At 42.0% G+C, this 144,179-nt stretch overlaps 4 protein-coding genes and 1 pseudogene across 6 annotated transcripts in view; 2 read left to right on the top strand and 3 right to left on the bottom strand.

The window, feature by feature from the left end:
- Positions 1–25,072: 25,072 nt before the first annotated feature.
- LOC100462143 (olfactory receptor 10V1) lies at positions 25,073–26,002 on the bottom strand. The gene has a single exon (XM_002821735.2). It carries the CDS (start codon positions 26,000–26,002, stop codon positions 25,073–25,075), a length of 930 nt encoding a protein of 309 aa, XP_002821781.2.
- A 34,585-nt stretch (positions 26,003–60,587) lies between these two features.
- On the top strand, positions 60,588–61,613 carry LOC100461777 (olfactory receptor 10V1-like; annotated as a pseudogene).
- A 4,449-nt stretch (positions 61,614–66,062) lies between these two features.
- STX3 (syntaxin 3) lies at positions 66,063–114,184 on the top strand. Of its 3 annotated transcripts, none has more exons than XM_002821734.4 (10): positions 67,107–67,410; positions 85,095–85,178; positions 98,229–98,328; positions 100,058–100,132; positions 101,712–101,779; positions 103,625–103,733; positions 104,584–104,657; positions 104,865–104,999; positions 106,861–106,971; positions 112,326–114,184. In XM_002821734.4, exons 1-10 carry the CDS (start codon positions 67,381–67,383, stop codon positions 112,371–112,373), a joined length of 834 nt encoding a protein of 277 aa, XP_002821780.2. In that variant the 5' UTR covers positions 67,107–67,380; the 3' UTR covers positions 112,374–114,184. The 3 variants fall into 3 exon arrangements, with proteins under 3 accessions (XP_054380305.1, XP_002821780.2, XP_024110854.1); XM_024255086.3 differs by lacking the exon at positions 112,326–114,184 and adding an exon at positions 108,755–108,868; XM_054524330.2 differs by lacking the exons at positions 106,861–106,971; positions 112,326–114,184 and adding an exon at positions 107,091–108,745 and having other exon boundaries at positions 66,063–67,410.
- A 3,421-nt stretch (positions 114,185–117,605) lies between these two features.
- On the bottom strand, positions 117,606–122,291 carry MRPL16 (mitochondrial ribosomal protein L16). The gene is given in 4 exon segments (NM_001132842.2): positions 117,606–118,303; positions 119,177–119,325; positions 121,324–121,389; positions 122,122–122,291. Coding segments are annotated over 4 exon segments (756 nt in total). The 5' UTR covers positions 122,177–122,291; the 3' UTR covers positions 117,606–117,817.
- A 19,171-nt stretch (positions 122,292–141,462) lies between these two features.
- The window catches only part of CBLIF (cobalamin binding intrinsic factor), a 16,455-nt gene continuing 13,738 nt past the window's right edge, over positions 141,463–144,179 (bottom strand). Inside the window, exons 8-9 of the mRNA XM_002821732.3 lie at positions 143,974–144,092; positions 141,463–141,848 (exon numbers count right to left, since the gene is read on the bottom strand). Of these exons, the coding sequence (XP_002821778.2) occupies positions 141,787–141,848; positions 143,974–144,092 (181 nt within the window). The 3' untranslated portion in view covers positions 141,463–141,786. The remainder of the gene's footprint in view (positions 141,849–143,973; positions 144,093–144,179) is intronic.

The following is a 144,179-nucleotide window of genomic DNA, read 5'->3' as shown; positions in this document are numbered from 1 at the left end:
GGGGGAAGATGAGAAGAGATTGGTCAATTGGTACAAGGTTTCAGTTAGATAGGTGGAATAAGTTCTGGTGTTCTTTTGCACGGTAGGGTGACTATAGTTAACAATAATGTATTGTATATTTCAGAATAGCTAGTAGAGAGGATTTTGAATGTTTCCACCACAAATAATAATTGTTTAAGGTAACAGATATGCTAATTACTTTGATTTGCTCATTACACTCTGTATACATGTATCAAAACATAACATTGTACTCCATAAATGCATACAATTGTAATGTGTCAATCGAAAATAAAATAAAACTAAAAAATAGATTATGACATTATGATACAAATGTTATAAAATACCAGTGATGCAAACAATGTGGAATTGTAGGAACAATTGTAGGAATATACAGACTAATTTATAGAACATGAAAGGAAGCCAACAATAATCAAACCTTAGGGTAAATATGTGTTTAGTATGTGATAAAGATGATACCTCAATTCAATGGAAAAAGGAAACATAATTTTAAAAATTGTGCTAAAGCAACTGGTAGAAAAGTTCAAGATTTGTAGCATAGCATACAACAAAATAAATTCCAGAATAATAAATAGTTTTCATGTAAAATTTTAAATCATAAAGCAGCAGGAACAAAATATGAATGGATATTTGTATGACTTCAGGATAAAATTTTAAAATTTATGATAAGAGTGGAAAAGTCACAGAGCAAAATTTTGATTACTGAATTCCATAATAATAAAACTTACATAAAAATAACAAAGTTTCAAAATGATTTTTACACACATTTTAGAGTGTTAACATAAAATACAGACTTCAAAATCAGTCGCAAAATTCTTTAAGCACTTTAGAAAAATATACAAAAATTGCGAATGGCTATAATGTATGTGATTAGATCAATTTAATTAATAAAGAAATGTAAACAAGATAAATAGTTGACATTGTAAACCATCAAGTTGACAAATGAATGAAAGAAAAGAAAGGAAAGAGGGGAAGGAGATGAGGGAAGGAAGGGAGGAAAGGAAGAAGGAAGGAAGGGAGAAAAAGAGTAGGAAGGAGGGAGGGAAGAGAGGAAGAAAGGAAAAGGGAAAGAAAAAGAGAGAAAGCAAGCTAGTCAGCTCAGTGTTGACCATGATAAGGTGAACACTTTGTAAATAGCTTGCAGGAATAGAAATTAGTAAGTTTTTTAAATGCAATTTGCCAATGTGTATCTAGAGGTTGAAAATATTTTAATCCTAAAGAAAAATATGAGTTACATACAGTGAATTATATATAACCATGCTTATCACAGTGATACTTATAATAGCAAAAAATTGGTAGCCATCCAAATGCCAATAAAGAGAAATAGATACAATCCATGGAGCTTGGTCTGAAGCATGGGTACGCATAAAACAGCTGCAGAGTCAGCATCTGGAACATGAGTATATGTAGAGTGGCCACGGAGCTGGGGTCTGAAGTATGGGGCACACAGAGTAGCTGTAGCTCTGAGGTCTAGGACATACGTGGGGTTGGAGGGAAGGTGGGAGCCTTGTTCCTGGAATGATACAACAGCACCTCCTTTTGTGTGGGGTGCAGGGAATCTGTGGTGGCAATAACTACACACACACGCACGCACACACACACACACACACACATACACACACACACACGGCTATAGCTACAGGGTCCTCAACTATGAAAGTTGTGTATAGTCTATGGCTGTCACAGAGACTGTTGAGTTCCTAGATGGCAAAGTCTACTTGGGTCCCCCAGAGAGCAGGCCATAGGGGACCACGATGGCACCCACTGCATGGCTGATACAGATATCTCCTACCCTTCCTTTTTGATTCTAGCCATCTCCAGATGTCTCTGCTAAGCCAATACCATCAGCAATCATTTCTGGGCCTTTGTTAACAGTGGTGAATCTGTATGGGTCTGCAGCAACCTCAATTCTTTCCTCAGAAGAACGAATTCAACTGAGGGGTACAAGGCAGAAGGAGAGACTGAGGCAAGTTTTAGAGCAGGAGTGAAAGTTTATTAAAAAGCTTTAGGGTTGGGCGTGGTGGCTCATGCCTGCAATCCCAGCACTTTGGGAGGCCGAGGCAGCCATATCACCTGAGGTCAGGAGTTCAAGACCAGCCTGGCCAACATAGTGAAACTCCGTTTCTATTAAAAATATAAAAAATTAGCTGGGCGTGGTTGTGGGCACCTGTAATCCCAGCTACTTGGGAGGCTGAGGCAGGAGAATTGCTTGAACCCGGGAGGTGGAAGTTGTAGTGAGCTGAGATTGCGCCATTGCACTCCAGCCTGGGCAACAGGAGCGAAACTCCATCTCAAAAAAAAATAAAAGCTTTAAAGCAGGAATAAAAGAAAGGAAATTACTCTTGGAAGAGGGCCAAGTGGGCAACTTGAAAGACAAGTGTGTGGTTTGACCTTTTGACTTGGGGTTTTATATGTTGGCTTACTTCTGGGGTCTTGCCTCCCTTCTTCCCTGATTCTTCCCTTGGGGTGGGCTGTCCACATGTGCAGTGGCCTGCTAGCACTTGGGAGGGGAGCACCCAGTGTGTTTACTGGAGTTGTATGCATGCTCACTTGAAGCATTCTTCTCTTACCAGCTGAATGTCCCTAGAAGGTGATAGAGCAGTTAAACTCCATCATTTTGCCTCTTATGAGCATGTGTTAGCCCACTTACCCAACTCCTGAAATCTCACTGGGAAGCTACTGATCATCATTTTCATGTTTTTCCTATCTACTGGAAGACTGCCTTTTTCTGGTGCCAGCTGCATCAATCATTATTTTAGAGAGACAGTTAACAACCGCCTGACCATCACCTAATGGTCGCCTGACATTCCCGGTAGGGAGCGGGGCGGCCCTTTCCTGCCCTGTTCATGTCTGACTAGTTACCAACTGAAACATGTTTTTTCTCTTTTCTAGCATCACTGTGTTGTGTCTGGTTCTTAATGGGGCTCTTAAGCCCTCCCAGGACTATTTTAATTTATTGGTAGCTTCAAATTGTTTTTTGTTGGGGGACGAAGTCTGGTATTTTTTATTCTGTCCTCTTGCTGACATCACTCAGCTCATCAGGAGTTTCATGAAGAACATTGCATATAGCCTCTACTGTGTTTTTAGAGACATGGCAGCCACTCAAGTTTTCAATTAAGTATTTGATGATATCTTGATATTTACATTTGGTAAATGTGTCTTCAATATTGTAAGAGTTTGTTGAAATTTTAAAATAGTTGTATATCTCTTGAATGATATAAAAATTCAGTATCGTCAAAAGATAATTTTGCTACATCATTTACTATTGAATGGTCTAGAGGCTGGGCGGGGTGGCTCATGCCTATAATCCTGGCACTTTGGGAGGCCTAGGCGGGTGGGTTACTTGAGGCCAGGAGTTCGAGACCAGCCTGGCCAATGTGGTGAAACTGGTCTCTACTAAAAATAAAAAATTAGTCAGGTGTGGTGGCACATGCCTGTAATCCCAGCTACTTGGGACTCTGAGGCACAAGAATCTCTTGAATCCAGGTAGCAGAGTTTGCAATGAGCCGAGATTGAGCCACGGCACTCCAGCCAGGGGGACAGAGTGAGACTCTGTCTCAAAAAAAAAAAAAAAGAAGATCTAGAATATTATAGAGGATATTCTGTTTTAATCTATTATGTATTCCACACAAATCTGTACCATTCTCATATGTCAGATGTACTCAAATTGTTTCTACATGAGTTAAGCTCTTTTGGGTGGACAAAAATGCTAATGTTCACTTAATGCATCTAGCACGATGTTTATTTATATTGTAGATCCTCAAAAATAATTATACAATCATAAAGTCTCTCCATATTTTAATTCATCCTATATTAAAATATTAATTACTCATCATGTTATTTCTTTGCTCTGTGTCATTCTTATGTTATTCAAAATCAAAATCCATAGGCGTGATGTCAATGAGAAGGTGGAATAAGGGGCTTCCGACTTTCCCTTTTTTCCACAGACACATTGAGTAAACAGCTATACCTAGATCAATTTCTTCTGAGAGAAATCAAAAACGTAGTTGAGAGACTCCTACACACCGAGAAACTGAAATATCAAAATGGGTGTGAAAAGTTGAAACTCACTTGTGACACAAACCTCACCCTGCGCACAATAGCTTGCAATTATGAGTGAATCCTAAACTCCCAGATTCTTTCTGAGGAGTAAAGGGTCTGGAGGACATATAATATCTCAACTCTTTTCCTTCCTTCCTTTCTCTCCCTTCCTTCCTTTCCTTCCTTCCTTTCCTTCCTTCCTTCCTTCCCTTCCTCCCTCCCTCTCTCTCTTTCTTTCTCTCTCTCTCCTTCCTTCCTTCCTTCCCTTCCTGCCTTCCTCCTTTTCTCCCCTCCCTTCCTTCCTTCCCTTCCTTCCTTCCTTCCTTCCTTCCTTCCTTCCTTCCTTCCTTCCTTCTGAGATAGGGTCTCATTCTATCACCCAGGCTAGAGTGCAGTAGCACAATCATGGCTCACTGCAGCCTTGACCTCCTGGGCCCAAGTAATCCTATCATCTCAGCCTCTTCAGTAGTTAGGACCACAGATTTGTGCTACCATACCCAGCTAATTAAAAAAAACAACTGTTTATTTTGTAGAGAAAGGGTCTCACTATGTTGCCCAGGCTCAAACTCCTAGAGTCTCCTAGGGTCTCACTATGTTGCCTAGTCTCAAACTCCTGGGATCAAGTGATCCTTCCACCTCGGCCTCCCAAAGTGCTGGGATTATGGGTGTGAGTCACTTCATCTGGCCTCATCTCAGCTTTTATGGTTGCCATCCAAGAGATTGGCTGTTAAATCATCTGGCTCTGGAAGCAGATGGAACTCATCATTTGCAAGTCCTTGAGGACTAGAGAGAACAGAAAAAGTAGTTATAAATCAGCATGTGAGCACTTCCTGTAATAGCAGCACAGAACAAGTAGGCAAAAATGTGTAGCTCCAGTTTCTCCCTGGAAGAGGCTTTTTAAAAATTTTTTTATTTTTGAGACAGGGTCTTGCTCTGTTGCCCAGGGTCACTGCAGCCTCAATCTTCCTGGCTCAAGTGATCCTCCTGCCTCAGCCTCCAAAGTAGCTGGGACTATAGGCATGGGTCACCATGCCCAGGCAATTTTTATTTACTTTTTTGTAGGGACGAAGTCTCACTATGTTACTCAGGTTCCTGGAAGAATTTTGACTGCACACTTCCCTAGCTTCTGCCTGAGAGTTGGGTTTCTAACTAGCATGCACCTGAAAGCCAATAGTGTAGGTAATTAATTATCCTCTGGGAGGCCAAAAGGTCACAAGGGCACTTTCTTTTTTCTTTTATTTCTTTCTTTCTTTTTGAGACAGGGTCTCTCTCTGTTGCCCAGGGTGGAGTACAGTGGCACAATCTTGGCTCACTGCAGCCTCGACCTCCTGGGCTGAAGCAATCCTCCCACCTCAGCCTCCCCATCCTGAGTAGCTGGGACTACAGGTGCATGCCACCACACCTGGCTAATTTTTGTATTTTTTGTGAAGATGGGGTTTCACCATGTTGCCCAGGCTAAGGGCACTTTCTGAGTCTTCTTTCCTCAGCTCACTATAGGATTAAAATTAAATGTCCAACCTATCCCTGGAAGGAGTTCTTCCACACATTGAGCACAGCTTTTACAGCTCCCACCCAAAGAACTGGCTCTTATATCCCCTAACTCTGGGAGCTAATGGGGCTTAGCATCCTTCATAGCCAGAGAAAAAGACATGGTTTTAAAAGAGTGTATGAGTACTTCCAGCAGCTAATCTTCCTGGCTTAGTGCAGAGTGAGCAGGCAAAAACACCCAGCTTACAATTTCTCCCTGGAAAAGTCTTGACTGCACCCATAATGTTGTGACTTTCCCAGGCTGTTAAGACTGGGAGAGGTGGCTGTTTTATCTAATGCACAGAAACCAACACAGAGAATCAAGGAAAATGAAGAAACAGGGAAATATGTTCCAAACAAAGAGACCAAAATAAGTCTCCAGAAATAAAGGATATGTGATGTACCTCACAGATAATTCAAAATAATGGTCATAAAGATGGTGTCAAGGTCAGGAGAGCTATGTATGAACAAAGTAAGAACTTCAACAAAGTGATAGGAAATACAAAAAAAAACTAACAGAAGTCATAGAGCTGAAGACTATAAGAACTGAACTGAAAATTTTAATAGAGGGTTTCAATGGAAGACTAGGTTATGTGCAAGAAAAGATTACCAAACTCAAAGACAGATAGTTGGAAATCATCCAATCAGACATGCAAAAAGAAAAAAGAATTAAAAAGAGTGATGATAGCTTAAGGGACTGATGGGACATCATCAAGCAATCCAATACATGCATTATGGAAGTTCTTAAAGGACAAGTGAGAGAGAAAGAAATAGTAAGCTTATTCAAAGTAATAATGGCTAAAAATTTCCTAAGCCTGGGGGATAAAATAGACATTCAGATCCAGGAAGCCCAGTGGACAACAAATATAATGAATTAAAAAAGGCTTACATTGAGATATATTATAATCAAATTGCCAAAAGTTAAAAACAGAGAGAATCTTGAAAGCATTGAGAGAATAGTGGCTTGTTATGTACAAAGGAATTCCATAAGACTATTAGCAGATTTTATTTTAGCAAAAACCTTGCAGGACAGAAGAGTATGGGATGACATATACAGTGTGAAAGAAAAAAACCAAAACACCAATCAACTATACTATATCTGGCAAATATGCCTCTCAAAAATGAAAGAGAGATAAAGACTTCCTCAGACAATCAAAAGCTGAGGGAGTTTATCACCATACCTGCCTTACAAGAAATGCTATTGGGAATTTTTCAAGTTGAAATAAAAGGATGAAACTCACTGGTAAAGGTAAATATTGGAAAAAACGGTATATTTTACCACTATAATGATGATGGTAAATCTCTTTTAATTCTACTATAAAAGTTAAAGGACAAAAAACTAAAAAAAATGTATTTTTCTATGAGTGTATATTCATTAAGATATAACACACATTCTTCTCAAGCACACATTGAACCCTTTGCAGGATAGATTATATGTTAGGTCCCAAAACAAGCCTTAACATATTTAAGAAGATAACAAATTACACTAAGTATCTTTTGTGACAACAATGGAATCAGACTAGAAATCAGTAACAGCAATAAAATGTGAAAATTCACAAATATGTGGAAACTGAGTAACATACTCTTGAACAAATACTGGGTCAAACAGGAAATCAAAAGGGAATTAAATAACATATTGAGACCCATGAAAATTAAAACACAACTTAGCAAAAAGTATCCTGAGACAACATGAAAACAGAATGTACCAAAACTTATGGGATGCAGCAAAAGCAGTAGTAAGAGAGAAGTTTATATTGATAAACATCTATATGAAGAAAAAAGAAAAATATCAAATGAATGGCCTAACATTACCCTGAGGAATGAGAAAGAGAAGAACAAGTTAAGCCCAAAGTTAGTAGAAGGAAGGAAAAAATCAAGATCAGGGCAGGGCAGGAGTAAGTCATATAGAGAACAGAAAATCTGTAGAAAAATATCAACAAAACTAAGTGTTGATTAAAAAATTTTTCCTAAACTAACAAACCCTTAACTAGACTGAGATAAAAAGGAGAATACAAAATAATAAGGAAAACTGAAATGGATGCCTTTGATAGAAAAATCTCAACAAAATCAGTATAGAAGGTAATACCCTTTGGGGAGGGTAGAAGGCTGAAGCTTGAGTTGATGACCATCAATGGCTAGTGATTTTGATCAGCCAGCCATACATAATGAAGCCTTTGTAAAAACCCAAAAGAGGGCTGGGCACGGTGGCTCACGCCTGTAATCCCAGCACTTTGGGAGGCCAAGGGGAGCGGATCACGAGGTCAGGAGTTCGAGACCAGCCTGGCAAACATGGTGAAACCCCGTCTCTACTAAAAACACAAAACTTAGCCAGGCATGGTGTCACGCACCTGTAATCCCAGGTACTTGAGAGGTTGAGGCAGGAGAGTCGCTTGAAACTGGTAGGCGGAGATTGCAGTGAGCCGAGATCGTGCCACTGCACTCCAGCCTGGGCAATAGAGTAAGAACATCTCAAAAAAAAAAAAAAAGAAATGAAATGAAATGAAGAATAAGAGTTTGTTTCAACGATTTTCACTATTTTATTCTTAGAAAGATATCCACACACCACAACTTTCCTAGCTTTCCTATATAAAAAGCATCCTAACATTGTGTATGAATTTAATAACCAGAAATAGTGGAGAAACGTTACATGAAGTCTTTCCTACTTTTCTGATCTTTAAGGGCACACTATCTATGATAAACAATTAAGGGCAAAATGACTGATCCAAACCTTTGAAACTAATAGTGAATTTTTCATAGAAGGCATAATCCCAGCATTTGCTTACAGTCATTAGGTTGATTGGTTTACTGTTTTTCTGTGTGTTCAAATCTACTGAGAGGAAATCAACCAATGAAATGTGGGATTTGGTTGCCATAAGGCATATGGCAAAGTAGATTGTGGAGTTTCATATTTAGAACCATGTAATACACAAAAATACACACAAGAACCATCTAATACACACAAGATCACTTTGGGAACTTGTATGCTGTTTTGAGTGTCAGCTGAACTTAATCAGAATATTTAAGTTGAAGTGCTACTTCCTCCTTTTATTAGCTGGATGACCTTGGGCAAATCCCTTTACTATCTTGATGCCCCATTTTCCAGTCTGTATCAAATGTGTATTATAATATCAGTTTCACAGGGGTGCTGTTAAAAGGATTAAAAATCATAGTATTCTTGGAAGAGCTTTGTATATGCAAAGTAATGTACACATGTGAATTGTCATTACTTTCACGTTCAAAGGAGTGTGTCGCCTGGAATTACAGCATTGCCTGGTCCACGAATCTTAATGAATGGAGCTGGGAGAGGGAATAATCAAAGGCCAAGTCCATGGATATTATGAAAAGAGGAAACAAAAGAAATAATTACTTTCAAAACTTGGACAAGAACCAGAAAAGGAAGCTGGTGTTTTGAATGTTGATATTGGAATGAGGTGTGTCAGGAGACCAAGGCTTCAGCTCAATATTTATCCAGTCACCAGATTCATTACCCTGGGCCTTATTAAATGAAGTTTAGATCTTTAGGGATAGATATGAAGTCATAATATAATAATTCTCAAATGACACTCTGTGACCTTAAGGTATAATCATTAGACTCAAGAATAAAGTTGAATTTGTACTAAATTAACTCTAACAAGGATAACTCAGATAATAGCTAAAAGCAAGACTCTGAACATATCTAAATAAAAGATGCCAGTTTCTAGATATTGCAGCGAATTGTTCACAGGCACAACTCTGTATTTCTTTTAAAATTTTGGGTCAAATTATATCTTTTTTTAAAATTTAATTTTTTTTTTTTTTTTGAGATGGAGTCTTGCTCTGTCGCCCAGGCTAGAGTTCAGTGGCGCGATCTCGGCTCACTGCAAGCTCCGCCTCCCAGGTTCATGCCATTCTCCTGCCTCAGCCTCCCGAGCAGCTGGGACTACAGGCGCCTGCCAGCATGCCCAGCTAATTTTTTGTATTTTTAGTGGAGACGGGGTTTCACCGTGTTAGCCAGGATGGTCTTGATCTCCTGATCTTGTGATCCGCCCGCCTCCGCCTCCCAAAGTGCTGGGATTACAGGCTTGAGCCACCGCGCCCGGCCAAAATTTAATTTTATTGTAGTAAATACACCTAATATGAGATTTACCCTCCTAACAGATATGTATGTGTAAATACAGTAGTGTTCCTTAAGGCAAAATATTGCACAGAAGAACTCTAGTTTGTATTCATCTTTTATTATTGAAACCTTATACCTGTTGACTAGCAACTCCCCATTTCCTTCTCTCCCCTCTCCTGGCATCCATGGGTCTGTTCTTTGCTTCTATGGGTTTGACTATTTTGGTATCTCATATAAGTGGAATCATGCAGTTTCATTTAGCAAAATGTCCTCAAGTTTCATCCATGTTGTTGCTTATTGCAGGATTTTCTTCTTTTTAAAGGCTGAATAATATTCCATTGTATACATATACCACATTTTCTTCATACAACCATCTGTCTTTGGACATTTGGATTGTTTCTACCCCTTGGCTATCATGAATCGTGTTACGAGGAACATGGGAGGGCAGATATCTCTTCCAAATCCTGATTTCAATTCTTTTGGGTAAATGCCCAGAAATAGGATTGCGGGATCATAGGGTAGTTTTATTCTTAATTTTCTGAGAATCCTCCATATTCTTTTCTATAATAGCTGTACCATTTTTCATTCCTACCTACAGTGTACAAGGGTCCCCTCTTCTCCATATCCTCGAAACACTTGTCTTTTTTTTTTTTTTTTTGATAATAGTCATCCTAACAGGTGTGAGGAGACATATCATTGTGGTTTTAATTTGCATTTCCCTGATAATTAGTGACATTGAGCATGTTTTCATATACCGGTTGGCCATTTGTATGTCTTTTATGGAGAGATGTCTATTCAAATCCTTAGCCTATTAAAAAAATCAATTTTTGTTTGTTTGTTTGTTTTTACAGCTATAGAGTTGTATGAATTCCATGTATATTTTGGAAATTAACCCCTTATCTAATATATGGTTTGCAAACATTTTCTCCCATTCCATAGGTCGTGTCTTCACTGTTGGCAGTTTCCTTTGCTGTGCAGAAGCTTTTTATTTTGACACAGCCCAACTTGTTTATTTTTGCTTTGTTGCCTGTGCTTTTGGTGTTATACTTTTGAAATAATTGCCAAGACCAATGCCATGAAGTTTTCCTTTATGCTTTCTTTTAGGTATTTTACAGTTTGGGGTCTTATGTTTAAAACTTTAAGCCATTTTGAGTTGACTTTTGTATGTGGTATAAAACAAAGATCTAATTCCATTCTTTTGCATGTGGATATCCAGTTTTCCCAGCACCATTTGTTGAAGAGACTATCCTTTCCCCATTGTATAATCTTGTTGACAATTAGTTGACTGAGGCTGGGCATGGTGGCTCTTGCCTCTAATTCCAGTAATTTGGGAGGCCTAGGCAGAAGGATCACTTGAGCCCAGGAATTCAAGACCAGCCTGGGCAACATGCTGAAACCCTGTATCGAAGAAAAAATACAAAAAATATGCTGGGTGTGGTGGTGTGCACCTGTAGTCCCACCTACTCGGGAGGCTGAGGTGGGAGGATAGCTTGAGCCCTGGGAGGCAGAGGTTGCTGTGAGCTGAGATCGTGCCACTCTACTCCAGCCTAGGCGACAGAGCCAGACTCTGTCTCAAAAGAAGAAGAAGAAAGAAAAGAAAAATAAAATTAGTTGACTGCATACGCTCGGGTTTATTTCTGGGCTCTCTATTCTGTTACATTGAACTTTAATATATTGAGACAATTTCCCTCTATTCTAGCTTGTTGAGAGTTTTTAAAAATCATGAAACATGTTGAATTTTGTCAAATGCTTTTACTGTATCTATTGAGAAGATAATATGGTTTTTGTTCTTCATTCTGTTAATTCTGTATATCATATTAATTAAGTTTTGTATATTTAACTATCATAGCATCCCAAGAATAAATCTCACTTGGTCATAAGATATGCCCCTTTTAATATGCTGTTGAATTTGGTTTGCTTGTATTTTGTTAAGGATTTTTACATCTGTATTCACCCAAGATACTGGCCTGTAGTTTTCTTTTTTGGTGGTGTCTTTCTCTGGCTTTGGTATGAAGGTAATGCTGGCCTTATAAAATGAGTTTGGAGTGTTCCATTATCTTAAATTATTTGGAAAAGATTGCGAAGAAATGGCATAATTATTTTTTTAATGTTTGATAGAATTGGCCAGTGAAGCTATCTATTCCTGGGCTTCTTTGTTGGGAAGTTTTTGGTTATTGATTCACTCTCCCCACTGGTTTTTAGTTCTGTTCAGTGTATTACTTCATGATTTAGTCATGGCAAGTTGTATGTTTTTGGGAATTTGTCTATTCTTTGAGGTTGTCCAAATTATTGGCGTATAATTGTGGATAGTAGTCTCTTTTGTTCCTTTTTATTCTCTGTGGCATCAGTTGTAATGTCTCCTCTTTCATTTCTGATTTTGAGTTTTCTTTCTTTTTTTCTTAGTCTAGCTAAAGAGTTGTCAATTTTGTTTATCTTTTCAGAAAACCAAGTCTTAGTTTTGTTGATTTTTTCCTATCGTTTTTCTATTCTCTGTCTCATTTATTTCTGCTCCAATCTTTATTATTTCTTTCCTTAGGCGAACTTTGGCCTTTGTGTTTTTTCTCTTCTTCCAGTTCTTTGAGGTTTAGAGGTAGCTTGTTTATTTGTTATCCTTTTTCTTTCTTCATGGAGGTGTTTATTGCTATACATTTCCCTCTTGTACTGCTTTTGATTGTTGGCAACATTCTATAAGTTTTGGTACATTGTGTTTTAATTTTATTTGTCTGAGTACTTCATAATCTCCTTTTTGATTTCTTCTTTAAACCACCGATTGCTCAAGTGTGTTGCTTAATTTCCACATATTTGTGAATTTTCCTGTTTTCCTTCTGCTACTGATTTCTAGTTTGATTTCATTGTGGTCAGAAAAGATACTTGGTATGATTTTGGTATTCCTGAATTTGTTAAAACTTGTTTTAGCACCTAACAAGTAATTTATCCTGGAGAATCTTTCATTTGCACTTGAGAAGAATTGAGTATTCTGTTGCTGTTGGATGGGATATTTTGTACAGTCCTGTTAGGCCCATTCATATATAATGTTGTTCAGGTTTCCTGTTTCCTTATTCATTTTATGTCTGGATGTTTTATTCTTTATTGAAAGAGGGGTCTTGAAGTCTCTGACTGCTATTGTATTGCTATTTCTCCCTTCAGTTCTGTTACTATTTGCTTTATCTATTTAGATATTTAGGTGTTCTGATGTTGGGTGCATATAAATTTATAATTATTATATCTTTCTGCTGAATGGATGCTTATCATTATGTAATGTCTTTGTCTCTGGTGATAATTTTTGACTTATAGTCTATTTTATCTGATATAAGTGTATCTACTCCTACTTACTTTTGGTTACCATCATCGTGGAATATCTTTTTTCATCCTTCACTTTCAGTCTATGTATGTTCTTTTCTTTTTGTTTTTATAAATAAAAGACGTTTAATTGACTCACAGTTCTGCAGGCTGTGGAGGAAGCATGGCTGGGGAGGCCTCAGGAAACTTTCGATCATGGCGGAAGGGTAAGTAGGCATGTCTTACATGGCCGTGTGTTCTTAAATGTAAATTACGTGTCTTATAGACGATATATAGTTGGATCTTTTTGTTTTGTTTTGTTTTGAGATGAAGTCTTGCTCTGTCGCCCAGGCTGGAGTGCGGTGGCATGATCTTGGCTCACTGCAGCCTCCATCTCCCAGGTTCAAGTGATTCTCCTGCCTCAGCCTCCTGAGTAGCTGGGACTACAGCCACGCACCACCACCCCTGGCTAATTTTTGTATTTTTAGTAGAGACGGGGTTTTGCCGTGTTGAACAAGCTAGTCTCGAACTCCTGACCTCCCAAAGTGCTGGGATTACGGGCACCTGCCACCAGGCCTGGCAAAGTTTTGTATTTTAGTAGAGACAGGGTTTCACCATGTTGCTTGGCCAGGCTGGTCTTGAACTGCTGACTTCAAGTGATCCGCCCACCTCAGCCTCCTGAAGTGTTGAGATTACAGATGTGAGCCACTGCGCCTGGCTCCACAACTGATTTTTTTTTTTTTTTTTTGAGATGGAGTCTTGCTCTGTCGCCCAGGCTGGAGTGCAGTGGGGCCATCTCGGCTCACTGCAACCTCTGCCTCCCAGGTTCAAGCAATTCTCCTGCCTCAACCTCCCAAGTAGCTGGGATTACAGCCACAAGCCACCACACCTGGCTAATTTTTGTATTTTTAGTAGAGATGGGGGTCTCACCATGTTGGTCAGACTGGTCTCAAACTCCTGACCTCAGATGATCCACCTGCCTCAGCCTCCCAAAGTGCTGGGTTACAGGCGTGAGCTACCGCACCCGGCCACAACTCATTTTAAGACTGCATTATTTCATATATCATTTCCTCTTTCTCGTGTCATAAAAAGCTGTAGTATCTTGGTTATTTTATTCTTCTGATTCTTGATGCCTTGAAAGAATAAATATACCTTTTTTCTTTATTTTCTTTATTTTACTTTAAGTTCCAGGATACATGTGCAGAACGCGTAGGTTTGTTACATAGGTAAAAGTTTGCCATGGTGGTTTGCTACATCTATCAACCTGTCACCTAGGTATTAAGCCCAGCATGCTTTAGCTATTTGTACAGATGCTGTCCCTCCCCTTCCCCCTCTGACAGGCCCTGGTGTGTGTTGTTCCCCTCCCTGTGTCCATGTGTTCTCATTGTTCAGCTCTCCCTTATGAGTGAGAACATGCGGTGTTTGGTTTTCTGTTCCTGTGTTAGTTTGCTGAGGATGATGGCTTCCAGCTTCATCCATGTCCCTGCAAAGGATATGATGTCATTCCTTTTTATGGCTGCATAGCATTCCATGGTGTATATGTACCACATTTTCTTTATCTAGTCTATCATCGATGGGCATTTGGGTTGGCTCCATGTCTTTGCTATTGTAAATAGTGCTGCAATAAACATACATGTGCATGTATCTTTATAATAGAATGATTTATATTCCTTTGGGTATATACCTAGTAATGGGATTGCTGGGTCAGATGTTATTTCTGGTTCTAGATCCTTGAGGAATCACCACAATGTCTTCCACAATGGTTGAACTAATTTACACTCCCAACAACAGTGTGAAAGCTTCCCTACTTCTCCAGAGCCTTGCCAGCATCTGTTGTTTCTTGACTTTTTGATAATCACCATTCTGATTGGTGTGTAGCTTTTTCCTAATAATAAGCAACTCTAATAACTCCAAATAATACTCCAATTGTTGGCTGGGCGTGGTGGCTCACACCTGTAATCCTAGCACTTTGGGAGGCTGAGGCAGGTGGATCACTTGAGGTCGGGTGTTCAAGACCAGCCTGGCCAACATGGTGAAACCCTGTCTCTACTAAAAATACAAAAAAAAAAAAAAAAAAAAAAATTAGCCAGATGTAGTGGCTTGTGCTTGTAGTCCCACCTTCTTGAGAGGCTGAGGCAGCAGGATTGCTTGAACCTGGGAGGTGGAGGTTGCTGCAGTGAGCTGAGATTGTGCCACTGCACTCCAGCCTGGGTGATGGAGCGAGACTCGGTCTCAAAAATAAATAAAATAAAAATAAAAATTAAAAAAGGATGAAATTAGAAGAGAGTTGGGAGAAATTCAGTGCTTGTATATTTTATTGTTTTTGACCTGCTCCTCTTCTCTGAAAGAAATGTTTTTCTGAAAAAAAGAGTCAAGAACAATAATTCTGTTGAATATTAGCTAGGGCTAATAGACAGAGGCTTAGCCCTGAGGAGTGAGTCAGAAGGGTCCTTTTGTTCAGTGGAACCTTTTATCCTAGGCCTAACTTTGATTTCTTATATTTATTTCTTTTTTGTTTGCTTGTTTCCCACTTTCCTCCACTGCTCCATTTCTTCATTTCTTTTATCTTCCCTCTCTTCTTATCTGTAATAAATAAAAATATTCACCAGGCACAGTGGCTCATGCCTGTAATCCTAGCACTTTGGGAGGCCGAGGCAGGTGTATCACCTGAGGCCAGGAGTTCGAGACCAGCCTGGCTAACATGGCAAAACCCCGTCTCTACTAAAAATACAAAAAAAAAAAAAAAAAAAAAAAATTAGCCAGGCATGGTGGCAGGCGCCTGTAATCCCAGCTACTCAGGAGGCTGAGGCAGGAGAATCGTTTGAACCTGGGAGGTGGAGGTTGCAGTGAACTGATATTGCATTGCTTCACTCCAGCCTGGACGAAAGAGTGAGACTCCATCTCAAAATAAATAAATAAATAATAAATAAATAAAAATATTCACAGTGTAAAGAAAGCAATACACTTTATAACCTAAAGTATAAAATAAATATTCACATGCTGGTATAAAAACATGACTGATTCTTTAACTGATACAAAAAAAAAGAAAAAATGATTGGATAAAAATTTAAATGAGGAAGAATAGACAAATCTATGCAGTAGAATTCCAAATAATTTATGTAACTCCTCCCTTCTCAATTTGGGGCAGCAAAACTACCTACCCCTTCCTTACAGGTGGACTGAATATAGTGACTTCCTTCCAAAGAGTATAACGCACAAGTGGGAAAGAGTTTGTTGACAGTGGAGAAATCTGACAAACACTACCTCTGTCAGGTGATCAAGGTCAACATCAGTAGTGAAAAGCTATGTTTACACTAGGTACCCTTGATATGATGTGATGAGAATGGCACTTTACCTCTGTGTTCTTTCTTCCAAAAACTCACAACCCCTTGTCTAAGCATCAGAGAAGGTCAGTTCTGAAGAACATTCTACAAAGTATCTGACCAGAATTCCTCAAAACTGTCAAGGTCACCAAAAACAAGGAAAGTCTAATAAACTCTTCCAGCCAAGAAGAACTTAAAGAGACATGATGACTAAATGTAATGTGGTGTCCTAGATGAATTATTGAAACAGAAAAAGGACACTAGGTAAAAAATAAGGAACTCCAAATAAAGTGTGAAGTTTAGTTAATAATAATATGTCAATATTGTTCAATTAGTTGTGACAGAGGTACAATGGTAATGTTAACAGTAAAAGAAATTGAAAGCATTGTGTATACAATCTTATCTAAAGTGGGTGTTCCTCACTCAGTTATTTTCTGTTGAGTTGCTATGTTTGTTTTCTTCACTGCAATTACCAAAGTCCGTAATTATATTTTTTAATTTATTATGTGTCTCTCCCATTAGATTGTAAACTTCATGAGGACAAGGATCTTCTCTGTTTCTTTTTTATTCTTTCTTCTTCTTCTTCTTCTTCTTTTTAACACTGAGATAACAGGAAACAATTGTTTCATTCATTGCTGCATTCCCACTATATTCCAGGTTTCCACACATAGTAGATACTCAATAATAACCACTGAATTGTTAAATGAATGAATGAAGGAATGACTGGTGATTGTAACCAAGACTTGTAGGATCATTGCAACTGGAGCAGAACAAATTTATATTTTATTATAAATAGGATGTACTTCATGCTTTCTCTAGAGAGAAAATACCTTTAATCTGGTTTCCATTTATTTCTCTTTCTTCCCTCTTTTTCTCTGTCTCTCTCTCCTTCCTTCCTTCCTTCTTTCCTTCTTTCCTTCCTTTTCCTTTCATTTTTTTCCACAGTGAAAGGAGTAAAATCTCCAAGCATCCTGTAAAGTAGGAATATCATGGTGTTGCCTGAACTTACTTCTTTTATTTATTGATTTTTTTATTGTTAAGAGTTACTTCTTGAAGGATGTGTAAATAAGGGTGCCAATGTACATTTGTACATTTCCTTACACATGTTAGGAAGTTTCTCACTTCTCTCAGTTCCTTAGTTAAGTCAACAGAAAGAAATACATATTATCACAGATATACACTATAGAAGACTCAGGCTTTTCCTGTTGAGAGGTTGTCATTTATCCAGAAGCACCTAGCTACTAAGGATAAAGAAAGAATTAGTGTAGAGGTAAAAGCTACCCTCATCGGGGATCACTGAAAACAAGAATGTGACAAAGAGGCTGGAAACCTGAAGACAGTCACGCACACAAAATATAGTTGAATATTAGGCTCTGTGCATAGTACATATTCCTACATGTTTAATGAAGAGCAGTGACACACAACTAAGAAAGTTTTTTTGTTTTTTTTTTGAGACAGAGTCTCTCTCTGTTGCCCAGGCTGGAGTGCAGCGGCACAATCTCGGCTCACTGCAACCTCAGCCTCCCAGGTTCAAGCGGTTCTTCTGCCTCAGGCCTCCCAAGTAGCTGGGACTACAGGCACGTGCCACAATGCCCAGATAATTTTTGTATTTTTAGTAGAGATGGGGTTTCACCATATTGGCCAGGCTGGTCTTGAACTCCTGACGTTGTGATCCGCCTGCCTCAGCCTCCCAAAGTGCTGGGATTACAGGTGTGAGCCACTGCACCTGGTGAAAGCATTTTATATGCTCTACGTCAGTCTTTTTTTTTTTTTTTTTTTGAGACAGGGTCTCACCCTGTCACCCAGGTTGCAATCTTGGCTCACTGCAACCTCCACCTGCCAGGTTCAAGCAAACCTCCCACCTCAGCCTCCCATGTAGCTAGGACTACAGGCGTGTGCCACCACGCCCAGCTAATTTTTTGTATTTTTGGTAGGGACAGGTTTCCGCCATGTTGCCCAGGCTGGTCTCAAACTCTACATGGCAGTATGAAAATAAACAAATACAAAGGGTAATGACTGCCACACTCGAGAGCTTGTTTAGAGGTTCTAGCAGGGGAGTGCAGCTACTTGTATACCCTTGACCAAAGAATGGTCCTCCTCTATCTGGGAAGGTCATCCATTTTGACTAAGCTTGCAGCTTTGAGAGGGTTGCACATGGGGCAGTGAGGGAGGAAGAGGACACCCACCTAGCCAGGCAGATCAGCTGAATCAACTCTGGTGATCAATGGGATGACAGATGTCACAGCCAGATTGCCCTCACATCCTACCCCATTTGTTCATGCCCAAGTTGTTCTATTTTTCTTTCTGATTAAGAAGCAGACAAGAAACCATTACCAGCAGAGTATGGTAGAAAGTACCATAAAAGCCTCTCCAATGTGAGGAGAAATGGCCAGCACATTGACAGATGTAAATAGAAAGTGGGAGTTAAATTAATGAATCAAAGTCATTTGATTCATTACCTCTTTAAAGGCTTTATCTCCAAATACATTCTGAAGTATTGAGGGCCAGGGCCTCAACATATAAATTTGGGTTGGAGGGAAGACATAATGTAGCCCAAAACAAAGCCTCAATCTCAGTATCTAGAAAACAAGAGGATTGTTCTTGTTAATATTTAAGATATGTTCAGGCACTGACTTGCCGCGGCCCCAATCCCTGTTGCACTGAACAAAGGAGGACAAATGTGGGAATAAAGATAAAGAAAAGAGTATTTTCACTCTTTTATAGATAGATAAAGAGACTCTTTTATAGATAATAAAGATAAAGAGAAAAAGAATAAAGATAAAGGAAAAAGAGAGCTGAAGTCCTGTGGGTCGTGACTAACTTAGCATTCCACCGGAGGCTCTATGATCAAACAGCAAACTATTTATCATGAATGCAGGATGTGGGCAAACTCACAACTGCGCCTGCTGCCAGAAGATATGCTGAGTGCAATCACTCCCTGGCACTGTGCTCCTTGAGGTTATCTACTGGAACATCTGGAGACTACTGTTCAGAGAATGCAGTCTTGCAAGCCTGCACTGAGTCAAGCTGCTGACTGACAACCACCCCCCTTCTCCCAATCTCCTTTACCCAATAAATACAAAGGGCTCTAAAACTCAGGGTCCTTGTTCACTAGAAGCAAGGAGCCCTCTGACCCCTTCTTCCAAATATACTCTTTTTTCTTTATCTTTATTCCCGTATTTGTCCTCCTTTGTTCAGTCCAACAGGGATCGGGGCCACGGCAAGTCAGTGCCTGAACATATCTTAAATATTAACAAGTATAATCCTCTTGTTTTCTAGATACTGAGATTGAGGCTTTGTTTTAGGCTACATTATGTCTTCCCTCCAACCCAAATTTATATGTTGAGGCTCTAGCCCTCAATACTTCAGAATGTATTTGGAGATAAAGCCTTTACAGAGGTAATAAAGAGTAAGTGAAATCATTAGTGTGAGCCCTAATACAATATGACTGGTCTTATAAAAAGAGGGCAGTAGTACACAGACACAAACAGGAAAAAGGCCACATAAAGATGGGGAGAAGATGGCTCTCTGCAAGTCAAGGTCAGAGGCCTCAGAATAAATCAACCCTGCCAATACCTTGATCTCAGGCTTCTAGCCTCCAGAATTGTGAGAAGAGAAATTTGTGTTGTTGCCCCATTTGCTATACTTTGTTATAGAAGCATTAGCAGTCTTCAAGAATGAAAGCAGCTTTTCCAACATTACACAGCTCCTAGAAGCCATTTCTCCTGGATCTCAGTCCCATTGTCCCTTCCAGAGAAGCAATGGAAGATGCTTCAATACTCAGCCAACTCCTTGATGCCTGTTGCAATAACTCATAACGCTCTAAATTTTGTTACATCTTCATCCATTTGCACTGCTATAATAAATACCTGAGACTAGTTGACTTATAAAGCATTACAATTTATTTCCTCATAGTTCTGGAGGCTGGGAAGTCCAAGATCAAGACACCTGCAGATTTGGTGTCTGGTGACGGCTTGGTCTCTGCTTCCAAGATGGTGCCTTGAAAGCTATTTCCTCACGTGAAAGAAGGAACCGAAGGGCAAAAAGGGCCTAAGCCAGTTCCCCCAGCCCTTTTATAAGGCACTAACCCATTCATGAGGAGCCCTCCTGAGTTACTCACTCCCTGCAAAGGCCCTACCTCTTTTTGTTTGTTTGTTTGTTTTTTGTTTTTGTTTTTGTTTTTTTTTGAGACAGGGTCTGGCTCTGTTGCTTAGGCTGGAATGCAGTGGTATAATTTCAGCTCACTGTAACCTCCAACTCCTGGGCTCAAATGATTCTTATGCCTCAGCCTCCTGAGTAGCTGGGATTACAGGCTTGTACCACCATGCTCCAGATAATTTTTTTATTTTTATTTTTAATAGAGATGGGGTTTTGCCATATTGGCCAGGCAGGTCTTGAGCTCCTGGCCTCAAGTGATCTGACTGTCTCAGCCTCCCAAAGTGCTGGGATTACAGGTGTGAGCCACTGTGCCCGACCTGGCCATACCTCTTAATGCCACTCTAATGGGTATTAAGTTTCGACATGAATTTTGGAGGAGACACACATTCAAGCCATAGCAGTCACATCCCAGAGATTCCTCAAATATATGCTTTCCCTTGTTGACCCTATCTCCATCTCTCTTTCTAATTTGTTCTTTCCAGTATCTTCTGACTCACCTCTTTCTCATTATTCCTTTTCTACTCTGGTTAGAAGAATTTCTCTTTCATTTTCTTCTGAATACCACAGTGCTACAAAATAGATGATGAGAGAAATGGGAGTTTGGGAATTTTTTACTGGGCATGAATGCAGAATATGCTTTTGCACCCAGCTCTCTAGAATCACTGGAAAAAAGTGGAAAAACATCAATAAGGCAAGTAAAATTTTCAAATTCTCAAAATTTTCTGTAACTGAAATTTTAAAAATCCTTGCTAAAATTGAGTTAAAGATAGTAAAGTATGGCTGGATGCAGCAGCTCACGCCTGTAATCTCAGCACTTTGGGAGGCCAAGGTGGGAAGATCATTTGAACTCAAGAGTTTGAGACCAGCCTAGCCAACAAGGTGAGACCCCCATCTCTACAAAAAATAATAATAATAAATTTTTCTGGCCAGGCGCAGTAGCTCACGCCTGTAATCCCAGCATTTTGGGTCATGAGGTCAGGAGTTTGAGACCAGCCTGACCAACATGGTGAAACTCCATCTCTACTAAAAATACAAAAACCAGCTGGGCGTGGTGGTACGTGCCTGTAATCCCAGCTACTCAGGAGGCAGAGGCAAGATAATTGCCTGAACCTGGGAGGCAGAGGTTGCAGTGAGCTGAGATCGCACCACTGCACTCCATCCTGGGTGACAGAGTGAGACTCCATCTAAAAAAAAAATTTTTTTTTTTTTTCTGGGAATGGTGGTATGCAACTTTAGTCCCAGTTACTTGGGTGCTTGAGCCTGGGAGATTGAGGCTACAGTGAGCTCTGATTGTGCCATTGCAACAGCCTGGGCAACAGAACAAGACCTTGTCTCAAAAAAAAAGATAGTAAAGTATATGATCTTCCTTTAATATGCAGTAATGATACCTACCTGCTCCCTTCCAATGGATATTTTATAGTTTCCCATTTGTATTTTTCACTATTTGTAATCTTAGGGAACATTGAAGTCACAGATACTAGAATCAAATAAAACAATAAAAAATTAGTATTAGCAATAAAGGTTTCAAAAATATTTTAAATGAATATGTACCCTTATTAGTGACATTTTAAAAATCTGAGAACCAGAAAGAAGTTATCTCCAAAGAAAGTCTTGTTTAATTCCAGTAATTATGAAGTACCTTCACTGTGAAAGGCAATGAAGGATGTAAATGATAGAAAAAAGTTTTCAAGGAGTAGAGAAAGTTAAAAAATAGAAAAAAAGATAAAGAAGTATAAATAAGACACAATTGCTTTATATAAGGACCATATAATTTTTAAGAGAGACAAGGTTAGTACACCATCCTAAAATTTTATCTGTTTTTGATAGTGAATCAACTTAGTTTAATAAGTATTACCCACTGTTATGGGTATCCAAAGATTAATGCTACATTCTCCATTCCCAAGGCACTCACAACTATTGAATTTTTTTCCCATTTAGCTGAAGCTACCGATACAAAATATGTGTAAGATAGATATCTCAATGCCAATCCCTAGTAGAATTCTGGAAATGACGGAACAGATAAGTTGTAAGAATTTTGAAAAGACTGGTGATTACTATGAGCCCACATAAAGTGATTCATGATAAATCATGCCAAATGCACCTCATTTTAAAAACAAGAGCTTTAAATGATTAGATTTATACAAGTGCTGCAGTGTATTTTGATTGTATGAAAGGATTTGAAGTTTCTCATCATATCCCTCTGTGAGAGATGGCTAATTATAGATTTGATGGCAAAGCAGTTACGTTTTGCTGCAAAATGAACTGTTCCAAACATAATGACTTAAAATATCAATCATTTATTTGCCCTGATTCTATGGGTCAACAATCTGGGCTGGACTCTGTTAGTCTTACTGGAGTTACTAATGTGGCTAAAGTCAGCTGGTAGATTAGGGCTGATTGGCTTAGGTAGTTTCAACTTGGACAGCTTATCTTTCCTCTACACGATGTCATCCTAGCCCAGGCTATGTGGAGGCCTTAGGACAGCAAGAGAAGGCAGGCCCCAAAATGTAAGTGTAAGCCTATGCTTGCAATGCATTTGCTAATGTCTCATTGGCCAAAGCAAGTCACATAGCCCTCTGGGAGTGATGGCAGTGGGGGTGGGGGTGGGGTGGGGTGGGAGACTGCCTAAAGGCATGGATATAGGCAGGTGGAGTTCAAGGGGGGCCATAATTGCAACAATGTACCCCAGATGTTATTCATTGAGCAGATTTCTTTCTTTTTTAAAAAAAATTTTCAACTTTCAGATTCAGGGGGTACATGTATAGGTTTGTTACCTGGGTATATTGTGTGATGCTGAGGTTTAGGGTACGAATGATCCCATTGCCCAAGTAGTTAGCACAGTACCCAACAGGTAGGTAGTTTAATTGAGCAGATGTCTACCTAATTGAACAATTCCTGAAGATGACTACCAGACTCTGCCCTCGTCATGCTCTGCTTGATATTTTTATCAATAATTTAGACAAAAGCAATAAAATATGATTGCAGTTTTGCCCATGACACAAAAGCATGATGAATAAAATAAAGCCTGAAGATGATTTTGGCAGTTTTTGCGGTTTTGCCCATGACACAAAAGTATGATGAATAAAATAAAGCCTGAAGATGATTTTGGCAGTTGTCATCACTTGGTGAAAACCGATAAAACACAAATTATCCATGTCAAATGAAAAGTCCTAAATTTATGCTACTAAAATAAATTATGGTCAGGCAGAATTGAAAACTATTTTAAAGCTATATGAAGGTTTTATGTGATATCAAACTTTGTGGCTAAAGTGATCAAAATTATTTAATGAAAATATAGAGGCCAGGTGTGGTGGTTCACACCTGTAATCCCAGCACTTTGGGAGGCCAAGGCAGGCAGATCCCTTGAGGTAAGGAGTTCAAGACCCACCTGGCCAACATGGTGAAACCCCATCTCTACTAAAAATACAAAAATTCACTGGGCGTGGTGGTGTGCACCTTTAATCCCAATTACTCAGGAGGCTGAGGCAGGAGAATTGCTTGAGCCTTGGAGGCAGAGATTGCAGTGAGCCAAGATTGAGCCACTGCACTCCAGCCCAGGCGACAGAGCAAGACTCCCTCTCAAAAAAAAAAAGAAGAAAATATAGCTTACAGGTCATGAAAATTAACAGTCCCTCAGAACAAAATATTTCCAGTGTAATGTGGTTATTTGGGGGAGAAATTCGTACAATGATATGGAGCTGGAGAAAATCTAGAAGGTGACTGGTATAATGAGAAGGTTCAAATATAACCTCCTGGAGGAAGAGTGGGGGTACTTGTTTTAGAGAAAAGAGCACTGAAGATTTACAGAAGATACAAAACCTGTCCTGATACATGTGAGGAGCTGTTATGTATTAATATAAGAGAGCTCTAGAGTAAAAACAAGACCAGTGGGAGAAAGTTGTTTGTAGATAGAGACCTTAGCTCAAGATAAGTTATAGTACTTAATGACTACAGTTGTCCAGTAAGGAATGGAGCATCTTATGAGTTAGTGCTCTCTCTCCTTGGAAGCTCAAGCAGGGTCAATGACTCTCCAAGATGCTGAAGAAGAGATTCTTGAAGAACATAAGATGCAGTGATGCTCATTTTCTTCTTCTCCTGTGTTTTTACTTGTTAAATAATATTTTCCTCCATTATTAGTATCCTTTTTATTACTGGGGTACTCTTTCAAAGTTATGAACACTGACATGAGTTTTCATTTTGGTAAATAAAACAAAAAATGTAAAAAAAAATGTTTTTCTTCTTGCAAATTTTTTTTTTTTTTTGTGAGATGGAGTTTTGCTCTTGTTACCCAGGCTGATGCAATGGCACAATCTCGGCTCACTGAAACCTCTGCATCCCTGGTTCAAGTGATTCTCCTGCCTCAGCTTCCCGAATAGCTGGGGTTACAGGCATGCGCCACCACACCCAGCTAACTTTGTATTTTTAGTAGCGATGGGTTTCTCCATGTTGGTGAGGCTGGTCTCGAACTCCCAACCTCAAGTGATCTGCCTGCCTTGGCCTCCCAAAGTGCTGGGATTGTAGGCGTGAGCCACACACCCGCCTATGCATGTCCTTTCAGCAAAATTATTAGTAGCATCCCATTTCACTCTCAAAAGTGTCCCAATTTAAGTAAATCATAGGATCATCCTACCTAGAATTTTCTCAATGCTTTCCTTAGGGCATCTTTCAGTTCCTTGTTCCTCAAACTATAGATCAAGGGGTTTAAAATGGGAGTGATAAATGTGTAGGCCACAGATACCACCCGGCCCATCTCAGGAGAGTAACTGGAACTGGGGGACAAGTATATAAAGCTGGTGCAGCCATACTGCAGGAGGACCACTAAGATGTGAGAAGAGCAGGTAGAGTAGGCTCGCTGGCGCCCTTCTGCTGACCGGATCCGTAAAATGGCTACCACGATGAAGACATACGAGATGGAGATCAATGAGAGGGGGATGCTAAGGACGATGAAGCTGATGATATACAGAGTAGTCTTGTGAACACGTGTGTCTGCACAAGCCAGGTGCATGACTGCAGGCATGTCGCAGTAGAAGTGGTAGATCTCATCGTTGTGGCAGAATGGGAGATGGAAGATTAAAATGGTAAGTGGCAGTGACAACAGGAACCCCAGCACCACGGAGCCTACCAGCAGCTCCATACACAAGGACCAGCTCATGATGAGCCTGTATCGCAGCGGGTGACAGATTGCTATAAACCGGTCATAAGCCATGACTGCCAGCAGGACGCAATCAGCCCCGCCCAAGAAGACAAAGAAAAACATTTGGGTGCCACGTCCCATGATGGAAACAGGAGTTTTGCCCATTGAAAGGAGGTTTGCCAAGGCCAATGGGGCGATAGAAGATGTATAGAAGATTTCTAGAACTGCCAAGTTAGCCAGGAAAAAGTACATGGGGGTGTGGAGGGAATGATTGATCTGAACAATGACTGCAATTGTAGCATTTCCACTGAGGCTGGTCAGATACATCATCAGGAAGGCCACAAAAATCAGCATCTGGACCTCAGGGTCAGGTGAGAATGGACGAAAGAAAAACTGCATCTTTTCAGTTTTGTTTATTCCTTTCATGAGTAGAGTATTGGACCTAAGAGGAAAGATGACATGGGCCTCAAGGCATCTCTGTACATGTTTTCATTTTATAGCAGATTATATAGCATTATAATTTATACATTTGCCACCTCCTCATCTTTCCTCTCCCACCTCCCAAGTACCAAAGACTGAAAAATCCTCAGTGGCAGGGACTTTGATTATCTTTTTTATTTTATTTTATTTTTTGAGATGGAGTCTTGCTCTGTCACACAAGCTGGAGTGCAGTGGTGCAATCTTGGCTCACTGCAACCTCTGCCTCCTGGATTCAAGTGATTCTCATGCCTCAGCCTCCTGAGTAGCTGGGATTACAGGTGCCTGCCACCATGCCTGGCTAATTTTTGTATTTTTAGTAAAGATGGGGTTTCACTGTGTTGGCCAGGCTGGTCTCGAACTCCTGACCTCAGGTGATCCGCCAGCCTCTGCCTCCCAAAGTGCTAGGATTACAGGTGTAAGCCACCACGCCTGACCTGATGATCTTTATTTTAATTCCAGTACCTAGCACAGTGCCTACTGTATAGGGTTTCCAAGAAGCATTTGCTGAACAAATTAATGAATAAAGCAAATTTAAAGTTCAAAGTTACAAAATGGATAAAATAGGGTATTGATTAATTATATAAGACAATAAATAAAAAATTTTAGGATTGTATAGGCAGATGTATGCCATAATTTAAAGAGAATTGTGTTGCTGGCGTATTATGAAATTGAATCATAAACTCTGTAATATATCTCAAAACCTAGAGACTTTGATTTACATTTTTCTTTTATCCTATATGTCCCTACACACTGATAGTTCATCTTTCAAAGAGTCTCCCCTATCTGTTGCTTTGGTCCTTTCCCATTTCCTTAATCAGCTTTCTCCATTGTTATCTTCCATGAGGATTCTTGTGATAACTATCTATTCTCCCATCTCCCTTCTCCTCCCTCTGTAATCCATCCTGCTCTCTATTATCATGTTGCTTATATGCTTAGAAAATTTCAGTGCCTTCCTATTGCTTAAATGTTGACCTTCACAGTCTTCTGCCAATTATTCCAGTCTCTCTTGGAGCTGACTTTTTTTAGACTAATCCTGCTATGGCGCTTAAATATCCCTGTTAGAGACCACATGGTCTACTCATTGGCCTCTTGTTCAGATTCTCCTTCCTGCTTCATATACTTCCATTCTCCTTCCAACTATAAATACTGTCTCCTCTCTTTTGCTTAATCCAAATCGTACCCAATTTTCAAATTCTAGGATATGTTGTTCTTTTATGAAATCTCCCTAGGTCACTCTCTTTCCTTTCTCTGACGTTTTATGTTGCTCAGTATTATGAGTTTAGTGCTACCAAGCTGTCTTTTACTGTATCTATATGTCCTGACCCAATTACATTTTATGTTCCCCAAGGATGGGGGCTGGACCTCTGTCTTATGACAAATAATCATTTCTTTCATAATAAGCGCAAGGCATGGTGAAAAGTGCTCTATTATGCATTTGCCCACTTAATCTATAAAACCATGTTAATCGGGGGGTACTATCATCATCCCTTTTTAACAGATGAAGACACATAGGCTTAAAGAAATTTTAACATTTTCTGAATTCACATAGCTAGAAAGTGGAAAAGTCACGGTTTGAACAGTTTGTTTGATTATAGAGCTTGTTTGCTTAACCTTAGTTTATACCCTACTTTCTCCCTCCATACTTTATATCTCCTAAGTAAGTTTGCTATTAATTGATTACAATTCAGAACTCTAGATGGTCTATTGGAAAAAGAGTACCTAAGATCTAGGACTGAAAATGTTGGATTATAGTATTTCCAGACTTGAGAGACATAATTACAATAATAATTACAATACATGATTACTATGGCTGTCTAGTAAGTGCTGCCCCAGGCAATGCAGCAAAAAGAACTTCCCTTCTTTCTCTTCTAAGGAGCAGAGGGAAAATGTTTGGCTAAAAACTGTGATGTTTTGGGTGGAGATAGAGGGAGGGTGGTTTGATTCATTTCTTCACAAGAGAGGGAATGGGGACAAAGAGAGAGTAGAATCCTCTGTGACCCACGACCTGAAGTCCTGTGTGATGTCCCAAGAGTTTTCATAGGTGCCTGCCTGCAGTTTTAAGTGACTGTCTTCTGGGGGCTAAGAGTCTAGTCCCCAGACCAGGACAGTACCTACGTAGGGCTGAACCAAGCCTACACAGTCAAAACAAAATGAATTACTCAATTCATTAGGACACCAGAAATAAAAAGTTCCAGAGGTGCCTTCTGTTTTTGTTCTTCTTAATCTCCTTAGACTCAGGAAGTCCATCCTATCTCCTGGGCATAAATCAACCTAATCTCCTCAAAGCACTTGTGTCTCAATGCAGCGCAGGGTCTGCATTGGCATTATTGTATCACAAGGTTTAGAAAAGAGTAGGGAAAATCGAATCTGGAGAAATACTGTGAAATCCAGAATGCTGTATAAGAAATTCAAGCACTAAAATATCCATTATAATATTGGTCTAGCCAATCTCTTAATTTCATTTCATTTCTTTTCTTTTTTCTTTTTTCCTTTTTCATTCCCTTTCCTTTCTTTCTTTCCTTCTTTTTTTTTTTTTTTTTTTGGAGTCTCACTCTGTCACCCAGGCTGGATTGCAGAGGCACAATCTCTGCTCACTGCAACCTCCGCCTCCTAGGCTCAAGTGGTTCTCCTGCCTCAGCCTCCCGAGTAGCTGGGATTACAGGTGTTCGCCACCACACCCAGCTAATTTGTGTATTTTTAGTAGAGATGGGGTTTCACCATGTTGGCCAGGCTGGTCTCGAACTCCTGACCTCAAGTGGTCCACCCACCTCGCCTCCCAAAGTGCTGGGATTACAGGCGTGAGCCACTGTGCTTAGCCCTTAATTTCTTTATTAAAAAGTTTTCTACTCATCATATTATGGCCTTCCCTTCCACCCTACCCCAGGTAGTTTTTAAGAACCTCCTCTCCATTTAAAAAAAAAAAAAAAAAGTATCTTGTTTTCTTGGTCTATGGTAAAATTTATTGGAAAAACAAGAGATGCTTGTTATTGTTGCTGTTGCCATTGTGACAAGGTATAGATGTAAGTTAGGCTCTATTTAGAAGCGATATCAACCTTAGAATAATATGAAGTGCATTTTTTTATTGCAAAGAAGACAACTAGACACAACTTTCAAAAGATGGCCCAGCATGCTCACATTCATCCATGTGATGCTAAAATATTGAATCAAATGTTGGGCATCATGGAAACAAATAGCTGCATGCTTTGCTGACTTCATTCTTTACATAAATCTGGACAGGTGGTAGCAGCTATTTGGATCCATGCTTGCTTTTTAAACTAGACTGTGTACATTCTAGAATCTAGAGGGTACAAAGCTGTGTTTTGAGAGAAAGTGAAGTTCCAGGATCAATATGGCAGTTTTTTTAAAAGGTCTATTTTAACTTGAAAAATTTTGGAGAGTGATTTCCTATCAAAACAAACGTGGAGATAACATAGGGTAGTGGGAAGATTTGCATGAATTTAGGGGAGTAAAAACATAACATTTTGAAGAAATTTCTTTCTTGTGGCTGATCACAAAGTTCTTAAAAATGTACATTGTCTCTCATGCTAATTAGAGTACTTAGGTTAAAAAGCCTTAGATGTTAATTTAGACCATAGATTGGCTATTACTCAATTGAAAATACAATTTCCCAAAGTCCCCAAGTCTCAAATCTTGACTTGGAATAGCTCCTCTCTTATTATGGCAAAGAAAACAACTAAAGTACTAGCCAACTTCTTCTAAATAGGTAAGGCCCAGAGAAGAACTCCCAGGAGACAGCTAGTCTTCAGAAAAATAGCTTATCATCTTACCGTCATGCAGCTGAGAACATGGCTCCACAAGTTCTTTGTCCTTCATGTAATCCCTATACAAGTTGACTAGTGGCCCCAGAAGGTCACAGATGCTCACAGAGTCAGAGCTCTGCTAGGTCACCTGGGTCCATCTTTTCCAAAGAGACTGCTTGACTTGTCCAAGATTGCACAAGGGGGTCAATTTTTAATTCATCATTTAAATGTACAAAGTACCCTAGGGGACCCAAAGATAAATGAAATGCCATCTACTTTATGGAGTCAAGGGTCAAGACTGTCAGCCAGATTTTTGCTTATTCTGGCTTGGTTTGCAACACCTTTGTACCCCTGCCACTCCTTGTCAGTTTCACTCAATTTAGATGTGCAGATGATATTTAATCACAGGGAGAAAAGGTAGGTTGCTAGGAACTTCAGTTTGAGTGGCTGTTTAACTAAGTCTATATAATTGCCTGTTTGGTCATACAACCAAATTTTAGGGGAATGAATATATTTTAAAAAGCATATAATTTGGGGGAAATGATGTCTCCGGGAAAGTAGGCTATGTTGAAATTAAATGATGTGTATTCAAATTTCAGTTTGTCACTTATTAGTTTTGTGATCTTGCTAGGTCACTTGCTCTCTCTAAGATCCCATTTGCTCAGAATAGCACCTCACTACTTTACAATGTTGTTGTGAGGTGCATGCCCATGAAACAATATCCGTGAAAGAACCTAGTAGAATGCCTGCATGTATTACCTGCTCAATAAAGTATACAGATTATTTGATTCCTTTATTCATTATCTATCCTAAGACTGAAAAAAATGTTGAGTGGGTAGAACACCTGGCAGGTCTATCTAATATTTTCTGGAAGAGATTTCATATTACATCTGGCTCAACTCCTAGTCTCCTATGTTACCTTATTCTTCAGAATCTCTCTTTTAGTAGGGTGAAGAATGACAACTCTTTAATCTACTTATAAACTAGTTATTGTTAAAAGGTAGTTTATATAAATAAGGAAACACAAAAGAAAGAAAGAAAGAAAAAGAAAGAAAGAAAAAAGAAAGAAAAGATAGTTTATAAAAATGTATTGAGTTTAGGTATATCTTTATGGCTGAATTGAACTACATGATATAGCTATTAGCACAAATTTGGACTCACCTGAGAGGAAAATAAAATCTTAACTTGGAGATTTTAATTGTGGGATGAGCAGAGAAGGAAGAACAAAGTTATAACCATAATTCACAGGGCAAAAGCCCAGCTCGTAACATAGGTATTTGTGGCTTCTAAAGATACTTACATGGCTATAGCAGAGTCAGGGAAGATATATTGGTACCTATTCAAGTAAAATGTTCCAACATCAGATGTACTCAAACAAAAGACATATTCTGTCCTTAGAAGACACTTTTTTTTTGAGACAAGTTCTCTCTCTGTCACTCAAACTGGAATGCAGTGGTGCAAATATGGCTCACTGCAGCCTCTACCTCCTGGGCTTAAGCAATTCTCCTGCCTCAGCCTCTCGAGTAGGTGGGACCACAGGTGCATGCCACCATGCTTGGCTAATTTTTAAAATTTTTCTAGAGATAGGGGCTTTGCCATGTGGTCCAGGCTGGTCTCAAACTCCTGGACTCAGGCAATCCTCCTGTCTCGGCCTCCCAAAGTGCTGGGATTACAGGCATGAGCCACTGTGCCCAGACAGAAGATATCCTTGAATAACATTTTCTATACGTCTGATGATATTCTCATGAGTACTTTCTGGAAGAAATTCATATGAGTATTTTTTTGGCAGCAGCATCTCGAAAGAGAGCCAAAATAGTTTAATGTGTTGGATCATATGAAATTTGTTTTTGAAAATCAACAATGGTAGCATATGATTTGGGGGAAAATAAAGAGAGAAAACACCAATGGCAGCATATAGGCAATTTTACATGGTCAAATGTGATACTTTTGTAAGTGAACTGGGAGTATATTATATGAAACATCCAGACATTCAACAAAGTCTATTGTACTCCTACTGCAATAATAATGGCTAACATTTATTGGGTGCTGTGCACTGCAAAAGCAGGCTCAGTACTCCAGGATCTGTGCACTGTGCTAATTATTTTACAGGCATCAGTTCATTTAAAGTGGACCTTCAGATATATTGGTACCTATTCAAATAAAATGTTCCAACATCAGATGTACTCAAACAAAAGACATTTTGTCCTTAGAAGACACTCTTTTTTTTTTTGAGACAAGTTCTCAAAAAAAGATACCTATTCCTGTGCAATAGGTATCTTTATTGTTTACATTTTTTTTGAGATGCAGAAATTGAGGCTTAAGGGTTTAATTAACTTGCCCAGCTAGTAAATGGCAGAGTAGGACTTGATTCCTAGGTCGATCTGAAAGCAGGTCTGTTTCTATCATTAAAACAAACTGTACATCACTGAGCAATGCAGTATGTGCAAGGCTGAATGATAGGTGCCTTAGAGGGACAAAATTATTTAATTCTAGTTATCCATTTTCAACAAACTCTATTGCTGTAAAGTGATGTGCCACAGGAATTCCTCAGATCATTGCAGAGGCAGTGCTCAGCACTTTAATTTATAGTCTCTTTCTTTCCTTTTTGCTCCTGATTTTCTTCCTGTCTCACTACTTACTCATTTAATCAACAATATTGTTTTAAAGAAATCCCTTTTACAAACAGTATTAAGTCCCTGCTCTATATAAGGCATAGTTCTGGTTTCTGGGAAAAGAGAAAGAAGTGTATAAAATGAGTGAAGATGTTAATGCTTAAAATTGAATGAAAGAGATAGTAATAAAAATAATGCAAGTCAGGCCAGGTATGATGGCTCATACCTGTAATCCCAGCACTTTGGGAGTCCGAGGCTGGAGGATTGCTTGAAGCCAGGAGTTTGAGACCTGCCTGGGCAACATAGTGAGACCTCATCTCTACATGAAATTAAAAAAATCAGCCGGGTGTGATGGCATGTGCTTGTGGTCCCAACTACTCTGGAGGTTGAGGCAGGAGGATCTCTTGAACCCAGGAGGTCGAGGCTGCAGTGAGCCGTTTTTGTGTCACTGAACTGCAGCCTGGATGACAGAGCAAGACCTTGTCTCCAAAAAACAAAATATAGGGCTGGGCTCAGTGACTCATGCCTGTAATCCCAGTACTTTGGGAGGCTGAGGCAGGCAGATCACCTGAGGTCAGGAGTTGGAGACCAGTCTGTCCAACATGGGAAAACCCCGTCTCTACTAAAAATACAAAAAAATTAGCTGGGAATGGTGGTGCACACCTGTAATCCTAGCTACGTGGGAGGCTGAGGCAGAATTCTTGAACCTAGGAGTTGGAGGTTGCAGTGAGCTGAGACTGTGCCACTGCACTTCAGCCTGAGTGACAGAGTGAGACTCCTTCTCAAAAAAAGAAAAGAAAAGATATACGTATACATGTGTGTACGTGTGTGTGTATATATATATACATACACATATAATACAAGTCAAATTCAGGGAACTGCTGTCATAAAATGACAACATGCTAGGGGAACACAGACATCTCTCTTTTTACAATAATGCCATTTGAAGAATGGCATGTAATTACAATTACTTTTTAATGCATAAGAGGCCTCCTATGTGAAGGAAACTTCTAGTAATTCCTTTTATAACAGAAGTATTTTCTACATTTTCAATATCTTTAAATTTGAGATTGAAATGATGGATATTTTTTAAAAAGTAGAAAACTCCTTGACAGTACATACATCTCTGCATTTCAGGACTGGTTAGTGTTGAGCTCATTTAATCTGGTCTAGAATAGGATCCCTTGATCATTGTAAACAGACCTTTCTCTTTGCCTTTCATCAGTTCGAGGAGCATGGATTTCACAGTATGTATTCTTGAATTTCCCATAAGTCATCTGTATAAAATACCGGTTCTCAGTAGGAACTAGACTTTGACTCTTTCTGTGTAAAGCTCCACACTTAGCTTTTGTTCCTAGCTTAGTAATTGACAAGCGATTTTTCTTTTTTTTTTTTTTTTTTGAGGTGGAGTCTCGCTCTGTCACCCAGGCTGGAGTGCAATGGCACGATCTTGGCTCACTGCAACCTCTGCTTCCCAGGTTCAAGTGATTCTCCTGCCCCAGCCTCCTGAGTAGCTGGGACTATAGGCGCGCGCCACCACATCCGGCTAATTTTTGTATTTTTAGTAGAGACAGGGTTTCACCATGTTGGCCAGGCTAGTCTTGAACTCCTGACCTCATGATCCACCCGCCTTGACCTTCCAAAGTGCTGGGATTACAGGCGTGAGCCACCACGCCTGGCCGACAAGCGATTTTTCTAACATTCTAAAATCTGGAGTCTGGGAGGAGATTCTGAGCATTTGCTGAGCTCAAGTGGACTACAACCCATTGCAGATTTACTGGGATCCTTTGCTAAACACTGAGGACCCCAAGGGCCTGCCTCAAGGTCTTACCTGTCCTCAGAGGATCCCTGGGCTGGCATGCTGACCACTGCTAGATCACATATCTCACTGATTCAGGGCACTATGTTAAGATGCCTCTTAAACCAGACCAGAATCCTTTCAGATTAACTCTTGGTTTATACTCCATCTTTCTTCTTTCCTGTTTGTACAAGATAACATCTGGGCTTTACTTATCACACCTCTGTAGCCTGGAACTTACCTTTAAAGTTGTAGTGGTATTCAGACTTGAAATTATCATCAAATAATGACATCATAACTAACCTGCCTAACAAGTCATTGCTGGTCCCCTGAGATGACTGAGGTCGCTTGGAAAGCAAAAATCAACATGAATAAATGTAGTCTAAGAGTTAACATTGCATCAGGATTATTCTATGGGTGCATCTTCCCTAGGGATGGTCTTTTAATAACTTCTTCATGAGTTCAATGATGAGGTCAGTTGGGGGAAAGAAAAATTATTGTTTTCACTTTACTTATCTAGAAATCATTAAAAAAATTTCCACATGCACATTATTCTTTTTTGCCCTATTCCACAACATTTTCTACTATCTTTGTTTCTGGGAAACAATTTCCTTCAAATTTTTCTTTTCTTTTTTAATTGACAAATAAAAATTGTACCCATTCATAGGGTACATAGTATGCTTCAATACATATAATATATAGTGATCAGATCAGGATTATTAGCATATTGTCGTCCTAATTTTAATCCTGTCTGATAGTCCTTAATTTGCTTTGCCACTTCTATTTCCCTAACTTCCACACAAGCTGAGTTTTGGTCCTAGGTCCTGTTTTCTACTGATATATTTTTGTAGTGTTAGTACTTAGTTGTTTGGCTTTAAGTATGCTGATAACTCTCAAATGGTGTATCTCAAGCCAGGGTAACCTTGCCCCTGAACTCCAAACTTATCCAGGCACTTATCTGCCTGATATCTCTATTGGGTCACGAATAAGTATCTCACATTTAACACATTTAAAATAGGACTTTTAATCCATTATCCACCTGGGTATTATGTATTGAATCATTCAGATCCTGACAGTAGTCTCTCAATAAATATTTGTCAAAAATTAGTGGATACTAATGCTTCATGTAAAACATCTGGGGAGGTCTGGGCATGGTGGCTCACACCTGTAATCCCAGCACTTTGTGAGGCTGATGTGGGCAGATCACTTGAGGACAGGAGTTTGAGACCAGCCTGGCCAACAGCAAAACCCCATCTCTACTAAAAAATACAAAAAAAATTAGCTGGGCATGTTGGTACATGCCTGTAATCCCAGCTACTTGGGAGGCTCAGACACAAGAATAGCTTGAACCTGGAAGGTGGAGGTTGTAGTGAGCCGAGATCGCACCATTGCACACCAGCCTGGGTGACAGAATGAGACTCTGTCTCAAGAGAAAAAAAGAAAGATTTGGGGAGATGGTTTTTCTTCCAAAATTCTTTGGAGAAATGAGAGATCATCTAGAGCTACTTCTTCATCTTCTTCTTCTTCAAAGTCTCTCATGAAATCATAGAATTAGGAGGAATTTTAGAGGTCATTTAGTGGTTGCCCCTTTGGAATCCCAAATCTCAAATGGCCCTCAAGATTATTAAGGGTTTTTCAAGGTAATTTTAATATTTCAAAAGCCCTAACATTAGTCACACATTTTCCTGAGACAAGGTTATACTACACATCCATTACTTATTATTATTACTTGCTTATTTTTTTTTAAAGAAATGATTAGACTGGCTAATTTTCAAGACATGGAGTTTGAGGCAATAGAGAAAAACAATTAAAAGAGCAGGTCTGTAATTAAACTAAAAACTTCTTCACAGCAAAAGAAATAATCAGCAGAGTAAACAGACAAGCTATAGAGTGGGTAAAAATATTTGCAAACTATGCATCTGACAAAGGACTAGTACCCAGAATCTATAAGGAACTCGAACAAATCAGCAAGAAAAAAACAAATAAGCCCATCAAAAAGTGGGCAAAGGACATGAATAGACATTTCTCAGAAGAAGATATACGATCAGCCAAAAAACATATGAAAAAATGCTCAACATCACAAGTCATCAGGAAAATGCAAAATAAAACCGTGATGAGACACCACCTTACTCCTGCAAGAATGACCATAATTAAAAGTCAAAAAGCAATAGATGTAGGCGGGGTGCAGTGGCTCACATTTGTAATCCCAAGACTTTGGGAGGCCAAGGCAGGCAAATCACTTGAGCCCAGGAGTTTGAGACCAGCATGGGCAACATGGTAAAACTCTGTCTCTGTCTCTACCAAAAATCTAAAAAATTAGCTAGGTGTGGTGGCATGCAGCTGTGGTCCTAGCTACTTGGGAGGCTGAGGTGGGAGATTGTTTGAGCCCAAGAGTCAGAGGTGTCAGTGAGCCAAGATTGTGCCACAGAGGGAGACTGTCTCAAAAACAAACAAACAAAAAACCCAAAACCAAAAAGCAAAAACCCAATAGATGTTGGCATGGATGTGGTGAAAGGGGAACACTTTTACACTGCTGGTGGGAATGTAAAATAGTACAAACACTGTGGAAAACAGTATGGCAATTCCTTATAAAACTAAAAGTAGATCTATCATTCATTCATGCAGTCTCACTACTGGGTATCTACCCAGAGGAAAAGAAGTCGTTATATGAAAAAGGCACATGCACACGCATGTTTTCAGCAGCCCAATTTGCAATTGCAAAGATATGGAACCAAGCAAAGTGCCCATCGACCAGCCAGTGGATAAATAAAATATGGTACATATGCACCATGGAATACTACTCAGCTGTAAAAAGGAATGAAATAATGTCTTTTGTAGCAACTCAGATGGAACTAGAGGCCATTATCGTCAGTGAAGTAACTCAGGAATGGAAAACCGAAGACCGTATGTTTTCACTTATAAGTGGGAGCTGAACTATGAGGACTCAAAGACATACAGAGTGACATAATGGACTTTGGAGACCTGAGGTGGGGTGGAGGTTGGGAGGGGAAGTGAAGGATAAAAGACCACATATTTGGCACAGTGCACACTGCTTGAGTGATGTGGGTTCACTAAAATCTCAGAATTCACTGCTAAAGAACTCATCCATGAAACCAAAAACCACCTGTACCCCCAAACTATTTGAAATTTTTAAAAAAGTAGAAAAAGATAGCTTTTTTTTTTTTTTTTTTAAAAAAAGAGCGGGTCTGAATTCAGACAGACATAGATTCCAACCTTGGCTCAGCCACTCATAGGATATGTGTGTGTCTGAGTAACATAATAAACCCTTTAAAGCCTCGGTTTCCTGACCTGTAAAATGGGGGTAATAATACTGTTCTTCCCACATAGAGTAGTTGTGGGCATTGAATGAAATATGAATGTGCAGTGTGTATCATATTAGCTAACCCTTTATTAGTTCTACCACTACTGCAGTGCAGATCATAGGAAAAACGCTGCACAAGTCCTATGTTGCAGAGGATGTTGAGAGGTACTGACGCAATTCAACCTCACTTTCAACATAGCTATCCCTGCCCTGTATTTTTTGACAGATAGATATAAATGACATTGGATCATTTACTATGAGGAATTAAATGGGGGGAAGGAAAGATTCTAAGTGGTAGTTGTAAATATGATTATGTGCCCCATATCAAAAACTTTCGCTGGGCATGGTGGCTCACGCCTATAATCCCAGCACTTTGGGAGGCTGAGGTGGGTGGATCACTCGAGGTCAGGAGTTTACAACCAGCCTGGCCATAGCCTGGCCAACATGGTAAAACCCAGTCTCTACTAAAAATACAAAAAAAAAAAAAAAATTAGCCAGGTGTGGTGGTGGGCGCCTGTAATCCCAGCTACTCAGGAGGCTGAAGCAGGAGAATCGCTTGAACCCAGGAGGTGGGGGTTGCAGTGAGCCAAGATTGCGCCATTGCATTCCAGCCTGGGCAACAAGAGTGAAACTTCATCTCCAAAAAAAAAAAAAAAAAAAACTTCAGGAAATTTTTGTTAGACAACTTTTGAAGAAAATCATAACCTTTCATCTCCTCACCAGGGACCTTGCAACTACTCCTTTCCCCACAACTTCACCCGCACTGAGGATCATTATTAAAAAACAAACCAAAACAAAACACAATATTAAAACTTGGCTCACTTAAACAAACAAACAAAATGGTGATTGAATGTTTTAATTTGCATTTTTTTGACCCCATCCTTCAATTTTAGCAGAATGCTGTTTTTTGGCATGGCGTGGCCTCTCTGAGTATCCCCTGAAAATATCAATGCAAACATCACCCTATAGGCTGCTACCTTTGGCCATTTGAACCAACTTGGAAAGGTCAACCATAACAGAGAAATGCTTGTATGCACATGAAAGGTCTACCCTGCAGCAAATTAAAACTCAGTAACATTTTAAAAAAATTGACAGTGGCTCATGCCTGTAATCCCAGCGCTTTAGGAGGCCGAGGCAGGTATATCACTTGAGGTCAGGAGTTTGAGATCAGCCTGGCCAACATGGTGACACTCCTTCTCCACCAAAAAATACAATTAGCTGGGCATGGTGGCACATGCCTGTAGTCCCAGCTACTTGGGAGGCTGAGGTGGGACAATCACTTGAACCTGGGAGGTGAATGTTGCAGTGACAGAGTGAGACCCTTGTCTCAAAAAAAAAAAAAAAAAAATCAACAAATGTGTGGTGGGTGAGATGGGGCAGTGAAGCATGTTTAATGAGCTATTTCCTGAAGTTATACTCCCAGGAAGTTGTGCTACTTTAATTTATAAAAATGTTTTGTGAATCAGCCTGTAATATTCGAATGTGATACCGTAAGAATAAGAGGTTCCTTTAGTTTTTAAACTTATGGTTAGAGTGGAGTAATACAAATTAAAAAGTGTTTAAGAGAGATTAATCTAAGAGTATGGGCCGGGCACGGTGGCTCATGCCTGTAATCCCAGCACTTTGGGAGGCTAAGGCAGGTGGATCACAAGGTCAGAAGATCAAGACCATCCTGGCTAACATGGTGAAACCCCGTCTCTACTAAAAATACAAAAAAAATTAGCCGGAAGTGGTGGCAGGCGCCTGTAGTCCCAGCTACTTGGGAGGCTGAGGCAGGAGAATGGTGCGAACCCGGGAGGCGGAGCTTGCAGTGAGCGGAGATCGCGCCACTGGACTCCAGCCTGGGCGACAGAGCGAGACTCTATCTCCAAAAAAAAAAAAAGAGTATGATAAGTTGGGTTGTTGAGAGGGTGAGCCGCACGTGAGGGGATGAAAAGCCTATCTAGGCCAGACACCATCATAGAAATGAAGGTCCACATATAAAGTGAAATAAGAGTAGGGTTAATATCTGGTACACAGCACAAAACAAAACAGGACTGTTGAAGTTTCAAGAAGAAAAAATATGGTCCCAAAATTCTGGGTTTGAAGAATAGGAAGGATAACAGTATGGGCTATTTAATTTCACTGGCTTCCGGTTCCCACATTTGTAAAATGGATAAAGGAAACATCTGTGCTTTCTGTCCTCTGGGCTTGATATGAGAATCATCTGCTGTTTGTAGAAATCTATAATTTTTTTTTTTGAGACAGAGTCTCACTCCATCACCCAGGCTGGAGTGCAGTGGCGTGGTCTTGGCTCACTGCAACCTCCGCCTCTTGGGTTTAAGAGATTTTCTTGTCTCAGCTTCCAGAGTAGCTGGGATTACAGGCATGCGCCACCACACCCAGCTAATTTTTGTATTTTTAGTAGATTTAGTAGTAATTTTAGTAGTAATTTTAGTATTTTTGTATTTTAGGGTTTCACTATGTTGGCCAGGCTGATCTTGAACTCCTTACCTCAGGTGATTCGCCTGCCTTGGCCTCCCAAAGTGCTGGGATTACAGGCATGAGCCACCACTCCCGGCCAGAAATCTATACTTTTAACCTGTATATATTTTAAGCTGGGAGGTGGAATAATCATAGTAATGAAGAGGCATGAGAATGATCAGGAGGGTTTGTTATGAAAAAAAGGAATGAAGACCAAGGAAAGAATAAAAACAGGAAGAAGACGCTTACTGAGAACCTATTGCACATCTGGCATTGGGCTTAGCACTTTGACACATAAGATCTCATTTAATTTTCCCCAGGACTCTGAGATGGGTGTTATACTCTTCCCATGTTTACACAGAGAATGCTGACGTTCATAACTTCTCCAAAGTCACACTGCCAGTAGATTAAGCAGTAGGAGTGGCAGCTAACATTGACTAAACTCCAAAGGAAGCAATGAGGATACATACGTGGTGATTGCATACTGTGTTTTTAACATAGCTGAACCTCCTCAGGCTCAATGACACAGGAGAGTAACTTTGCCTATGATTTCTTTCCTTGTACCAGGTCTAATGGAAGAGGAAAACCAGAGGGGAGTGGTACACTTCCACTTCCACTTCTTTTCAACAGACCTGGCAGTGGCTTCCTTTATAATTGTGGCCTTAATGTTGCACCAAGAAGCCTTGTTGGACACTTCACCTTTGGGCCCACAGTCTGGCGAGATCCCTTCCTCCATATTCCAATGTATTTATTTTTATTTTTTTGGCATTGACTATGTTGGAAATTGGCTACTCCACCAACATTTCTCCTCCAACACTGGCTACCGTCCTTTCCATGGAGAAGATGCTTATCTCCCTCCCTGGCTATGGAACTCAGATGTTCTTTGTCGTCCTTTTGAGAGGATCTGAGTGTGTCTTGCTTGCTGTCATGGCTTATGATAGGTATATAACCATCTGTTATCCATTCAATTACAATCTCATCATAAGTGGGTAACTCTGTGGGCCGATGACTTTGGGTTCTTTGAGGCTGGGATTCCTGTTGTCACTGTTTTTGACTATGTTGATCTGATACCTTCCATTCTGGGCCCAAGGAAACCTACTACTTCTTCTGTGACATGCCTACAGCAAGTGCCTGGTCTGTGCAGACACCACATGCATGAGTCACCTCTCTGCCTTCAGTGTGGCCGCCGTCACCATCCTCTTCCTTCCTCCTTGCCTGCCTCCCCTATGGCTGCCTTGCAGCCACCATCTTGAGGATGCATTCAGCTAAGAGAAAGCACCAGGCCTTCTCCACCAGTTCCTCCCACCTCATTGTAGTTCTCCTACAGTATTGGTGTTGCATCCTCATCTGCCTTTGCCCCAGCTCTAGTTACTCCCCGGAGGAGGGCTGGGAGGTATCTCTTGTTCACACCTTTTTCTCCCACTGTGAAATCCCTTGATCTATAGCATATGGAACCAAGAGGTAACTGATGCAGTAGAGAGACTTGTGGCAAGAATGTCCTTGTTCAAAAAGCCAGAAATATTCCTTCTTAAAAAATATCTCCCTAACTAGGAGGATATGATCGAAGAGACAGGAAGCTCAAAGACAAAAAGGAAGAAGTGGAGCATGGGGAGCCAGTCATAGTCCCCAAAAGACACAATCCAAGTCTTAAAATCTTGAAAGATCAAAATCCCAAAAATATAATTCTGAAAAAAGAATTTAAAAATTATTGAAAAGATATTTATTTACATTTGTAAAAGGGGATTTATTTGAGAAACATAAAAGCACTACAGAGTATGTTATAGGGCACTTTACACAATAAAATAGGCAATAATAAGATACATATTTTTGCAAGCATAAGCACTCAGGTACACTAATGGCAGTCACATGAGTATGACAGTTATGAGCAGATGCTGAACCGTATTTACAAAGAAATAGCTCATATAACTGCAGTCATCTGAAATACTGTAGGGACAACCTAAGTCTTTTGACGAGATTGATGAAAAACTGCAGTGGGTCACCACTGCTCATGTCGTCACTCAAAGAGCTGATATCTTGAGAAATGTTATCTTTCACAAAAGTAGATGCACAAAAAGGACATTTCTTCATTTATTGAGGAAGTTTTAACACTTTCATGTTATGCACAATGCTTACACACAAAGTCGATGTTGCAATAATGCACTTTTGTGGGGTCAAATTTGCAAAAAATGCATACAATGAATTAGAACTCTCTAAATGTCTTTACAAAATTTATAACTCCAGTATTGGAAATGATGCAAATATAAACTACATAGCATAAAGAATTGTAAAAAATAATGCTGGCAATTTAAAATTGTGAGAAAAAACTAAAAATACTAAAAACAAAATACAAAACTACCTGTAATCCCAGCACTTTGGGAGGCCAAGGCAGGCAGTTCATGAGGTCAGGAGTTCAAGACCAGCCTGGCCAACATAGTGAAACCACGTCTCTACTAAAAATTCAAAAATTAGCTGGGCGTGGTGTTGGGCGCCCATAATCCCAGCTACTTGGGAAGCTGAGGCAGGATAATCATTTGAACCTAGGAGGTGGAGGTTGCAGTGAGCTGAGATCGCACTGTTGCACTCCAGCTGGGGTGACAGGGCAAGACTCCGTCTCAAAAGAAACAAAATAAAACAAAACAAAAAACAAAACCAAAACCAAAAGTTTGACATATGAAAATGCATATTTCAGGGGTAGATTATGGGCAATTACACAAAGGAAGTCCATAAGAGCTTTCTGAGTTTCATAATCATTAACTACGTTTTGAAGACTTGCATTGCAATAAGTAGCTGCTTTTTTTCTTTTAGGACATAGCTCTTCTTGGAGAATATGCTTGCATTCATTTTCTATGTGATGCTGCTGTTTCAGAAATTCTTCTGTGATTCTATATACATGGACATGAGCATTCCCTATTAAATTTTTTCATCTTCTATGCCATCCATCTATATTGTTTTGGGCATGTGGAAATCCATACATTTATATGCAGACCATAAATTTGGCAGAAACAATACTGGTGATCAAACAGCAACACCATTGTGTGCCTTCTTATCTTACCTTGCACATAATTATTTTCGAACCAATCAGTAACTTCACTGGCTTCTTCAGGCAAATGCAACTTTAATTTGTTAAAAGTTTCTGGAATGTCATCAGCTGAAAGGAATGCCAATGCAGGCAAATTATCCATTCTCACACTGAAGTTGTTGTCATTGTTATATCATGTGGCCAATTCACTCATCTGAATTTTTCACCAAATGCATTGGGATGAATTTTTTAAAAAAGCTTTTTATTGGTAATACCTTGAAATTCATTTTTAGGAGTCTTGATTGCACCTAATTCCAAATCTGTCATAACTAGGGAGACTGATAGTGTAACTCTGAGTCCGAGGCTGACAGGAACCTGGGAGCTGCTAGTGAGTCCCGGAGTCCAAAGGCCACTGGCCTGGAGCTCTGATGTCTAAGGCATCTGAAGAAAAGTGTGTCCCAGATCTCAGAGAGAGGCAGTTTGCTTCTGTTTTTTTTTGTGTGTGTGTGTTTTTTGAGAAAGGGTCTTGCTCTGTCACCCAGGCTGGAGTGCAGTGGTGTGATCTTGGCTCACTGCAACCTCCACCTCCTGGACTCAAGCAATCCTCCCATCTCAGCCTCCTGCACAGCTGGGACTACAGGCATGCACCACCATGCCTAACTAATTTTTTCTTTTTTTTTGGTAGAGATAGGATTTTTCGCCATGTTGCCCAGGCTGGTCTCCAACTCCTGGGCTCAAGCAATTTGCCCGCCTCAGCCTCCCAAAGTGCTAGGATTACAGGCACGAGCCACCAAACCCAGCCTGCCTTCTGTATTTGTGGGCTCTCTAGGTCCCCAGCCCATTGGATGGTACCAGCTGACACTGAGGGCAGATCTCCCCCACCTAATCCACTCAGACTCACACATTAACTTCCTCTGGAAACACCCTCACAGACACACCTAAAATAATGCTTTAACAGGTTTCTAGGTATCCCTTAACCCAGACAAGTTGACACCTAAAATTGAGTCCACAAGTCCACCCTTGTCAATTTGGCACCAATATTCATCTCTTTAAACCATAGTTAATTTCCAGATGGGGACAATAATAAGGTAATAGTTCTGCCTAATATGAGGCAACTGTCACATGATTGTGATTTTAAGGAATTTAAATATAAGGGATTTTTAGTTTAGAAATATTGATCTTTCAGGATTTCAACTTTTGGGATTATGTACAGTGTTCGAGATTGTGATCCAAACCCCTTAATGGCTGTCTTGGCCTATGAAATGCTGATCAGCACTAATTTCTCCACTTTTTATTAGACTCCAATGATGAATCCCTGGATTGGCTCCTACTGTTACTGGAAAGGGGTCCCGACCCAGAACCCAAGAGAGGGTTCTCTGATCTTGTGCAAGAGAGAATTCAGGGCAAGTCCATAGAGTAAACTGAAAGCAAGTTTGTTAAGAAAGTAAAGGAATAAAAGAATGGCAACTCCATAGGCAGAGCAGCAGAATGGGCTGCTGGTTGGCTATTTTTATGGTTATTTCTTGATTATATGCTAAACAAGGAGTGAGTTATTCATGTTTTCTGGGAAAGGGTTGGGCAATTCCCAGAACTGAGGATTCCTCCCCTTTTTAGACCATATAGCATAACTTCCTGACATTGCCACGGCATTTGTAAACTGTCATGGCGCTGGTATTATGGCAGGCCAGGTCTCACTAATGCAGGCCTCCATTACAGCTGTCCCAGCTCTGACTGAGTAGCTAGGTTAGACATTAAAAGCTGATTGGGCCAGTGGCCTTATACAAAGGCTGGAATGTAACAAACAGCCCACCAAGAGTTTTGCCTAGGCTTTTCCTGGGCCTTCAAGCATGACAGGGTAATAAAGGAATTCTTAACAAGACCCTTTTAGGATTAACCAAGTTTTATTGGGGGTCTGAAGAAACTCCCCAGGCCTCCACAAACAAGTTTACTGGGGTCTAAAGGAACTCCCCAAACCTTTATGATTTAGCTGGAGACATGATAAGGGTAATCACCCCAGCACCTAGACCCATTTAGATTAAGTAAACTTACTGAGGCTCCAGAAAAAGTTCTTCAGGACTCAGACCTTAGTTACAGATTAAAGGAAGTTGGCTGGGTGCGGTGGCTCATGCCTGTAATCCCAGCACTTTGGGAGGCCGAGGTGGGCAGGTCACCTGAGGTCAGGAGTTTAAGACCAGCCTGACCAACATGGAGAAACCCTGTCTCTACTAAAAGTACAAAATTAGCTGGGCATGGTGGTGGGTGCCTGTAATCCTAGCTACTTGGGAGGCTGAGGCAGGAGAATTGCTTGAACCTGGGAGGTGGAGGTTGCAGTGAGCCGAGATTGTGCCATTGCACTCCAGCCTGGGCAACAAGAGTGAAACTCCGTCTCAAAAAAAAAAAAAAAGTTAACCACTTGTGTCTTTAGATGAGTGCATACTTACATGTAGACATACAGCTTAGAAGGTATATAAACTCTGGAAAACTGTAATTTTGAGTTGGTCTGGTGATAATTTCTGGGCCTTCTCCCTTCTCTGGTTACAGTAATGAAAACTCTCTTCCTGCCCTGTTCATCTGCATCTCGTTATTGGGCCACAAGAAATAGCAGCTCGACCCTCAGTTTGGTCCAGGAACAGTAGGAGTGTCCTCTAGCATGCTAATGCATTATAAGTAGTGTATAATGAGCAGTGAGAATGACCACAGGTCACTTTCATCGCATTGCCATTTTCGTTTTGGTGGGATTTGTCTGGCTTCTTTACCATATGCTGTTTTATCAACAAAGTCTTTGTGACCTGTAACTTGTGCTGACCTCCTATCACAGCCTGTGCCTTATAATGCTTAACCTCCTAGGAATGCAGCCCAGTAGGTCTCAGTCTTATTTTACCCAGCCGCTATTCAAGATGGAGTTGCTCTGATTCAAACGCCTCTGATACTACCACCTCCACCAAACTCCTCTTCCACCATAGGGCTTAGAATAAGGACTGGCACAGGAAGGTCAGTGAATAAAAGAATGAATGAATGGATGGATGGGTTGGTGGGAACAGGTGGTAGAGTGGATGCCATCCCGTCTCCTGTTTTGAGAGCCTACATCCCTGAAGGCATGCAGACCCAGTGGATTTACATATCCATATGTCTTTCTGACCCTTTGTCTTTTAAGGCCTGCTCAAGTTCCACTGCCTCAAGAAAATCTGTCTGGCAACTCTATCTGGTGGTGATCTTTCTCTTTTCATTAAATCATACTTCTTTCTATAAACTGAGTTTCATGTTTTGGTATTGCCTCTATAATACGCCTATAAGGCCCCTTGGGTCAGAAGAAATGGCTTACTTTTTCTCTGTATTTTCTGGCACAGTGCTGGGCACATGGTAAGTGCTTAGCCTTAGGGTCCAGGGCACAAACTTGAGCTGTAATCTTTCCTTTATGTAAAAAGGGGATAATAATAATGACAGCTTTCCTACCTCAAAAGATTGGAATGATAGTCAAATGAGATAATGGATATGCAAAAATATAATAGGAAAGTACACAATAAGCCGTGTGTGTGTATATATGTGTGTGTGTGTGTGTGTGTGTGTGTGTATCTTTAAGGTCTTTAGTCATTTGCAACTGAATAGCTCTCGCTAAGTTGTTTAAGTCCTACCTTCCTGAAGGTCATATCAGCCCTTCGCAAAATAAGTAGTAGAGTCAGCTGCTTCTTATGGCAGTATATTGGTTCCTGCAATCCTTCCAGGGGAATGCCAAAACCACAATGGGCAATGGGCAGGGTTGTTATGGAGATTGGTGGACAGGCTCAAATGGAAGATTAGGAGTAGGGAAAGATATTTTCAAGATACCTTCCTTAGTATGATTAAAAAAAAATCTCATTCTCTTCTTCTGCTTTTTTTTTTTTTTTCTTTTGATACGGAGTCTCCCTCTGTCACCCAGGCTGGAGTGCAGGGGTGCAATCATGACTCACTGCAACCTCCGCCTCCTAAGTTCAAGTGATTCTCCTGCCTCAGCCTCCCGAGTAGCTGGGACTACAGGCATGCGCCACCATACCGGGCTAATTTTTTTTTGTATTTTTAGTAGAGACGGGGTTTCACCATGTTGGTCAGGCTAGTCTCAAACTCCTGACCTCAAATGATCCACCCACCACGGCATCCCAAAGTGCTGGGATTACAGGTGTGAGCCACCATCCCCGGCCCCTCATTCTCTTCTTGATGTTGCAAATGCAGTGCAATAGAGGATAGAAGCCACTCTATCCCATATCTAATAGTGCAATATACAAAAAAGGGAAAAAATGAAGAAAACCAATATGGAAACCCAGTGGCAAGAATTCTTGGGGTCCTTGGCTGGACAACAACATTAAGAAGTGCAGGGTCATACAAGCATTTTATTTATTTTATTTTATTTTTTTAGAGTCGGGATCTCACTCTCCCATCCAGGCTGGAGGGCAGTGGCATAATCATGGCTCACTGAAGCCTTGAGCTCCTGGCCTCAAGCGATTCTCCCACCTCAGCTTCCTGAGTTTTTGGGATTACAAGGATCAACCATAGTGGTGAGCACAAGTATTTTTAATAGTGCTAATGTGAAGAAGATTTGATAAATATTTTATCTATAACAATGGCATTTGTTGAACTTAATAAATTACTTCTCTATTTTTAATCTATTCTATTCCCAATATCCTTCCACAAAAGATGTGAAGCAGCTTAAAGATACATCTAATCCAAAAGTTAAAAACACATGGTCAAGAAGATTGGCATAAAGAAAAAAATTGGTCAGGAATGTAAAAAATACAGTAGTAAGATTGCTATGCAGAAAGGCAAAGCATGTGCTCCTCTGCGGTTTAGAGAGTGGCCAGCTATAGGCATCTGAGCTTCCTAGTAGCCAAGAGAAAGAATAAAACACAATTAAATTTGAGAATTTTAAAGTTCATATAACAACATACAAATATATGAAGAAATCTAACTTTTTTGGCATAACCTTAGATGTAAAAGGGTCTTTTCCTACAGTTTTCAAAGGAGAATATACCATATATTAAAACACATCAGCAATGATCATAACACTAGCTGTCTTTTATTGGGCATTTAAGTATGTATCAGACATTGTTTTAGGTGCTTAGTACATGTTAACTCATTTGAGTCCACAAAATCTTATGGGGTAGGTATAATTATCATTCCCATTTTACACATAAAGAACTGAGGCTCAGAGAGAGTAAGCAAATTTCCCAAGATTACACAGGTACTAAGTGCTGGCTCAGCCTCACTCCAGAGCCTGTGACCTTAACCACTAATTCTCAATGTAGGCTAATGGTGTGTCATTGACATACAAGGCACTTCAAGCAGTTCTGGAACGGGCCATCACAACCAGTAAAAGGATACAGCTATTTGATTGTCTAACTTGATTTAGGGAATAAACCTAAACTATTAGAGCCTGATTAACCAGCAAGTGTTTCAAGAAATGCCCCACGAACACTGTTTTACTCAACCAGGATCTTGATAGGAATTGGAAACGAGAAAATTTCTGATTATAGTTTCTACCCAAAAGCTGGAACACCTATATTCTGCAATAATGATGAGTAAGAAGTTTTACATTTAGTGTACAAGATTTGGACATGATTGGTTTTCATTTCTTAAAAAAATATTTTTATTTCAATAAGTTTTTGGGGAACAGGTGGTGTTTGGTTACGTGAATAAGTTTGTTAGTGGTGATTTCTGAGATTTTGGCGCACCCATCACCTAAGCAGTGTACACTGTACCTAATGTGTAGTCTTTTATCCCTCACCACCCCGCACCCTTTCCCCTGAGTCCCAAACGTCCAATGCATCATTCTCATGCCTTTGCGCCCTTATAGCTTAACTCATATGAGTGAGAATATATGTTTGGTTTTCCATTCCTGAGGTACTTCACTTAGAATAATAGTCTCCAATTCCATCCATGTTGCTGTGAATGCCATTAATTCATTCCTTTTTATGGCTGCGTAGTATTCCATGGTATGTATATATAACATTTTCTTTATCCACTTGTTCATTGATGGGCATTTGGGCTGGTTCCATATTTTTGCAATTGCAAACTGTGCTGCTATAAACGTACATGTACAAGTGTCTTTTCATATAATAACTTATTTTCCTCTAGGTATCTACCAGATACCTAGTAGTGGGATTGCTGGATGAAACAGTAGTTCTACTTCTAGTCCTTTAAGGATCTCCACACTGTTTACCATAGGGGTTTTACTAGTTTACTTTCCCACCAACAGTGTAAAAGTGTTCCCTTTTTACTGCATCCATGCCAACATCTATTTTTTTTTATTTTTTGATTATGGCCATTCTTGCAGGAGTGAGGTTGTATCGCATTGTGGTTTTGATTTGCATTTCCCTGATCATTAGTGATGTTGAGCATTTTTCCATATGCTTGCTGGCCATTTGTATATCTTCTTTTGAGAATTGTTTATTCATGTCCTTAGCCCACTTTTTGATGTGATTGTTTGTTTTTTTCTCACTGATTTGTTTGAGTTCTTTGTAGATTCTTGATATTAGTCCTTTGTTGAATGTATGGATTATGAAGATTTTCTCCCACTCTGTGGGTTGTCTGTTAACTCTGCTGATTTTATCTTCTTTTTTTTTTTTTTTTTTTCAGATGAAATCTCGCTCTGTCACCAAGGCTGGAGTGCAGTGGGTCAATCTTGGCCATGTTGGCCAGGCTGGTCTTGAACTCCTGACCTCAAGTGATTTGACCACTTTGGCTTCCCAAAGCGCTAGGATTACAGGCATGAGACACTGCACCCGGCCTCTGCTGATTATTTCTTTTGTGTGCAGAAGCTTTTTATTTTAATTAAGCCCCATCTCTTTATCTTTGTTTTTGTTGCATTTGCTTTTGGGTTCTTGGTCATAAAGTCTTTGCTCAAGCCAATGTCTAGAAGTGTGTTTTTCTCATGTTATCTTCCAGAAGCTTTATGGTTTCAGGTCTTAAAGTCCTTAAACCATCTTGAGTTGATTTTTGTATAAGGTGACAAAGGAGGATCCAGTTTCATTCTTCTACATGTGGCTTGCCAATTATCCCAGAACTATTTGTTGAATAGGGTGTCCTTTCCCCACTTTGTGTTTTTGTTTGCTTTGTCAAACAGCAGTTGGCTGTAAGTATTTGGGTTTATTTCTGGCTTCTCTATTCTATTCTATTGGTCTATGTGCCTATTTTTATACCAGTACCATGCTGTTTTGCTGGCTATGGTCTTATAGTATAGTTTGAATTTGGGTAATGTGATGCCTCCAGATTTGTTCTCTTTGCTTAGTCTTGCTTTGGCTATGTGGGCTCTTTTTTGGTTCTGTATGAATTTTAGGATTGTTTTTTCAGTTCTGTGAAGAATGATGGTGGTATTCTGATGGGAATTGCAATTAATTTATAGATTGCTTTTGGCAGTATGATCACTTTTACAATATTGATTCTACCCATCCATGAGCATGGGATATGTTTCCATTTGTTTGTGTCATCTATGATTTCTTTCAGCAGTGTTTTGTAGTTTTCCTTGTAGAGGTCTTTCATGTCCTTAGTCAGGTTTATTATTAAGTATTATTTTTGCAGCTATTGTGAAAGGGGTTGAGTTCTTGATTTGATTCTCAGCTACGTCACTGTTGGTATATAGCAGAGCTACTGACTTGTGTATGTTAATTTTGTATCCTGAAACATTACTGAATTCATTTACCAGTTCTAGGAGCTTTTTGGATGAGTCTTTAGGGTTTTCTAGGTGTACAATCATATCATCAGCAAACAGCAACAGTTCGACTTCCTCTTTACCAATTTGGATGCCCTTTATTTCATTCTCTTGTCTGATTGCTCTGGCTAGGACTTCCAGTACTATGTTGAAGAGAAGTGGTGAGAGTGGGCATCCTTGTCTTTTTCCAGTTCTCAGGGAGAATGCTTTCACCTTTTCCCCGTTCAGTATAATGTTAGCTGTGGGTTTGTCTTAGATGGTTTTTATTACTTTAAGGTATGTCCCTTCTATGCCAATTTCTTTTAATCATAAAGGGATGCTGGATTTTGTCAAATGCTTTTTCTGCATCTATTGAGATGATCCTGTGATTTTTTATTTTAATTCTGCTTATGTGGTGTATCACATTTATTGATTTACATATGTTAAACCATCTCTGCCTCCCTGGTATGAAACCCACTTGATCATGGTGAATTATCTTTTTGATACACTGTTGGATTCGGTTCACTAGTATTTTGTTGAGGATATGTTCATGAGACCTATGTTCATCAGATATATTGGTCTGTAGCTTTCTTTTTTTGCTATGTCGTTTCTTGGTTTTGGTATTAGGGTGACACTGGATTCATAGAATGATTTAGGGAGGATTTCCTCTTTCTGTATCTTTTGAAACAGTGTCAATAGGATTGGTACCAATTCTTCTTTGAAAGTCTGATAGAATTCAGCTGTGAATCTGTCTGGTCCTAGACTTTTTTTTGTCAGCAATTTTTTGGTTACGATTTCAATCTCACTGCTTGTTATTGGTCTGTTCAGAGATTCTGTATCTTCCTGGTTTAATCTGGGAGGGTTGTATATTTCCAGGAGTTTATTCATTTCCTCTAGGTTTTCTAGTTTATACATTTCAAGGTATTCATAGAAGCCTTGAATAATCTTTTGTATTTTTGTGGTATCAGTTGTACTATCTCCTGTTTTGTTCCTAACTGGGCTTATTTGGATCTTCTCTCTTCTTTTCTTTGTTAATCTCACTAATGGCCTATCAATTTTATTTTAATTTGTTGAGACAGAGTCTTGCTCTGTCATTCAGGCTGAGTGCAGTGACGCAATCTTGGCTCACTGCAACCTCTGCTTCCTGTGTTCAAGTGATTCTCCTACCTCAGCCTCCCAAATGGCTGGAACTGCAGGCCCATGCCACCACGCCTGCCTAATTTTTTGTCTTTTTAGTAGAGATGAGGTTTTGCCATGTTGGCCAAGCTGATCTCGATTTCTTGACCTCAGGTGACCCGCCCACTTCAGTCTCCCAAAATGCTGGGATTACAGGCATGAGCCACCACCCCTAGCCTATCAATTTTACTTATTTTTTTCAAAGAACCAGCTTTTTGTTTCATTTATCTTTTGTATTTCTTGTTTGTTTGTTTCAATTTCATTTAGTTCTGTTCTGATCTTCGTTATTTCTTTTCTTCTGCTGGGTTTGGGTTTGGATTGTTCTTGTTTCTCCCGTTCTGTGAGGTGTGACCTTAGATTGTCTATTTGTGCTTCTTCAGACTTTTTAATGTAGGCATTTAATGCTATGAACTTTCCTCTTAGCACCACTTTTGCTGTATCCCAGAGGTTTTGATAGGTTGTGTCACTATTATCATTCAGTTCAAAGAATTTTTAAATTCCCATCTCGATTTCATTGTTTCCCCAACGATCATTCAGGAGCAGGTTATTTAATTTCCTTATATTTGCATGTTTAAGGGTTCCTTTTGGAGTTGATTTCCAATTTTGTTCCACTGAGAGAGTACATGATATAATTTCAATTTACTGAGAATTGTTTTGTGGCCTATCATATGGCCTATCCTGGAGAATATTCCATGCGCTGATGAATAGAATGTATATTTTGCAGTTGTTGGGTAGAATGTTCTATAAATATCTGTTACATCTATTTGCTGTGAGGTATAGTTTAGGTCCCTTGTTTCTCTGTTGACTTTCTGTCTTGTTGACCTGGCTAGTGCTGTCAGTGGAGTATTAATGTCTCCCACTATTATTGTGTTGACGTCTATCTCATTTCTTAGGTCCAGTAGTAACTGTTTTATAAATTTGGGAGCTCCAATGTGTTAGGTGCATATATATTTAGAATTGTGTATTTTCCTGTTGGACTAGTCCTTTTGTCATTATATAATGTCCCTCTTTGTCTCTTTTAACTGCTGTTGCTTTAAAGTTTGTTTAGTCTGATATAAGAATAGCTACTCCTGGCCGGGTGTGGTGGCTCACACCTGTAATCCCAGCAGTTTGGGAGGCCGAGGTGGGCAGATCACCTGAGGTCAGGTGTTTGAGGCCATCCTGGCCAACATGGTGAAACCCTGTCTCTACTAAAAATACAAAAATTAGTCGGGTATGGCAGTCCTCTCACCTTGGCCTCCCAAAGTGCTGGGATTACAGGCATGAGCCACCATGCCCAGCCAACTTTCTTTTTTTAAACTAAAGATGTCAGGCAGGCCATAGCTCAGCTTTAGGTGGCCCCCCTCTGACACTCACAGTCTCTTTTTGCTGATTACCCATAATAGTGGAGGAAGATCCACATATAAAGTCAAAAGTCTACGTTAAAATCCCACATCAGCCACTGATGAACTGTGCAAAGTTGGAAAAATCGTTTCACCTCTGTGAATTGTGGTTTTGCCATCTGCAGAGCTGAATGTTAACCATTGCCCAAGATACTAAGTATTATAGGATTGAAATAAAATATAAATGAAACTTTGTAAATGTTAAATTATAACACAAATCATATGGTCAGTGTCGATGTCCTAATTGTTCCTAACTCCTCATCACACTCTCCTACTTCTTCATTGTGGCTGCCATCCTGATATCTGCTCTGCAGAGGGGAGGCACAAGGCTTTTCCCACCTGCTCCTTTCACCTGGTTTAATTCTCCTCCAGCACAATGAACAAGCCTCACCTATTTGTGCCCCAGCTCCATCTTCTCTTATGAGAGGGGCAAGGTAGTGTCTACGGTTTACACATGCATCACTCCTGTGCCAAACCCCTTGATATGCAGCATGAGAAAGAAGGAACTCAAGCATGCTCTTAAAAAAAAAGAAGAAATTGCAAGGTTCTTGCTGCTCAGAACACATTGACTCTTTCTGGATATTGTTGATCAAGAAGCTATTGCTACATGGAAAAGAAAACTGAATGAACCATACAGAAGTTAAGGGAAAAAAGACACCTAAGTGTCAGGAATTGTTGTAAATTCTATTGACTCTCCTTTTGTTGCTGTGTATCCCTTTTCCGGCTGTGAAGACACAGTCTTTTTTCATCTCTAAAATCATCCTGCTTGTGAGGCCTGTTGAAAGTACCATCAAGTGAGACCGTGGACCTAATAGTCCTATATAAATTGCTAAGTCTGATCTCAGATGACTTGGGGTCTTGATTCTGTTGCTTCCTACAAACAAAATCCATTTCTCTTTTCTTTCTGAAATGCATTTACATTATTTAGGTGACTATTAGCTAAGAAGGCAAGTGTGTCAAGTTCCAGTAGCCACAAGATATCAGAATTCTCAAATGCTGCTGAAAAGGAGTTACCGTAAGAGGTTGTATCATCTTCTCTTCTAGAACAGAATAAATCAGCATTTCTTAAAATGCTGGCTTACTTTCAGGTGCCTACTTTCCTCAAATGACTGGTAAAAAAAATTCCATGGCTAAGAGGAAGAAAAGTGCATACTAACACTGCTTTCCTCTTGAAGACTCACATGCACTTCATCTGGGCGTCCTAGAATGAAACAATCTTTGTAGGGTTGGCGCTTCCCAAAACGTTTGATCATGAGAACTCTTTATTTAACCACCTATCAATTTAGCCGAATGAAGACAATCTTCTGGGAATACTTTTAGAGAAATGGTTATGTAAATAACCAACAGCAAAGACTTAAGGAAATGGTACTAGGTGGAATGGTCCTTTAGCTCTGAATGAAGTAAGTCTACTGTAACAGAATCCAGGTTGTAGATGTCAACTCATAAGCAAATTTTTTTTTTTTTTTTTTTTTTTTGAGACAGGATCTTGCCCTGTCACTCAGGCTGGAGTGCAGTGGCATGATCATGGCTTACTGCAGTCTTTAACTCGTGGGCTCAAGTGATCCTTCCATTTCAGCCCCCTGAGTAGCTGGGACTACAGGTGCATGTCACCAGACTTGACTAATTTTTTTTTTTTTGTAGAGATGGGGTCTCACTATGTGACCCAGGCTGGTCTCTAACTCCTGGATGCAAGCAGTCCTCCTACCTCTCCTCCCAAAGTGTTGGGCAGCTAGCCCATGAGCAAACTGAAAATGCAAATTGTTAGGCTCATGTCCATCTTTGCATACTGAACACAATTCCTTTAGATATATTTTAAAGTTTGATTGTTACCCAGGTAAGTTTGACCTAGAAACCAAAAAATTTCAAGAAAAAAACACTAAAAATACAATGATTTAATAGTTTTTTGAAGTGAAATTCACTTCTCACTCTTAGCTTTCAGCAGTGGCTCATACTGTAATTTGAAGCAATCCAGGAGTCTGAGGCAGGAAGATTGCTTGAGCCCAGGAGTTCGAGATCAGCCTGGGCAATATAGTGAGACCTCATCTCTAAAATAAGTAGATAAATAGATAAATAAATAGAAATAAAAATAAATAAGAAGATCTTTGTGGGTATAGAACATTTACTTGAGTGTAAATGCTTACTATTCTTAGAGAGGGGAGATGTAGGTGTTTGTTGAAGCCTCATTTATCAATAGCAAGCTTGGCTGGGCCCCCCTTCAAGCCATAGAGACACAGCCCATACTTGCCAACTGTGTTCACTGGGGTTAGTGGTTGCATTTGGGAGACTCAGGTTGAAATGATGGGGTCAGCTAGAGGCTCTCAGTAAATCAGTGGGGAATGTGGGAGAAAATGATCCATTGATCATAGTAATAGCCTCATAGTCACCTGGGATCCCATCACTTTCTCTTCCAAACTCCCTGGAGTCTGATTCTAGAAGACGGGCCAGAAAATGGCTAAGGGCTGGTGCCACTTGCAAAGGAGTCAATAGATTTTTCTCCCTGAAACTTTTTTAAAAAATGAGTTTTCATTTGTATATTGAATTCAGCAAATAGAGAACCATTGAAGGCACGTTAAATTCAGCAAATAGGCTGGGTGTGGTGGCTCAGGCCTGTAACCCCAGCACTTTGGGAGGCCGAGGCAGGCAGATCACCTGACATCAGGAGTTCGAGATCAGCCTGCCAACGTAGTGAAACTCCGTGTCTACTAAAAATACAAACATTAGCCGGGTGATATGGCAGTTGCCTGTAATTCCAGCTACTCGGGAGGCTGAGGCAGGAGAATCCCTTGAACCTGGGAGGCAGAGGTTGCGGTGAGCCAAGATCGCGCCACTGCACTCCAGCCTGGGTAACAGAGTGAGACTCCATCTCAAAAAAAAAAAAAAAAAAAAAAAAATTCAGCAGATAGAGAACCATACTTAGAGGCATAGATAATGGAGAAAAAGAAAGGCAAAAGAAAAGGAAAGAGAGGGGCAGACTGGGATAATGAAATGTAGAACTTAAAGAAGAAAGAGAAGGTTAAAAATATTTTGTGTGGTTGGAATTAATAAAGTACTGTCAAGTAGTGCCTTCACACAGAAAGACAAATATCACATTTTCTCCCTCATATGTAGTAGCTAAAAAAAAGTGGATCTCATGGAAGTAGACAATAGAATGGTGGTTACCAGAGACTGAGAATGGAAGCAGGGAGGGAGGATGAAGAGAAGTTCGTGAAGATGTGCAAAAATACAGCTAGATAGGTGGAATAAGTTCTAGTGTTCAATAGTAGAGTGGGGAAATTACAGTAACAATAATTTATTGTATATTTCAAAGTAGCTAGAAGAGAAGAATTGTAATGTTCCCAACACAAAGATAAATATTTGAGGTGATGGATATTTCAGTTACCCCTGTTTGATCATTACACATGTATACAGCTATCAAAATATCACATGTACCCCCCAAATATGTATAACCATTATATAAAATTTTTTTTTAAATATTGCTTTCTGTGTTATGCAGAGACTGTTTTTCTGGCTTTAGCAGAAAGAGTGTAGACTCCAAATAAATTGAACTGTGGCTGGGCTTGGTGGCTCACGCCTGTAATCCTAGCACTTTGAGAGGCAGAGGTGGTGGATCACCTGAGGTCAGGGATTCAAGACCAGCTGGCCAACATGGTGAAACTCCGTCTCTACTAAAAATACAAAAATTAGCCTGGCGTGGCGGCAGCAGGCACCTGTAATCCCAGCTACTTGCGAGGCTGAGGCAGGGGAATTGCTTGAACCTGGGGGGAGGCAGAGGTTGCAGTGAGCCGAGATCATACCACTGCACTCCAGCCCGGGAACAGAGTGAGACTCCGTCTCAAATAAAATAAAATAAAAAATAAAAAATAAATAAAAATAAATAAATAAATTGAATTGCAACTCAAACATGGCAGCTGCTCCACCACGTGCATCCTGAAGCACTGGGCAGTAGAACAAAACCTTGAAACACAACCCGTCTGAAAGCTTATTCATGGTCTGTAGCCTGTAGGCTAGCAGCTTGCAATTACTGCTCTAGTAAAATAAAATGGTTTTGTTTGAGTGGACACTTGACCACTTGTATGTCCTTAAAATATATCCCAGCCCAGGATTCATATACACTCTTAAATGGGTGGTGACTGTTTCTTAAGGAAAGGTTTTGTATTTTTTTTCAAGACTGCTTTGAAAAACTCCTGCCAAATTTTCTCTCTCTCTGTCTCTCTCTCTGTCTCACACACACACACACACACACACCCCCACACACACACACACCCACACCCTGTAAGTCCTTCTTTTCAACAATGGTTCCAGAGTTTTCAGACCTATTGGTATTGGAAGTGAAAGTTTTAGGTTCTACATGAATAAGGATTTAAACATCTTTTGTATTTATTTATAAGTGAGGGATAAATATATATAAATAGTATAATACACATTGTTACGTAACAAAAAGTGAGTGAGTTGAATTTAAGAAAAATGTTAAGTAAATAATATAAATAACTGAGATAAAATATAAGTCATGAAGGTTGTTCATGAATAACGCAAGTTTGGAAATTTTATTTTTTCCTTTTTTTTTTTTAAGAGATAGGGTCTCACTCTGTCACCCATGCTGGAGTGCAGTGGTGTCATCACAGCTCACTGCAGCCTCAAACTCCTGGGCTCAGAGGATCCTCTTGTCTCAGTCTTCCATGTAGCTGGGACTACAGGTGTGCACCACCACATCGGGCTAATTAAAAATAAATTTTTCTTTTTTTTGTAGAGATAAGGTCTTGCTGTGTTGTCCAGGCTGGTCTCAAACTCCTGGGCTCAAGTGATCTTTCTGCCGCAGCCTCCCAGATTGCTGACATTGCATTTGTGAGCCACCACCCCTGACCTATTTTCTATATTTTATACACTCTTGACCAGGTGTCAATATCAGCAGTTTGCATAAAACGCTTCATTTATAAAAAGTATGTATGGTCTTGAACAACGTTAGATGAATGAATGAAGGAATGTCCAATGATATAATGTTCTACAATCAATGAATGCTAAACATGTGCTATGTGCTTAGCACCACACGAGAAAATGCAATGCAATATCTAGCTGAATTAGTTACTCTCTTTGAGGACCTATCCTGGTAGAGGTGGAGCAACAAGTCCTATAATATCACAGGGTGATAACTGCTGTAATTGGGGTGGGCACAAAGCCAGTACAGAGCATGAAACATGGAATAATTTTTCCTTCTTGGAGGAGGGTGGGGGAAAGTGTACCTATCAGAATTAAGCTTCATTTAACAGGAGACACTTGGCTGAAATTTGAAGATTCTGAGAATTTGTCTAGGTGCACAAAATTAGCCTCTGCTTTGATGAATTAAATCTGGCTATCTTGCCAAACTTATCTTAAATGTGGAGAACAAAAACTTAAGCAATGATTAAAATAGAGCCAGCTAAGTCTAGCCTGGGCCCAGTGGCTCACGCCTTTAATCCCAGCACTTTGGGAGGCTGAGGTGGGTGGATCATCTGAGGTCAGGAGTTCGAGACCAGCCTGACCAATATGGTGAAATCCCATCTCTATTAAAAATACAAAAGTTAGCTGGGCGTGGTGGTGTGCACCTGTAGTCCCAGCTACTTGGGAGGCTGAGACAGGAGAATTGCTTGAACCCGGGAGGTGGAGGTTGCAGTGAGCTGAGATCGCACTACTGCACTCCAGCCTGGGCAACATCGAGACTCTGTCTCAAATATATGTATAGGTCTAGTAGCAATTAAACCAGTTTAGACTATCTTGTCTTTAAACAATTCCTGTTTGTGTTCAAACATTAACCCTACTGGGGATGGTCAAGTTGAAAGCTAAGTTATCCTCTTGAGGCTTTACTGAACCAAAGTAGGCAGGGAATTCTCCAGAAATGATATGAGAAGGAGAGAGAGTTGAGAGAGAACCTACAATGAAAGCCCCACCGCCTTCTCTTTTGAAGCAGCAGCAGGAAAGGACTAACAGAATCTAAATGTGTGCTTCCCTCGGTGAAAGGTGGTTTATCCGAGATTTGACTCCATGGTTCCCAAGATAGTAAGAAGAAGATTCTACCTCGGGCTCTACTCAGCTTCAGGTAAGGATGTGATCATCAGCCTCTCTGGGCAGAAGGCAAGGAAGGGTAAAGGGAAGACTGGGCTGATTGGGCTGTTATGTGGTCTAAACCCTGGGGAATGGACCAGTGAACCCTACGGGCTTTGGGATTTCCTAACCCTGTGAGGGACTTCCTGGTGTGGAGTTACAAATGAATTGAAACATTCACAGTAGTTTAACCACCTGGAGCTAATGAAGTGACATTATATGCTAATGATACTAACAACAAGTAAGTCTTCAAAACAGACATTATGAGTGACATCAATAAATGGTGAACTAGGGGGTCCCAGGCCTCACTCCCCCCACAGAAAGGTCAACTAGCAACTATCCACAGACAAAAACACTTTGGTAAAAACCCCAAAATATGGGACCCAAGTGGTATAGCTGTGAAGTTTCTCCTTACATCCCCTGTTTCCCAGGAGGTGGGAAAAGGGAACCAGGGAGGCAACATTCAGCCTCCCTAGCACATCCTGAGACATTTCCCAGGAAGCTCACTTCATAGTATTAATGATTATTGCTAACATTTATGAAGAGCTGACTGGGAGCCAGATACACGTATTCTCACAACAATTTTTTTTGAGCTGCGTCCTACTGCTATATTTATAGATAAAGAAGTTGCAGCAGAAAGCTTCAACAAGTTATCCAAGGTCATACTCTTGGTCAATCAGATCAGGAATTAGAACCTAGACTAGAGGCTGTACTCTTGACAACCAGGCAAGAGATAGAAGTAGAGGGCTTTGTGGTCTGGGAATGGTATAGTGTGTTTTAAATTTCAGTGCTGACTCCAAGAGGTATTTGTGCACCAATGTTATTAGCAGCATTATTCAAAATAGCCAAAAAGTGGAAATAGTTCAGTGTCCGTGAGCAGAAGAATGGGTAAACAAAAGGTAGCATATACATACAATGGAATATTATTCAGCCTTTAAAAGAATGCAGTGTTTTTTTTTTGTTGTTGTTTGTTTGTTTTTTAAAGGCAGGGTCTTACTTTGTCACCCAGGCTGGAGTGCAATGGCTCGATCTCGGCTCACTGCAACCCCACCTCCTGGGTTCAAGCAATTCTCCCACCTCAGCCTCCCTAGAAGCTGGGATTACAGGGGCATGCCACCACACCCATCTAATTTTTGTATTTTTAGTAGAGATGGGGTTTCACCATGTTGACCAGGCTGGTCTTGAACTCCTGACCTCAGGTGATCCACCCGCCTCTGCCTCCCCAAATGCTGGGATTACAGGCATGAGCTACCGTGCCCAGCCTCCATGTACTTCTTCCTGACAAATTTTGCAGCTCTGGAGATCTTCTACTTTTTCACCATTGCCCCTCTGACTCTGGCCAATGTCCTGTCCATGGGGAGAAACCTCATTTCCCTGCCCAGCTGTGGAGCCCAGATGTTCTTCATCTTCCTGGGAAGGGCTGACTGCATCCTGCTGGCCGTCATGGCCTTTGACTGGTTTGTGGCCATCTGTCATCCTCTCTGTTACGGCCTCATCATGAGCTGGAGGTTGTGTGTCCAGCTGACCCTGGGGTCTCTGCTGCTGGGGTTCTTCTTAGCCATGCAGCTGACTGTGCTTATCTTCCAACTCCCTTTATGCAGCAGCAAACAAATCAGCACGTTCTACTGTGATGTCCTCCCTGTCATGAGACTAGCCTGTGTAGATACCTGGGTCCATGAGGCCACTCTGTCTGTGGTCAGCATCACCGTTCTCACCATCCCCTTCCTGCTCATCACTCTCTCCTATGTCTTCATCATGGCCGCCATCCTGAAGCCCTGCTCTGCAGAGGGGAGGCACAAGGCCTTCTCCACCTTTCCTCCCACGTGACTGTAGTTCTCCAGGACTGATGTACATGCCTCGTCTTCTTGTGTCCCAGCTCTAGCTACTATCCTGAGAGGGGCCAGGCAGTGTCTGTGGTTTACACCTTCATTACCCCTGTGCTCAACCCTTTGATCTACAGCATGAGGAACACAGAACTTAAGGATGCTTTGAAGAGAGCAATGACAAGGGTCCTGCTGCTCTAAACACATGCCACTCTTCAATACTGCTGGGCAAAGACACATGGCATACTGCCAGAAAGATAAGGAGAAGGGGGACAACAGTTGATTGTGTTTTATACTGTTACTTCTTAGTTACATTATTTTTGAAAAGTCATTTTCCATTTCCCAGCCTCAGGTTCTTCACCTCCAAAATAGAGATTAAAATATCTGCAGGATCGAAATTCTGGGGGTACTTCTGAGAATCAATAGATATATTAAGTGAAAATACTTTGTGACTTTTAAAGGGAGATATGGGCGGGGCGCGGTGGCTCACACCTGTAATCCCAGCACTTTAGGAGGCTGAGGTGGGTGGATCACCTGAGGTCAGGAGTTCGAAACCAGCCTGGCCAACCTGGTGAAACCCTGTCTCTACTAAAAATACAAAAATTAGCCCGGCGTGGTGGCAGGCGCCTGTAATCCCAGCTACTTGGGAGGATGAGGCAGGAGAATCACCAGGAGGCAGAGGTTGCAGTGAGCCAAGATTGTACCACTGCACTCCAGCCTGGACAACAAGAGAGAGACTCCATCTAAAAAAAAAAAAAAAAAAAGGGAGATACGGCAGTAAATGTGATTATTGCCATCTTCACCATCATGTAAAATCTGCCCTACCTTGGATTTATCTCCAGCTGTTGTTCTCAGGTTCTCAGCAGGCCCAAACAGTGCACATGTGGGGCTAAGCCAGGAATAGGATTCAAATGAAACTGGGACCACTGAGTTTGTGCTTTTTTTTGAATTAATAATCTTTCATCCTAATTTCTATTCCAGGGAAAGGTGATGGGGAAAATATCGGAGTCTTGGGGTTTTGGTAGCTTCTCTTTTCTTGTTTTTTGTTTTTTGTTTTTTTTTTAGATAATAGTCTTGCTGTGTTGCCCAGGCTGGAGTGCAGTGGTGTAATCTTGGCTCACTGCAGCCTCCACCTCCCGGGTTCAAGCATTCTCCCACCTCAGCCTCCCAAGTAGCTGGGACTACAGGTGCCACACCACCACACCTGGCTAATTTTTGTATTTTTAGTAAAGATGGGGTTTCACCATGTTGGCCAGGCTGGTCTCGAACTCCTGACCTCAGTTGATCTGCCTACCTTGACCTCCCAAAGTGCTGGGATTACAGGTGTGAGCCACCACACCCGATCTCTTTTCTTACCTTTATACCAGAGCCTATTGGTCTCCATATGAATCACTGGCTCTGTATCAGTCTGCCTCTGAAATGTTCTCCCCACGACTATTCATTCCCCTCCCCTTTCTCCCGCAAATGTGCGGTCATGATTCCCTAAGCTGAGGGATGTATTTTGCCATGTTTTCCAAACTCTTTTTTATTTGGAGGATGTCTTGAAATGGGTTGTGTTGTTGAACTTATGTTGATAAATGCAGCATTACGTTGGAGAATGCTGAACTTATGTTGGAAAATGCTGACTCTGAATACCAAGATGGTTATTATTTTATCTGTGAATGAAATATTCCAGGCATTTCTCAGTTTCCCGTGCTCTCTGAGAAAGCAGTGCAGTTATAAAGGGTTAGCAGATTTTTTTTCAAGTTATTGAATTACGGAGTTAACAATTCTCATATATATTAACTCACTTATCTTCACAAAAACCCAAGAAATGGGTACTATTATTATTATTTATCATTATTAGTTTTTTGAGACAGAGTATTGCTCTGTCACCCAGGCTATAGTGCAGTGGTGCAATCTTGGCTCACTGCAACCTCCTCCTTCCAGATTCAAGCAATTCTCATGCCTCAGCTGCCTGAGTTGCTGGGATTACAGGCATGAGCCACCACGCTTGGCTAATTTTTGTATTTTTAGTAGAGACAGGGTTTCACCATGTTGGCCAGGCTGGTCTTGAGCTCCTGGCCTCAAGTGATCCACCTTCCTCGGCCTCCCAAAGTGCTGGGATTAGAGGTGTGAGCCACCACGCCCGGCCGAGATGGGTATTATTATTATCTTTGCTTACGGATAAGGACATTGAGGCACAAGGGCATTAAATCAATTGCCGAAGGTCACACAACCATTAGTGGTAGAACTGAGATTTGACCTGGGTAGTTTGGCTCCACAGCCTGGGCAGGCAACCACTGCCTTTTGCAGCATGCCTATCTGCATGCTATGTGAGCTTGGGAAAATCATCTTATTTCTCTATACTTAATTTAATTTATAATAAAATGGGGATAATAATATCTACCCTAACTCCCTCCCTGAGTGATTGTGAGATATCAGAACAAAACAAACTTATAAAAGTGCAGTAAAATTCAGTATGGCTATTCAAACATTCAAACGAGGAAATACATTAGATGGCTTATTTCTTTAATTACAAGGAGTTTAAAGCCACAATTATCCAATTGCCCTTTACCTGTGCTTCATTATGAATATCCTGTTACTCTTTTTAAAGGAATATATACACTTCTAATTTTTTTTTTTTGAGACATGTCTCCCTCTATCACCCAGCCTGGAGTGCAGTGGCGTGATCATAGCTCACTGCAGCCTCAAAATTCTGGGCTCAAGCAATCCTGCACCTCAGCCTACTGAGTAGCTGGGGACTACATGTGCTCACCACTATACCTGGCTAATTTTTTTTTTTTTTTTTTGAGACGGAGTCTCGCTCTGTCACCAGGCTGGAGTGCAGTGGCGCGATCTCGCCTCATTGCAACCTCTGCCTCCCGAGTTCAAGCAATTCTCACTGCAGCCTCCGCCCCCCGGGTTCAAGCAATTCTCCTGCCTCAGCCTCCCAAGTAGCTGGGATTACAAGCACACACCACCACGCCCAGCTAATTTTTGTATTTTTAGTAGAGACAGGATTTCACCATGTTGGCCAGGATGGTCTCGATCTCCTGACCTCATGATCCACTTGCCTCAGCCTCCCAAAGTGCTAGGACTACAGGCGTGAGTCACTGCACCCGGCTCAATTTATGTATGTTTTGTAGAAATGGGGTGTCACTCTGTTGCCCAAGCTGACAAAGAACTTTTATTATTATTATACTTTAAGTTTTAGGGTACATGTGTGCACAACGTGCAGGTTTGTTACATATGTATACATGTGCCATGTTGGTGTGCTGCACCCATTAACTCGTCATTTAGCATTAGGTATATCTCCTAATGCTATCCCTCCCCGCTCCCGCCACTCCACAACAGTCCCTGACAAAGAACTTTTAACACAGTTGAAACTGTACAACTATGGAAGGTGCCACCTAGGGAATGTCTGGAAAAACTAAAAACGTTAAAATGGCAAAAACTCCAAAAATTATTGGGTGTCCTATGGCATGCTAGGCCTTATCTAAAGCACCTTTCTGGATTACCTGATTTTTTAGTGATTTGTGCCTTATAAAATCTTGCAGCTATTTTCCAACTTGGTATGTTGTAGAAAATTCTTAGGAATGCCAATGATTCTTGTCCATAGAGATGCAAATGAATTTTGCCTGGTAGAAGTGCAATTGCTCTCCCAGCACCCCAAGGCCAGTTCTGCATTTATTATTTATTTATTTTTATTAAAAATATAATTTTTAAGACAGAGTTTTGCTCTGTGGTCCAGGTTGGAGTGCAGTGGTGTGATCTCAGTTCACTGCAACCTCTGCGTCCCAGGTTCCAGACATTCTCCTGCCTCAGCCTCCCAAGTAGCTTGGATTTATAGGCGTGCACTATCACTCCCGGCTAATTTTTTGTATTTTTAGTAGAGATGAGTTTCAAGATGTTGGCCAGGCTGGTCTTGAACTCCTAACTTCAAGTGATCTGCCCACCTCAGCCTCCCACAGTGCTGGGATTACAGGCGTGAGCCACCGCACCCGGCCAGTTGTGCATTTATTAACATATTCGTTTCAGCATTCCTGATTGCCTATATATGTGTGTACACTCTGTGTTTTCCTCTGGACAGAGCTAGCCCTTTACTGGTCTCCTCATTCATTAATGAATTAAAGTCTTTGATGTGTGTGCATTTTATATTTGTAGAGGAGTCATGATTTTACTCTTTTCAAAACAATTATCCTGTAACAGGAACCTTCTGAGCAGAGGCTGACAGGCCACCCTTGATTCCTGCTGTAGAAAGAGAATTTCTTACTCCAGACCTCAATAGTCCTTTTCAGATTCCTAACGTGAAGGGTTATTCATATCTCGGCCTCTCTCAGAAGACTCTATTTTCCTGAAGTGCGGGAACCTACCTATCCCTACTAACAAAAATGTGTTAAGGGGCAGGGCACAGTGGCGCACACCTGTAATCCCACCCCTTCGAGAAGCCGAGGCGGGCGGATCGCTTGAGCACAGGAGTTCTAGACCAGCCTGGGAAACATGGCGACACCTCATCTCTACAAAAAACACACAAAAATTAGCCGGGCGTAGTGGCGCACGCCTGTAATCCCAGCTACTTGGGAGGCTGAGATGGGAGGATGGGTTGGGCCCAGGGGATCGAGGCTGCAGAGAGCGGTGATCGCGCCACTGCACTCAACCTGGGCAACAGAATGAGACTCTGTCTAAAAAACAAACAAACAAACAAACAACCCCCCCAAACTCCCCAAAAATGTGTTAGGGGAAGGAGGTGGGACAGTATTTCTGATCTACTCGCCTTTCCTAGTATGACCACCAGGGGGCGCGGAAGCCCTCCCAGTACTAAGGCGGGACACCCTGCCCAGAGAGCACAGCCGGCAGAAGGAAGTGTGCCGGACGCGAGAGAGAACTAGGGCCGAGACCCGCGGGGCAGGCTCAAAGCCCGACCTCTGCCATACGCACCGTATCTTTATGGGAACCGATGAGGTCAGCAGGGAGCACGCATTCAGATGGCAGAAGAGGGCAAAGTACTGCTAGAATTACAAAGATATTTACAGCCTTTTAACATGAAAGCACAGAGCAGATCCTATTCTTCAGAATTAAATCTTCGGCTCGCCAGTCCCGTTTATGGAGCTCCACTCTGATGAATGTGTCATTTGTTCCCAGGAAGACAAATTGGGTAGGGAGAAGAGGGAGAGGCGGGGAGAAGACGAGATAAAGGGACGATCTGCTTTTCGGAAGCAGAAGCCGCCTGGGAACCACCTGCACACCGCGCAGGCTGCGAGGAGGGGGAGCGCTCCAGTGCAAAGCTCTGTATTTTAAAGCCCCTCCTCGCTCACAGGCTTCACAGCAAACTACGAAGTGGGTATCATCTCTGATTTACAGATACGGGAACGGGGTCCTCTTGAGAAACGATGCTTTCCCAAACGTATGCAAATTGTGAGTGCCAAGTGTCTCCACTGGCACTAACAACATCGAGCTGCTTACGTTTCTCGGAGCGGTCCCGATTTCCAACAAGCAAAATATCCAAATTCTCTGACCACTCTGACCGTCCTGGATCTCCAGATCTCCAGGTCTTTCCTCTGGACACCTCCCCCATCCCCCCACTTTCACTGCCAGCATCCCTGAGGCTGCGCGGGAACCCGCTACTCGGAATGCCTTCCCCTTGGCGGGATATTTTTAGAACACTCGACTGCCACCCAATGTAGCCCACATCACATTGTCTTATTTGTTTTCGGGAGCTCGTCCCCGCCTAGCAACGAGTCGGCTAAGAACTGGATCCTAGCGAGGAGCCCGGCACAGACAGCGAATGACCGCAGCCAGACAGTCGCTCTTGCTCTTCCTCGGCCCTGCGGCAGGATCCGCCGGTGCAGGGGCCTCTCCTCGGACTCCACGCGTGTCTGGAGGGCTCTCGGGTTAGGGAAGGGGGCTTTGGAGACGCCCCGGGCAGCTGGGCGGTGGCGGGACGCGGGCCCTTTAAGAAGGAGCGCGGGGCGCGGCCAGGTAGGGGCGGGTCCCGGGCGGATCAGCGCTGCGCCGGCGCCGGCCCGGGAGCCGGATTTGGAACGCGCGGCGCTGGTAGGGGCGGAGGGGGCGGCGCGGCGGAGGCTTCCGTGGCCTCGGACGCTCCTTCTAGCTAGCGGCCGCCGCCCGCCGCCCGCTGCCGCCTGCGCCTCCAGCTCCTTCGCCCCGGCGGGCCCGGCCGCCGCTTCCGGCAGCTCACCTGGGACGCGCTCACCTGGGACGCGCTACCTGCCTCTGGGCGCCTGTGCTTCAGGATGAAGGACCGGCTGGAGCAGCTGAAGGCCGTGAGTTTCGCCGCAGGCGGGGTGCTTACAGGAAGGGTGCTACATGGGAGAGGGGCTTCCCTTTGCTCCCCAAGTCGGGGCTGGAGGGGGCCCGAGCCTAAGGCTTGCCCTCCCCAAGCCCCCACCGCTTCCCGCACCGGTTCCGCACCCTCCCCTCCCCTGCGGGGTCATGTGTCCGGTGATTCATCGCTAGGCAATGATTTTCCTGAACGCCTGTAACCCTTCCATCCCGCAAGCTGGACAGTGTCTGTCCAGAGCTGGTTCCCGAAGTGGGTGCTTGGGCCCGGGAGGTCAGGGGTCCCTTCACCACCTGCCCACTGCTGCCTGGCACTATGCCCAGGACCAGCCTCCTCCTCCCTTTCCTGTTTCACTCCTGAGGTGCTACAGGCCTGGCTGCCCCTTCCCCCAGGGAGCAGCTCAGAGCTCCCTGGTAACCTCTGGAGCTGTGAGCGGGTCACATGCCGGGATGGGTCAGCTCCTCTCCAACCGGTAGTCTGTAATTGTTATCCCCGGGTGTCATTGTCCCCCCTCCCCCGCCGTATCTTTTGGAACAGCTGTGGTTAGGTCAAAGGATCTGAAGGTAGACTGCCTCCAGCCTTGGCTCCGCAAAAGCTGTAAAGCCTTAGGCTACTTACTCTGAGTCTCTGTTTCCTTATCTATCAAATGGGAATGATCGTACCCTAGGAATTTGTTGGGAGGATCAGATGATACAATGGAACTTGATACAGAAAAGGGTTAACGCATGGGGTTTTAAGCCAGATATTCATTGACTCATTCAGTACATAATTATTGAGTGTATTCTATGGGGAGGTCCAGTGCTAAGCCTTGGAGATTCAGTGGCGCAGGTTCTACCTTAATAGAATTAAAATCTAGCCCTTGACACTCGGGAGTTTTAGTCCATCTACTTTGGAGCTTGTTACAAGTGTAGCAGCTTAGGCCTGAGTCTAGCCCCGCAGAATCAATCTAATTATTCATCCATTTCCCCAGGTGATTCACGGGCGCATTACAGTTTGGGAAGCACTGGACTGGATTAGAACTGGGGTTGCCTCCTGGCTCCACTGCTTACTGGTGATCCCTTAAACTCCCAGCCTAAGTTTTATCATTTGCAAAATGGGTAGTTGTAAGGTCGAAATGCAACAGAACATGCGTAAGAACACTTTTAGGGTGCATGGCACGGGGGACTTAATAAATGGTGAAATATGCTAATAACTGTGAGTGCTCTTTGGAAAATGCGGATGTCAGGGACTGCTGGGATGATGTTACAAGAGTTTATCCTTTTTCTCCCTTGCTTGGATGAGACCTTCATGCCTGTTTCACCTGTTCTGTGTAGCAGGGCTGCGGAGGAGGCAGGTAGCTGGGGAAGTGAGAGAAGCAAAGGGACAGTTGCTTATTGTGGGAGTGGCCTCCCTGCCTCAGGCTTGTGCTTAGTCATCTCAGCCTCACAGCGTCCAGGTTACTGATGGGGCAGAATTTATTGCCCCTGTTTTTATAGATGGGGAAACTGCTGCTCACGGGGTAGGAGGGATGCTCCAGGACACATAGCCGGCCAGGGCACCACCAGGAGAGGAACCCAGGCTCTTGACACTCTCCACAGTGCTCCTTCCCTTGAAGCACGCTGGTTGGGGAGGCAGAAGGAAAAGAAGAGCACGATTTTGAAGATCTCTCTGTGTCGGCACATCCAGCAACCATAAAAAAGTACAAAACTGAACAGCAGACTCTTCGATTTGTTAGGAAATCCATTTCCAGAGGAAGATACTCCATGGCCTCTTTCAGTAGCTCATTGTCAACAATGAGCAAAGAGTCTTAACTGAGCTTTGAGTTCCAAGAATAAATTTAATTTGCCTGGGAACCCTGAGCAAGTCTTTTTGCCTCTCCTCGGTGCCTCATGGTCACCCTCTGTACAATGGAATTAATGATAGGTTTCCTCCCCTTCCCTCTTGGGGATGTGGTGAAAGTGAGACTGGAGATGTTGGTGGTATTATGGGAGGATTGTTCTGAAATCACAGGGTGGCTTCTGTAGCGTCTTGGAGCAGATGCATGGCAGCGCGGGACAAAGGGACACAGGTGGCAGGTTCCAAGACTCTGATCACTGTGCTTCTTTGCATCACTTAACTTCTCTGCTTCTCAGTTCCTCCTTTATACAACAAAGAATTGAGTTGATCTCAGAAGCCCCCTCTGGCGTTATTATAGGTTTTTGTTTGAAGACTGTTAAGGTTTACGTGAATTTTGGTGTCAGTTCACCTCCTCTTATCCCCTCTCCCCAGCCAGACTCCCAGGGATCACCCTCACTGAAACAAGATATGCGTCTTCTCCCTCTGATTTCCGTTATCAATTAGAAGCATTTGTTAACCTGCATGAAACAAATTGCACATTGAGCAGCCTGTGCAATCTCTTTCTGTGGTGTTCTTTCTAAATCCTGGGGAGGGGAGGTGGTAACTGCCTCCCGATAGCTGGAGGGCTTTCCGTGCCTGTGATTGGCTTTGTTCTGGATAGATACAAGGAGAACGTGTGGGGTTGATGGGTAGAAATGAGGAATCTGTAAGAAAGCGTTTTTAGTAGACAGAGCTGCCCAAGGATGGAGTAGATGGTGCACCCTCCAGCATGGGAAGGAAGCAAGAAGCTTGTTGAGATGTTGAATGTTGTAGGAATTTGAGCATCTCTTGGAGGGGAGGTGAACTAGGAGATATAAGGCCTTCACCAACCTTAAGAATGTGTGGTTTTATAAAATGCTTAATTGTCTGTGAGCCTGTCCTGAGGCTTTGAAGTCTACAGGGACTGAGGCCTCAAGAGTTGCCCCTGTAAAGTGGCTCATCACCCTTTTCCCATAGGATCATTGTGAGGGTAAAATGAGATAATCCGTGACAATCACCCACCACTGTGGGTGGTGTCCTGCTGGTAGCAGCATCCACACAGAAGGGCATCCCTTCCTGAGGCCATGGTCACAAGATCTGACTCACCTGGTCTCATCTTGTCTCATCTCTTGCACTGCTCTTCCTGGTGGGCTCCCTCGACAGCCTGCTTCTTCAGTGACGGAGGACAGGCTTGCCAAGAATGTGCAGTGCCTCTACCCAGCCTGTCCCAGGACATGGTTTTCTCTCACTTCGCAGCAGCTGAACTTTGAATCTGCTGAGTCCAGACAGTTCCTGCTCTAGTGATCTTTTGCATGGCCCTGTTTTCATTCAGCAAACATTTGCTGAGTACTGAGTACCTACTGTGTGCCAGTCCTTGTACTAGATGCTGGAGTGTAGTGGTGATAAACGCATGTTCCTGGCCCTTAGAAAGTTCACGGTCAGGTAGGAAGAAACAGAAGAAATAGACATGAGGATATCATCCTTTTGATAGAAGCAACCACAGGAAGACCCTGTTGGCCAGTCTTTGGAAGAAGGGAGATGGGCATGAGGCTTTGGGTGGGTTCCCAAGAAGAAGTAATGCTTGAGCTCAGCTGCTTCTTCCAGCCCAATCTGACCTTTTCAGATATGTAAAGGTGGTTGGAGATACATAAGGTACTTTACGTACCAGATACGTAAAGATACCTTGTATCTAATACTCTCAACCCTGCAAAGCAGAGTGGGTTTTTCTATTATTCTCATACTACAAGTGAGTGAATTGAGGCTTAACAAGAAAGGCAAGGATCCTAGATTGTCTTAATCACTCTCCCATTGGTGTATAAACCATCAAGCACATGACAACTCAAGGGAGCATCAGCAGAGTCGCATGTGTATGGTACCTGCTGACCACCATGATCAGAGCTTTGTGACCTCTGTGTGCCTAGCATCCTGCTGGGCATCAAGTTTAGGCAGGATTGACAAAGTCCTAGTATCAAAGGGTAAATGATCACATAGGGGAAGACAAAGACATGTAGTACATGACAAGAGGGCCAACAGTAATCAAAGGGATATGGTGGTAATGGAGAAGCCAGTGATGTGTGGAATAGAGGTGGAAGGCTTTGGACTCCCTTGGAGACTGATCTGTAGAGGACTAGAAATGACGTGGATGTAATGGCCCTTCAAAGACCAGCACTAATAGGGACACACTAATGAAATCAACCACCTGGAGCTCTAAAGGCCAGACTGACTTTTTACTCTCTCTGTGTCTTGCTGCTTCCTAAATGGCTGTTGTTGGCCTCCTTCCCCACTGGAAGCTCCAGGATCTTTGTGGAATCATAGTTCCTTAGGATAACATTATAACCCCATCAGCAACATGGAGCTGTGTACTTCCCCTTTAAAACTTAATTTGTTAATATTTATTGAGCCGCTTTTATGTGCCAGGTGCTTTGGATCATAACTGAACCTTAACATACCAATCTGCACTTCACTGAGATTCTGTCCTTCTCTAGTCATAAAATTTCATACAAGTCAGGATTCCTGCCTCCCCTCTTCTCTGTAGCTGGGAGGATTCATTCTCTGGAAGAGCTGTTTTTCTGTGAGCAGACGGGAAGCAGAGCTGAGAGTGATGGGGATTGAGTAGGGATTACAGCCCCATCAGCCGGAGGCCAGAAAATACTTGGATGAGAGAAGGGGATTAATTTTATTTTTATTCCTGTGAGTGTGGGGGAAGTTGGGGGAATTGGCAGGAGCTAAGGGAGGGACACTTGTTCATGTTGTCCTCTCTTTCTTCCAAAGCTTCCTCCCTGCCTTTTGTCAAAATTTCTACCCATCTTCCAAAACTCATTTTTTATAGGTAGTAGTGGTCTGTAACTGCAACCTAGAATACTCTTCTCCATTCTTGCAACTCTCACGGGGTGCATGTTGCTTTGCAGTGGGTTGTGTTTTTTTGTTTGTTTGTTTGTTTTTGTTACCATGGAGTGGGTTTGAAACCACTGTCCATTGCTTTTTATAAGTTGGACCCTTTATCTTCTAGGTCCTTTTGTCTTTAAGGTCAGTGTTTCTAGTACTTCTTGTCACCATATCAATTACAATAACAACGATCATTTATTGAGCAGCTACTGTTGGACAGACTTGTGCTACATACCTTACATACCTTGTCTCTAATTCTCTCAACCCTGCAAAGCAAAGTGGGTTTTTATATTATTCTCATTTACAAGCAAGGGTATTGAGATATTATTCTTATTTTACAAGTGAAGGAATTGAGGCTTAGGTTTGACTGAGATCCCCATCTGGGAAGTGGTGGGCTCAAGAGTTGAACATGCGTGTCTTGCTTCTTTGTATCACCTTACACTGTATTCGATCATCTCCCTAACTGCACTATATGCCCCTGATGCAACAGCAGTTATGATAGTCCTCTGGAGCCCCAGTGCCTAGCACTCTGCATGGTAGGCCTGTATTAAACATTTGTGTCTTAGTTGATTAATAACAGCTTGACCCTTACACATCCTTTACTCATTATTATGATTTATTTTTCTTGCTCCATTCCCTGTGGGCTGGTGAATCTTTACCTACCTGAAGTGGAACATTTACTGAGGGAACCCATATGTTTGCTAATGAAGCCAGACCTTACAGGTCCATCCCCAAGGACGGAGTTCCAAGGCTCCTAACTACACCTAAACACCTAGCCCAAGATGACATGGAAGGTTGCCCCTATTTAGAAAGACAATGAAGGCAAAGATGTGGCTACCATGGTGAAAACTTAGCTACTCCATTTTTCTCCTGGCAAAATCCTACATATCTCCAAAGTCTCAGTTCCAGTGTCATCCAGCTTCCCAGGCTGACAGCACTGACCATGCCTTTCCTCGGACCCCATAAACTTTACTTTTGGTGGTATATACAAATAGCCTCATGGTATTGCAATTTCAGATGCCGCTGGCTCTGTTAGTTCTTGTGCTCTGGGAGAGCACAGATGACGTGTGTCTCATTCTCTCTTGTACCTTCCCAGCCCAAAGCCTGTAAAGCTGTAAACCAAACCATCCCGTCGATGAATGGGGATATTCTGTAAATTTATTTGCCCGCAGATTCTGTAGTCCCTGAGGGGCCTTACCTCCAGCCAGCTTTATGTTAGGCCCCTCTGCAACTGCCCCCACCCCCATCTCCTCTCTCAGGGTAGCCTGCTTTTTGGCATTGGACCATTTCCATGGCAACTTTCCCCAGTCTCCATCTGGAAACTGAATGAAGTTCATCCCCCAACCTAAAGAGATTAGTGGAGCAAATACTGTCTGGGTATGTTCAGCTGTCTGGGTTAGGACAGCTCAGTATGGCATCAGGATTTTTTTTTTTTTAAATAAATTTTTAAGTTTTAGCCTACTTTTAGATATATGGAAAAGTTGCAAAGATAGTACAGAGAGTTCCTGTCTAGTCCTCTCCTGGTTCCCTCACTTGCTCACATTTTATACTACAGTGTACACTTAGCAAAACTAAGAGACTTATATTGGTACATTACTATTCACCCAACTCCAGACTTTATTTGGATTTCACTAGTTGTTCCACTAATGTCCTCTTTCTGTTCTAGGATGCGATCCAGGGCACCACATTGCATTCGGCTGTCACGTCTCCTTAGCTTCCTCTGGGCTGTCTGACAATTGCTTAGTCTCTTGTTTTTTGTGACCTTGTCGGCAGGGCTCCGGCATCTGTTTTCTAGTGCTCTGGAAGCACATTTCCTGTGGCCGGTGCTACAGGCTACAGCTAGGGTGGTGGTGGACCAGCCATTAAGAGGCAACACGCCAGATGGCTGAGGACAAAGTCCTGGCAGCCAGCTGCCCAGGCACACCTCCTAGCTCAGGTGCCCACTGTCCACAGGATCTTGGGCAGGTCGCTTGGTGTCTTTATGCATTAGTTTTCTCAGCTGTAAGATGGGGAATATCCCCAGAAGACTGGCCTAGGGATTAACTGTCATGGTCAATGGAAAGCACACATCTTAGAAGGATCCTCACTCAGCACAAGTTGAGTGTTTAATGAAGGTTGCGTATTGTCACTGTTATTTAAGTATTCTAGAATGACCATGAGGGAGAGGAAGCTTGTGGGACAGAGGCTGAAAGGAGGGGTTGGGGAGAAGGCTGAGGATGGAGTAAGACAGTATTAGTTCCTTTCTTCCTCCTCTCTGTGTCCTTGAGAACTGAATGCCGTGGTGGTGTCCAGAGGCCAGGACAGGAGACAGGGGAAGGGAGTGGAAGTCAGAGAGGGAAGAAGTGTGGGGTGGAGGAGGAAGGATCTAAAGGACACCTGAGATCTCCAGGAGGAAGAAGAAGGCCTTCTTTGAATCTCCTTGAATGGCTCCTGGGATGAGAGAGAAAGCAGGAAGAAGGTCTGATCTCCTCACCCTGAGTGGCCTTCTTGTAGGTTTCATTTGAGTAAATCCACTCATTCCTCAAAATTTCTCCAAGGAGTCACTTCTGCCAACATTCTCTAATAAGCTTCCACTTTCCCCAGGCTCAACTTTGAATTCAGGCGAGGTTGGGCACTGTGTCTTCTCTTGGGTGTATAATTCCTTGGGTTAAGCACTGTCCTCACGTGTCATGTGGTGTTGTGTCGCATGGACTGTTGCTTGGCAGATGTTAGATGTGCAATAAATACTGCCGGATGAATGAATGAACAAATGAATCTGTTACTTTGCATGGAACATTGTGGCTGTGCTGATGGGTGATGAGACCTTGAGATGCCTCTCTGAGTTAATGAAGGAGTGAACATTAGATTAGACCACCCAGGTTTCTAATCTTGGCTGTGTTCCTTATTAACTGTGTGATTCTGGATGAATTAACCTTCCTAGCCACAGATTCCTTGTTAGTGTACATAACATCTACCTAGGGGGCCTTTCCCCCCTCTTCTTCCTTTCTTGGGACTTTTAATCCTTCTTCTCTAGACCCACCTCAGGTCTGGAGAAGCAAAAGCGGGTAGGATGGCATGTGAGGATTGGACTTCAATGATTTTTGTATCCGACAAACAGAATGCAAGTTCTTTTGAAACACACATAGAAGATTAAGAAATACCATGTGTTAAGACACAAAGAAAATGCCAAATCTCACAGAATAAAAGTCATATAGGCCGTTTCCTAACAGTGATATAATTAGAAATTAATACAATAATTGTCCTCCCCAGGCTAATCCGTATTGGAAATGTAAGAACGCCTTTCTAAATAACTCTTGGGCTAAAGATAAATCAAAGTAGAAATGACAAACTATTTAGAAATAAATGATCGGTCGGGTGCGGTGGCTCACGCCTGTAATCCCAGCACTTTGGGAGGCCGAGGCAGGTGGATCACCTGAGGTTGGGAGTTCGAGACTATCCTGGCCAACATGGAAGAAACCCTGTCTCTACTAAAAATACAAAATTAGCCGGGCATGGTGGCGCATGCCTGTAATCCCAGCTACTCAGGAGGCTGAGGCAGGAGAATCACTTGAACCTGGGAGGTGGAGGTTGCAGTGAGTCGAGATTGAGCCATTGCACTCCAGCCTGGGCAGCAAGAGCGAAACTCCATCTAAAAAAAAAAAAAGGAATGATCACAAGAGTGGTAAATATCAAAATTTGGGAGAAGTAGTGGAAGAAGAATTGAGAGGGAGCTCTGTTTCTTTAAAAGCATATAGTAGAAAAATGACAGATTTAAAGCACATAAGGTAAATGCCAGTGAATACATGAAAATTCTCTCCTCCTGAGACATCCAGTGTCACCATCTAAGAATTGGCATTAGAATTGCATCTTTGACAGAAACTCTTAGCAAAAACAAGGCCCAATTTTCTGCTTTAGATAGCATGATCTTGGGCATTTAATATGTGCCTAGCATTGCTCTAAACATGTCACCTGTATGTGCCTAGCATTGCTCTAAACATGTCACCTGTAGTACTGATTTAATCCTTGCAACAATTCTATGAGCAGATTATTCTTGTCATATCACAAATGAAGAAACTGAGGCACAGAGAGGTTAAGTAATCTATTTAGACCATATAGCTATTAATGGTAGAGCCAGGTTTTCAACTCAGTATCTCTGTAGAGGTACAGAGATACATCTGACTGTCTGAGTTGGATTATATACACTGGTGTCTTTTTCACTCGTGCATATAGGTTAATCCAACTTAGTTTTATGGATGTTGCGGTATCCCCTGAAATAAACGAGAGCGTATTCACTGAGCCTGAGAGGGGAGGGCACCTTCAATTGCACGTAGTGGGGAACAGCAGGAGCCCTGGGCTCCCACAGACTTGCCTGTGAGTCCTAATGAGGTCATTTATTAGCTGAATCATTTTGGTTGAATTATTTAATTAAGCAGTTGTCTTATCTGAAACTGGGGAAAGTAATATTTGTCCCTCAGAGGGTTGATGTGAGAATTAATACATTTGAAATCACATAAGTGCCTGCAACAACACACACACACATTATCTATTATTATTATTATTATTATTGTTAGGGCACACTGAGTGGAGTGGGGTCCTCAGGGACCTTGGCTCTTGCCTAGTTGTCCACTGGCTCACTGGCCTTGAGCTCACTGATAGGATTTATTCTGCAATGTCTTCATCTTTCAAATAGGGCTAATTCTTTCCTCAAGTTGTTCACCTAGGGCTTTCTTCAAAGTAAAAGCATGAGGCTCACTTAGGATATCATTATCTGTCAATTTCCTCTTGATTTCATCTGATGAGTGTGTTGGGGAAGATGGAATTAAGTGAAAAGGGGAAGTGTGCCCACTGGGAGGGTTTCACTGGAAGAGAAAGCACAGCTTAGTGAGAGAACTGGGCACTGGAGAAGAGTCATTTGACTCTTCACATAGGAAACAGAGAGCATGGAGTGCCTGTTGAGAACCTACACTCAGAATTTCTGGCTCTTTAAAGAAGAGGGACTGGAAAAACCAGATGTTGGGCAGTGTGTGCATGGGGGTGTGTGTGTGTGTGTGTATATGTGTCTGTGTAGCCTTTGTAAGTGGTGGTGTTTGTCTTTAGTAATCCCCAGACCCTCATTTGGAGGGAGGCAGTTGGGAGAAGTGGGTAGCAAGGACAAGAAAAACCAGGCGTCAGGCTGGGTGCGGTGGCTCATGCCTGTAATCCCAGCACTTTGGGAGACCGAGGCGGGTGGATCACCCGAGGTCAGGAGTCCAAGACCAGCCTGAGCTACATGGTGAAACCCTGTCTCTACTAAAAATAGAAAAATTAGCTGGGTGTGGTGGTGTGCGCCTGTAATCCCAGCTATTTGGAAGGCTGAGGCAGGAGAATCACTTGAACACAGGAGGCAAAGGCTGCAGTGAGCCGAGATTGCACCACTGTACTCCAGCCTGGGAGATAGAGCGAGACTCTGTCTCAGACAAACAAACAAACCTCAGGTGTGTCATTGTCTCTTTGAGTTAAATTTATTGGGAGATAATCTGGGTTTATAAAGAAGCATCTGTGTCTCCAGAGAAATAATTGTTTAAATTTGGAGAAGAGAAGGTGCAAGAATTTGTACTCACTTGGTCGTGCCAGGAGGGGTGCTGCCCCACCGGCCCACAAATCTTTAATGCCCCACTGTGGGAAGTTAAGGACCAGATATACCCTTTCCCGTCTATTATTTCTTTGACCCAGAAACTTTCCTGGGGGCTCCTGGGCTTTCTGCCTTGTCCTGGGACCCTTTTGTCTGCCTGGGGTCTGGCACCTGTGGCAGGAAGAGAATCAGAGTTGGTGAACAGTGTGCTCTTCATCTGGAATGACTTCCTTTTTCTTTGTCTCATTCTGCCTTGCTGCTGTGATTTGTAAAAATTCTTAAGGAGATGCTGATGATTTAAACTGACGTTGCAGATGTGTTTTAACTTGGAAAGGAGGGACAAACTCTTTCTTTTTAGAAAGCACTTGTTCATCTATTTCTGTGATTTTCCAACTTTTTTTCTTTCTTTTGTGGCATTAGGACTCTTTCTTAAAATGAAATCTTATATTGAACCCCAGTGTATAAAGCAGATAAAAGTAAAGCTCTGCAGATTGAAAGGGGGTGAGGCTCAGGATGGCTACGTCCCCCCATTGGTTCCCCACTCCCTGAGTACCCTGAGTGGGGTTTCTGAGGCACATGTGAAGTTTCCTGGGTTTCCACAAATCTGCACTGGAAAGCCAAGCCCCTCCTTAATTGATGAGAAAGGCTTAATGGAAACAAATGTTGTCCCCAAAGGGCCACAGCTCCACTCTCTCAGCCCAGGATGCTTTCTGCAGGGTTGGGCTGCTTAGCTTCTGGGCCCCAGCTGCTCTCAGTGACAGGCTGCCCTGAGCAGCGTGCAGTGCGATAAGAAGGGCTTAGGACAGATGACTTAAGCTTGAGCCCTGTTTCGGCAAATCGGTGGCTGGGAGACCTTGAATAACTTACACCTTCTCTGACCTGCACGTTCTCAACTACGTACTGCAGATGGGATTCGTTGACGTGATGTACACAAAGCAGCTAGTGTCTTGTGGCCACCTAGCACCTACTAGGGGCTCTATGGGTTGCAAATATTTTTATAAATTATATGAGCTAATGAAGAGAGGAACCTGTGGTCAGATAGACTAACAATGATAGAGAAGGCAGTGGAGACAAAGACACTGCGCCTTGAGAGAGAGGAATTGCAGTTCAGTTGCTTGAGGTTGCATTCTGGGCCCCTGAACTCTTTCTACTTTCTGTCCAGAGAGGAGGTCATAGCCCTGGCTGTCCTTTCTGGATTTGGGCGCACACTTTAGGGGTAGGGTCGGGGGAGATAGATCCCAGGTTGGAGTTCAGTGTTGCCTAATCATTGGTGATATCTCTCATCTCCTGGGGCGAGAGGCATCTGGAGGTTGGGGAGGGGAGGAAGTTGATGGCTGGGCTTGTGGTTCACTTGTATGTTTTTTATTGTGGCTGATATTGCAGCTACTGTGATGTTCCTATTACCACATACATTGATTCTTTGATAAAGATGCTGAAGTTCTCTTCTTGGCTAAGCTCAGTCATGTGGGCTGAAGATAAGGGCATTGTGTGCTTTCCTTGCCCTTGGGTTCTGATGCCTCTAGATCTGCAAGAGAGCACATGTGTGTCAGAAGGGCAGGAGCCCTTGCCCTGGGATTGGTTGAGCTTGCTCTGTAGGGAAGCCTGCTGGTAGCTTCAGTTTCATGTGACTCCAGATAACATGCGATGATGGCCTCTTCCTTGAGTTTTCTGATCTGGACCAAACTTTGTTGTTGTTATTTTGTATTTTTGGAAGTGGCATGCTACAGTGGGAAAAACTCTGCATGGGAAAATGGAAATCCAGAAACCTGGGTTCTATTCCTTTCTGTGTCAGTAACTCATTATTTCATCTTGGGCCTTGGTTTCCCCCTGGTTTCTGTCTAGACCTCCTCTCTGGACAGAAAGTAAAAAGAGTTCAGGGACCCAGAATTCAACCTCAACGTTTCCCCTTTTCTAAGTGAGGGGATTTGATGGTAAAATCTTTAACATTGCATTCAGCTCTGAAAGTCCTGTATCTAAAGATACTCATATCCAGGTCAAAGCTATAGAGAAGTTGACTTGGCCAGATCTTATATATGGTTGCTTTATTGAGTTCTTACTGTGTGCTCTACATTGCATAGGGAACTTTAAAATATTATCGTATTGAATTCTCACAGCATCCCTGGCAGATAGCATATATTTCTTATAGAAGAAGGAGGCAGGGAAGAGGGGTGGATTTTGCAGGGATTCTCTCTGTTGCAGTAAAACCAAAGAGTACGTTTTGGCAGTGCTGGTAGGCATGCAATCACATTGCATGTGACAGGCAGATTCAGTCAGTTGATATCAACTTCAACTTTCTATGTGCCCAGCCTTGTGTCAGGTGCCCAGGAGATACTAGTAACACTTACGAGATACTATTCCTGACTTCAAGTTGGTTAAAATTGAGCTTGAAGTTGAGACTGCAACTCATTAAACTATTTGATAAACATGAAGTGGGGCAAGTTTTGTGGGAGAAATGGGCCCTGTGCCAGGCCTTAAGAATTGTGTTTGAATAGCAGAGTAGTATATGAATATTGGTTGTGATTGGGAATAAGGGGACATAGTGCTAATATGACTATTGATGGTGGTTGGGAATGAGGGGGCATGGTATTAAGAAAGCCCAGGAGCAGGAAGCAATGGGATGTGTGCAGAAGACATGAGGAGATCAAGTTGATGAGCAGAAGGTGTCTGGGGGAGAATAGTGGGAATATAGCTAAACACACAAATATGGTCAGCTTCCAAAGGGTTATGACAGACAGGCTGAGGACTTCTACACAGTAAGTAATAGGGAACCATCATGTATTGGGAAACAGGGACATAATGGGATTGGACCAGAGAGATAATGGAAGTGGGTATGGTCAGGAGGCTGTTGTAATGGTACGGGGTCTGCTACTCAAGGAAGGTCCAAAAATACTCTATTATTACTATTTTATAGATGAGGAAATTGAGGCTCAGAGATGTGTTACATGTGTGTAACTTTACAGGGAGGTAGCAGTGTGGTTTTGTTACATGGCTCTATTGCATAGTAGTGAGGTCTGGGCTTTTAGTGTATCCATCATCCAAATAGTACACATTGTATCCATTAAGTAATTTCTTGTCATCTACTCCCCTGCACACATGTATTGGGAAACAGGGACACACACATTTCTTTATCCAATCATCCATTGATGGATACTTAGGTTGATTCCATATTTTTGAGGCTCAGAGGGCTTAAACCATCTGTTTTATGTTCAGTGAGTAGCATGTGACGGACCCTGGTATAGAGCCCTGGCCATTATGTTGCCATGGAGCCGATCTTACTGACTTAGCCTTTAGTTTGAGAACTTCCTGTGGAGGAGGAGGAGGAAGAGGAGGATGGGTGCGGACAGTGATGACTCACAGGGGATTCTGCTCATGTAGACCCACATCTCTTCAGCGGGTCAATGGGGTTAGGCGCTGATATATGCCTGGTATTGTGCTTTCCATATGTGATCTCTTTCAGTCCTCATAAAGGTCATAAGGTCTGTGGGGGTATTACTACTTACAGGTTAGAAACTCAGAGAGGTTCGGGACTTGACTGAGGCATCCCAGCCAGTAATTGGTAACAGCAGGTTTTGGACCTAGGTTTCCCTTTGCCCATTTCACAGATTCTCACTGAAGGCGACCAGGCTGCCTGGCTAGATCTGCTCAAAGCCAAGAAGTAGCCATTGTGGATGTGGGGAATCCCTGTATGGATACTAGGGGTCTCGAGAACTTACGTCATGATGGAGTGATAGGTGTCTGCCTCCCGTGCTCCAGGTCACAGTTGTTCCCAGCTTCTGGAAACTTCCTTTAATCCATCCCATGATGGTAGCCTCTTCCCATTTCCTTAACACATGTGTTTGAAGACTGAATTGATGTCTTGTAGTGTATACGTGTGTGTGTGTGTGTGTGGATATATGTATGTGTTTGTGTGTGGGGGGGAGGGTGTGTGGGTGTGTGTGGGTGTGTATTTGGAGGGGGTGTGTTGGAATGTGGGTGTATGTGTGTAGTGCGGTGTGGGTTGTGGGTGTCGGTGTGTGGGAGCTTGTAGATGTGTGTGGGAGGGTTATGAGTGTGTGTGGGTGTATGTGTGGAGTGTGTGTGTGTAGGATGTGTGTGTATGTGAAATGGGTGTGGGTGTATGTGTAGAGTGGATGTTAGGTGTTTGTGTATGTGGAATGGGTGTGGGTGTATGTGTGGAGTCTGTGTAGGGTGTATGTATGTCGAATGGGTGTGGGTGTGTGTGTGGAGTGTGTGTACGTGTGTAGCATGTGTGTATAGGGTGTGTGTGTAAGGGGTGTGTGTGTGTGTGTGTGCTGTATGTGTATGAAAGGTATATGAAGGGGTAGGGGTGTATGTATGGAATGTACATGTGTAGGGTGTGTGTATGTGGAGTGTATGTGGGTGGGAATATGTGTGGAGTGTATGTGTGTAGGGTGTGTGTTTATGTGTAGGGTGTGTGTATGTGGGGTGTGGGTGGGCGGGTGTATGTGTGGAGTGTGTGTATGTATAGGGTGTGTGTGTATGTGGGGAGTGTGTGTGTGTAGGTATATGTATGTATACAGATATACTTGAGGTCTGTCCCCTCAGTAATTCTCTAGATGACTCTGAAGAAAGGATACTCCCCAGAAAGCTTATTGACTTACTCTTCTAGAGGAAGACCGGGTTACATTGAACCTCTTGGGAGCTGGAACTCTCTAGAGGTTGCTGAGGGGCCTGAGAGTTGATGATACTTGATGAAGGGAACATTTTGTCTCAAACTTTAGAAACTGACGGTGAATCCTGGCTGCTAGTCTCTGTGGAAGCTAGTTATTTATTCAGCTAAAATTGGTTAAATTTCTATTATATGCCTGGTACAGGGTGAGCACTCAGGAAATGTGGAATAAATTAATTAATGACAAGTACAGTGCTCAGTTTTAATTGCAAGTGACAAAACCCAAGTCTGGCTAAATGAACTTAAAAAAGACATATTAGGAGGATACTGTTCAACTCATTGAAAGAAGACTAGGGAAGATCTGTAGAACCTGCCCAAAGCCAAGGGGTGTTGTGGGAAGCATGGGAACGAGGGCAGCTCTGGGAATTTCATGGACATCTCTGGGGGCAGCCATCGACTGACTCGGGCCCATTCACTTCAGACTCCTTTCACAATTCAGATTCCTCAGGGAGCCTGGGTCACGGTTGATCGACTCCCCCAAATCATGTGGAGGGCATGAGGGGTTGCTCCACAGAGGAAGGTGTTTCGAGCAGACACAGACACACATGCAAGTATCCACTTCAGCTGGGTGCAGTGGCTCACAGCTATAATCCCAGCACGTTGGGAAGCTGAGGCGGGTGGATTACTTGAGGCCAGGATTTTGAGACCAGTTTGGGGAACTTAGTGAGACCCCCATCCTTACAAAAAAATAAAAAAATGTAGCGGGGCCTGGTGGTGCATGCCTGCAGTCCTAGCTATTTGGGAGGCTGAGGCAGGAGGATCACTTGGGCCCAGGAGGCTGAAGGTGGGGTGAGCTGTAATTGCGCCATTGCATTCCAGCCTGGGCAACAGAGTGAGTCCTCCTGCATAAACTTGCCCCCCCTGCCCCCCAACTCCCACCCGCAGAATCTCCAGGAGTTTGTAGTCAGTGGGGAAAGACAGGTGAGTAAAGGGGTGAGTAAAGGGCTGTGATGGTTGGTGTCGAAAGTTTGTGCAAAGTGCAGTGGAAGCTTAGGGAGGTTTTAACTTTTGCATGTGGGAGCCATGCCCAGGTCAGGCATACAGAGGTTGTCCGAGCTGAGTTTTAAGGGCTAAGGAAATTTTTGTCAGTTGGACCAACGCCTTTCAGCAGGACTCCCTGTGTGATAGAGTGATCTAAAAGAATGGTGTGTCCAGAAAATGGTGTGTCCAGGTGCTTGCTTGTCTAGAGTGTGCATCATAGAAGAAGTATGGGTGGAGCTGGATCTTAAAGGGCCCCACGTGCTCTGTTAGGCACTGGGCCTTTAAATTCTAGGAGTTGAGCTATCCTTGGATGACGTTACGTGGCAGAGGGACATGGTCAGTTGTGAGTTTGGGGAAGTTGATCAGGGAGGTGGTAGCAGTGCCCTCAAATTCAACTCCCTTGAATGTGGCTATTAAGCTGGGGATGCTGATTGTTGCAGACCAGCCAGAGAATGAGATGCTGGGGGAGCCAATCAAGAGACTCTCCGCATGGCTGGAGAATCCCAAATAGCCATAGGTTTTCCCACTAACAACTTCTGCTGTGGATTCAGGGGGATGGTAGTGGGTGAAGGAAAGAGGCTTCTGGTGGCATTCATTGCCCATGGAGTTTGAGTGTTCGAGAGTGCTATATCTTAGACTTAGGGGGTCAGAGGCTGCTGAAGCTTGTGAAGAAGCAGGCATGGGGGGTTTATCCCCTGCCTCACCTCCACCTTTCACAACAGTCCCTGTGCTTAGAAATCAGCAATGTGCTGTGCAGCAGCTGTCTGGGAAGAACATTGAAGAGGAATGTAGAAACAGCTCAGGACCTTATGCTGGGTGGGAATGGAATCACTTCGTTTAGATGACCATTTTGTGAATTTTTACAGAGGAAGTTGAATGAGATTGAGAAAGCTTGGGTCCCCAGAGGTGGCTGGGGGCCGGGGGAGAGCTTCCTCTTTCTTATAAACAGGAGTTTCTGACAGGGAGTGACATAGCATTGTTTCCTTTGTGATAGGTGGTTTCTGAAAACAGGAAAATCTTTACTCCTAATGTGAAAATTGAAAGCTTGTGCTTTGTAGGAATTGTGTCTGGAACCTGTTTGAACAGTGTGGAGAAGGGTTTAGCAACCCTGGGGTTCAGATCCAAAAGATAAGTTCAATTCTACCTGTTGCCGTGTTTTAGCTGTGTGGTTTTTGCCAAGTTACCTAACCTCCCTAAGTTTTAGGTTCCTCAACTGTAGTGAGTTACAGTAACTACCACCACCACCAACAGCAACAAAACCTAGCATGTGTTGAACTTACAGTGTACCAGGCACCATGCAAAAGCATCCTATATTCATTATATCTTTTATACCTTACACAATCCTATGAAGCAGGTAGTGTTGTTATCAGCATTTAACAGATAAGGAAACCAACGCACAGCAAGATAGGTAACTTGCCGGTTCCTCCCTTTCTCACCCCTCACCCCCTGAAAGAAAACACATACACACACACACACACACACACACAAAACCCAGCAATTGGTAGAGCTAGGATTTAATTTCAGATGTTGAGACACCAGAGTTTGATATATCAGAGAGCTGTTATGAGTTTTAAAGGAAATTGTGTGTAAAATGCTGAATATAGTTCCTAGTACTTCATGAGCATTCAATAATGTTAGCCATTTATTTTGTTTTTAGTCTCACTCTGCTCTTTTTTGCCTTTTGCAGAAGCAGCTGACACAGGATGATGATACTGATGAGGTTGAGATTGCTATCGACAACACGGCTTTTATGGACGAGTTCTTTTCTGAGGTAGGCAACCTTCCTGTATTTTTTTCTAAATGTACATAAGGAAACACGATTTCCTTAATAAGAATAAAAAACCTTAGATTTTTCAGGGCAGCAGAGGATGGTCACAGTCTTTTCTAGAGTGGGATGGCCAGACAAAGAAATTAAAATGACATTATTTTCAATATTTACTTGAATCTGGATTTTTAAAAATCTTAAGAAAGTCAGCAGAGGGTCAATTATATGTAATTGAAGAGATGCTTTTAAAGTCTTACGCCGTATGACAACAGTTTAATGATATCCTTTCTTGCTTAAAGTACATAACAAATATAGAATCAACCATAGGATCACAATCATGAGTATAAAACATTGCATCTTTAGGCTTGTGATTCAGATACATCAGATGTGTAGTTTTGAAAATTTTGGGGCCAGACATGGTGGCTCACGCCTGTAAGCCCAGCACTTTGGGAGGCTGAGGCAGGTGGATCACTTGAGGTCAGGAGTTCGAGACCAACCTGGCCAACATGGCAAAACCCTGCCTCTACTAAAAATACAAAGATTAGCCAGGTGCATCTGTAATCCCAGCTACTTGGGAGGCTGAGGCAAAAGAATCACTTGAACCTGGGAGGTGGAGGTTGCAGTGAGCTGAGATCGCACCACTGCACTCCAGCCTGGGTGACAGAGTGAGACTTCGTCTCATTAAAAAAAAAAAAAAAAAAATTATAGTCCCTCTGACTTAATTCTAGTGGTAACTGAGAAACGAAACTGCCAGTTTACTTTTGTAAAAGTTCAACAGGGGCAAAAATGGGTTCATGTCTACAGATCCATGTACTGTGATCTTAAAGGTCTTCGATGGGATGGTGCTATAATAGGTAGGTGGTGGAGGAAAGCTTGTAGAGGCAGTAGTATATCGTGGATGAAAACACTGGCTTTGGAGCTGGGTAAACTTGGGCCCAAATGTCAACCCTGCTTCTGAGAAGTTGTTGATTTCATGAACATTCCTTAACAATCTGTGTTTGGGCTTCCTTACCTGTAAATCAGGATTGATAATGTAATTTCCTATAGGTAGGATCACCTGCGCATAGGAGTTTGAGGCTGCAGGGAGCAATGATCATGCCACTGCATTCTAGCCTGGGCAACAGAGTGAGACCTTGTCTCCTAAAAAAAAAAAAAAAAAAAAATTCACTGGTGATCCAGTGTTTAGGTAAGAAAAGAAAAAAACAATAAACAACAAAAATCCCCATTGAGTGGCATAAGGATTAAGAGGAACAGGCCAGGCGCAGTGGCTCACGCTTGTAATCCCAGCACTTTGGGAGGCCGAGGCGGGCGGATCACAAGGTCAAGAGTTCGAGACCAGCCTGGCCAACACAGTGAAACCCTGTCTCTACTAAAAATACAAATATTAGCTGGGTGTGGTGGCAGGCACCTGTAATCCCAGCTACCCTAGAGGCTGAGGCAGGAGAATCGCTTGAACCCAGGAGGCGGAGGTTGCAGTGAGCCGAGATTGCGCCACTGCACTCCAGCCTGGGTGACAGAGCTAGACTCCGTCTCAAAAACAAACAACTACAAAAAAACCAAGAGGAATAATGTTTGTAACACAGCATAGCATCTGGCATATATGTGCTTAATGAATGATACTTCAAAAAGCAAAAACAAAAAGGTCACTATTGTTGAAGTTTCTGCCACCATACTATGGTTTCTTAGGTTTTTAATTTCCCCTGGAAAGAAAACAAGAAGTATCATGCTCTTTTTGCAGAGAGAATGTGATGCTTCCCATCCTCTAGACTGTGGATGTGGAAAAGTAACCCTCCAGTTTTTTTTCTGAAAGGAATGGAGTGGGGCTTGACGGTTCGTGCCCATTTATCTGTTAGAGTAATAAACAGGAATTAAAAATAAACTTGAGTGTGTGCTGGCCTGATTGGGAAGTTGGCTGTAAACTCTCCACAGATCCCCACCCTCCTCACAGGCGGGTCCATCAGAGTCATAGTGAGATCAAACGACACTTAGGCTTTGTGAGTCCAGTGTTACTCCAATTGTGGATCATGGAAGGACAATATCCTTTCACTCCGTGATGGGGGTGGACTTAAGGAGATGTTTGAAGTCTTTCTAGCTCATTTCAGTCTGCCTTGGAGAACCAGATACATTGAAGAACTTCTTCCCTAAGATAAGGAATCTTTTCCAATAACTGTGTTCTCCTTTTTCTTCTGAGCCAGTCAAAGGGTTCCCAAGAGGACCCTCTTTGTTAGGTGGGAAGATGGTGGGCTTTGGCCTCTAAAACATGGTTTGAGTCCACTTTTCAAGCATTTTGTAGCAGTGTAACCTTGGTCAGGTTGCTTAACCTCTCTGAGCTTTAATGTCCTGCTCTGGAAATTGGGAGTGTTGGTACTTACCTTTCAAGGATGCCATGAGGATCATATGAGATCACACATCTGGGAAGGATCGTCAGACAGAAAAGCACTGGATGGGTGATAGCTACTTCTGAAGAGGCCTTTGAAGATTTTAACAAGACCTTCAGGGCTGCTGCATTGCTTATTTCTTTCTCTTTGTTATATGTGTATCTGTCATTTAGGGAAAAACCCCGTGAAACTTATATTTAGAGTGGAGAAGAGGGATAGCATGGGGAGGTGGAAAGAACATGATCTTTGAATTAAATTCCATATCTGCCGCTAGCTGTGTGATCTTGGTCACATTCCTTAACTGTTCCAAGTATCAGTGGGTTTATCTGTAAACTGGGGAGAAAAATATTCATGTCATAGATTTGGTAGAGATTAAAGGAGCTAATGCTCAGAAAGTACTTAGCATGGGGTTCAGCAGCGTTACTTTCCTCTTTTCTTGGATCTGATAGAGCACAGAGAGGATAAGGCCTTGGGGGAGTGGGGAGAAGTAAGAGGGAGTGGATCAAGTACGCTCTGGCCCCACCTAACATGGTCTGAATCTCAGCTCTGCCCATTACCAGTGGTACAATTTTGGAAAAGTTAACTACTCTAAACCCCAGTTTTCTCTAAAAAGAGAATATTACCTGTTGGTTTTTATGGATATAAAATGAGAAAGGGTATGGGTGCACCTAGCACAGTGCTTGACATCTAGTAGATATGTTCTCATCACCCTTCTGTCCCCCAGTGTACTTGCGAATAAGTAGACCACAAAGTTTATTTTATAGAATGTGGTGTAGAAATACTCTTGAAATTGGGATAAATTATGTTTCAGAGAATAGAGATTTGGGGAAATGAGAGATTGTCCCCCTCTGTGTGACTGGTGATCATGCCCTCTACACCCTGCAGGTTATATAATTAAGTCGCTTTCTTGGGAAACCACTCTTGATAAAACTTACTGTTTGGACTGGTTCCAGGAGGTCATCCTTGGTTATTTGCTGAGAGTATGAATCACAGCTTAGTCATAGAGGCATTTGCAAGGTGCACATGAAGTCACAGGACCAGGGTGTTTTCAGAATGTGATTTGCACTGTCAGATTCCATTGTATCTTCTCTAGCTTCTTGATCGTTGGAGAAAAAGATTGGCCCTTGGGTTTTCAGGCCACTTTGGCTGATCAAGCCAGAGCCTGGTAAATGATAAATGCCACATTTTTGTCTAATTTGCAGTTGTCTATATTTTTCTTGGTTTGTTTGCTCAGTTGGCAGAAAGTAATGTTCAGATGAAACAGACCTGCCTTTGGAGGCAGAAACATTAGGGGTTTATTTTTCTGTATTCGTTATCTATTCATCAAAGTATTTGAGCGCTTACTGTCTTCAAGATAGCATGTTAGGTGCTGGGGATCCAATGTTCTGTGTGATGGGATTCTCGACCTCTCTTGTCTCCTTATCTGGTAAGGGTGATAGAAATTTTTAAAATGTTGTTATATGATAAGAAAAGTGTCAGTAAGTTACCATGGGAGCACAGAAGAGGAAGCGTTAAATTCTGCCTGGAGAGAGGAAGGTGAGGGAAGATTTCCCTGGTTCTTAACTAGACTTGTCATCAGAATCACCTGAGGAGTTTTTTGCACATACACATACCTGATTCTTAGGGACTGGAATGGCTCAGACTTTCGGATTTTTAGGAAGTTCTTCCAGATAATTCTGTTGCCTACTGCAGCTATGCACCACTGCAAAGTGATGGGGAACCTTTGAGGATTTAAACAAGGAAGTGATGGGCTCAGAGTGTGTTTTAGAAAATTCACTCCGATGGCAGTTTGTGGAGGGTGCGAAAGACCTGAAATGGAAAGACCAGCAAGCCGGCGATGGAGCCTTGACCTGAATCTGTGATCCTGAGCAGCAGTGTAGCCTATCATTTAGGGATGCTTTTGACTAACTGTGGCTTAAGCAACAAAGATATGTAATTATTTTGCATATGAAGTAGTTTGGGGTTAGGGATGGTGCCGTTTAAAGGTCAGCTTGGGGTTCTAGGTCAGCATTGCTGTGATCCTCTTGGCTTTTCTCTTAGGATTGTGAGAGAGTCTGTTCTGATTATCTATTGTTATATCACAGCATAGCCCCAATATTTAGTGGTATAAAACAACTGTTTTGTTTTGCTGACAGATTCTGTGGATTAGGAATTCAAACAGGGCAAAGTGGGTCTGGATTATCTCTGCTCTACAATTTCTGGGGCTTTTATTGGGAAGACTTGAACAACTGCAGGCTAGAATCTTGTAGAGGCTTTTAAAATTTTACTGTCTGGTGCCTTTACTAGGGTGGCTCAAAGGAAAAGCTCAGCAGAGACTGTCAATCAGAGCACCTACACTTGGCTTCTTTCTGTGGCTTGGGCTTCTCGTAGCTGGCCCACTTAGGGCTATTGAACTTGTTACATAGAAGCTCAGGGATGCAAGGCAAGTGTTCCAGCTACAGAAGTTACATAGCACATCACTTCTGCTTGGCTCTATTACTGAAGCAGTCACAAGCCTGCCAGATTAAGAGAGCGGTACATAGGTCCCACCTGCCTGTGTTTTGAAACCACCAGAGTCAGAGCTCTATTTGGCATCACCCTGTGACAACATTGCAAGCATTAAGAAAAGGTGCAGCTAGAAAAGTCCAAAGGTCCTTTCATCAGGGAGGAAAACTGCCCAGATCCTCCAATCTGACTTCCTTTGTGGCCTCCTGGATAGCACTGGGTCGCATGGTGTGGGCCTCCTTAGCTGTAAGGGACACCAGGAAAGTGAGTACTCAGCAAAGGGACAGGATTGCCAGGATTGCCATCAAACACATCATGATTCATGCTCTGGGGCTGGCAATGCCACTACCCAAACAAAGTCAGACTTCTGTTAAAAAGAAAGAAAGGGAAGGGGCCAGGGAATGGCTGTTGGTTGGGTCAGTCAAAATGCATTGTCACGGATGGCAATGTGAGGTGCAAAAAGCCTTCTGTGATCAAATATGTTTGAGAAATGCTTCCTACTCCTTTCTTCTCTTGGAAACTTAAAATGCACATTAACTTATTGAAAGCTCTAAGAAGTCCTGTAATAAACCAGCTTAACTTGGCTATCCTAGCATTTAATTTTTCACAGCAACACTTTCTAACATGGAACTTCTATTAATAATGATGAAAGTTTTCTTTTCTTTTCCTTTTTTTTTTTTTTTCCGAGATGGAGTTTCGCTTTTGTCGCCCAGGCTGGAATGCAACGGTGTGATCTCAGCTCACTGCAACCTCCTCCTCCTCCTGGGTTCAAGCGATTTTCCTGCCTCAGCCTCCCAAGTAGCTGGGATTACAGGCATCCACAACAATGCCCAGCTAATTTTTGTATTTTTAGTAGAGACGGGGTTTCACCATGTTGGTCAGGCTGGTCTGGAACTCCTGATCTCAGGTGATCCACCCGCCTTGACCTCCCAAAGTGTTGGGATTATAGGTGTGAGCCACTGCGCTGGCCAAAAGTTTACTTTTTTGAATGCTGTCTTAGTTTGGGCTGCTATGAGAAAGTACCATAGACTGAATGGCTTATAAACAATAAGAATGTGTTTCCTACAGTTCTGGAGGCTGAAAGTCTTGAGACCAGGATTCCAGCATGATCGGGTTCTGGTGAGGCCCCTCTTCTGGGTTGTGGACTGCCACCTTGCTGTATCTGTATCCTTACACGGTGGAAAGAGCAAGCTAGCTCTTTGGTCTCTGCTTATAAGTGCACAAAACACAGTCATGAGGGCTCCACCCTTACAACCTAAATGCCTTCCAAAAGTCCCACCTCCAAGTACCATCACATTGGGGATTAGGCATCAACATATTAATTTTGGGAGAGCACATTCAGTCCATAACAAGTATGCTTAAAAAACACAGACCATTTGTAGTGATATAAGAAGCATACTTGTCTCCTGCAGTTACTTATATTCATTTATTTATTCAACAAATGTCTACTGAGTGACCCACATGCTTGACAGTGATGAATATCAAGTAGTGTAAGTTGAGCAACACGTGGTCCTAGTGCTTGAGGGGGACTGGATCAGTTCTGGGAGAAGTTAGTGTGGAGAAATTGTGGGCATAGTGCAGCAGAGCCTGGCTGGGGTGAGGGGTGGGTAGAGCAATACCTGGCTGGAGGAGCTGTGAGGTGACCAGTCTTGAAGCATACGGATTTGCTAGGTAGGCTTGATTTTTGTTAGAACTAAGAATCTCAAAGTGAATCCAACTTGGAAATCCACACATTAAATCTAGCAGGTTAAATACTTTTTAATTCTTTAAGTAGAATATTGGATGACAATGACCTACCAAGCAAACTGGTAGATTCTGCATTTCTGGGCTCTTCCAATGGGGCAGGCAGGAAGCCTTGCCAGTCATTTGCCTATTTGCATTCAGGCCCATTCCCTACTGTCCTTCCTCTGCTCTTCTCTGTATCACAGGGAACTACATTTCCCAGCTTCCCCTGCCAATTGCTTTTGGTATATTTGACTAAGGAGAATGTTATGGACTGAATATTTGTGTCCCCTCAGAATTCATATGCTGGAGTCTAATCTCCAATGTGATGGTATTTGGAGGTAGGGCTTTTGGGAGGTAATTAGATCATGAGGGTGAATTAGTACCCTTATAAAAAGAGACGTGAGAAAGATGATCTCTCTCTCTCAGCCATGTGAAGATACAGGAAGAAGGCAGCTGTCTACAAGCCAGGAAGAGGGTCCTCCTCAGACATCAGATCTGCCAGTGGACTTCCTAGCTTCCGGTACTATGAGAAATATATCCTGTGTTTAAGCCACCTAGGCTGTGGTATTTTTCTTACAGGAACCTGAACAGATTAAGACAGTGAGGTACTAGCAGAAGACTCAAGGAGGAGGGAAGAGGCCATAGTTTTCCTCCTTTCTCTCTCCACCTCAGACATGCCTTCTTCATGGCTTCAACTCTTTTTCAATAGACCCTGCCTCCGTGGTCCCAGTTCTGCTGGTCAACTCCCCCATGGTCTGGCCCCCATCAGACAGCTCTGGCTTTAGGCTCTGGTGACCCTGCCTTCCTTCTCTTTCCCTCTGACCTGCTGTTGCTAATTTTCAGAGTGCCCCAGCAAACTTCTGTTTGGCTTCTTGATGCTTCCATCCCTGCATAAACAATCTCTTTATTATATTACTTTGATTAAAATAGCTAGACAGGTTTTCACTTTCCTGACTAAATTTTGAGTGATGCAAAGCCCCAACACACTTAATTTACTTGAGATTATTGTCTCAGAATACTTGTTTTCATTGGTCAGTATAATTCTGAGATAATTCTTTTCTTTTCATTCATAAAAGGAGAATTGAAACACTAGTCCTGGTCTTGATAAAATGCTTTTGGGACTTGACTTCCATTGCTTAGTTGACTGAGGTGGCCTTTTCCCTCCCTTTTCATCAACATTTGTTTTCTAAAGCAAAGAAGCAAACAAATTAAAGAGGACTTGACTGAGCAGCTCTAATATGAAGACTGTTTGGGATTCTGTCATTTTTGGGGGAAAGTAAAGGTGTATAAATTGTGAAAAGGAGGGATCATTTGACAGTTAAAATCACATTGCTCTTGTCACCTCGGAATAAGTTTTCAATACGTAAATATGCAGCAATTAATGCTCAACTAGAGGTACAAGGTACCTGGGAGTTTAGGAGAGGCAGAGACTAATTCTTAGGGAGATAAACAGAGCTTTTTTGCTTAGCCTTCCATCTTACCCCATGCAACCTGCCAGTTCCACAAACTAGTACTTTCTTTGCTTTTCCTTGTTTAATTAGATTCCACTGGCTAATTAGGTCCAGAAGGAAGAAGCCATCCAGATCTCGAAAATAACTCCTTCCTTTTAGTTAGATTATAGTTATTAGTATAATATAGTAATTATATTTGGCCATGCCCAACATGAAGAGTGATTGATTTGGGTGTTGACCTTAGATTTCCTTGGGTGGCTACTGATGAGGTCAGACTGTTTTATTAAGACTTTTTTTACAGGATTGCTATGAGGATTAAATGAGACATGCCTGTAAATGCACTGCATAGTACCTGGTATATTATAAATGTGCAGTAATTGCTGGCATTTTTGTGTTTATCATTGTCATCACCTAACATTTATTGAACATGTACTTTATGTTAAACATTTGGCATGTATTGTCTAATTTAATCTTCACAAAAACTCTAAAGTGGGAATTGTGATAATTCTCATTTCACAGATGAGAAAACTGGTGCTTAGGGACACTTACGGGGTGCGTTCAAGGTCATGAAACCGCTAAGAGAGATGGAGCAGAAACTGGAACCTGGTCTGTTTGATCTTAATTCCTTAAATCCTATATTATCTGGATTCCCATATTACTAACAAAGCATTGAAAAGTACATTTTAGGCTGGGCCTGGTGGCCCATACCTGTAATCCTAGAACTTTGGGAGGCCGAGGTGGGCGGATCACTTGAGCTCAGGAGTTCGAGACCAGCCTGGCCAACATGGTGAAACCTTGTCTCTACTAAAAATACAAAAAAAAAAAAAAAAAAAAAAAAAAAAAGGTTGATGTGGTGGCGGGGGGTGCCTGTAATCCCAGCTACTTGGGAGGCTGAGGCAGGAGAATCGCTTGAAGCTGGGAGGTGGAGGTTGCAGTGAGCCAAGATCATGCCACTGCACACCAGCCTGGGCAACAGAACAAGGCTTTGTCTCAAAAAAAAAAAAAAAAATTAATAAACAATGTGCAATGAGAAGGCACTGGGAATATATTAGCTGTAAATTTTACATGGTGATTTAAAAAAAAAAAACGCTTTTAGATTGGTTTCCTTGGTCAACAATACTTCTTGAGGGCTCATTTTGTAAAAAGCTTTCTATAGGGAGCAGTGGTGAGAAGACAGAAATAAGGATGATCTTTGTGAAAGGCAACTGATCCATTCTCCCAAAACAGTGGATTGAACATGCGCATTAACCTGATGTGGGCTGAATATGCATGAACTTGGGAGAGAAGATATAGGAGGCTTCCTTAGGCATTTACCTGGTTCAGGAGATAGGATTTAGTATTCCTGAGTTCAAACCTTGGTTTTGCCTCTTTCTGCAGTATAACCTGGAGTAAATTTCTCTACTTCTTTGAGACTCGATATTCTCATATATATAAAAAGGAGATGAAGATGATAGCCTCATAGAAGTATTGTGAAGTGCATAGCATCATTTCTGATACAAGAATATGTTCAGTCAATTTTAGTTCTTAAATATATGAATATGCAGAGTAATTTTAGATGTCAGTATACTTAACCCCAGACAAACACATGCAATAGCCCTTAAACTTTTAGACTGGGCACTTGTTTCCTATACCCCTTCCCTGCAATTGCCTCATGATTTTTTGATTATGTGGCAAATGCACAAAAGGAAACCACATGTAGCTTCCATTTCACATCATTAAATACTCAGAAAGTCACCTTTGAGGAAAACCAGTACTTCTAAGAAAAAGCAAAGCCATGAAGTTCAAAAAAAGAAAGCTCTATGGTTGGCCATTTGCCCATCCTGAGGTCCCAAAAAGGTCCTGTGATTATTTGGTGAACTGACTAAATTGCTGTGAAATCAGATTCCCTGAAATGCCTCCAGATAGAAAGGTTGATGCGGTCAGAGGAAAGAGACCAGCTACAGTGGGTGGGGGATGGGTAGGGTAGAATGGAGTGCTCCCTGGGCCTGGGAAGTCCCGTAGGCAGGTTGCAGATAGAGCACCCAGGACCAGTTCTCCTGTGCATAGGGCAGGGTGAGTGTCAGCCATCCAGTCTCCAAATGCCTGTAGTGGCACTGAGCCTGAGGCCTGACAGTCTCATCCTAGAAACTTCCTATCTCTTCCTGTGCTTCTACCATTGACTAAACTTTGGGTCAGGATACTCTTCAGTTTATAAAATAATTTTCCAGATGAGAGAACTTCTGTGACAACCAATCTGTTGAACATGCAAAATCTAAGTCCTTCATGGCTTGTTAAAATTTGATAAACTCATTTAAAAATGTTAAGTGTGTTTTCTTCTAGAAAGCCTTTCCCCCCACCGCAATCCTGTAAAACAGTGTAATTGCTTTGGCAAGACAGTCATGTGGTGGAACTGGAAACATGGTGTGATGCAATGACATGAGTTCTAAGAGGGGCCAGTAGATTCTGAGGTGGTCACACCCCTAGAGTCTGTGAGTGTATTAGTTTGTTTTCATGGTGCTGATAAACACATACCTGAGACGGGGCAATTTACAAAAGAAAGAGGTTTAATGGACTTTCAGTTCCATGTGGCTGGGAAAGCCTCACAGTCATGACAGAGGTCAAGGAGGAGCAAGTCACGTCTTACATGGATGGCAGCAGGCAAAAAGAGAGCTTGTGCAGGGAAACTCCTGTTTTTGAAACCATCAGATCTTAAGAGACTTGCTATCAGGAGAACAGCACAGGAAAGACCCACTCCCATGATTTGATTGTCTCCCACTGGGTCCCTCCCACAACACATGGGGATTATGGGAGCTACAAGATGAGATTTGGGTCGGGAGACAGAGCCAAACCGTATCAGTGAGTATTCTTAGGTTGTAACAGAGGCCCTTTTTATAGCTGGGTAGGGCTGGAATGTTGCTAAACAGTACAGATAATTAAAAAAATTAACTCTTCAATCTAATGGAAAAAAACATCCCAGTTGGAGTGTGGAGGGCACTGTTTGCATGCTGTCCCTACCACTAGCTATGTGACCTATAATTTCTTTAAACTTGTTTCCTCATTTGAATAATGGTACCGGTCCAGTCTTATAGGTTGTTTTGTAAATTCTTAAAATGCTTACAAATATTTGGGCAGTTACCTGTATGTATGTTTACACTCCCATGATATTATTACATTGTAATTTTATGCTACATCTTTCAGCAAGCAGCTCTACTCTCAAACTGGCACATCTAAGCCAATATATTTATAGAGGGGAAAATCCTGTGCTCCAGTGGCAAAAGTACTGATTTGAGGGCTAGAGAGCTCAAGTATTATTTCTCCTATTTTCTTTCTTTTCCCTTTTTTTTTTTTTGTTTTTGAGACAGAGTCTCACTCTGTTGCTCAGGCGGGAAATGCAGTGGCATGATCATGGCTCACTGTGGCCTCAACCTCCCAGGCTCAAGGGATCCTCCATTTTAGCCCCCTGAGTAGCTGGGACTACAGGGGCATGCCACAATGCCTGGCTGATTTTTGTATTTTTTGTAGCAATGGGGTTTTGCCGTGTTACCCAGGCTGATCTTGAACTCCTGGGCTCAAGTAATCTGCCTGCCTCAGCCTCTCAAAGTGCTGGGATTACAGGTGTGAGCCATTGTGCCTGGCCTCTCCTATTTTCTATTGAATATGAAGAGCTATAATCAGGTTTTGAAAAAGGTGAAGTATCCATGGGAAAAGAGGGATGCTGGAAGCTGCATATGCATTGAGTTTTATTTTTGTTGCATCTCAGATGTTAGGATCCTACTGTATGACATTTTACAAGATTTCTGTGTATTAATTGTTGCAATGTTGATGTGCCCTTCACTTTTGAGAGTGAAGCAGATAGACCCTGCAGGTGTTGAGGTCTCTCCTTCCTGCCCTGTTCCCTGTACATAGGCTTCCACTGCAGCAGGGCTGTGGTACCAGTGGCACGGGCACCTATGAAGGGGGAGCTGAGGCTGCAGTCAAAGCTCATGCAGGAATGTCTGACAGTGGCGTTCTACCTGGGAATGAAGTGCTGCTGGAAATATTTTATGATACCCACAGCCTTGTACAATCAGGAACCTTAGAAATATGCAGAAATGGGCTGTGGCTCGAGCTACTGGGTCCTGATCGTCTGAGAAAATCAGTTAGTACAAGAACATATATGTCCTAGAGAAGCTTGGGCTGTCTCCTGAGACCTTCATTGCCTAATATCTCTCTTTTTTTCTCTCCTTGTCTTCTTTATCTGTTTCTGTTTTTTTTTTTTTTTTTTGAGACAGAGTCTCGCTGTGTCATCCAGGCTGGAGGGCAGTGGCGCGAACTCGGCTCACTGCAAGCTCCGTCTCCCGGGTTCACGCCATTCTCCTGCCTCAGCCTCCCGAGTAGCTGGGACTACAGGCGCCCGCAATCATGCCCGGCTAATTTTTTTTTTTTGCATTTTTTAGTAGAGACGGGGTTTCACCGTGTTAGCCAGGATGGTCTTGATCTCCTGACCTCATGATCCATCCGCCTTGGCCTCCCAAAGTGCTGAGATTACAGGTGTGAGCCACCACGCCCGACCTGTCTGTTTCTGTCTTTCTCTTCCTCTCATTCTGTGTTTTTTACTCTCTAGGTTTGTTCTTTTCCTTTCACTTCTTTCTTTCCTTCCTTCCTTTTTCCCCTCTCCTTCATCCTCACTGTTTTCTGTTCTCACTTTTCAGGCTTTAAGGCTCTGCCTGCTAAGGTCTGCTGATTCTCCCCCTCTGATCATTCTTCATGGTTTTTCTTAGCTCTTCTTGACTTTGGCCTGAATCCTTCCATCCAAAGTGGGCAAATGTATTACTCTAAGGGAGCAACAAGTATGGATTTTTAACAACTGTTCTGTTGAGATGACTTTATCTGACCATGGAAAGGGTACTCACTGGGCACCTGAGGACTTTAAGTCATTATCTTCTTCCACAAACCCAGAAGATGGGCAGCTTTCACCAGCAGCTCTGCCAAACGTTTATCTCAGCCATGGACCTGTACTTCCTCCTTGATGATGAAGGTTATTGTCTTTCTGATTATAGATTGAGGAAACTCGGCTTAACATTGACAAGATCTCAGAACATGTAGAGGAGGCTAAGAAACTCTACAGTATCATTCTCTCTGCACCGATTCCAGAGCCAAGTGAGTGTTTACTTAGAACTGAGTCACCCAGCAATCACCCTTTCCTTGGGGCTGAGCCAGCCTTGTTTTCTTGCCCTTCGTGAGCAGTAGGGAAGTGTACAAGTTACAGGGCACTAGTGTACATATTATCTCATTTCCCTCCCCTTTACCTTACCTGAGCTCCTACTGCCTGGCCACAGTCAAGGTTTTCTCTTCATGGTCCCACTCCAACCATTTAGCCAGACTTTCTTGTTTTCCCAGCTAGTCCCTCTTCCTGACCGGCGACGATTCCCACTGCTGCTTACATACCCTGTGCCCTGTCCCTCCTCTGAGCCTCTGTGTGTACTATTTCCCAAGCCTGAAATGCTTTTCCTAGCCCTCTTTCCAAATCCTACCAGATCAAGTCCATTTTTTCTTTCCATGAGGTGTTCCAAAATGGTTCGACTTCACAGAAATTCCTTCTATTCCTAAACTCCTGTTTGTTACCACCACCTAGGCAAACGTTTTTTCTCCCCTAATTGTTTGCACGGGTGTCCAACCTTTTGGCTTCCCTGGGCCACATTGAAAGAAGAATTGTCTTGGGCCATACATAAAATACACTAACGATAGCTGATGAGCTAAAAGAAAGGTTTGCACATAATTTTCCTGATATCAGCCACCACAGATAAGCAAAAAAATCCATGCGTTCCACGGTTTGGACACGGGTGGTTTAGGGCTATATTTTTGGTTCCTTAAGAACAGGGAACAAGCCTGACACTGTCATTCCACTCTTTCATTTTTCCCATGGGCCCTATTACCTAAAGACTGAAGTGGGAACACTTTAGCAGAGCATATGGGCATTGTCTTGATCACATTCCTGTCTTCCCAGCCAGCCCGTCTCCTGCTGTCTTCCTCCTGCTTCCCATGCTTCAGCCAGAGCAACTCTCTGGTTCCCCAGACATTTCCTGTTCACTCATACCCTTTACTTACTGTTTCTTCTTGTGGGATTCCTGCTCTTAGTCTCTTTCTCTACCTGGCCAACTCTCAGTCTTTGAGACTCAGTCCTGCTCATCTCCATCTTTAGAAGCTTTTCCAGATCCCTCCAGGCTGTGCACACCTTGACCAGAACTCATACCTTACTCCACACTGCATATTAGAGCTGCTGATTTATTTCTCCCTTGTCTCCCACTAGACTTTAAACACCTTGCAGGAAAAATCTAGATCTTCTTTCTGATTCCATAGTTTCTAGCTCTGTTCCAAAGTTGTAGTAGGGCCTGAAGAATGGCTTTTGAATGAATGGTTATAGCTAATACTTAGTTTGCTCCATACAACCTATGATGTGTGTAGTAGGTGTGTCATCAATATTTGCCTCATTTTAAGTTGATTAGCCTTTGTTGAAATCTCTTTTCCCCATAAGCTCCCTAGAACCTTCTCAACCAAAGCCCCCATGGTAGGCTCTTTCCTCTAAAAGCAGAGTTCTCACAGTTTTATGTGCTGCAGGATTACTTAGGAGGGTTGAAAGGGCTGATTTTGCGGTTCCAACCCTGGGTGTTTTTATTCTATAGACTGAGATGGGGTGCCTGGAAAATGCCTTTAAAAAAAAAAGCACTCTGTGATTCTAATGACAGATTCTGGGGAGTGCATTGGGATAAATACCATTCTGGCAGTGGATGCCTGAGAAAGCTCGCCTCCTCTGATGATGATTGCTGTAGTTCACAAAGGAATCAGTCTTCTCCTTTCTAACGGATTCTGCCTGCCTTTGTTTACCCAGAAACCAAGGATGACCTAGAGCAGCTCACGACTGAGATTAAGAAAAGGGCCAATAACGTCCGGAACAAACTGAAGAGTAAGAAGGGAACAAAGAAAACAAGCCAGTCCCCACCACCATCTATCTCAGCTCCCCAAGGGTCCAGCTTTCCGAACTGAAACTCCTCTTGATGGAAGTGACACCTCTTGGTCCATCTTTGCTTGTGATTTGGGCTCTGTCCCCGCAATGATCCATTGTAGCCCCAGAAATTTACCTTTTCTTAAATCCTGACTGTACTGGAAAGCGTCCAGAATTGAAGCTAGGAGATGAGAATTAAAATGCAGTTTCAGCTGCTGAGTAGTTGTGTGACTTGGTCCTTTAACTTAGTCTTTCAACTTTTCTCTCTTTTTTTTTTTTTTTTTTTTTTTGAGACGGAGTCTCACTCCAGGCTGGAGTGCAGTGGTGCGATCTCGGCTTATTGCAACCTCTGCCTCCTGGGTTCAAATGATTCTCCTGCCTCAGCCTCCTGAGTAACTGGGACGCACCTGGCCCATCAACTTTTCTTTATTGGTCTTATTTCCCTGGCATCTACATACTTTTTTTTTTTTTTTTTTTTTAAGACAGAGTCTTGCTCTGTTGCCCAGGCCAGAAGGCAGTGGCTCAATTTCGGCTCACTGCAATCTCTGCTTCTTGGGTTCAAGTGATTCTCATCCCTCAGCCTCCCAAGTGGTTGGGATTACAGGCATGCACCACCACACCCGGCTAATTTTTGTATTTTTAGTAGAGACGAGGTTTTGCCATGTTGGCCAGGCTGGTCTTGAACTTCTGGCCTCAAGTGATCCACCTTCCTGGGCCTCCCAAATTGCTGGGATTCCAAGTTTGAGCCACAATGCCCAGCCACCTACATAATTTGAATAGTCATTTTAGAGATATATAAATACAAGAGATATCATTCAGTCTACAGATATTTCTTGGTGGGCTAGGCATACCACCTTCCCATACCCTCACTCCCGCCATTTGGGAGAGTATAGTTCAATGAAGCTACTGTCATAGATTCATTTCTTCCAGAGCCTGGAAGGTGTACTTAGTTCTGTTGCTAGAGCCTGCATTCTTGCCCAGTGTATTTGGTGCATGCATGCTATTGATCAGAAGAGAAAGCATTATTGCTCAGCTCAATTTACCATTTCTTCCCCCCAAGTATATTGCAATAACTATTTTAACTGGAGGAGTCATTAGTAGCAGATTCCAGTAATAACAGTGATAGTGCACCGGCCATTGTGCTAGGCACTTTATGTGTCTTCTCATTTAATCTTCACATTAGTATTGTGAGGGAGGGACTGTCAGTTATTCTGTTTTACAGATGAGAGAACAGGTACATTAAGAGAGGTTAAGTGGCTTTTTCAAAGTCACACCCAGTAAGTGCCAGGGCAAGGATTCAAGCCTAAGTCTCATGGTGACCAGAACCCATGCTGTTAACTGTTATGCCAAAACCTGTTCATCGTAAAGGCTGTGGAATGCACGTCCTGTGACTCATCTGGGAGCTGACCTTTTGAGGTGACACCCACCTGTTACATCTCCGTGGGCTGGATGTGTGGGAATGAGTGAGGAAGTTTCACTGAATAGCATGTTTCTTAGAGGCGGAGATAGGTTGCAAGTATAACCTTCCTCTCCTCTTTAGGCATGGAGAAGCATATTGAAGAAGATGAGGTCAGGTCATCGGCAGACCTTCGGATTCGGAAATCCCAGGTAAGACTTTTCCTGGTCTCACGAATATCTAGTCCAATCTCTTATTATTTTCCCTTAACTGAAGGGATTTTTTTTTTTTAATACAATCCTTATTTGAAACTCAATTTGAAGAACTGGTAAAGGAGAACTCTCCAGGTTGAAACAGGGGTCAGGGCCAGAGTCCAGCCCTTTTGGCCCCTCTCCTGTACTCTCCTTCTCTTTATTATTATTATTATACTTTAAGTTTTAGGGTACATCATGTGCACAATGTGCAGGTTAGTTACATATGTATACATGTGCCATGCTGGTGTGCTGCACCCATTAACTCGCCATTTAGCGTTAGGTATATCTCCTAATGTTATCCCTCCCCCCTCCCCCCACCCCACAACAGTCCCCAGAGTGTGATGTTCCCCTTTCTGTGTCCATGTGTTCTCATTGTTCAATTCCCATCTATGAGTGAGAACATGCGGTGTTTGGTTTTTTGTCCTTGCGATAGTTTACTGAGAATGATGATTTCCAATTTCATCCATGTCCCTACAAAGGATATGAACTCATCATTTTTTATGGTTGCATACCCCTGAAGAGCTTCTTCAGGCTTCCTAGAGCACAGCTTAGGGTTTAGTGTGTCTCCTTGTTTTACAGGAGAGGAAATTAATGTCTTCTAACAATTGTTAGTCATTGGTTGTCCAGTTTAGAGCTAGGCACTTTAGGGGTCATCAAAGATATGATCCTTGTCCTTAAAGAACTGGCATGCCATTGAAGTGGCATGGAAAGCTATTATCTAAGACCCAGCAGGAGGATGGGATAAGAAGACACATGCATGGTGCTCTCAGCATCAAAAGATCTCAGGAAGAATTGGGGGTAGCCAGAGGAGGCTGGGCCAGAGTGCCAACATGAGCAGGCTCAGGAAGTAGTTTCCACTCTCTGAGAGGCACAGGGCCAGGAGTGGGGCGTGCACATGTGTGTGTGTTGGCAGCAGTGGTTGGTAGTGGTGGGGATTGGATGTAAGGGGCAGACGTGAAGACGATAGGCTTTCTGGAGAAAAAAGTTTGCTGTGGGATAGTGGACACATAATTTTTAGTAGATAATGTAGTGCCACATTCTAGAGGTCTTTGAGGGCCAGTCTGGGGAATTTGGATCTGATGTTATAACTTACAGGCATTTGCTTCAGGTGGCAGTATATTAGGAGGATTATTATGGTAGCCATTTGAAAGCTGTTTACAAGTGGGAAAGAAGCAGGAGACTGGAAGGTCCCTAGTTAGGTTTTTGCAAGGGTTTTGGTCTAAATTTGCATGGTGGTAGTGGGTTTGGAAAAAGTATACATACTGGCGATTTTCCAAAGGAGAAACCAGTAAGTAGGGCTTGATGCTGAGAGGTGAGCAAGGAATAAAAATTATTAGGAAGGTTTTAGCTTAGGCATCCAGGGCTGTTGAGAGAATGCATCTACTTATAAGCAAGAAAAGTTGGGGAGATGAGTTTAGGGTAAGAACTCAAGGATCTTTGTTAAGTGTGACATGTGGGAAGGGAATCTGACAGTTTTAGAATGCAAGCCAAGTGTTGTGCCAGAAAAATGCTACTAGTCCATGTGGATGTAGGGCTCAGATTTAGAGATGACCTCTGGCCTCACAATTACCACGTGAGGTCAGCAGTAAACCGGTTTCAGTAAACTGGTGCTGAAACCATGCTTTGGAAAGGGCAGTGGACTCTCCCAGTGGCGCAAAGCTAGGAAACAGAAAACTTGGTTTGACACCTGGTTTTTTGATTCCAAGTCTAGTGCTATTGTAGATGGCTATGTGGGGGTGGGGAGGGGTTCTATAACAGTTACAGAACCACTGGGGCCTGACTGCATTTTACATCATCCCACAGCACTCTGTCCTTTCTCGGAAGTTTGTGGAGGTGATGACCAAATACAATGAAGCTCAGGTGGACTTCCGAGAACGCAGCAAAGGGCGAATCCAGCGGCAGCTCGAAATTAGTATGTACTTGAGGTTTGGCGTGTGCCCTCCACCTTTCCTGCCACCTGGTTGTCCATTCCAAGTTTTGAGGCCCTGGTAGAGCAAGCAGCAAGCACATTTTGTGCCTAAGTCTAGGGCAGCTCCTACAGCACTGGCACATCCTGAATGCTGGGCTGTAGGCTGAAAGGTGACACTGTGTTTATCAGGCCCAAGTAATTTTATTGTATGGGGTCCAGCATTGTCTCCTATATAGAGGGGAAATGCTTGCCAAACAGTTGCTGTCCTGTGGACTCATTGTATCATTTTGCTGTCTGTTTGACAACAAAGCACATTTATGAAATAGTGTGGTGTAAGTTGCTGGGAGGATTAGAGAAATAAATAAAGCCGTACCCCTTAGGAATGTAGTAATGTGGAAGGCAGGGCCCCGTGGAGTGGAAGGTGCTTTGGATGAGAGGAATGGTATGAACATAATCAAGAAAGAGCAAGTGTGTTTAGGAGTGGCAGGTTGTCTACGGTCTGGAAAAAGGGTGTGTCTGGAGTAGCGTAAGGTTAGGATGGATTGAGGGAGGGCTTGCCCATGAACTAGCATGTTATGAGGGCCTTGGACGCCATAGTGTAGTGAATGGGGCAAGGAAATGTTCTGAGCTAGGAAACAATGTAATGAGATACGTGCTTTAGGAAGGTAACTGCTGATAATGTTAAGGATGGCTTGGATTAGGGGAGAAATAAGATGAATCAGGAGGCAATTGGGGGAGTGTTGTAAAGGCCATGGTCTTTATAGGGAAGTCACGTTCCTAATTTTCAGGGACCTTATCAGATGGTGTTCCACTGTGATCTTATATTTGACGCTCTACTTCTTTTGTTACAAAGCCGGCAAAAAGACAACCGACGAGGAGCTGGAGGAGATGTTGGAGAGTGGCAACCCGGCCATCTTCACTTCTGGGGTGAGTGCCCTGTGTGCTTGGATAGCACATCCCTTTCATGAGCAGGGAGGCCACTGCGGAGCTCATGCAGTCCAGCAGGTGGAGGGGGAGCTGCAGGTGCAGGGAGTTCAGGGAGGCAAGGAGCTCCCCAGGAGTGTGCGTGAGGGCTGTGGCAGGGGCAGCCTTTCTTGCAGGGGTAGCTAACAGTCTGTGTGTGGCCTGTTGTAGATCATTGACTCACAGATTTCCAAGCAAGCCCTCAGTGAGATTGAGGGACGGCACAAGGACATTGTGAGGCTGGAGAGCAGCATCAAGGAGCTTCATGACATGTTTATGGACATCGCCATGCTGGTGGAGAATCAGGTAAGTGGCAGTGAGTCCCAGCATGGGGAGGGAGGAGAGGAAAGCTCAGGGTCTCCTGAGAACACGGAGGAAGGGAATACTGGAAGCCAGTGAGGTAGGGTGGGAGAACCATTGGGAATTTGCGTAAAGGAGAAACAGAATCCCGTGGGAAAGTGTGCATTCGAATTGAATGTTGACACTTTGGGTGATCTTAGCCTTGTCATTCTTGCCCGTCCCTTTGGCCTTGCAGTCGTTGCTAGTTGATACAGGGTTTGATGTGTTCTGTCAAGTACCCAGTTCCCCTGGATTTTTGCTTTTTTTTTTTTTTTTTTTTAAGATGGAGTATTGCTCTGTTGCACAGGCTGGAGTGCAGTGGCATGATCACAGCTCACTGCAGCTTGACCTCCCAGGCTCAAGCAATCCTCCCAGGATTTGTCTTTTTTCTTTCTTAAAAATCAGAGATCGGGTCTCCTAATGGTGACGTTTTAAAACAGCCTCCTGATATGGACTAGTTCACTGATGACACTGAAAATGTGATCTTTTCTCTAGTTCACAGGGAAGACTCAGGTTTAACATAAATTTTTATTTTTTTCCATTTTTTTTCTGTTTGTATTTTTTTTTAATTTTGGCACCTTTTGCTAAGGCACAGAGCAGACAACAACATGAATGAAGGGGTAGCAAAATAGCATTGACAGAAAGACTCGAAACACTCGTGGTGCTAGTTTGACGCTTACTTTGCCCCAGGCATGCTTGCTCGGGATAGAATTCTGGATTGCCTGCATAGGGCGCTAGTTTCACATAGTTAGATGGTTCCTAGTTCTTACGGGACAGTTAAGTGTGCCACAGGGTCATGGTGCTGTGCACTGTTGCCATGAACTTCCAGCTGCTCTGACACTTGGATAGGAGAGAAAATTGCTTCTGTAGTAGGCAGACTGCACAACCTAGTTGAAGCTCGAGCACAGCTTGACTAGTTTTTGACATTGGTTCCCTGCTGAGGGCCTGGGTGCTTCCCCCCATTCCCTGCTGGCCTCTGAGACCATTTCACAAGTCCCTCCATCCCACCTCTTCTTTTCCCCCACACTGCCTTGCCGAGGAACTGGCTTGAGATTCAAGTGGTGGTAAGTGCCTTGTTCTGTTTACAGACTGCCATAAAGTGATAGAGTTGGGTTGGGTAGTTGAGGAGAATTCCTAAGATGCCTAAGATTAATTGGAATGATCAAACTTCCCTGTCAGGAAGTGATTGCTAGGAAATGGTTGGGAAGCTTGTCAAGAGACCACTGTCTGGAAGGGAAAATATAACCAAATAGCTTGGGTAAACCCAATGTCTGTCAGTTAAAGGGCCTGGAAATAACTTAGAGAAAGCAAATGTTCCCCACCTCAGATAGTTATTGAGCACCTACTGTGTGCCAGGCACTCTTCTGCAGTTAGTGAATGTACTCAATTCAGGCTGAATGATGTTGATTCGGGTCTGAATGACCAGGAAGAGGCCAGCATCCTAGTGATGTCCTAAGAACAATGAGATATCCTTATTTCGGTTCCTCTCCATGTGCTTAAGTGTTAAAAAAAAAAATAACAAAGGTTGTCCGGAGATATCTCAGAGTATATTTATAGGTAGTTACCAGGCATCTAGACAGTATGTTCTGGATGCCCGGTGGAGTGCTGGGCACAGAGAAGTAGTAAAATTCAGTGAATGTTTCTTGAACAAGTGACCGCCACCCCACCACCAAGGACTGTGAATGGGTGTCCCATGGAAGGCCATGCATCAAAGTTTCTGGATGCTCCTCTTGCCACTGAAGATTGTAAGAAAGAGAATCCCTTCCCCGCACTGGCTAGGACTATCCTGGGATGTTTACTGGGTGTGACCAGAGTCTGTTCTTTGCAGGGTGAGATGTTAGATAACATAGAGTTGAATGTCATGCACACAGTGGACCACGTGGAGAAGGCACGAGATGAAACGAAAAAAGCTGTGAAATACCAGAGTCAGGCCCGGAAGGTGAGACTCTCCTGTGGCCTTCAGAGAAGAGAGTCCATTTTGTTTGCTGTGTCTCGCTCTTTCTCTTCCCTCTCCCTGTCTCTGTTTCTGCTGCCACCACCTCTTCCATCTGGGGAAAGGGATCCATGATTGACCGTATCGAGAACAACATGGACCAGTCAGTGGGCTTTGTGGAGCGGGCCGTGGCAGATACCAAAAAGGCTGTCAAGTATCAGAGTGAAGCCCGGAGGGTGAGCACCTTCATCTCAGCTGTCCTTCGTCTCAGCTGTCTTACTAGTATCTCCTCTCCCTGGCCACCCTTACCTGTGTCCTTGAGCCCACACCTCCCTCTCTGTCGTGGCCTCATCAACCCCTCCCTCAGCCTTTCCTAGAGACAAGCTGCCTGCCCTTCCTTCCCAGGTGTGCCTTGCATGGATCTGGCTCACAAGCTATCTCCCCAAGAACCCACACTTGAAAGGCAGTTCTGTAGGATGGATGCATGGCCCAGGTGGTGCTGCTAATCTTCTTCTGGACTTAGCTCATGAGCCTTTCAGATGTTACACTTGACTCCTCTGTTCAGAAACCTTCTCTTCATTGTCTTCCACTCCAGGCGCCCAAGCCCCGCCTCCCTTCTCTTTTTCTCTACCTTGTACCTAGCTCATGCTAACTGCTATCTATACATTATGTCATATCTGATGGAGCACCTGTTATTTCTACTTTATAAATGAGATAGTTGAGGGTCAGGGGCTCAGTAACTGGGTTCAGGCCACCTAGTAAGTAGAGGCACTGGGATTCAAGTTCAGATCCCAATCATTCTCTTTCTACCACACCACTATATTTGCCCACCCTCTGGTGCCCCTGCCGCTTAAGGACTTCCAGGCTTCTGTGCTCATGACTGTGGGTGTCCAGCTCTGGTGGCTTCTGCTTTTTAGACTTTTCTCCTTTGACTGGTTCTCTTGGGCTCTGATATTGTTGTTCTTTAGTTCTTTGTTTTTCATCCAACTTTACCTATTGCTTATGCAGGGATTTAGGGGACTGGGAAGTTATTTTACATGGTGAATCCAGGCTGGGTGGCATTTTCTGATATCCAGGCAGTGTACTGGGTCTGACAGGTAGGAGTATGGGCAAAAGTAGGAAATTAGAACTCTATCAAAAATGCCTTTACATTCCCTCTTAAAACGGAAAAAATCAGTCAGTGACTTTTTATCTTGGCCAACTGCTCCTTAGAGACCCCATGATAGTGGCTCTGATTCTGTCTCTCCACATATTCAGAACTGCAGTGTGAGCTGAGAGAGGCCCCGTATTTCTCTCTGCTGGCATTCCTAGCCTAGAAGTAATTTAAGAAATTTAAAGTGTCCTAGGCTGGGTGTGGTGGTTCACACCTATAATCCCAGAACTTTGGGAGGCCGAGGTGAGAGGATTGCTTGAGCCCAGGAATTTGAGACCAGACTGGGGAACATGGGAAAATCCTGTATCTACAAAAATAAAGAAAATGAGCTGAGCATGGTGGTGCATGCCTATACTCAGGAGGCTGAGGCAGGAGGATCACTTGAGCCCAGGAGGTCGAGGCTGCGGTGAGCCATGATCATGCCACTGCACTTTAGCCTGAGTGATAGAGAAAAACCCTGTCTTAAAAATAAATGAAGTATCCTAGAAGGATGTCTGTATGTAGAGATGTAGGCCTCTTACTCAGACTGGTAAGATATTTTCTATGTAGAGGTGACAGGGGTTAGGTTTTGGATGAGTTGTTATTTTTTTGGTTGTTTGTAATAATGATTTGTTTTTGTCTTATTCCTCTCTCCAGAAATTGATAATTATCATTGTGCTAGTAGTTGTGTTGCTGGGCATTTTAGCATTGATTATTGGACTTTCCGTTGGGCTGAAATAAGAGTGGCCTAAGAGGCTGCTGCACTGAAATGTAAGTAAACAAGTGGTTCTTGGGGACTCTGGATTTGGCTCCTCAAGAGGAAATTAGCTTGGGATTTCAAATTCCTCTTCTTTCCCCCTATGATTGTCCTTGGACACACTGAGCTTTCTAAAACTTTCAGTAGCCTGTGGATTCTTTATCTCCTCATAGTTCTATTGGTTTCTGGCTGCAGTACGTGGATGAGCTCTCTGTCTGTCCCCAATCTCTGTCTTGTTGTATTTCTTACCACTTCTCCCAGCATACCTGAGCACCCCAGGTGACTCCCCTTACTCAGGAAGCATGCTTCTAAGTTGGGTACACCTCTGTCTTGGATCTGGAGTCTGTCTTCTGAATTCTACTGATTTTCATGGATGTTGGGCTTTGCTTTCTGTATCCTTTTCAATGTAAATGAAACTCTGAATTGGGATTTGGATCTGCAGAGTTTTCTCTGTTGCTGACTGGTTGGGTCTTAAATGACTATAGTTAACACTTTTGAGTGTTGTGTTGTACCAGACAATGTACTAAACACCTTACACACATATCATTGAATCCTTACAACGTCCTTTGAGACAGATACAGTATTATGCACATTTTACAGACAAAGAAACTCAGTCAAAGAGAATGTTGAATAACAGGGCCAAGTTCACACAGCTAATAGTGGACCTAGCTTCTCTTTGTAAAAGAAGGTAGCCACTTATCATTAACTATAAAGCCTGGAGAACCTTAGAGGATAGTGATGCTAAAATTTAGACTATTAATTTTCTTGAAAATTTGTTAAAAATGATAGACTTACCACTGAATCACTGTTGTTTTTTTTTTTGTTTTTTTGTTTTTGAGACGGAGTCTTGCTCTATCTCCCAGGCTGCAGTGCAGTAGCATGATCTCGGCTCACTGCAACCTCCGCCTCCTGGATTCAAGTGATTCTCCTGCCTCAGCCTCCTGAGTAGCTGGGATTACAGGCACATGCTACAGCGCCCAGCTAATTTTTGTATTATTAGTAGAGATGGGGTTTTGCCATGTTGGCCAGAATGCCTTGAACTCCTGACCTCAGGTGATTTGCCCGCCTAAGCTGGGATTACAGGCGTGAGCCACTGCGCCCGGCCTGAATCATATTTTTGTTGTTGTTTTTTTTTGTTTGTTTTTTGAGACGAAGTCTTGTTCTTGTCCCCTAGGCTGGAGTGCAGTGGCGCGATCTCAGCTCACTGCAACCTCCGCCTCCTGGGTTCAAGCGATTCTCCTGCCTCAGCCTCCCGAGTCACTGGGATTATAGGTGCCTGCCACCACGCCCAGCTAATTTTTGTATTTTTAGTAGAGACGAGGTTTCACCATGTTGGCCATGCTGGTCTCAAACTCCTGACCTCAGATGATCCACCTGCCTCGGCCTCCCAAAGTGCTGGGATTACAGGCGTGAGCCACCATACCCGGCCTGAATCACGTTTAATAGTAGTGAGCATATCAATCTGGTTATTGGGACTATTAAGACTTTTGTGACTTTAAAACAAAAAATTTTTTTGTTGTTGAGATTGTGTGTTGCTCTGTCACCCAGGCTGGAGTGCAGTGGTGCAATCTTAGCTCACTGCAACCTCTGCCTCCCAGGCTCAAGTGATCCTTCTGCCTCAGCCTTCTGAGTAGCTGGGACTATAGGTGTACACCAACATGCCAAGATAACTTTTATATTTTTGTAGAGACGGGGTTTTGCCATGTCACCCAGGCTGGTCTTGAACTCCTGGACTCAAGTGATCCCACCTGCCTTGGCCTCCCAAGGTGCTGGGATTACAGGCATGAGCCACTGCGCCCAGCCACTGACTTTTAAAATATTTTTCTGAATAAAATATAGCATGCATTGTTAAAAAAAAACCTATAAAATACAGAAAACATAAAACTAATGAACTTTTAATATTATTGCTGATAACCTTGTGGCACGTTCACATACTCAGACATAGTTTTACATAGTTCAGACTATATTATCCATAGTTTTGTACCCAGTTAGAAAATTATAAGCATTATTCCACAGCATTAAAATCTCTTTGTAAATCTAATTTTCAATATGAGATTGTGGCCATACTCTCAAATATTTAAAATTTTTACAAGTTGGAGGTTTATGTTATTTTGCTATAGCTAACAGTGTGACTAACCTTATTTAATATTTTTCTCCTTTAAATTTTCTCTTTATTACCAACTCATATAAGTTGGATTACTGAAATAACAGGTATAAACATTTTTAAGTCTTGGCACATAATACCATGCCAGTACCCAGAGCGGTGCCTTCCTTTTATATTTGTTTCAGTGTGTCTCTTCTTATTCCTCCTCCTTCCATGTGATGAGAGGATCTAAAAGTCAGCTTATTCTAGCACTGAGCATTCAGCTTCATCCTGAAAGATAAGCAACAGTGAGATGAACAACCTCTCATAGACAGGTGGTTGGTTGATTTTTTTTTTTCCCCCTCTTTTTTCTGGCACTTGGGGTCTAGCCTTTGACTTTTTTGTATGTGAACTTTAAATTTTGGTTTGGCTCTGAACAATCTGATTGAAATAGATGTTGCAATTTTAAAAAGATATAAGAGTTGTTATTTTTCCATATCCTTGGATGAAAGATGATATGCAAATTCGTGGTGCCCCTTTCTATTCCTAATTCCAGGACTTCAGAAGGTATATGAATCATTTTTCAGGACGTAACTCCTCAAAGAGGAGCAGACTAATTAATATGTTGTTTTTGGTTGACTATCCCTATCTTTAACCTGCTAAATTGCTGAGCAGTTGTTAAGCTGCTTTTTTTGTAGTGTATTCCATGTTCCCTAACAAAGTCAAGACTGATTGTTGCCTAGGTCTGGACTCTCCTCTTCCTCCATGTCACCCAAGGGAGAGAGGTCTCTGAACAGAAGGGTAGACAGTGTGTTTATATTTCCTAGTAATGTGCCAGCTGCTTGCTCTAAGATCATAGTATCCTCATTTTACAGACGGGGAAGGAGCAAAGAAGTTAAGGAACTTGCCCAAGGCTACATAGCTCATAAGGTGGAGCAGCCATAATATGACCCCTGAACTTTTTCCATAGGCTTTTCATTGTGTCCTTCTGTTTTCTAAAAGAAAGGCAGCAGGGAGTTCATGAAGATTGAGAACCAGAAAGCAGCTCCTGCAGCCTGTCTTCAGGAGCGGTGCTGCTGTGGGACCTGCAGAGCAGGTGTTTTCACTAGGGATTGTCCCTTCGCACCACGTCCTTCCATGGGTGTGGACAGCCTGTGAGAAGGCTTATAAAAGGCCTAGAGGCTTTTCTATTTTTTTCCCCTCTCACAGTAGGGCCTTTTGTTCTTTGTACAGTGGGATATTTAACTCCAGGTTCTGTCCTGGGTTTGTCTATTTCATAGTGATTTCTGGTCTTTCCTCCCCACCTTCCGGGTTTGTGGCTGACTCCTTCTGTTGCCCTTTGCCTTCTTCCTGTGTACTGATCAGCTCCTCCTTTCCCTGCCTCCTAGAAACGGATTTCACTCCAGACTGGTGTGGCCACCCTTGTCTTCAGATGAGAATGGAGTCTGAATGGCCTTCCTGAGAGCGAGTGCCACCCGTTCCTTTGTTTCCTTGCGACCACCCTTGGACCTGACTCAGCTAACAATCTAGCCCTGGGGGAATGTGATCTACCTGATGCGACCCTGAGTTCTCCTCAGAGCCTCCTCCTGCCCCACCAGCTCTCAAGTACCTTTTTTTCCTGGACTGTGTGAACCCACCCAGCTTTCTTCCTCCCTGTTGTGTGTCAGATTATGCCTTGCACCTGGGAAAGCTCTTGTGAGACCCTCCCAAGGTGCTGTATTTTTCTACCTCATGGAGTATTCTCCCAGAAACTGCAATGTATTTTTTTACGGGAGTATCTTTAACAAAGCAGAAGGATTCTTCTAAGTTCGGCAACAAGAAGGCTTGGATCTGAGTCTTCTACCTGGCAGGATGCCAATCCTGTTTGTTGTCCGTATGTCCTGAAAACATGAGGGACTGGCAGATGTCATTTTGGTCTAAAGAGCTGACTTGTTTGAAATTCAGCCTTAAATTAAGCTCTTAGTTGTTCAGCTTGGGGGGCAACTTTGATTTTTCTCTGTGTTGTAGTCTCTCATATTTACTCAAGGAGGGACCAGGATGATACAGTCATCTGAGGTTATGCTTTGCAAAAGGCTGACAGTATGGAATATGTTTCCATGTCTGAGTCTTAGAAACTGGCTGTTCATTGTTAGAAAGTGATGCTTTGTGAGACTATTGTCTTGGGGACAAAAATAATCAGGGATTTTAAATTGGGCAAGGGACAAGGTGCTAGAATCCTAAGCTCTGGAAATATTTCATGACACTGGTGTATTCACTCATGTGTTCCAGATGTATTCTAATTGTGTATGAGATATATGTACACATAAGTGTGTGCCTCTCAGGAAGTAGGAAATAAAAATGGAAGCTATTATGACCTCAAAAAAAAAAAAAAAAGGCAACTTTGGGCTAGGATAAAAATTGGGTTAAAGGACATTTGCTTACCTGCAAATGAATCACTGCGGAAATGTGATCTTCCCATATCATCAAGAAACTTGTTTTCTGGATGAATACTGGGAGAATAAAATGAGAACTCTGGAGTGAGCTAAATTGATCCCAATTAAGTTTTTCTGCTTAGCAGACAGAAGGTATAATTTTTTGACACCCTTCCCCACCTGCTGCCTATGCTAGGCTTGTCCTGAGAACATCCCTCAGTAACTTGATATTCACATGACCTACAGGATGTCCCATCTGCAGGGCTGAGTCAGTTGGGGAACACCAGAGGCTACACAGTAGCTCTTCCTGCTACTGGGTTAATGAGCTTGGCAGGTTCTTTGTCTCACTTAATTCTTATCATGGAAGCAGCAGCAGCAGCCGCCAGGAAATCTTCAAGTGTAGTATCTGTGCTAACCCAGTGGTAAATCCCTTAGATCCCCTGCTGGTCTCTGGCAGTCTCCTTGATTTTGGGTACCATGTATATTTTCAGCTTTGACTTTAATGCTTTCTAGGATAGGGTAAGCACCTTTAATTCAGGCACTGTCCATTAGCTTCCTTTGCAAAGGCTATTTATGGCCGGTCACAATCCAGCACTCAGACAGAGCCAAGGCAATATCCTCTTGCCCATGGCTATGATGTCAGACAGTGGATGGGCTCCAGCAACAAGAGACAAAATCACTAAAGGCCTTTGCTCTCCTCTGACATTGAGGCCTGGGGCTTACAGTTTGGAATACAACATGTGAAGGTTTTTGTTGTTGTTTGTATTTTTTAGATGTAAACTTGATTATTTTATTGCTAATTTAAAAATAAAAATGACTTTGTATTGATTGTGAAATGGTTCTGGCTCTGTCTCCATGCAGAAACACAATGATCTGGTGCCACCATGTGGTGATTTTTATTCAGGTTTTAGAATGCAGTTCACATCTTTTTAAGCCATGTGCTGGATCAGATGGTTCAAAAGTGCAGTTTTTGAACATGGTTTAACTCCCACAGAATGCAGTGTAACTATGTTGATGTTTCAGATTTGAGGTGTTCCCCCCAAAAGAATTTGGTTCAGTCCTTGGGAGTATCTGGCTTTAGGAGGAAATGGGGGAGATCTGTCACGATATTATCTAGAAGGTGGAATGACCATACCACACATCCTCTGGGAATCCTTTTGATCTAACTTGAATGTCTCACCAAAAATAACATTTCTGTTGGCACTCTGGGTCCTAGAAGCCAGATCCATCTCCTTTTTCCTTCTGTTGCTCTCCTCCTTCACACCCTCTTCCATGTCCACATGCACCTATCTCCCTGCAGAATACTTTTTGCGATGATGTTTCTCATGTATTCTTTCTTTCCTTGTCTGGATGAGCAGAAGAAGATCATGATCATGATCTGCTGTATTATCCTTGCGATCATCTTAGCTTCCACCATTGGGAGCATATTTGCCTGAAAAAGGTGAGCCATCTGTGGGGAGGGTCAGGCCTTCTTTCACTGACTTGAAACCTTTGCGTCTTGGGGGCACTCTAGGTGCCTTAATCTGGGTGGGATTAGGTGCTAATAACGGTTAGAGAAAACTAAAGAAAGGGATGTTTCAGAGACAGAAAAGTGAGTGAAGAATGAACTGTTAGTAGGTAGTCTGTGGGAGGAGAGGGGAGACAGAAGGTGGCAATCTGTCCTACAACCTGGTGTGGCAGAATGCTTTGTACAGGTGAAGGATATTGATTCCTGCTAAACAGTTTGAGCCTTGGTATCTGGAAGTGACAAAAGGAACAAGAATTAGTTCTTGCATTAGGTGCATCTTGAACTTTTTGGAAGAGGGCCGGCCACACAGTAAATTCCAATTAAATTTCTTCCCTTTCAAGGTTAATGAAAGTTAACACAGCCTTGTGTGTAGTCCTTTACCCCGGGTAAGAGGGATTTGGTGATCCCAGCCATGAACACCATGCTATATAATCTATGATTTTTTTCCTCCATTTTTCTATTATCTCCCACAGCCCTCACAGACTGATCGACTGGCATTTCTAATCCTCCTTGCACTTCTGTGGTACCATCACTTCTCCACGCAGACTCCTCATCAGCTTCTCCTCTTTCCATTATGAAACCTCTTAAGAAACAGGGCACCAATCAACTACTTATTAAGAATTATGCAAAGAACAAACGTATACAGAATTGGGTGGAGGACAGGGACAGGGAGTACAGATACATAGCTGATTAGGCAGATGGTTTAAAGGAGGACTGCAGGGTAGAGAAGCAAGCAGAGTGGGTGCCTCTTTAGGAAGTGACACTTACAGCCTGCACGTGCAGTATGGCTGTGAAGGGGCAGATATCATAGCACACCTAACTCAACAGGATCTTACTTGAACTGCTGTGAGTTGGTCCAGTCAGGGCACTTCCGCTCTTCAGGCTCCTCTAGGTCTCACCTTTGACCACCCTACATCTGTTTCCTCTTTCAGGCTCCAGCAGTACTCTTAAAAGTGAAGTTTATCTAAGGATAAGCACATGCCTGTATTGCTCACTGCTGTGTCCCCACTTTTTAGCACAGCGCCTGCTGCTTACTGGTACTCAAATATCTGCTGACTTATAATTAAGCTCTTATTTCAGTCATGGACAAATCCTTGGGTTTGACTCCTAAACTCTTTAAGGTACCAATGAGAACGTGGTTTGTTACTATCAGAGGCTGTGTAAATCCGCTCGGGAATGGGCTGATCTACTTATGCAAACTACCAACCTTTCAAACCCCATTACCACAACATGAAACTTTAAAGTGCTTTTTCTATGGGTGGTGATGGTGGAGTTCTAGCAACAGCCTCTTAATCTGTGGAGAAGATGGCTGGCCCCGGGACTGTGGTCCAATAACAAAATACAGGCCCACAAAAGAAAAGAAATAGGTTTATAGTATGACTGAACTCACATATCAGTAGAACACTCTGAACCATAACAAAGAACAGATAAAGGTGTCAAGTGAGAAAGCTGAAATGAGGTTCTCACTCACTTCACCTCTCACCTGATTGATTTGTGTTGCTAGCTGAAACTGTTGGCCAGTAATGCATGTGTAAGAAACTGGTATAGGCCAGGCACGGTGGCTCGCGCCTGTAATCCCAGCCCTTTGGGAGGCCGAGGCAGGTGGATCACCAGCCTGACCAACATAGTGAAACCCCCTCTCTACAAAAAATACAAAAATTACCCAGGCATGGTGGCTTGCACCTGTATTCCCAGCTACTTGGGAGACTGAGGCAGAAGAATTGCTTGAACGCAAGAGATGGAGGTTGCAGTGAGCCGAGATCGCCCCACTGCACTCCAGCCTGGGCAACAAGAGCGAAATTCCATCTCAAAAAAAAAAAAAGAAACTGTTCTTAATACTATCCCCAATTCCATTCAAGATTCAGTTGTGTTCAGCTTTAAAACCAGCTATGTGAATGTGAGTTCTAGTGCAGATTATTTAGTGATTATGTAACTAAAATTGATGAAAAAATCACAGTATACAACTGTGAGGAGCACACAACTGCTAAGTTTGTACTTTTGAAAGTAAATTATTCTTTGTTTGATACCTTATTTTTTTAAGAAAGTGGGATTAAAAATATTTTGGTCAGTGCTGTTTTCTACCCACCTTCAAAAGCCAATGGTTTGATATTTCTATTAATTTGTGCTTCCTTTAGTTTTCATAGGGGATAGAAGACTGCAGCTGGTTAGGTCTGGAAAACATTAATCTGGGCAAACGGAGCTGGAGCTGTGAGGATCTGAGTCCCAGGGGGCCCTCACTCACTAGCAGTAAGAATTTAAGTGGTGCATGGCACATAGCACTGTACTAGATTCTGCAGGGGCACAAACATAGAGCCAAACACCCTCCCTCTTTGGAGAATTTCAGACCCAGAAAAGGCCACGCAGTTCTAACTTTTGTCATCAGTTTGTTTTGCTAAAAGGCCAAGAGTATGTTCCTTGCATATTGTCCAACATCCTCCTTCCAAGATTGTGAGAAGATGGGTAGCTGGGCATCAATAAATGTTGAATCAATTGACCTATGTACTATTGTTTTTTTCTTACTCTAAAAATGTGTCTTTAACCTAGTAAAACATCACAGAAACTGGCTCCTGAAGTGTGTACGCATAAAAGGCAGTATAAACATTTAAGTGAGACTCGCATCATAGATGGGGGAATGCAAACATTTGTTTCAGCCTTCATGTTCATCTTACACCCCAGGAGGACCAAGAACTCTTTAGTCATTCAGGCCTATTTCTTAATCTTTTAAGGGATTAAGAATGACCAATGAGAAGTTATATCCTGAACTGATGTTTAAATTTTATTTAATAAAAATACAGTTTTCTTTTTAAATCAACAAATAACATTGTTTTTCAGAAATCTACTCATATGCTGCTCCTTAGTTATGGCTTAAGAGCTACCCAAAGACTTTAGTGGGTAGGCTGAGGGGAACAGAAATGCAGAATCCTTCTTTCAATAGCCTATATACAGTTATCTCCTACACTCACTACACACGTTTGGGCATGTAGAACTTGCCCCAGTATTTCCCCTTGTGGGTCAAGTCATATGGGCTCAGTACTTTCCGTATGCCCAGCATGTTGGCAGTGGCTATTCGCTCAAATGTCCAGGGGTTCTGGTTGTTATGTTCTCTTTCCTCTTGATCTTTTCGCATCTTCTCTAGAGTCTCGCGGCTCACAGCCTTTGCTGCGAAGGGCAACTTGTGGGAAACCTGGTCAAGGAAACCTTGCACTTCTTCAAATTCACAACGTCCACCCATCTCTACAATAAGGCGGCCAGCCTTCACAGGTGTCACGTAGCGGTCAACGGCACCTTTGCCTCCCCCCATGCGATGCCCAACACTTTTGCGAGTGATGGGCTTGAAAGGGGCTGGTACTCGCCATATGGCAAACATGTTCTTGGGGTCCATAGAGCGGTTGATTGTCAGGCGCATCATTTCAAAGTGGCCCCAATGCAGGTAGCCACCACCCAATGCCTAAAAGTGAATGGGAGAATTAGAAACACATGCGGACTTCGACATCGTCTATGGGCTCATTATTTTGTCTCTTCTAGTAACTGTGGCTTCAATGATACAATTGAAAATAAAAATCTAAGTTCTAATAAGTCCCATGGAGGAAAAGCCTAGGGTACACAGTAATAGAGTGAAGGGGGACCCATTTCAGTGGAGAGCCAGGAAGGCTTCTTTGAAGAGGTGACATCTAAAGCTAAGACCAGAATAAAAAGAACTAGCCAAGGGAAAAGAGAGGAGTGTGCCAGGCATAAGAAAGGCTTATGTGGAGGCCCTGGCACAGCAGAGGGCTTGGCAAGTTGAACAGAAGCCAATGTGGCTGGAGTAGGGTGAGGAATGGGGAGAGTGGGCAGGAGGTTCTGAGAGGTCAGTGGGGGTGATTATGTAGGCTGCAGGAAGAGGACTTTGGAATATCACTCTGGCTGCCTGGTGGAAAACAAATCCTAGTGCACACCCATTTGTGTGGCTGCTGACATCAAGTCTTTATGGAAGCTACTCAACAAGTAAGGAAACAGCTGTCTTCCACACCCTATATTGTGGATGGTTTTATTTTTACCAGAGCTTGAAAAGGTCTCATGATCTGACTATGGGGCACATTAGCTAGCCCCTTCCTTCTGCTTTTACGTTATTTTCACTCTACATTAAAAAAAAAAAAAAGATGTATAACCCAAATGTTTATTTACTGGGTACCCAGCAACCTCTGTACATACAGTTTAAAGAGGAACTGGTGGCAGTTCTAATAAAAACTGTGGAGGAAGAGACTAAATTATCTCAAGGAGTATGAGATTTTATTATTCCCTAGCTTCCATCCCACTGCTGCTCGATGCTGAATTCACTCACCAAGATTGCAAAATTGCCTTCTGTAAACTCCGTAGCTTCAGTGGAAGGTCCCCGTATGTCACTTAAATTTTTAGGTTCTCTTCTTACTTTTGGCACAAGTGGTGCCCTTTCAATAAATCTAAGCTTGGGTTTTTCAGGAATGGAAACATCTAAAAGAAGCACAGACAACCAGGATAAAGTAAAACTACACATCTCAAAAGATCTATTTTCCTAGAAAGATTTATAACAGGTGAAAGTCTTAATTTCTTTTTTCTTCATTTTTTGGTAGAGACAGGGTCTCACTATGTTGCCCAGGTTGGTTTCAAACTCCTGGCCTCAAGTGATTTTCCTGCCTTTACCTCCCAAAGTGTTGGGATTACAAGTGTGAGCCACCATATCCAGCCTGAAAGTCTTAAAAGTTACCACTGAACAGTAACTGTAAAGGTATATTACATTTTTGCAGATGCTTTTAGTGACACTGGAATCTTCTGGCTGTGACAGTGGCTAATGGAAATGTTTCTAAAACTTTAAAGATAGCAAAGTTTTATCCTCTGAATTCAAATGCACTTATTAATCACCAACTCTGCTTAACACTGTAACAGGGATTGTTTGGAAATCACTATTTCACTTAATCTTTAAAATAACTTTATAGCCTTGGTATTCTTTCAGGACTCCCTTTTTAAAAATTTTAAACTTGTCAAAGTTTAACACAGCTATATCAAAGGGCCAAATTAAAAATATACAGCTCAGTGAATTACCAGAAAGTGAACACATGAACACACATCACTATTACGCAGATCAACAAACAGGATTATTAGGCAGGTAGTATTTTGAATCTACATTTTATAGAAGAGGAACCTGAGGCTAAAAACATTTTATAATCTGGTCTATGCCATCCAGTTCAACAGCAAAGCTACATACCATGTCACAAAAATATATACATATATTTCCCTGCCTCTCTGGATGTTAATGGGGGTAGTGGAAGAATACTATATTGTACATAAAAATATCTAAGTTCTCCAGCTGTGCCACATTCTTGTTGAGAAACTTACAACCTAGGAATCCTTTGATCAATGCTCTTTCTCTCATATATGCAGGGACTTTTCATGCTGAGACCTGCACAGGTCAGTGTGCCAGGTTTGGGTGGGTGGGCAAAACTTCAGGCCAGACATGTGACATCTTCTTTATCATCCTTACTTGACAATTTGGGGAAAAAAGTTAACATACAAATCATTTTTTAAAATTTCTAAAGTGAACCAAGTATGGCTTTATAATGGAGACAAATACAAAATAGAAGAGTTTGAGGAAATATCAAATTATTACTATCAGAGTTTCAGAAGGTGCCCCTCAACTTCTATATGTAGCTACAGAGAAACTTAGTAGTGCTTTCACCTACAAGTCAAAAGGTACTTTCAAAACATGGTGGTTTAACAATTCTGTACAGAAGACCCTCAGATGTACAGACCCCATTCATTTTTTTGAGGGTTCCAGTATATTTCTTTTTTTAAAAGTAAACTAGTTTTACGATATTGTGGCTTAAATTTAACAAATTAAAGCTTTTTCACATATCGTTAGATGACTGCATATATGTAAACTTATTTGGAAAGAACATCAAAAGTCCAGGTTTTTTTTTTTTTCTTTTGAGACAAGAGTCTCACTCTGTTGCCCAGGCTGGAATGCAGTGGCCTCCTGAGTAGCTGGGATTACAGGTATAAACTACCACGCCCAGCTAATTGTATTTTTAGTAGAGACGGGGTTTCACCAGGTTGGCAGGCTGGTCTCCAACTCCTGGCCTCAAGTGATCCACCCGCCTCCGCCTCCTAAAGTGCTGTGATTACAGGCGTGAGCCACCATGCCCGCCCAAAAATCCAGATTTCAGGCCAATGACTACTGGCTGAGTGGACCATGGGACACGCACCAGTGGGAGGTGTTAGGGGAGCTATCTCATTAGACGCTGCTCCGTAAGAGCAGGGAACTTTTTTGGTTTCCTTTGTTCTCTATTTCTAGTGCTCAGAATATTGGTTGGCAAAACTGTAAGCTCTAAAAACATATTTATTGAAAGAGTGAACGGGGATGGGAAACACGAGAACATTCCTATGTCATCTCCCACCCGCTCCTGGTTTCCATCAGAGAAAAGATTTACAAACAGGAGAAAGACAAGCTCTCACCTTCAAAACCTGGTACTGGGAGCAGTGTCTTTAGGCCAGCACTGGCGGGGAGGGGTGCCCAAGAATCTACAAAGACAAATCAAGTTAAACGACGAAGGTAACAAGGCCGGGAACCCGATACAACCTGGGCCAAAGGTATTACTTCTTATTTTTATTTATTTTATTTTTTTGAGACGGAGTCTTGCTCTGTCGCCCAGGCTCCAGTGCAGTGGCGCGATCTCGGCTCACTGCAACCTCCGCCTCCCGGGTTCAAGAGATTCTCCTGCCTCAGCCTCCGGACTAGCTGGGATTACAGGCGCCCACCTGTAATGTAATGGGATTACATTAGCCCAGCTAATTTTTTTGTATTTTCAGTAGAGACGGAGTTTCACCATTGTTGGCCAGGCTGGTTTCAAACTCCTGACCTCAAGTGATTCGCCCGCCTCGGCCTCTCAAAGTGCTGGTATTAAAGGAGTTAGCCGCCGCGCCCGCCCAAAAGTACTTCCGCCGGAGGAGTCTTGAGGTGTGGGATGCGGATTCCACTAAATGGACTCAAAGGCTCAGGCTCCGCAAAAGGCCAGCCGGGGTCTCTGGCGCCGCAAAAGGCCAGCCGGGGTCTCTGGGCACCGACTCCCAGACGCAGCTGTGACCCTCTTGCACGAACCCATTACAGTGGAGCTCGGCGGTGGGATAGCGTAGTCCCTAACCAGTGCTTCACCAAGCGTGTGCAGAGCCGCCTTTTGGGTTAGGGAGAAAAAGCACTGGAGGGTGGGGGAGGAAGAGGGGTAAAGTCTTTAGGAACCAAAAGGGACTTCTGACCTGACAAGGGCACCCGCAGGAGCGGCGCACTAGCGCGAGCCAGCAGCCTCCACATGGTCACGGGCGTCCGGCAGCGCGGAGCTCCCCCAGCGACTCCAGCTGTTTCCTGCACCCAGGTAGGCAGCGACACTCTACTACCTAGCTGGAATCGGCTCAGGACACTGCTCAGTGGGGCCGGAAGTTGTGTTCACTCGGGTCCACTCCGCAGAGTCCCGACGGAAGCGAAAGAAACTCGAGCGACGGGGGTTGAGTTCCGGGGGAGGTTGAGTTCCTCAGGAGGTTGTGTTCCTCCGGTCAAAGGCGCTGTCCGCCCAGCCACGCCCAGGGGCTCTGTTGGCCCTCTAGGGTTCTCCTTCCAATCCCCAGTCTTTCCCTAGAAGAAGAGGGCGGCGGGGCGGGGAGTCTTTTGTTTTATTTATTTATTTTTCTGCGGAGTACAACTGTCAGTGCCTGCCGGTTGCTTAGCAAGGTGGTCTCTTACGATTCACAGCCTTTGAGATCTTTTTCTAGGGGACGCCTCAAAAACATTAGGAGAATACCAGATTTGGCAATGGTTTAACATGTATAGGGCAATTGCAATGTGTCATTGAGTACCTCATTCGTTAGTCCTGCCAACGAATCTATGAGATAAGTCGTTATACTTATTTTGCAGATTCAATCCTGAGGGTGAAATAATTTAACTTGTTCTGGGTCATACAACAGGAAAACAGTACCATCAGAATTTGAGCACAGTCTGTGATTCCAGAGATCTCAGTGAATGAACAATATTGTTGATGAAAAGAGTGAAATTCTGTAAGATATTGGAAGAGATTTATTCTGAGCCAAATATGAGCAACCATGGCCTGTGACACAGCCCTCAGGAGGTCCTGAGAACATGTGCCCAAGGTGGTAGAAGTGCAGCTTGGCTTTATACATATTAGAAGGGCATGAGACATCAATCAAATGCATTTAAGAAATACATTAGTTTGGTTCAGAAAGGCGGGACAAGTCAAGGTGGGCTTCTAGGCTATAGGTAAATGTAAACATTTTCTGGTTGACAATAGGTTGAATTTGTCCAAAGACCTGGGATGGATAGAAAGGAATGTTCAGGTTAAACATAAATGATTGTAGAGACCAAGTTTTATTATGCAGAGGAAGCTCTTAGATAGCAGACTTTAGAGAAAGACTGTTGTAAATTGTTTTTTTATCTGACTTAAAAGGGTGCCTGGAGGCTGGGCGCAGTGGTTCACGCCTGTAATCTCAGCACTTTGGGAGGCCGAATCGGGCAGATTACCTGAGGTCAGGAGTTCGAGACCAGCCTGACCAATATGGTGAAACCCCGTCTCTACTAAAAATACAAAAAATTAGCTGGACGTGGTGGCGGGTGCCTGTAATCCCAGCTACTTGGGAAGCTGAGGCAGGAGAATCACTTGAACCTAGGAGGCAGAGGTTGCAGTGAGCCAAGATCATGCCACTGTACTCTAGACTCCAGCCTGGGCAAGACAGAGAAAAAAAAATATGCCTGGATCTTAGTTGATTGTCTCCTGGATCTGGGAAGGAAGGAAGGAAGACAAAGGGGAAAGAGAATACCTATAGAATATGGATTTTTCCCTCAAGAGACTTTGCAGGGCAATTTCAAGATATGGCAAAGAAATATATTTTGGGGTTAAATATTTTTTTCTTTGTCTCATAATGTTATGCCAGAGTCACGTTGAAAAGTAAGTCACAATATATAGGGTCAAATAAAACCTATCTGATGAGAATTTATGGTTTGTAGGGCATGATTCCCTTAGGTAGGAATTTGGGCAAGATAAAAAATCAGAGCTTAGTCCTCAAGTTGAATATTGTGCAATATTGTTTTGAGTGAAAAATGAAGTGGCAATAAAATCACGGTTTGATTGGTCTCTAAGTCTTTTGGTACCCCAAAACTTCTACCTTATTGTTTATTTCAAAAGAGCCAAAAAGTGCAATCTACAGATCCAGTGCAATCCCTATCAAAATTCCAATGTCATTTTTCACAGAAATAGGAAAAACAACCCTTAAATTCATTTGGAACCACAAAAGACCCTGAATAGCACAAACAATCTGGAACAAAAAGAACAAAGCTGGAGGCATCACACTCCCTGACTTCAAAACTTAAGTTGATTGTAATCGAAACAGCATGGTATGGCAGAGAAATAGACACACTGACCAAATGAATAGGATAGAGAGCCCAGAAATAAACACACACATTTATACTTCATTGATTTGTTTTTTTTTCTTGAGACATAGTCTTACTCTGTCGCCCAGGCTGGAGTACAGTGGTGCGATCTCGGCTCACTGCCACTTCCGCCTGCTGGGTTCAAGCGATTCTTCTGCCTCAGCCTCTCTAGTAACTGGGACTACAGGGGTGTGCCACCATGCCTGGCTAATTTTTTCTATTTTTAGTAGAGAAGGGGTTTTGCCATGTTGGCCAGGCTGGTCTCACACTCCTCAGGTGATCCACCCACCTTGGCCTCCCACAGTGCTGGGACTACAGGCATGAGCCACCACGCCTACCCCAGTCCATTGATTTTTGACAAAGGTGCCAAGAATACATAATGGGGGAATGATAGTCTCTTCAACAAATGATGTTGGGAAAACCGGATATTCACATGCAGATTGAAATAGGACCCTTGTCTCATACCACATACAACTTAAAATAGATTAAAGATTTAAATATAAGGCCTGAAAGTATAAAACTGTCAGAGGCATTTGAACCAGAGTGACTCCATCTGGAATAAAGGCTGGGTAAAATGAGGCTGAGGTCAGGAGATTAGGTATTCCTAGTCACAGGATATTTATGGTTAAGGGAATAGTTAATAATGTTTACCAGGGCCAGGCTTGGTGGTGCATGCCCATAGTCCCAGCTACTTGGGAGGCTGAGGTGGGAGGATAGTTTGAGCCAGGGAGGCAGAGTTTGCAGTGAGCTGTGATAGCGCAACTGCACTACAGCCTGGGCAACAGAGCAAGACCCCGCCTCAAAAAAACAAACAAAATGATTACTGAACAGGCTCAGGACTTAACAGACCCAGGAAATGTCTTGATGTCCCAATATCTTAATAACAAAAGCATTCTTAGTGTAAGGATAAGTTTCACAGACGGATGTGGTGGCTCACGCCTGTAATCCCAGCATTTTGGGAGGCCGAGGCAGGTGGATCACCTGAGGACGGGAGTTCGAGACCAGCCTGGCCAACATGGTGAAACCCTGTCTCTATTAAAAAATACAAAAATTAGCTGGGCGTGATGGTGGGTACCTGTAATCCTAGCTACTCAGGAGGCTGAGGCAGGAGAATCACTTGAATTAGGAGGCGAATGTTGCAGTGAGCTGAGATCGTGCCATTGTACTCCAGCCTGGGTGACAAGAGCGAAACTCCTTCTCACAAAAAAAAAAAAAAAAGAATAAGTTTCACTTTCAATTTAATAATATAGATTTTTGCAAAAGACAGTAGTTACACAAAGATTAACAATCCTTTGTCACAAGCACTTGTAGTAGAACACATCTCCCCCTGATTTTTTTTGCTTTGTTATCTTGTATATAAACGACATTATACTGAAGGCAGATGTGTTTCTCCTCTTGATTTTGGGAGTGCTCTGTCTGTGGAGTAGCTATTCTTTCTTTTTTATTTACATTCTTAATAAACTTACTTTCACTTTGCTCTGTGGACTCACCCCCAAGTTCTTTCTTGCACAAGATCCAAAAACCCTCTCTTGAGATCTGTCTCTCTTGAGACACTTTCCTGTAACAAAACTACTAGAAGAAACTGTGAACCCTGAAAATCTAAGACAGGTCTCAGTTAATTTAGAAAAATTTTTTTAACAAGGTTGAGGAGGTGTGCCCATGACACAGCCTCAGTAGGTCCCAATGACATGTGCCCAAGGTGGTTAGAGCACAGTTTGATTTTATACATTTTAGTGGGACATGAGACATCAGTCAACATATGTAAGATGAACATTGGTTTGGTCTGGAAAGGCTGTACAACTCAAAATGGGGAGGGGACTTCCAGGTCATAGGTAGATAAGAGACAAATGGTTGCATTCTTTTGAGTTTCTGACTAGCCTCTCCAAAGGAGACAATCGGATATTTATTTATCCTAGTGAGCAAAGAGGTGACTTTGAATAGAATGGGAGGCAGGTTGGCCCTAAGCAGTTCTCAGCTTGACTTTTCCCTTTAGGTTAGTGATTTGGGGGTTCCGAGATTTATTTTTCTTTCACATTTTCCCCCTTTTCTTTTATTAAAATCTTTTGGAGAGATCATTTTATGAGGTTTGACAATGTGATGCTTTTACAATGCACTTAAAACAATTTTTTTAACGAAGACATATCTTAGTGTCTAAACCACGCTCTTCCTTAAAAACCAGAGTAAGCTCTGTTGCAGTTAACTATTTTAGTCAAAAAAACCAAAACGAAACAGGTAACACAATACAAAAGCAAACAGTTTAAGAGCTGAGATGAACTTGTCTGTTTACATTCTTGGGGTCCCATAAGGAAAAACAGGTTTCTCCCCCAAAGGGAGTCTGGCACTTTCTCAGTTTTCTTTAAGGAACTCCAGGCTATTATTAAACTATTTTAGGTCCCCTATGCAGCAGAGGAGGCAAGATAAAGGAGAGACAGAAGTAAATGAAGAAACCAGAATTCAGTCAACTGAGTGGGAAAAAACTTTTGCTCAAAAAAAGACAGGGTCCTAGAAGAAAAACAAAACAAAAATGTGAGGGTCTTTTAAATACAAACACATCCACATGCACACATACATATACACATCTTGGATGTTAGCTTTTAATTAGGGTGACTTTTAACCATTGAGTTCCTTTTAAAAAAATGGTTTTAAATCTTATTACTGTATTTCTGTTCTTTCAGAAGTACAGCCATTGTTCTTTCAGTTTGGCTTGGCTAGCAAAAAGGTGGCCTTGTTATGTAAATAAAGCTCCTTAGGTAGTCAAAATAAAAAATATATATATATGTTTTTTTTTATGGGAATTTAGCCACTTCAGAGGCCTCGTTCCCCACAATTTGGAACATTCCCTTGGATTTGATCAAGTTGGATAGAATTGGTCAAACCCAGTGGGAAAAGACAAACAATAACAAAAACAGAAACAAACAACAACAACAACAAAAATAACCAGTTAAGCAAAACAAGTGATCGCACAACTTATATGATCACTGAGCGCTCTAATGGTAAGGAGAAATTAAGACCAGTTGGTTGTTAATTTTAACTTTATCCAAGACAAATCCCAATTCAGTTACTTACCCAGGGATGGCTCTCAGGCTGAAGACCGCTCTTTACTATCCTAGAAGCAGCAAAAAACCCCCTTCATCTTCCCTGTTGGAAGTAGCTCAAACTCCATAAAGGAGTTACCTACCATCCATTGTCATGGAAGCAGGAAAAACTTGCCTTCTTTGTGTTGGAAGCAAGTAAAACTCCAAAAAAAAATTAAAAAAGGGGTTTATACAGCAAAATAAACTTTAGATCTTGACCAAATTTTGGGAGATCAGGGATGCTCTGGAGGGGGTGCTCCCAGACCTCAGCAAATTGTCCTTTTGGTTTGAGCCATAAAGTTAGCCATGCTGGTACCAAGGACCAATAGGAGATTTGTCAAAGGTAAGAGGTACCTCCACTAAGAATCCCCCTGTGGTTACCAAAATGTGAACCCTGAAAAATCTGAGACAGGTCTCAGTTAATTTAGAAAGTTTATTTTAACAAGGTTGAGGATGTGTGCCTGTGACACAGCCTCTGGAGGCCCTGACGACATGTGCCCAAGTTGGTCACAGCACAGTTTGGCTTTACACATTTTAGGGAGACATGAGACATCAATCAACATATGTAAGATGAACATTGGTTCAGTCTGGAAAGGCTATACAACTCAAAGTGGGGAAGGGGCTTCCAGGTCACAAGTAGATAAAAGACAAATGGTTGCATTCTTTTGAGTTTCTGACTAGCCTCTCCAAATGAGGCAATCAGATATGCATTTATCTCAGTGAGCAGAGGAGTGACTTTGATTAGAATGAGAGGCAGGTTGGCCCTAAGCAGTTCCCAGCTTGACTTTTCCCTTTAGATTAGTGATTCTGGGGGCCCAAGATATTTTTCTTTCACAAAACCATACAGGAAAAGTTCCACAACATTGGCGTGAGCAATGAATTTTTGGAAATGACTTCAAAAGCACAGACAACAAAAGCAAAAATAGACAAATGGGATGACATCAAAGTAAAAAACTTTTACACAGCTATGGAAATAATTGACAAAATGAAGAGACAACAGACAGAATGGGAGAAAACATTTGCAAATTAAACAGCAGGGGTTAATATTAAAAATGTATAAGGAACTCAAACAACTCAACAGCAAGAAAACAAATAACCCAATTAAAAAATAAGCAAAGGACCTAAACAGACATTTCTCAAAAGAAGACCAACAAAGAGCTAACAGGTACATGCAAAAATGCGAAGCATAGCTAATCATTAGGGAAATGCAAATTAAAACCACAATGAGATATCACCTCACACCTGTTAAAATGGCAATTATCAAAAAGATGAAAGATAATACATTGGCAAATATATGGAGAAAATTATGTAACTCTTGTACATTGTTAGTGGGAATGAAAATTAGTACATTATTGTTATGGAAAATGGGATAGAAGTTCCTCAAAAAACTCTGTGTGTGTGTTTGTGTGTGCATGCATGTGCATGTACACTATCTTTTAATAAACCACTTGGGTTTTTGCTGATCAAAATGTAACCATAATGTCATAATAAATTACCTTGAAACTTCTTCACTCCAAGCGTGCAGAGCTCCTCAAGGGACTTGTTAATGTTAGCTTCCTCATCAATTTAGCTTCTACAGACCAACGGTGGTGGCTCACGCCTGTAATCCCTGCACTTTGGGAGGCCAAGGTGGGTGGATTACTTGAGCTCAGAAGTTCAGGACCAGCGTGGCCAACATGGTGAAAACCCATCTCTACTAAAATACAAAATTAGCTGAGTGTGGTGGTGCGTACCTGTAATCCCAGCTACTCGAAAAGCTGAGGCAGGAGAATCACTTGAACCCACGAGGGAGAGGTTGTAGTGAGCTGAGATTGTGCCACTGCACTCCAGCCTGGGTGACAGAGTGAGACTCCATCTCAAAAAAAAAAAAAAAAGAAAAAAAGAAAAGAAAAGAAAAAAATTAGTTTCTACATGGTTTAGAGCATTTCTAAAAGGGCAATGATACCATAGATTTTGCCAGAACAAAAAACAATATTCTGTAATAAAATATTAACCATTAACATATTAGCATGATTTACTCTTTCACATACACATAGATTATTTTACTGGAATCCTATTATGTACATGATAATGGTGGATATAACACACAGAAATCATTAAGATTATTAAGATCATTGCACAGAGCTGGGATTTCCAGTCAAGTGTCTATTCATTCAACAAACATCTCTTGAGCATCTAGCATAGTGCCATGAGCAAAATTAGTGTGTCTACACTTATTCCAGAGGTTTCAAGGTAAATTAAATTCAGTCTCAACTGGAAGAGTTACTGAAGTTTTACAAGAAAGCTATTTCAGCTGTTCTCATCTATTAAGTCAACAGGTTAAAAAAATGCATCAACTCTTTAATTGTGTGACCAAGAAGAAAGAACAATGCCAATTAATCTTATTGTTTTCTGTCTCAGTATTCATGGGTTATATTAAAGTATTTCTATGAATGTGTTCATCATAATGAATAATTATTGCTGCTCAGTTAAATTATTTACAAATCTGTTATTATAGGCCATGCTGCAATAAGCAGCCTTGTACATTTTTGTTATTTTGTACTTCTTTTGGGCACTTTCAAAAGGAGAAATTTATGGATCAAAGGGAATGTTCATTTTATGTCTTTTGACTTTATACAGTTGTGCAAAATTGGCCTCCACGAACAGCCTATCAGAGTGTTTTCTTGATCAACACTCTTGCTAAAGAAGGATATTATAATTTTTCTACAGCTTTGCCAATATGAAAGGTGAAAAACACCACTCAGTGTTACATTTATAACAGGATGTTAAAATGCGATTGTTTCTGCCTCAGTTTTGCTTGGGACCACAAGGTAATCTCCACATTTCAAAGTGAGGTGCTGGGCCTTTCAGGCAAAGCTTATGCAGCAGGTGGTAGGAACTGGCTTTGCTATTTTTAGCTGCCCATTCTCTGCCAGCCTGTAAAAAACACTAGAAAAGCCAAGAAAGGAAGTGGAGACTGGAGATTATAATAAAGATTTCGTTAACAGAGTTGTTGGTGTACTGTGAGTTTCATGCCTTGCTCTCTTCAATGGCAAGGGTTGGGGGGTGCTCCATCAAGCCCAGTGAAAGACATTTCTAGACCATTCAGAGAGTTTAATATAATTCTTCTGCAGTTTGAGGGACAGTGGGCGTTGGGGTTTGACACTGGCTTGAGAAAATGGTATGTTTGGAGGCTGGTAGAAGCTGCCTGTGGCATCAAAAGTAGAGAGCTGCAGGTGCAAAGTAGCCACATTTCCATTGATGGTGGGGCAAAGGCACGCATGTCCTATTGACTAGGTGTGGACTCTATGACTAGGTGTGGACTCCAGTGTAGAGTGCCAAGGTAGGGTTTCTTACATCAACAGAACTGCATCAAAGACAGGGAGAAAGAAGGTGGAGTAGGTGTGATGATGGATGTCCTGGGCCTGAGGGAAGAATCACGTGCAACCAGCCGACAACTCAGCAGAGATGAATTTGCCTGCATCAATGGAACAGCAGATGAGAGATCCACAGCAGGTGTGTGTGTGTGTGCGCATGTGTGTGCATGTGAAACATATGATATCTTGAAGTCCTGACCCCTTGCACTTCAGAATGTCAAAGAGAGGTCCTGGAAAAGATCCTTCCTCACAGCCCTTAGAAGTGACAAGCAACCCTGCAGACACCTTGATTTCAGACTTCCAGCCTCCAGAACAGTGAGGCAATAAGATTCTGTTGTTTAAGCCACCCTGTGTGTGCTACTTTGTTTATTTAGAGACAGGATATCACTATTAAAGCACCCTCTTTCTCTCATGAGTGCTTTATGAATTCTTCTTTAAGAAGGAAAGTACTGCTGAGTGCTGTATTAGTTTCCTAGAGCTGCCATGACAAAGTACCACGGGCTGGACACAGTGGCTCACACCTGTAAGCCAGCACTTTGGGAGACTGAGGCGGGAGAATTGCTTGAGCCCAGGACTTTAAGAACAGCCTGGGCAACATAGTGAGACCCTGTCTCTAACAAACAAACAAACACACAAACACACAAACAAACACAAAACAAAGTACCACACATTGGGCGGCTTAAACAACAGAAGCTTATTGCCTCACTGTTCTGGAGGCTGGAAATCTGAAATCAAGGTGTCAGCAGGGTTGCTTGTTGCTTCTAAGGGCTGTGAGGAAGGATCTTTTCCAGGCCTCTCTTTAGCGTGGAGATGACTGTCTTCTTCCTACATCTCTTCACATCATCTTTCTTCTGTATATGCCTGTCTGTGTGAATACAAATTTCAGCGAATTGGATTAGAGCCCATCCTAATGACCTCATTTTAACTTGATTACCTCTGTAAAAATACTGTCTCCAAATAAGGTTACATTCTGAAGTGCTAGGGGTTAGGTCTTCAAGACAATATATTTTTTGAGGGATCCTATTCAGCTCACACCAGGTGCCACCATCCCAGAGGCATTGTAAATAGTGACAGACTGGGGATAGGAAAGATCTTATCTGATTAGTAAAAGTGCAAGATGAGGAAACAGGTTCACCCCATGCTCCCCATTTTGTTTTTACTATTATCTCTCTGTCTGAAGCAGGGCCGAGCTGGGGGAGGAGAGTCACTTTTCTTTTAAATGGAATTCAGAGTTGTGACTGTTACACAGAATTAGACGTTTTAGGTCCTGAAGTGAGAATGTTTTCTGTGATTAGAAGTGACAACACAACTTTTTAATTTTTATGTTTTAAATAAGAGAGTAATGAGAAAATACAAAAACCAAACAAACAAAAAACACACACAAAAAATCAAACCCAACCCAGCCTCACAGAGTTGATTTGGATAACCAGTAGTAAAGTAAAGTTGATTTCTGATGACAGTCTCTGAGTTTTACTTAATATAACCTACATACTGATTATAGGTTAGTTTGCATTCCCTTAATGATAAGTGATGTCAAACTTTTTCTCATGTCTTTGATTTCACATATTTTTGTCTGTTTTCTGTATGTGTGATTTGCTTGTATACTTAGTCAATTTTTTAATTCTTTTGCTTTTTTTCTTATCAATTCAAAATTGCTTATGTATTAAGTATATTACCTCCTATTAGGTTGTATATGTTTTATTTTTATTTTTATTTTCTTTTTGAGACGGAGTTTCACTCTTGTCATCCAGGCTGGAGTCCAGTGGGGTGATCTCAGCTCACTGCAAACTCTGTCTCCCAGGTTCAAGTGATTCTTCTGCCTTAGCATCCTGAGTAGCTGGGATTACAGGTGCCCACCACCAGGCCCAGCCAATTTTTGTATTTTTAGTAGAGATGAGTCTTCACCATATAGGCCATGCTGGTCTTGAACCCCTGACCTCAGGTGATCCGCTGGCCTCGGCCTCCCAAAGTGCTGGGATTACAGGCATGAGCCACTGTGCCTGGCTGGTTGTATATTTTCATTTTTTTCAGTTTTCAATATATCTTGATTGTTTTTGAAGTAGGACCATTTATAATTTTTATGCAGTAAAAATCTGTCAGTAATAGTCTTAAGAATTTTGACTTTCAGCCAGGTGCAGTGCCTCATGCCTGTAATCCCAACACTTTGGGAGGCTGAGATGAGAGTATTGCCTGAGCCCAGGAGTCCAAGACTGGCTTGGGCAAAACAGCAAGAGCCCATCTCTACAAAAATAAAATATTGGCCAGACTTGGAGGCTCATGCCTGTACTCCCTGTTGCTTGAGAGGCTGAGGCAAGAGGATTGCTTGAGCCCAGGAGGCTGAGGCTGCAGTGAGCTGTGATTGTGCCACTTCACTCCAGCTTGGGCAACATAGTAAGACCCTGTCTCAGAAAAAAAAAGAAAGAAAGAAAAAGAATAAGTCAAATATATTAATAATAATATTAATATTTGACTTACTTTGATAAGTCAAAATATATTAATAGTGCTCATAAAGGCCAGAGGTAGGGATATAACATAATTCTTTCTCAAAGTTGAAAATTCTCATTTAATGTATGACTTTATTTATTTATTTATTTATTTTTTGACAGAGTCTCGCTCTGTCACCCAGGCTGGAGTGCAGTGGCACGATCTCGGCTCACTGCAAGCTCTGCCTCCCGGGTTCACGCCATTCTCCTGCCTCAGCCTCCCGAGTAGCTGGGACTACAGGTGGCCACCACCGCGCCCGGCTAATTTTTTGTATTTTTAGTAGAGAGGGGGTTTCACCGTGTTAGCCAGGATGGTCTCGATCTCCTGACCTCGTGATCCGCCTGCCTTGGCCAACCAAAGTGCTGGGATTACAGGCGTTAGCCACGGCGCCCGGCCTATTTATTTTTATTTTTTATTTTTTTGAGACAGAATCTTGCTCTTTTGCCTAGGCTGGAGTACAGTGGCGTGATCTCTGCTCACTGCAGCCTCTACCTCCCAGGTTCAAGCGATTCTCCTGCCTCAGCCTCCAAAGTGGCTGGGATTATAGGCGCATGCCACCATGCCTGACTAATTTTTGTAGTTTTAGTAGAGATGGGGTTTCACCATATTGGCCAGGCTGGTCTTGGACTTCTGACCTCAAATAGTTCACCTGCCTCAACCTCCCAAAGTGCTAGGATTACAGGCGTGAGCCACCGGGCCTGGCCTTAATGTGTGACTTTATAATGTACTAAATTCTCACAGCTTTTGGGAATTCCTTTTGACATTTTCTTCCATTCCCATGCTCTGAGACTGGTGCTACATTGTTTTAGTCATTGTCACTTTATTACACATTTTTATATCTGTTCAGTCAAGTTCTTTGTTTTTGCACTCTGCGAAAAAACATACTGGCTATGTTTAACATGTTTGTTCTTCAAGATAAAATTTAGAACTATTTTGTTAAGTTCCACACTCTCTATTTTCATTTTCTTGGCTAGAATTCTCATTCCTTTCTTTTTTTTTTTTTTCATTTTAATCTGAGAACCATTTGCACTTCTGACCAAGTTGCGGCTTTTGCTATTTCAAAGAATTGTAGGATCTCAGTTTGAGGTGACTGGAAGTGTCAGATATTTAGTTCCAGTTCCTCAACAGTGTACTTCAACCACATACTTGTTATAGGTTACAGTGTACTTCAACCACATACTTGTTATAGGTTATTCATACATCTAATTAAAGACAAGGGCAATTGTATACAATCCCTAAATGGAGGGAAAATGTTTGCTAGCAATCTTCCCTTCTTTCTTTTCTGCATCTTCACAAAATAGTTATGCTCAATCGACCCTTCCCCACTTTACCCTCCCAAGTAGCTGTCATTGTAGATCTATGCTACTAGGCCCGGCTAATGCTTAAATTTTTCACAGAGACGGTGTTTCATTATGTCACCCCAGCTGGTCTACGAACTCCTGGGCTCCTACAAGACTTTACCGTGTTATGTCCAGTAGAGGTCACAAAGTGCTTATTGTAGACACTGAAACCTCAACCAGATGCATGCTTGGGCATTCGCAGTATGCAATAATGAGCACACAAAAATGATTATAATTAGAGGGAATTGTTACACTTTAATTCATTCTTCTCTATTACATGCAATACATTAGGATAGAGAGCTTATTATGAGCAGTATACATATCTCAGGGAATACAGTTCTTAAGACTTTTCCAAAAATAAAGAGAATTTTAGAGAAGATTCTATGCCAAATCTCTGATTGTATAGATAAAGAAACTGATCTTTGAGTTAATTAGAGACTTGTCTGGGTCACTCAGCTTGTTTACGAGCAAATACAGGAGTGACAACTCAAAATCTTTTGATTCCGAGATCAGATTTCTTCTCACACTGTATCTGTAGACTATGTTTTCCAATAGTAACTTAATCTTTTCTGAACTAAAATAATTAATTAATTCAATATAAATATTTATGCCAGGTGCTGTGCTAGGTGGTGAAGATATATTGTTAAGCAAAAATGATCCTTGCTTGTGGGACTATGAGAAAAATGTGAGTAGAGGGAATAAAATAATGACCAGAAGAACCTCAGAGGTAATGTTAGGTTTCTTCTTCATAGGTACTTTCTATGCATATTCAGTACTGATTTTGTTTGGTATGTTCAGTAATTTTGTGTCTTTCTATTTTTAAAATTTAATTTATTTTTTGAAGTTAGAATTTGCATTCTAACTTCAAAATATAAATTGTATTCTCTGAGATATGTATACTGCTTATAATAAGCTCTCTATCCTAATGTACTGAGTGTAATAGAGAAGAATGAATTAAAGTGTAACAACTCCGTTTAATTATAATCATATGAAATAATATGAAGAAAAACAGTTATCATATCACAAATTTCTTCTCATTAATTCCTATGAGAGTTTACTACTACCCAACATAAAACTGAGTGCATAATAAATACAAATGCATCTTTCCATAAAGCTCCCCTCATAAAAATTGAAGTAAACATTAAATTTCCAAGTGAAAGGAAACACTACAGTGTTTGATAAATGTATTTGCTTCGTCTTCCAAATCTATGTGCATCCATCCTTTTTTTTTGAGACAGAGACTCGCTTTGTCGCCCAGGCTGGAGTGCAGTAGCACGATCTCGGCTCACTGCAAGCTCTGCCTCCTGGGTTCACGCCATTCTCCTGCCTCAGCCTCCCGAGTAGCTGGGATTACAGGCGCCCGCCACCACGCCCGGCTAATTTTTTGTATTTTTAGTAGAGATGGGGTTTCACCATGTTAGCCAGGATGGTCTCTATCTTCTGACCTCGTGATCCGCCCGCCTCAGCCTCCCAAAGTGCTGGGATTACAGGCATGAGCCACCGCGCCTGGCTGCATCCATCCTTTTTTTTTAAAAAAAAAAAATTTAGATTCAGGGGGTACACGTGCAGGTTTGTTACATAGGTATATTGTGTGATGCTGTGGTTTGGGCTTCTAATGAGCCTGTCACTCAAGTAGTGAATGTAGTACCTGATAAGTAGTTTTTCAACCCTTGCCCCACTCCTTGTCTCCCGTCTCATCTCCAGTGTTTATTGTTTCCATCTCTGTGTCCACGTGTACCCAATGTTTAGCTTCCACTTATTTTAATTTTTATGTTTTTTGGAGATGGGGTCTTGCTCTGTCACCCAGACTGGAGTGCAGTGGTGTGATCATTGCTCACTGCAGCCTCAACTGCTCTGGTCCAAGTGATCCTCCCAACTTAACCCTCCTAAGTAGCTGTCATTATAGACATGTGCTACTATGCCCGGCTAATGTTCAAATTTTTCATAGAGACGGTATTTCATTATGTTGCCCCAGCTGGTCTGTGAACTCCTGGGCTCAAGCAGTCCTCCCACCTTGGCCTCCCAGCATGCTGGGATTACAGGTGTGAGCCACTCCCCTCAGCCTTAGCTCCCACTTATAAGTGAGAACATTCAATATTTGGTTTTCTGTTTCTGCATGAATTCATTTAGGATTGCAGCCTCCAGCTGCATCCATGCTGCTACAAAGGACATGATTTCATTTTTTTTATGGCTATGTAGTATTCCATGACCTATATGTAACGTATTTTCTTTATCCAATCCACCATCATGGGCACCTGGGTTGATTCCATGTCTTTGCTATTGTGAGTAGTGTTGTGATGAGCATGTGAGTGCAGGTGTCTTTTTGGCAGACCATTTATTTTCCTTTGGGTATGTATCCAGTAATGAGATTTCTGGGTTGAATGGTAATTCTATTTTTAGTTCTTTGAGAAATTTCCAAACTGCTTTTCATAGGAGCTGAACTAATTTGCATTTCCACCAACAGTGTATAAGTGTTTCCTTTTCTCCTCAACCTTGCCAACATCTGTTATTTATTGATCGTTTAATAATATCCATTCTGACTTGCGTGATATGGCCTCTCATTGTGATTTTGATTTGCATCTCTCTGATGATTAATGATGTAGAACATTTTTTCATATGTTCATTGGCTGCTTGTATGTTTTCTTTTGAGAAGTCTCTGTTCATGTCCTTTGCCTGCTTTTTAATGGGATTTTTTTTCTTGTTTATTTGTTTAAGATCCTTATAGATTCTGGATATTAGTTCTTTGCTGGATTCAGAGTTTGCAAATATTTTCTCCCATTCTGTAGGTTGTCTGTTTACTCTGTTGGTAACTTCTTTTTTTTTTTCCTTGGTTGTTTTTATTTTTATTTACTTATTTTTTTTGAGACAGAGTCTCCTGTTGTTGCACGGGCTGGAATGCAGTGGCATGATCTCGACTCACGGCAACCTCTGCCTCCCAGGTTCAAGCAATTCTCCTGCCTCAGCCTCCCAAGTAGCTGGGATTATAGGTGCCCACCACCATGCCCGGCTAATTTTTGTATTTTTAGTAGATAGGGCATTTCACCATGTTGGCCAGGCTGATCTTGAACTCCTGACCTCAAGTGATCTGCCCACCTCACCCTCCCAAAGTGCTGGGATTACAGACATGAGCCACTGCGCCCAGCTGGTAATTTATTTTGCTGAACAGAAGAGTTTTAGTTTGATTAGGTCTCAATTGTCAATTTTTGTTTTTGTTGCATTTGCTTTTGAGGGCTTAGTCATAAATTCTTTGCCTAGGCCAACGTCTAGAAGGGTATTTCCTAGGGTTTCTTCTAGGATTCTTATAGTTTGAAGTCTTATATTTAAGTCTTTAATCCATTTTGAGTTAATTTTTGTATATGGTGAGAGGTAGGGATCCCATTTTATTCTTCTGTATATGGCAGCAATATTGATTGAGTAGGATATCCTTCCCCATTGTTTATTTTGCTGACTTTGTCAAAGATCAGTTGGTTGTAGGCTGTGGCTTTGTTTCAGGGGTATTCTGTTTCATTGTTACCACTTTTTTAAAAGAAATCAGGTACTGTATATTAATAAGTCACCCAATTGAACTGTTTATTCTTAGATAATTTACTAGTGCTAAATGACTATAACATGGGAATTATGGGCAAGAGAAACTAGAGAAGCAATGCTTGGAAAAAAATCCTTAAACTGTGTAGTAGTCCCCAAATGAACAAGGAAAGAGTAGAAATCCTTAATCTCTGAGATAATGACGAATGGAAACAAGCTGGAAAATTTATTGGAAACATATTAAAAAGTGGAAATAAGTCTTGGAAAATGGGTATTTTTATATATATGCACTCATATATATGATATATATGCTTATATATCATATATAGATATATAAATACTTATATATTTATATATCATACGTATGATTATTTATGTATCATACGTATGATATATTTATGTAGCATACATATATTTATGTATCATACGTATATTTATGTATCATACATATGATATATTTATATATCATATATCATCATATAAGTATTATATTAGTATATAATATATAATACATAAATATAATATTGTGTATTATATAGATATTATATATTTATATAGATTTATATATAATAGGAGTATTTATCTATTATATATAAACCTATATAATAGGTATATATACCTATTAAATATTGTTTATATATTTATATACCCATTATCTAAAAATATATACCTATTATATAAAAATATATATTATATATTATATATAAATATATATTATAGGTATATATAGTGGTATATTTTATACATATACACTTATACTATATATTAAAAAAGATACATATTTTTAGACAGGAGCTGGCTCTGTAGCCCAGGCTGAAGTGCAGTGGAGTGATGATGGCTCCCTGCAGCCTTGACGTCCTGGGCTCAAGTATCAAGCGGTTCTCTCACCTCAGCCTCCCAAGTAGCTGGCATGTACCACGGGCATGTTCCACCACGCCTGGCTAATTTATTTTTATTTTATTTTTTTGTAGAGATAGGGTCTCCCTATGTTGCTCAGGCTGGAGGTGTATTTTATAAACAGAAGTTATGTGACTTCCTGCCCCAAGAAACTTAACTTCCTGCCCCAAAGTACTTAATATGATTTTCTTTTGCTGTATTTTCTCACGTTAAGAAAATTACTTATGACAACTACCTTCATTTTTATAGTCTATGCCAATATAAGTACATTTTAAAGCATTTCCTCGGCTGGGTATGACGGCTCATGCCTGTAATCCCAGCACTTTGGGGGCTGAGGCGGGTGGATCACCTGAGGTCAGGAGTTCCAGACCAGCCTGGCCGACATGGTGAAACCCCATCTCTACTAAAAATACAAAAATTAGCCTGGCATGGTGATGGACACCTGTAATCCCAGCTACTTGGGAGGCTGAGGCAGAATTGCTTGAACCTGGGAGGCAGAGGTTGCAGTGAGCCGAGATTGCGCCATTGTACTCCAGCCTGGGCAACAGAGCAAGACTCTATCTCAAAAATAAATAAATAAATAAATAAATAAATAAAGCACTTCTTCAAAACTGAATTACAACTTCTGAAGCCGTTTCCTTGTCTCTAGCTCTGCCAATATAGATGAACACACACACAATTAAGTCCTAGATAGGTAGCTAAAACAAGGTTTTCATTATATGAAACAAATCTTTGATTTCCCTCTCTTTGTTTCCTCCTTAGGCTTGTTTCCTCAATTTTTATTATTAGAGCAAAGGTTGGGGACAGAACTCTCCCATACACACACACACACACACACAGAAATCTCTTTAGTTGCCCAATTTATTGTTAAAGAAACAAAAATAATCTTTGTATAAAATAATGTTTTTTCCATTTTCTAGTTGCTCAATTATTATGTGTTGAATGGCTAACACTTAGAAAACAGAGAGGCAAACAAAAAAACCCAATCACCAATAATTCTGCACACAGAGATCACCACTGAAACACTCCAGCATGGAAAATATTATAATGTCGTCATGTACTTGCCTTCATTCACTTGGAGTTGCCTTCATTCACTTCATTCACTCACTTCATTCATGTTCATCATGAACGTCTTTTCATGTCGGTAAGAATTTATCTTCAACATGAATTTTAGTAACTTTTAAGTATCCCATCATGTGGATGCACCAGAGTTTGTCCTGTCCTATTGTTGGACATCTACATTGTTCTATTTTTTCCCATATTATAAACATTATTTGAGAGCACTTTGCTCACCACCCCTGAGATTTCCTTCCATTATAGTGACAGTCTTGGCCTTTTTCTGGGATAGAGAGAGTTACCTAATAGATAAGTTTGAAATGAGGACCTGGGCCTGTGTGGCCCACACCTCCTTCTCCTAGGAGCCAGACTGTTAGCAGAGAGCAGGTTATTGCTCTGAGATGCTCAGATGGGAGGCTTGTGCCTGGGCAGTTCAGTCTGTCTGATTCTGGGGTTCAGTTTTAGGAAGTGTTTTGTGGCTATACACCTAAGCTCTTGTCTATAATAGTTACAGCTGACCTTTTGATTCTTGTATATTTATGTGTTCCTCATATCTATATATCTATATATCTATATATATGTATAAATATCAGAATTGGGATTTTTTTTGGCCAAAGGTGTGCGTATTTTAGGCCTGTTTTTGTTTTTTTTTTTTTTTGGAGATGGAGTTTTGTTCTTGTTGCCCAGGCTGGAGTGCAATGGTGTGATCTCGGCTCATAGTAACCTCTGCCTCCTGGGTTCAAGTGGTTCTCCTCTCTCAGCCTCCCAAGTAACTGGAATTACAGGCACATGCCACCACACCAGGGTAATATTTGTATTTTTAGTAGAGACGGGTTTCACCATGTTGGTCAGGCTGGTCTCGAACTCCTGACCTCAGGTGATCCACCTTCCTTGGCCTCCCAAACTTCTGGGATTACAGGTATGAGCCACCACGCCCGGTCATTTTAGGTCTTTTGATACAAATTTTTATGTTATTCTCTAGAAAGTTTGTACCAGTGTTCACTCCTACCAGTAGAGATTAGAGTTATGTTTATCTTTGAAAGCTTAAAATTTTTTCAAAGATCTGTATCTATTTATCATATAAAATATATAATATGTTAAATTATATATAATCATATAAAATACATTGTTATATATAATCATGTAAATATATAGTATATTAAATTATGTATAATATATTGAATATAAGTTAATTTACATATTACATATGTAAATGATCTAAATATATATTTTAAATATGAATTTAACCAAAAAAATTGGAAACAGAAGGAGAGAGTTAAGACATAACATCAATTACCAAGTTTTGAACCATCTGGGAGTTTTATATGTTGAAATGTTTGGCCATACGTGGGCATGTTTACGTTAGGCAATTTAAAAAGGAGTACTTGGTATAAGAAAATATGAAATTTAAAAAATATATCATTTGTAGAAATAGGGAGTGTGCTATTTAATTAATCAAGAAATCAGAATGATATCCAAAAATATCAGCTACTCTCCCTTTTCCCCTCACCTTAGGTTTAAACGATGATTGGCAGTCATTGTGTTGAGAAGATGAAAATTTTATTTTCATGAGTCGTAGATGTTGAGACTCCAGTGAACTTTGCATTTTTATTCTACATAGCGGTTTTCCATGTTTTTACCAAGAATCTAGTAGCATCACAGGCATTCGCTTTTTTGCATAGGTTTAAGATGAAGTGGAAAAAATTTCACCCATCCTTTGGAGATGTTTGATAGAAGCTGAACCCACCTCTTCCTTAGTACTGTGTGAAATTGGCTGTGATGTGCTCGTGGTTGAAGGGTATGTAGTCAGCAACCCCTGGAAATAAGCAGAGAATAACATGAGGTGACCGTGGTGCATGTAACCACCTCTGTCCCCCAAGGGAGGATGCAGTGAGCCAGATGCAGTGAACCCATTAAATTTTTTTAAAGGAGTAAAATCATCCTAGAGAGAAATAGGCAGTTTGATTATGAAGAGAACATGAAACTGAGATTTAGGGAGTTCTTGTTTCCAGTCTCTGGTCACCACTTCATGGAGTAAGTCTTTGGGTATACCCTTTAAGATGCGCGAGTCTCTTTTTCCTCACATACAAGATTTTGTTAATAATATTTACTCTGAAGAGTTATTTTCAGAATTAGGAATAATGACCGCTGGGTACCTAATACAGTACCTGACACAGAATAATTGTGCAATAAATGGTGGTTATTGTTAAAATGGCTTATTTAGGCCAAAATTAGGGCATTCAAGGGAGAACTTCCTGTTCATTTTTGAAGATTTTGTAAGACTTAAGAAAGAGCAGTGGGTTGAGAATTTTGTCTTTCAGAACAGGAAAGACAGATGATGGCAATATCTGTTACCTTTCAGGTAGCTGGGCAACAGAAAGAATGACAGTTTCAGGCCCAAATATTTTTGTTTCTCAGAGGCCTTTACCATTCTTTCTCCCAGGGAAGAAAAGTAATTGGTAGACGTGAGAATATGCCTGATTTAAGTTCCTGGGGCAATTACTTTCCTTTTTTTTTTTTTTGAGACGGAGTCTCGCTCTGTCACCCAGGCTGGAGTGCAGTGGCACAATCTCGGCTCACTGCAAGCTCTGCCTCCCGGGTTCACACCATTCTCCTGCCTCAGCCTCCCGAGTAGCTGGGACTACAGGCACCCGCCACCATGCCCAGCTAATTTTTTTGTATTTTTAGTAGAGACGGGGTTTCACCATGTTAGCCAGGATGGTCTCAATCTCCTGACCTCCTGATCCGCCCGCCTCAGTCTCCCAAAGTGAATTACTTTCTTTTTTAAAAAAAATTCTGGGTACTTAAAAATTTTTTAATTTTTATGGGTACATAGTAGGTGTGTACATTTATGGGGTATATGGGATATTTTAATAGAGACATTTCTTTAATAGAAACATTTAATAGAAAACTAATAATAATGATGATTAGTATTTTTGAATACATGCCATTTGAAAAACATTGTACTTAATCATTCTAAGTATATTATTTCCAATCCTTACAATAACCCAATAAATGGTTAATGCAATTTCCATTTTAAAGCTGTGGAAACTGGCTCACAGATTTACTACTAATGTAATGCAGCTATTAAATAAGAGAAAGAGCTTCTAACCAAGTCCTCTGTGACTCCAAGATCTTTATTATATGCTTTGCTATAACTCTACAAATTCTGACTGGCAAGATTTTGCTAAATACATGATAGACTCTAAGAAAAACATCTCCTCCACTGTAATATTGGATAATGAAGCACCTTTCCAAGCCAAGTGGCCTTGGCTCTACTGTGACTTTATTTGGCTTTACATGTCTCTGCATGGTGACAGTCAACATCAGGTTAACTAGGTAACATCATGCTTAGACTAAAACCATACAGCAATGCTCTTTAAATTAGGGAATATTTTAATATGTGTGCAAAAGCTTTAACAAATGTTAAGGTTTTGCTGAAGTCTGAGTTTTATTCTTCCCACTTTCTCCTAATTTTTTCAGGGGACACATGCACCAATATCCGTATGCAGGCATTTCTCTCTTTGGAGATTTTTTTTAAAAAAGAAGGTGAAGCACGAATTTTGAGTGAAACTTTTGTACAAAGCACATTTGTCCTAGAGTTTGGAAACCTGGGTTTGATTATCCACTTTTACATTCTAGATGCATGCCTTGTACAAGACCCTTTAATGTCTCTAAGACTTACTTTCCTTCTCTGTTGAAAGTATTATCGCTGCCTACAGAATTAATCTCTTTCTCTATGTAATGATTATATATATATATACAAAATATATATGTGTATACATATATAAGCAATCACTGTCTATAGAATTATTGTATATACACATATGATCTCATAATTATTCATTAAGTGAATGAATGAATACATTAAATGAAAAAATAATTAAGGAATGTAGCCTTCAAACTATGGAAGATACCTCCTGTGCCTTTTCTTCCCTCACCTTCATTCAAAGGTGTTACGCCACTAAGGAACTGCCAGTATGTCTTGTGATTAACATTTTCAGCGATATTGTTGATAGAAGAGACAACAAGGCCCCAAGATGTCATCGTGGTTTCAAATCTAAAAAAAAGTTTATATATGATTAACATCTCAGTTTAGGTCAGGGAATAAGGGGTAAGATGAAGGGATAGAGACAGCCAATTAATT

The sequence above is a fragment of the Pongo abelii genome, chromosome 9 (assembly GCF_028885655.2).
Source record: "Pongo abelii isolate AG06213 chromosome 9, NHGRI_mPonAbe1-v2.0_pri, whole genome shotgun sequence".
In the NCBI taxonomy this organism is placed as follows: Eukaryota; Metazoa; Chordata; class Mammalia; order Primates; family Hominidae; genus Pongo; species Pongo abelii.
The sequence above is the reverse complement of the archived record's forward strand: the minus strand, read 5'-3'. Positions and strand labels throughout refer to the sequence as shown.

Excerpts from the sequence above, each read along its gene's own strand:
- LOC100462143 (XM_002821735.2), bottom strand. The coding sequence starts at position 26,002 with ATGAAAGGAATAAACAAAACTGAAAAGATGCAGTTTTTCTTTCGTCCA.
- STX3 (XM_054524330.2), top strand. The coding sequence starts at position 67,381 with ATGAAGGACCGGCTGGAGCAGCTGAAGGCC. Across the intron at positions 103,734-104,583 it reads CCAGCGGCAGCTCGAAATTA|CCGGCAAAAAGACAACCGAC; the intron begins GTATGTACTTGA and ends TTTGTTACAAAG. Across the intron at positions 105,000-107,090 it reads CCATGCTGGTGGAGAATCAG|GGATCCATGATTGACCGTAT; the intron begins GTAAGTGGCAGT and ends ATCTGGGGAAAG.